This window comes from Protopterus annectens, chromosome 14.part0 (genome assembly GCF_019279795.1).
Source record: "Protopterus annectens isolate FY-2018-M chromosome 14.part0, PAN1.0, whole genome shotgun sequence".
Classification (NCBI taxonomy): Eukaryota; Metazoa; Chordata; order Ceratodontiformes; family Protopteridae; genus Protopterus; species Protopterus annectens.
Window position 1 is genome coordinate 24,705,477 of NC_056748.1, and position 144,179 is coordinate 24,849,655.

The 144,179-nt window shown below is 40.6% G+C and overlaps 1 protein-coding gene across 2 annotated transcripts; it reads left to right on the forward strand.

Moving 5' to 3' along the window:
- Window positions 1-17,520: 17,520 nt before the first annotated feature.
- ZAR1 (zygote arrest 1) lies at window positions 17,521-101,792 on the forward strand. 2 transcript variants are annotated; one of them, XM_044055518.1, is made up of 5 exons: window positions 17,521-18,441; window positions 49,060-49,152; window positions 49,240-49,314; window positions 79,474-79,532; window positions 101,419-101,567. In XM_044055518.1, the coding sequence occupies exons 1-4, from the start codon at window positions 17,590-17,592 to the stop codon at window positions 79,486-79,488; spliced, it is 1,035 nt and encodes a 344-aa protein (XP_043911453.1). In that variant the 5' UTR covers window positions 17,521-17,589; the 3' UTR covers window positions 79,489-79,532; window positions 101,419-101,567. The 2 variants fall into 2 exon arrangements, with proteins under 2 accessions (XP_043911453.1, XP_043911452.1); XM_044055517.1 differs by lacking the exon at window positions 79,474-79,532 and having other exon boundaries at window positions 17,522-18,441; window positions 101,419-101,792.
- Window positions 101,793-144,179: the final 42,387 nt, after the last annotated feature.

The following is a 144,179-nucleotide window of genomic DNA, read 5'->3' on the forward strand; positions in this document are numbered from 1 at the left end:
CTGGGAAACTCTATTCTGTATTCCTGCCATGCACTCCAGTGATATTTGGATAAGGCATGTCAATCACTGAAATAGGTAACAGAGCAAGAAAACACAGTAAGGAAAAAATGTTAGCTTTTAAAAGAAGTAAATACACAAGTGGCATATAACTAGTGTATAAACAGTGGGTCTCTAAGAAATAAAAATATTTTCTGTAAAGACGTGACACTACTTCAGCACCTCAGTTAAGTGTGTACATGATTTTATGACTTTCTTGGGGTTATTGGGAACATTATATACTACATATATCACATTTGAAAACTGTACTAAGAATATGTGCTAGAGATGCGTACAGCACATACCTCTCAACTGTCCACATTTATACATAATGTCCGGATTTGTGCTTCATATTTTGGTCTGTTCTTCATAAAATTTGTGGATTTCTGACAAATCACTGAAGACTGAAGTCATTAAATAATGACAGACATTTGAGTTTCAGATTTCATATCCTTTAGAAAATGTATACTAATACAAATGCTGTTTTTCTAGCAACTCTCTAAGTTTATAAGAACAACATTTAAAATCTGCCCATATTTTTGGGCTGTTGACACCCCCCCCCATTATTTTTGCATCTATACAGATTTCTTGTGCTAAGAAGCTGAGAGGTATGCAACAGTATCACCTGTAGGCCTCTATAAGTTTCTTATTGCCTATGTACAAAAGACTGGCAACACCTTGAATTACGGTGGTATAAGCCACCCCTTGCTATGATGTTCTGTAACTGGTCACTTTTTCACAGAAGCGTGTAAAGATAGTGCAACCCATCCCTATTGTGCTATAGGTGTGAAATCTGGATGGCAGATGTCACAAATTTCATACAAGGTGTCTCTGTCAACCTGGTATAGCTTAGTTATCTTCTATTCATTAATACAAATAGAGTTCCTATTTGCAAAACAACCTGTCTACATAATAAATGTATTGCTGCAGCAGTTTTACTGTTTGTTATTTACAGTCAGTGCCATATGTTTTGTCCAGTAACATTAAATGTTACACCAGGCATAATGTACTCAATATGCCTTTTGTGTACCAACTTTGTTAGGATTTTCAATACTAGGTCTACACTGCATTCCGCTGTTTTGTGACATTTGTGACTCAGCAGTAGGCTTCCAGTGTGATTATGATAGGGAATTGAGGATTAGGGAGACTGACTCCTCATTGCTGACACTCAAATGTATCTGTAAGAGGGTAGTTGACCTCTAAGACCTTACAGCAAATGCATTCTACTGTGGGTTATAACTAACACCTGTCACAAACAAATAAGCTATGCACTGTCAGGTCAAGAACAGGGATATAATCTTTAATCCCCAGGATTTCACCCTCCTTTGTCTGAACCCAGTGCATTCCATTGCAACTTACCTATGTTAATTGAGACTTAACCAAATTATTTTTCACTAAGGCTTCAGTTACTGATTATTCATTTAATGAGACACACATTACCTTATTATAGGTGATGGTCAAACAGTCTTTCTCTTCAAAGCAACATTGAACAGCAGCCATGCCAATGCTGTCATGATAATTTGACATGAGTCGCAATCTTCGTCAAAGGAACAGATACAAACTTTTCACTTTTAAAAGATCTGATTTCACATACAAAACAGTATTGCAGTTACACAAGGAAAAAATAAAAGGTTTTATGAAGACAGATTATTGACAGATTAATTGCATTAGCAAATGCTATTTCTGAGTACTTGTGGCTGATGACTGAAGCCACAGGATATAAATAAATTCCAAAAAGTCTGCAATACGGGAATGCAGATGTAGCTTCCTCAGCCATTTAGGATTCTCAATGTCCAAATAATTGTCCCAGAAAAACAAGAAGGAAAAAAGGATAGCAATGGCTCTGATACAGTAAACTCCATAGGCCACATTACAAAAGAGTTGCTCTCAGTGTATGTCTGTCCTGATTCCAAAAGACCTGCTCTCAGTGTAAGTAACTTCTTTGGTGTAAAGCCTATCTATAAATGAGCTTACATCGGGGTCCAAATTCCAAAAGATCTGTTGTCAGCAAAAGTGGTCGCTTACACTGACAGCAGGACTTTTGGAATTGAGTCTCATATTTCAGACACAAACAGAGCCTAACTTCCCTTTTGAACAGTCTTAGAATGCTAAGTTTTACTCTACAATGACATAATGGAGCTTCTTAAGAAAACAGTGAGTAAACAACCTTAAACGTAAAAGAAAGGAAGAGATCTACATTCTACTTAACTGATGAAATACACAATTATTTACATGTTTAAATAAATAACATATCTTTTGATGGTGATAATTTACGTTATTTTATTTAGAGTGTGTTACCTTTACATTTATTTTAATTATAAACCAGCTAAATAAATTAGTCCAAAGATCATTTTTTGGCATTACCTGAGCAATAGAAAGACATAGACAGAGATTTGTACTTGCACAGGAATTACACTGCAGCAGTGACATATACTTCAAAAATGCATAGTGAGCTAAAATATAGAACCACAAAGTACTCCCAAATAAGTACAAATCTTTCTAAATACAGTACTGAGTAAAATAAATACATGCAAAGGAGCAATATAATTAAGCAATAATCGACCAGTGGGTGTATGATGATTTACCCATGGTTGGCGTGGTTTGATCATGATGGTGAAGCTGTAGTGATTAAACAAAGTCAACTGTCGGTAAATCCTCATATACTTACACCTATGAGTCAGTTTTTGAGATTATACAATGACATTATTTCAGTAAGAAATTGTTTACCTTTCTTAAATAATGCCTTTTGATAACTGTGTTTTAGTATTCCTCCGCATTGTTTCCTGTTCATCTGCATTTGATAATGTACTGTGCATGTGTATGGAACTTACATTCCCAGGCTTGCACAGTACATCAATGCTGTTTGATAGAAGCAACAAAAAACAAAGAATCTCTGTTCCTTTTTTTAATATAAAAATTGGAAAGTTCAGAGGTATGAGAGTCTGCTGAGACAGTGGAGAAATACAAGGAAAATCAGGAACATTTCTTTAGTTTTGCAGAATGTACCTGATTTTTATTGTATTTGGTCTGTCATCCATACATACCTGTCAATCTCTTAGCTCAAGAAATGTGAACAAAGCCTTAAATAATGGGGGACAAAGGCCTCAAAATAGGGACAGACTGTAAATATTGTTTTTATAAACTTAGAAATCAGCTGGAATAACAAGATTTGTGTTAGAGTACATTGTCTGAAGGCCAGATTTTAAATGTTGTGCTTATAAGGTTAGAAAGCTGCTAGAATAACATGATTGTGTTAGTGTGCATTGTCTGAAGGATGTGAAGTCTGAAACTCAAATGCATGTCATTATTTAATGAATTCACTCCTCAGTGATTTGTCAGAAAACCAAAATTTTGTGTGGAACAGATCAAAAATACAAAGCAAAAATCTGGACATTCTGAGAAAATCTGGTCAGTTACGAGGCATGTCTCTGTAGCATATAAGAAATGAAAAAAGTCTGGCTGCTCAATTAGCAACCGGACTTTTTTCTATTCATATATGTTCAATTTACAATGGGCCCACTGGTTGCTCTGTCCAATCAGTATGCTCATTTTTAAATAACAATGACCCTTCATTGTATAATGAAGCATTTACAGTTAGATCCTAATCACAGTCATGGTAGTATGCAAGCAGCACAAGTGGTTATGTAGAAGTATTACAAAAGGAAGGAGAATGGAAAAGCTCCTAATACCCATTTAGTGATAATTCCCTACTAGAAGATAATTCCCCACTGACAGTTCCAAATTTGGGAAGAGAAGAGATGATTCTTCTCTGACAGTTCCAAAGTTGGAAAAAGGCTTTTTTGGTTGCTCTGACTAAGAATGTAAGCCATAGTTGAATGAGAAGACTTCGGCTTCATGATCTAACAGAACAGGATCATGAACTGACACCACATTTACTGGAAAAAATCTGGTCAGGTATCAGTGCAGATAAATGTGAACAAAAGGGCAGCAAAGAGAAAGGCTGACCTATCAGCAAACAGAAGACATATAATTGTAGTCAGACAAATGCAGTGGTGCTTCCATGAAATACAGAGAAAGATAAATCTACAAATGCTGTTTATGCAAGTTTGTAAATGGCAGATGGCACTCTGAGTTTAGTTAAACTAGGTCATCAACAGAGAATGTGGCTATTAACCTATTGTGGTTCAAGGCAGATCTTTAATAAAAATGGAAAATAAAAGGGAGTCAAGAACCAAGTCCTTTGAAACACCATCAAGGACTAAGCATGTATATCACTGCATTATCTTTAGAGACACCTTAACAGTTCACTGCCAAAGAAAGTCAGCAAACCAGGCTATGGGAACATCACCAAACATAAGCTTACGAAACTTAAGGGATGGGCCAAGAGCTGAGGGGAGAACTCCTGATAGTAATTCATCACCCATATTAGTGTAAGGGTTACAGAATTATGTCACAACCATGTGAAAAAAAGTCTTTGATTATACCACTACACAATCCCACAGCATTTAACAACTTTAAACAAATCGCTATCTTAACATATCTATCAAAAATCTTAGAAAAATGTTTCCATTCACAGCTCTTAAAATACCTCATTAGTAATAGCCTCCTTTCCAATACCCAACATGACTTTCATTCCAAACATATAACCATAACCGTCTTTCTCAGTTTCACCAACACCATAAACCATAAGAGAAATTCTGGCTACTTAGTAACATCTATCTTTCTAGACCTATCAAAAGCATTTGACACCATCTCTAACCAACATTTACTCACAGAACTTTCATCCTTCAGCCATTCCAACCCAGCTCTAACATGGGGCCATTGTTTTCTCACAGAGAGACAGAGAGCAGATAGTAAAATGACATCAGGGCTTTTCACCATCCCTCCCTCACTGTTTCCATAGGAATCCCACAGGTTCAGTTTTAGGCCCATTATTATTTAATTTCTTTATTAACAAACTCCACAACAGCCACCAAACAAGCAACTATAACATAATACAATAGTCAGATGATGCCACCCTCATTTGCTCAGTCCCAACCCTCTCAGAACTTAAGGATTTCACCCGGGACTTCTTCTCATATGTAGAAACGTGGTTAACAAAATCTCTTATTCCCCTTCTAAACCCTGAAAAAACAAAATTAATGATCTCCGTCCCAAAATAGTTCTCAAATCAAAAACAAACCTTGCAAATATTCTCAGACGACAACACAAAAATAAAAATAGCCCAGCAAACAAAGTTACTAGGAGTCATAATTGATAAACACCTAAAATTTGATCTACACATACTCCAAAGTGTTAAAATACAGCTGAAACTTGCTTTGTTATAGAGAAGTCTGCATTACCTCACTGACAGCACTAGGAAAACTATCACATCAACCGGCTTATTCCCATCTATCTTGTACACCTCTCCCATCCTGACTAACCTTCACAGCACCCAAATTAATGGAACTAGACAGCTGTTACAACAAAACTGCGAGATTTGCAGCTAATCTATGAACAAAAAGTCATCATTGCATATCCTTAAAACAACTGTGTTGGCTTGAACCCTCACACTGTCTAAACTACTCACAATTACTTATGGCCTATAACCTAATATATTAACAGAAAAAAATGTCCAGCACTATAAAACACCATATAACATTACTCCCCAGTCAAGAAACTATGCTCTAAAACTACATCCCTTTTACTGACCACCAAACCTAGTACTACCGTTGGCTGTACTCCTGTTGTGTATCACAACCTTGAAACTTCCTACTGTTTTACTTGAAACTCACTGAAAAACTAAACTCTTTCAAAACTTAAGCAGTACCTAAATAACTCCTGGTTTTCTACCTGCTCAACCCCAGGCTAATGACAAACCTCCATGCTACATAATAATTGTCCTGAGTTAATGCACACTACTTCACTTTACCTGAAGCACCCTTCTTTTTTCTACAGATCTGTGTTGTATCTTTTGTCACTCAAGAAAGTTTTTTTCTATATGGTGCTGCGGTAGCATTGTCGCCTCACAGTAAGATGTTGTCCCTTTTGATTCTCAGCTAGAGCGTCTTCTGTGTGGAGATATGCGTGAATGGGCGTACCTTCGTTGAAGGTTGTGCATCAGAGCTGGCAACTCGGCACGTAAAAATCTGCTGCCAATCATTAGCGGACCGGAGTTCCGCTGTGGCGACCCCTAACCGGGAAAAGCCAAAAGACACAACAACACACTATTGTAATACCTCTCACTCAATTACACATACCTGTCTTGATATTTCTTAGACTCCACCTCAGTTTTTCCTCTTTTGTATCAAATTACTCACTACTGACTTTTGTTTTCACTGAATACAAATGCTAAATAAGCAATGTACATCAATATAATGTCTATATACTCTGATGAGCTCTATACTAACCCAAAAGTATGCTGATGTATGTACACGGCAATAATTGCACATTTGAGAGTGTGTTCTTGACAATATCACAAGTTGTTTTTAATCTTTATTCCTGTACCACAATTTATATCCTATGTAATATGTATTCTTTGTATGAGTGTATTGGGTATAAATGTTGGTGTGGAGCTTTTGTCCTCAGACCACCTCTGAAAAGTTTTTTTCCCAGTCAACAAATGGAAATAAACAAATACAACAAACTGTGAGTGATAGTAGGGAAATGACTGTTCCATCTCCTTCCCAAAAGACATACTGTACTGTTGTTCATAATAATTCCATTTTTGATGACGATTCCATTAATGGTTAAGTTGGAAATATGTTAGTTAACAAAAGAGTAATGGAATGATTCCAAACAAATGTAATTTTGCCTATTAAAAGGGAGTGATCAAAATTTAAGCTAATGATCTGGCAGTGAAGCAGACCACCATCTCATGAAAGGCAGGGTACAGAGAATCATATATCTCAAGGCCCTTGTCTAGGAGAATGACAAGGATAAACGTATGGGATATTTTTCCTAAAATAGAAGTGCAGTGTGAAGATGTGTCATTTGGGAAGTTTAAAGCACTGGCAGTGAAAGAACCAGAGCAGGTGGGATAAGGGGCTGCCAAGCCAGTGACTAATACACAAAGTGATTCATTAATGTCCTTTGTTGAGGGATTGTGCTTGCTAGATAGAAGGAGAAAACAAAAAAACTTGAGGAGGTTGGTATTGCGCTCTAGGATTTTTTATGAAAACAATCTGGAATTGTTGTGATAGGAGCACAGCTTCCTCTTAATACAGGTGACTTTAGGCATCTTGGTTTCTATGTTGTAGGTAGGATGCAACTTGCAATCGTTCTCCTCCTGCAAAAGACAGGAAGATTTCCAGGTTATCCAGGTGGCCATTATGACGTTCACCATTGCTTTTACCTCCCTGGATGCAGAAGAACACCTAGACCAATGTTCTAACCTTTGCTGTAGTAAGAAGAAAGTACAATTGTGTAAACTGCACTTACCATAATAGTAAGTGTTTGAATTCCTCACTGTTGTAGTAGCCTATATCTATTTTGGATTATATCATACCCAGTGTATAATGGCAGGCCAGTCTTGCTCCCCTCTACACATATGCCCATGCTGCTGTGTCTCAAGTGCCACAGGGAGAAAACAGAAGGCTGGGTACTAAGTTCTTCAGGACATTCCTTCCTCAAAAATGGAGCCATCCTAGTTGTCCTGAAACCCAAAATACTTAGGAATGCATAACTTTTATGTCAAAAAGGAACTGTATACATTTAAGTAGAATGAAGGGACAGTATACCTAATGCAGCAGCAATGATTTACAGCATCTACGTTTACGATAAGTGCAACTTACACACCTTTACTGTGTTCATTCATTGTTGCAGTAGTCTTTAGCTATGTGGGACAACTGCCATTGCTTATCCATCCTTGGAGGAGAAAGAATTAGGATCCAGAAGCCCCTGAACTATGGTGCTATCAAAGTTTGTCCTGGACTTGGGGAAGGAATCCAGGATGTAGTGCTGTGTAAATGTACATACAGAGGACCACACAGCTGCTTCTAAAATGCTACTGAGGTCCACCCCTTTCCAGTTTGCCTTCAAAGAAAATAAGGCTCTAGCAGAATCCTGCCTAGAATTGTTTACTATGATATGAATAACAAGACAAAAAATAGCAAGGAAAAAACATCTGGTAATTGTTTGAGTTGAAATGGGTTAGCCTTTCTTTGTCCCATCATAGGACGTTTACACAGGTCAGCTTTCCTAAAGGGCTTAATTTTGACAAGATGATACCTGAGTTGTGTAGGCATGTCCAGAGTACAGAGAATCCTTTCTCTCTGGTTACAAATTTATGGAAATACTACAGATACATAGATGGAAAGATTCAAAGCAAACTCTGAAACTACAAATGGCATGACTGGGGGATTTGTTCTAAAAATAAACCTATAAATACGGAAAACGAAATAAGGTCACCCCCATGACAGCTTGCAACTCACACACTCTCTTGCAGATGTCAGAGGAATAAGCAAAACAGTCTACCAAATATTGAACCAAAAACAGCCAAAAGAGCTACAGAGTCCTCTGTCAGAAGTACTGGGCAAGCAAATGAGTGTAACTAAGGAAATTATTTTTCTTTTCTGGGTTCAGGATCTGCATTGCCTAGACATAGTAGTAAGGCCTTGTTAAATTTATGTCTTGTGGCTGCCAAAAAAACAATTACTACAAAATGGAAATCAAAGTCTAAACCAACTATACTTGAAGTAGTGAATATTGTAACAGAGATAAAAGAACAGGAAGTGGGAGTAAATTACATAGAAAGAAAAATGGAAATTGTGGAAGAAATACATGCAGAATAATGTCTTGGAGTCGGAGAAGGAGTGAGATTAAAGGGAAGGCAAGAACTGAACAGTTTATGTAGTGTTGCTTTGATGATATGGTATAGAACAATGTATGTGATGTACAATGTATGAAAATGTGAACTTGTTAATATGGTTTGTTTACTTTTCTATAAATGTAAGTTTGCCTATGTCACAAGTGATAATTCAATAAAGGTGTTTAAAAAAAGAGAGCTGGTCAAACATAAACAAAACTAACTTTTCCAGCACAAAGTAAAGACCCCCAACAAAGTATTAACTAGGTGGTCTTATGTGCAAAAAAAAAAACTCTTTGTAGAACAGCTTGAGCAAAGTCTAAAAAAAATCAAGGACCCACAGACATACATACATACTGAAGTGGCCAACAAATGTCCTTTACTAAAGAATTAATACAGACTAGAGGATAATAACTTACACAAATAGTGAAGAAATAGCGATACATAATCCTTGACCGGGCCCTGGTTATTACTGTGGTGCCAACTACAAAATCACTTCCACTTACTAACAAAATATTTCCAAGCAGCATGTTTTCCTGTCTCCTTTAGTACCTGCTGCGCATTCTCAGATACAAGGTGTCAAAACTGAATCATCCACACAGTCAGCTGAAGTTGTTTGAGACTGGAGTGGATCAAACTGTCCCTATCTTCTGTGAGTAGAGCCAATCTGTAAAGAAGCTCGTGGTAATCTCCCTTAGCCAATTCCATAAGAAGAGAAAACTATCATTTTCTGATCCAGGAGAGAATCACTACAATGATTTTTGGAGAATCCTGAACAATATCTTGGATATCAGTGGAAAGGGTAGAAATGCATAAATAAAAATTTCCAGCCATGCAAATGAAAAAGCATCTGTTTTCCAGACCTGCCTACAAGAAGTCCAGGTGCAGAGATTGTTTATTTGCTTGTTTTGAAAGTAGGTGAACAGACATTTGAGTTGTTCATCAAAACTGGATCAGTTATAGGAAGACACTCCCCCATACGATTTCCATTCATGAGGGTCTGTCCTGGTCTTGCTCAGCCTGTCCGACATTACATTTTGCTCTGATGGAATATAGGAAACTTGGAAGGTTAAGCAATGCTTCATAGCCAGCCTGCAAAGGGAGGTAAGACCTGGTGCCCCCCCTCCCATTTGCTTATGTACCATATCATTGTGGTATTGTCTGTGTAGTGCACCCACAGGTGTAGCTGAAGTAGATATGGGTTCCTTCATACCTGACTCTGGTGACATCCCTATAGGCCAAACACACCAAGGTGGCAAGAATGACAGATTTTATTCTAGGTGACACATCTAGTTTAAAAGGCAATAGCACAACCACAAGCAAATTATTTCAACAGTGCACCAGTTAGCAATAAGGCAAGGTGAGATATGCATGCAATGAAAACATACATTCACCCTCTTCCCCAGAACTCAACAGAAAACAGTTTTGACATTCAAACATGCACAAAGATGGCAATATCAATGAGTAGTAAAGTTTTATAATGCAGCAATATAAACATGGGAAAAATGTAATGTCATTAAGCAATAAAAGAGTTATAATACAAGAATACAGATATGAGAAAATGCAATGTCATTGAGCAGCAAAATTATTGAAGCTAGCAGTCCTAACACGAGCAAAATGCAATGTCATTAAGCAATAAAAGAGTTATAATACAACAATACAAATATGAGAAAATGCAATGTCATTGAGCAGTAAAATTCTTGAAGGCAGCAGTCCTAACACAAGCAAAATGCAATGTCATTGAACAATGAAGATTTATTATGCAACAATACAAATATGAGAAAATGCAATATCATTGAGCAGTTCTAACACCCTCAACCCCCTTGATCAATTCTAAACAGACCAACTATGAAACACTCTATGATACCCTGTTCACTGGCCAGTGACTACTTACAGTCTTGCTGCCGGCATGATGGGGCCCAAGTTGGAGCTCATATGGATCCCAGTTATTTGTAATCCACAAAGCATTTGGGGGGATCCACAATCTTATAAAAATATAAAATGATGGCCAGAGCCTCTCACCATTCCATTGAGAATATCCTAGTGACCAGGCACTGTGGGTCCTCTGATGAGAAAAGGAGAAAAATCACCTGCCAGAACTCTGGTAATCATCTATGGCTTCTCTGTTCTAGGCCCAAATGAACTCCTTTTCTTGCTGTATCATATGCAGGCATGGAACTACTGGTTTCAGACTTCTTTCCTGATTCCACAGAATACCATCATCCTGGACTTCAACAAAAGACAGACACAGTCTGTTACTTTACTTCCCTGTCCCAAAGCACTAGAAAAGAAAATCCAGTCATGCTGCAATGCCTTTTTTTCCCTTCAGCTACCTGTTTCAGTCTTCCCTCCTTCAGCTAGTCTCTCAGACCCTTCTTTCACTTTCGAAATTGTCTTTTATATTCCTGAAAAGTGCTCCACCTTGTGGTGTAATGAAAAACTGCAGTCTATTAATTCTACAATGAAATACAGTGGGAGCTACATCTGTAATCACCTGCAGAGATCCCAGTCCACAGATGATGAAGAGATCATATAGCAAGTATCACAGCTAGCATATCTTTGACATTTATGTGCTTTGGACGTCTGTTTTGTTACAAAGTCCCTGTACTTTTACCCCCAATGAAACTGCCCCCAAGTAAAATCTGCATCTGTTGTTATAGAATGAGCTGAGGTTGGAAGAGAGAATGGGAAACATGAATTCAGGGCAATCTATTGTCTCCACCAAAGCAGTTTTCTTTTTACAAAACCCAAGATTAGAAATTGAAATTCTAAAGGGTGAGAATGTTGGGTCCACATAGTTTTAAAAGCCATTGGATTTTTCTCATGTGCAAATTGACAAGAGGTATCATGAGAATCACAGATGCCATGAACCCTAGAATCCTGAGATACTCTCTGGTTGACGTCTGTGACTGATTTGAGAAGTTCAGGCATAATTCCAGATACAGGTCCACCTTATCCTGGGTTAGTGATGCCTTTGGCAGGGAAGAACCTAGAAGGCACTCTAGAAATACAATCTTTTGAAATGAAATTAAAGAGGATTTTTGACTGTTGATCTTAAAGTCCAGGCTGAGAAGGAGGTTTGTAACCCATAAAAAAGATTTCTGACACCATGAAAAATTCTGCAAAGATATGTAAGTTATCTAAATAAGGAAATATGTGAATGCCCTGCAGTCTGCAATGAGCTATCACTGGAGCTAGACATTTTGTAAAACACCCTTGGAGTTGTAGATAGCCCAAAGGGTAATGCAGAGAACTGCTAATGTGTCCCAGACACATAAAATCTGAGGAAACATCTGAACTCTGTGGCAATACGAATGTGATAACCATCTTTTAAGTCTAAAGTTACCATGAAACCCAGAAGAGGAATGAGAGGTAACAGACTCTGTAAGGTCACCATCTTAAACTTTTGTACTTTCACAAAGCTGAGAAAGGATAGGTTGTGTACTGGTCTCCACGAAGGATCCTTCTTTGGTACCAGAAACTTTCTGGAATAGAATCCTTCTCCCCTTTTGTTTTGAGGCACTGTTGCTATGACCCCCAGAGAAGTATATGATGAAGAACTTGAGGAAGAGAGAGCAGTGCCCCAAAAAGGAGGTATGTCTATCCAGTGCCATTTGTAACCTTCCTGAACTACTCTCAGCACACACTAGGTTTTGGAAGATTTAGAAAATGAGAAAAAAAATTTTAGTAACTCATTGGATCAATTGGTCATTTTCATCAAACTGTTGGGATACTTGAGTAGCAGAACAACCAAACAAAACCTCCTTATCCAAAGGAGAATTCAAAATCTCAGATTTCACTTCTTCAGAAAAATTTTGATTACGTACCCATGCAAAATGTCTCATCACGGTAGCAGTAGCTGTAGCCCTGAACACAGTCAGCACAATCATACACATTCTTTAACGAATGCACAAACACTTGAGAAAGAGTGGCAGTAATAGGATTAAGAACGGACCTACCTTCTGGAGGCAATGTGGCAGAAAAGTTCTTCAAATTATCTACACAAGTCATAGTCATATGTGCTTGGTAATTCAGGACTGCAAAGTCTAGAAATTAAGAAGAGAAAATTATCATGCCAAATCTGTCAACAGCTTTACCATCCTTGTCCTTAGACAAAGGATAAACATTTACCAGAACTTTGTTAGCAGCAGGTGAGAAATAGAAATAGCTGCTGGGTTGGACCTGATGTGAGAAAACAAATACTTGTTACACTAAGGAAGTTTATAAAGTCTATCTTGCCTTTTTAGGGACTGGAGATTGATTATCAGGATTATTGTAGGCTGAATCAAAAACACCCTTCAAAGCTGGCATAATAGGGGGAATAGGTTTAAATTGTGACACATCCATTTGTAACATATTACAATATTTCCCTAAGGAAGGGGAATATTCATTGCTCTCACAAAAATGCATTATTCAGCTGGGACACAGTCTCAGAAAAAGAAAACTCCTCTATAGGCGAAAATGAGGAAACACCCCTCAGCATCAGAAACAGATGCTTGTGAGGATAATATAGAAGAAGCCCTGGTCCTGTTATTATTTTAATCCTGTAATAAAACATCCTCAGGATTTGTGGAATTAAGAATAACGTTGAGATTTTCCTGCTGTTCCACAAGATTCAAAACTTACAACAAACCATTAGCTAAGATAAGTAATTCATCTTTATTAACAGACACACTGTATTTAGATGAAATATGTCTAATCTTTTGTTTACATTTCCTACGAACATCCCTAGAAGTAGACTAACTGAAGGGTGGCACTTCAACCCAAGAAACAGGTCTCTTTCTCCAGCCTACCTGAGAAGCACCTTGCAGGGAAACTCTCATACCCAAATCTGATGGTTTTCCCATGCCCAGTATAGATACTGGAACAGCTGCAGAGGGCATGGCTAACCCCCAGTCCATGGTGGTGGAAGGGACAATACCAGATGATCCCCAGCAAACCAGTGACTGGTTTGAGGACCGAACTGCAGCTATTGCAGAGTCATCCCCAATTGCTGAGGTATAGACTGAGCCCTTGGCACAGTCAGGGGCTCCTAATTTTGCTTTTTTTTTTCTTTTTAAATAAAACAGAAGGAGGAACTGCAGAACCTGGAAGAGTATCTACGTCCTTACCAAAGGAGAAGCCTGTTTGTCAGTAAGGGTGGCTGGAATGAGTCAGTCGGAAAGTAAGTTGTCATGCTAGTGTTCACAAGCAGTACATATACTTACACATCCCTACTCAATCCCAAAAATATAGCAAAAGTCAATGCACAAGCAGTACACTTTATTCCCCCACAATTCAGACGTCCCTTCTACAGAAAGTGTCACTGAATTAAATAAAAATACAAGTAAGTTTTTTTCAAGTGTACAGAAGCATATAAATACACTTGTAATCCACTAAAACAATTAATTCCTTCAATCCATGCATACAAAGTGCAAAAGCAGCACATTTTCTCACAACAAGTGGACGAGACATAGTTAAATAGCCTCAGCAACTAAAACTGTATCATCTGATAAAACATTTCTGCTAAATTGTTAGTTTCTGGTATTCTTAAAGAGACCTGGTCCCAAAACTATTATTTCTTTCCCCCAAGAGGACTTACTATTTATTTATTTACTTATTTATGTATTTATTTACATTTGTTTACTGGAGTAGTGCATTGATCTCAATGGACCATTTGCAGGCACAGCCCGAGTGATTAGGATCACATAAGAAATCACATAAGAAATGAATATAACATATTTACAGATACAAGTATATGCTAAAATCATAAGACTATGCTACAACATTTAATTCAAGAAGCAATTTACAAAGTCAAAACATGGATGGAAAAATGGAATTATGCTTAGCAGAGCTTAAAGATAAGATGTAGCCATAATGACTGAGATGATTTATGCTACAGGATAAATAGCATATCGTTATGTAGAGGTACAAAGATATTAGAAGAGGCAAGTGAGAATAGTTGCAATGAAGGATACCATGGGGAGAAGACAGAAAAGATGAGGGAGGCATTCAGAGGGAAGAGAAGTAACAAGAAGTGTGAGAGATTCAAAGAGAACAGGAAAGTAGGATGAATGAGAGGCAGTAAGAAAAAGGATGAGAAGATGAGATAAGGAAGGATGAAACAGGGATAAAGGAGTGTGAGAGACTGGCAGGGTCCATGTATCATGGCCTGAGTGAGTGCAGCTGCACTTTGCTTGGGTGAAGAGGTGTTTCTTCAGTTGTTCTGAGCACTTTTGGACATCTCAGACTGAGAGAGGAATGGAGTCCCTTACTTTAGATGCTAGGATGGAAAATGCATAGCCAGTGCAATAAAGTGTGTCTTATCTACCAGAAATGGAAGACTGGCGCTGACTGTCAATCCTCTAAAGCCCAGACGTGTTCTCTCAAATGTGACAAAAAAGTACTGAAGAAACTGGCACTCAGGCTGCTTTCTCCCTGTGGATCTCAAGACCTAGCAGTCTGGATGCATGTGTGTGGAGAGTAGCATTATATCATGGGCAGGATATAACCCAAATTGCTATAGGCTACTGTACCACTGAGAATGATAAACATATATTTTATCATGATTGCTCCTCAGGGTCTCAGTGACATAATCTGGAGAATACTTTCAGACAGTAAAGATAGACTTACTTGCAAAAGAGATGGGGGCTTAACCTCTCAGAAGGGCCAGCAGAAGAGGACTGGACAATGAACACATAAGCTATTCAGAATAACCAGAGAAAGATGCATGTGTGAGAATTTCTGAACATCCAGTCATGAATACAACGGTTACAAATGACTGGGTTTAGCTAGTGGCAGAAGAGACCAGCTGTGAGAGTTCATGATCACACAAAAATAAGTTTAAATTCTCCAGTCCAGTTAAGCTCACTATCCTCTCACAAATAAAAATGATTATACCAATACAAGTGTCCAAATCATTAAGCAATTTAGAAAGAAGCTTCAGGAAGAAAGGAAACATACAGTGCACAGGTATTTACTGTTTGGTGTGCTCCCCATAGTAATGTGGATATTTAGCCACTAGAGATTAATACCAAGTAAGGCAGCTTACAGGTACCACACTGTATCCTTGAACATGCATTTACCTATCCATTGCATGAGTCTTCTCTATGAAACATGCACCCACTACCTAATTTCCAAAATGTCCAATGGCATTATACCTGTTGCAGAGTGTCCGTGAATCTCAGATTTTAGACAAATTCACTAATGCTTAAGCACAGACTGCTTCAGCTGCCAATATTCTCTCACTGGACACCCAAATCCAACATATCCTGTGTTGGTATACCCCTTTGAAAAAGAAATGCCCTCAGCATATTTTAAGGCTACCAGTTTGGTTAGAATTTCCTTCAAAGAACTGATATGTAGTGAAGCCAAGCACAGTGTTTGCATTTGTGATCACAGATGATGGATTGCTTCTTTTTTCGCAATCCTTTATGCCAGCCAAAGGAATTAATTGTGCCTCTGGTATCTACAGAAAGTCATCATTACCATATATGAAACTCTGCCAAGCCATTGTGGAAGGGCAGGCCTAGAAACATTCAATCTTCTCCAGCCCACCTTCAAGTGGCCTTGATTCATTAGCTAATCCAGTGCATTGATAGTGAATAATATAGAACCCTCACTCTGTGCTAATGGTATGCAAGAAACCGATTTCAAATATACTATATGATTTGTTTTAAAAAAATGTTTTCACCCCATTTCATAAATGTAGCACTCTTGGGACATGAATACAACTTCTGTTGCACTTCCACAGACTTCATACCTTCTTTGAGATTTAACAACATTTATAGGTATGCTTGTGTATGCCTCATTATGGATGCCAGTACAATCTTTCAAGACAGAATCTGAGCATCCTTTTCATTTATGTACTTCAGAATAATTTACAGCCCCCACATCTGGCATGCAGTATTGTATTTAGGCCTGATTTTATCAATGTTCCTGCCAAGTATGAGTGCACTTGTGTGATGCACCTGTCATTTGTTTAGAAATTATTGCACAAATGTTTTTCAGCAACTGAATGGTGATCATATTATTCTAGGGTATTTTCTTCAGGTGGTTAATGTTTTCTCTGTTTGAAGTTTCATGGCTACCTCACAAAGTTTATATTTTATGTTGATTTTATGCATAATTATCAGCATGTACCTAAATGTTTCCTCAGTTCTGGCCTTAGTCATCAAAAATGGTTGAATGATCAGCCTATTCATCCTATTAAAAAATTGCTGTGTGAAATAATTTTGAAATAAACACTGAGTAACATCTACCACAAAAAAATAGCTGCATCGCAAAGCTGGTAACTTCCTTGCTCAAGAATGAGCAACAAAGCCAAATGTAATTAAATGCAAAGGCTCCAGCCCCCAGTGACATTTTTTAAATATTGCTGTAACATTAACTTAGTAAACAGAACAACACATTTTGCATCAACCTGTATTTTTCTGAAGAAAATGCGTTCCTTCATCATCTGACTTAATACCATATACCTCTTTAAACCAAAACATAACCAATTCTAATTATAGCACAGCCATCAGTGAATACTTCTGGGGAATCCTAAATTGGAAAGTTAAATGAATCTGTTCATAATAATAAAAAGTCATTAAATGTTCCTGTAATAAATATTCTTTTTATCTAGTAATTTGAATTTAAAATAATTTGACTCATAACACTGAATTAAAATTACGTCGTTAGTAATATTAATGAGGAGATCCCGAAATGGATCGGTGTTTTTTTAGCTTAACAGGTGCTCCACGTGTAATTAATCTCACAATGCAATTATCTCAATTTATTAACTTCTAGGAGAGGCTGGTTTCTTTCCCAAACATTTATCACTTAGTATGGCAGGCGTTTCCGAAGATGCTATGGATAATTATATGTATTCCCCTTACTCAAACCCTTATTCTTATCGTTATTGTTACCCCAAGGGGAAAGGGGGGTCCAGCTGGCGAACTCCGCGCCCCCCAGCTTATGGGCTCTATGGTGATGGTAGTAGTTATTTTTCTGGCGAGTCCGCCACCGATTATTTTGATAATTTCCAAAGAGCCCAACTCAAAGCTATTTTGTCTCAAGTGAACCCTAACCTAACGCCCCGACTGCGAAAAGCCAACACTCGGGATGTGGGGATCCAGGTTAACCCCCGGCAGGACGCGGCTGTCCAGTGTTCTCTGGGACCCCGAACCTTGCTTAGGAGAAGGCGTGGGCCGCCACTCTTACGTCGGTGGCCGGAGCAGCCACAGCAGTTGCTGGGCGAGCCTGTTGGAAGCCCACCACAGGTGCGCTTTCCTAGGACAATTGCAGTTTATTCCCCCATTGTTTCGAGACGACTTGGCGCTTTTGAGGAAGAAGATGAAGAAGAAGAGGGAGAAGGGGGTCAGCAAGATGAGAAAGAAACTGAAGAAAAAACGGATGCGAACGTGGAGGAGATACCTGCTCAAGAAGGAGAGGTGCGAGAAGAAGAAGAGAATAAATCTGTCCAAGGTGTTACATTAGATGATGAGGAAAAACAGGAGCAGAAAGAAGCCTGTGATATAGGGAAAGAGAACCTGCCGGAAGAAGAGAAACCAAATGACGAATTAGTTACTCTACCCCAAAAGGATGAAGATTCAACTGCTGAAAAAATACAACCAGCTTCCCAAAATGGAGAGAAACCACCACAGCCGGTACAAAGCAAAACTAGGCTGCGGTTCCAGGTAAATTTTGAAATTTCCAAATGGGATAACAGGGTTGCCACCTTTTCAAATGGCCAAAGTGGGACATGTGTGGTACAGACATCAGATTTTACAGGCCGACACATACCCACGGCCAGTACAAAGGACAGAATGTAACTGTTTTGCCTACAGAAAAGCGTTTTCTTGTAGCATTTTAGTTGCTTATTCTGTTTCTCATAACATGTAGGTATTTCAGATACAGAATAACTGTTTAATGCAACTATTACATAAAATATAAGAAATAATTTTGTCCTAAAATCTCAGGACATTTGCCATGTTTACAATTACATGTCAGGACACAACTGCCCAAAGAGGGGGACTGTCCAGCGCAAAGTGGGACAGGTGGTAACCCTATGGGATAATGTGTCGTCGTCCACCCCCCAATATTGCCTAAATTGGAGATGTTATAAAATGTGCTGCTATGAGCTGAGCCCATGTACTTGGGATGTACATTGTTAGAAGCTTGAAGAGCAGGTGGTGCTGTGGAACATCTTTTCCCAGATTAAGATGTTTCTGCTAAAATTCTATTTTGGCAATAGAAAAAAATAATCACACTCACTGTGTAGTAAGGCTTAATTTGGTGTTTAAAGCATATATTTCAAACATTAAACGACGTTGTTTTAACTCCAGCTTTTAGCTCTGCCCTTCCTAAAACTGGTGACTTCTGGAGATGTGCATTACAACGAATAAAGGCATTTAGTTACAACCGCCTTTTACATCAGAACCATACCTCTCAGCTGTCAATATTTGTCTGCCTTTTTTTTTTCTGGTAAATCGCTGAGGATTGGACTCATTAAATTATAACATGCATTTGAGTTTGACTTCCTATCCTTCAGAAAATTCATGCTTGCTAACACAAATCCTATTACTCTAAATGTGACTTTCTCAGTGTAATATGTCCTTAGTTGTCTCCTCCTCATTTTAGGCTTTGTCTAGATAAGTATGCCAAGAATATGTATATTGTAGGTTCATAGATGTGTACTAGGCTAATGGCCCTGGAGCCTTTACAAGCCTAGCCCATAGGATTAGCCTGGCATCGTGCCACCCGACCTCTGTTCCCATGAGGTGCTCTGACATGTACGGGAAGTCTATTCCATAGAATGGGCAGTCTCTGTTATGAACCTGTTCCTTCAGCTTGTTCTGTTTGTGGTAATGAGAATGAGGTCTCTAGAGCGTGTAGTGTGGAGGGATTGGGATTTCTTTATATGTAGCATTTCTAACAGAGCTTGGTCCGACATGGCTTTGTAAGTCGGAGATAGACGGAGAATAGTTGTTGCTTTTAGTCTGTTCCTATAGGGCAATTGTTTAAGGGCTAAAATCCTCTTTGTGAGGTACTTTTGCAGCTTCTCCAGTTGCAGGTGTCTAGTGAGGTACATGCTAAATGGGGCATTGTACTCTATTGGCTTAATGAGGGAAGAACCATTACCTTGTGATGTCAATGCCTCCGAACAAAAGTGTCCTTATTTGTTCCTATTTCTGATTGTGTCCCTGATTGAGTGATGCGACAAAGTGGATTATAATATAGAGCATTTGTGTTGTACCGATAAGTAAAAAAAAAAATTAGGAGCAGTCCTGCTGGCCTTAGTCGCGTTAATAAATTGGACCGTGGCTCTCAACCTTCCATTTCCGGAAACGGAGAGGGGAGTCTCCTGAATTAGTCAAATGGATGCTATCTGACAATGGTATATCTGGCTTGCTAAAAAAAATCAGTTTTTGGAAGGGCAGAGCAAAATTTAAAGACGTTTTAAAAGCAGCAGTTTTGTCGTATGGAGCGGGGCTCTGTCTCCTAGCCCAAGAATTCTGAACAAAGCCAAATCTACCCCCCCCCCCAATTTTATAAATTCTATTTTGCAAGAATAACTTTTGCAATAACATGCGTTTTCTGAAGGACTAGTCTGGTAACTCGTATTTTTGTAATCAAAGATGATTAGCCAATGGCGAGAAGTGAGACGGCAACCAATTTTGAGACCGAAATTAGACAAAAATCAAGCTTTTTGGATAGTTGAGCTATGCGTTGGACGAAGTAAATCCGTTTTTTTATATATCGGGATGCACTGTATGTGGGTGGGAGTGTCATTTGATGCCTTTTAACTTTGTCTTCGCTATACTGCGAATAGCATGGGGTAGTCAAAAGTTGAGGGTATATGTATTCATACCTCTCAGCTGTACAGATTTTTGAAGAATGTTCAGATTTTTTGCCTCATATTTTTGGTCAGTTTCTCATAAAATTGCAGTTTTCTGGCACAAATCTTTGGAAAATCATTGCGGGTTGAAGTCAAAATGGTAAACACTTTAGTTTCAGACTTCAAACCCTTAAGCTAATACAATCTGTTCTGACAACGTTCTAAATCTGTAAGTGCAATATTTAAATGTACCCCTATTTTTGAGCCTTTGTCCCCCGTTATTTATGACCTTGTCCAGATTTCTTGCTACAAGAGGTTAAGACCTAGGATTCATATCCATTTCAGTTACAGCTACACACACGCATGAAATTACAAAGTTTCTTGTGTCCCAAGTGGAATTCCACTTAAAATTCCAATTTAATGTAATAGTAACTAATTAGATTTTCCAGTAGCCGGGTTTTGTGGTGCGTGACCGCTGGAACGCTGGTATTTGTCGTCGTTGCAGTGGTATGACTTCCCTTTATTAAAAAAAAAAAAAATCGTTGAGCTAGCAGCTAGATTTGGGTGCTACAGTTATTTACTGTGTATATATCTGCGTATAATCCATAGCGTGATTGTATATTGTGTGTAATATAAATATATAATCTGTAGCATGATTTATAAATGCTTCAATCTATAGAGTAGGCTATGCCAAAAGTCCCTTGGCCTCTCGTATATCTACCCATTTATTTTTGAGTTAATTGTACAATTGCTGACTTTACGAGCAAACCCTGCTAAACCGTGCCGTGTATGACATGTATACTGAACTCTATGCCCTGCTACTATACAAGCTCAGGGTTTATGAAACTTCAAGCATGCAAAAGGCAAGGCATCCCGAATTGTTTCATTTGACTTTACACATTTTAAAATGCTAAAATCTAGATACTTTGGAACATGAATATTTTTTTAGCATCACTGGAAGTTTTTGAGAGAAGGGCTTGATTGTGCATAGACGTGGCATATTATAGCAATAACCCACGCTTGGGTGTGGGTAATGCTGGATTTACTCACGTTTGGCGTGGCTTCGCCCTCGGGACCAAACAAAGCCAACCGTGGGTAAATCCAGCATTACCCACACCCAGAAGTGGGTTATTGCTATTATACAATGACATTATTTAAGAAATTACTTTTCTTAAATAATGGCATTGTATAATGCGCCTCTACTGCCCTTCCGCAGCTGTCTGGTATTCTGCGGCAGTTCTGATGTACTGCGCGCCTGTGCAGTACATCAGAACTGTGGGCAAAAGCAACGGAGAACGCAAGATCTCTGTTGCTTTTTTTACTGTCTCGCTATGTTAAATGGGTTTAACAGTGAGACAGCTTTAAAATAAGCAACGGATATCTCCTTTGCTTATTTTAAAGCTGTCTCGCTATGTTAAACCCATTTAATATAGCGAGACAGCTTTAAAAAAAAAAAAAAAAGCAACTGAGATAGCAAGATCTCCGTTGCTTTTTACACAGTGTTGCTATGTTAAAGGAGTTTAACATAGCGAGACAGCTTTAAAAAAAGCAACTGAGATCTCCTGTGTCGCTATGTTAAACTCTTTTAACATAGCGAGACAGTGTTTTATACTAACGGAAAAAGTCCGGGTGACCGGACCTTTTTCCGTTGGTATATTGAGGGATTTACAATGGGCATGCTGGTTGGGCTGGCCAATCAGCGTGCACGTTTTACGGGAGGTATTGTATAATACAAAATTTCCCTATGCTGGCTATAAGTGGGAATGTAATGGTTCCAAATACACTTCACCTTCAAACCATAATGCAGGCACCTATTTGTGGCAATTTTCACATGCATTAAAGTGACCAAAATCTTTGCCACGCAGGCTTAAGACTAAAGGCTGCTAATAAGTTTCACTGCCCTATTGATTACTACAGTTTCCATTTGTCTCCTAACCAGATGGTGCTTGGCCCTCAACCTAGTTTAACAAAATACAAGCTTTTAACAGCATTTCTGTTTGGAACAGATTTTAAGGGTTAGGATTTTGAATATACATTTTGAGCATGTAATGTGCATTTCGAAATGCTTATATGCACTCCTTTAACTTTTTTTTTTATTTTATGGTGTGTATGGCGGATATTGTCAAGTGGTGCTTGTTAACTTCCTGTAAATATGGATTTGTAACATGCAGCATGGGTGCTAGCTCTAAATGTCGTACATGAGCAATGGCTGCATAAAAACTGATGGCCCTAGGGGTCAGTCTGGGATAGGCTGCCATTTTTCTTCAGTTTCCTTTTCTCCAAGGATAACAAGCAAGGAGCACTCTTTCTTTATGTACTATAAGCAGATGTATTGGATACACATGATGTCTCTTGTGGGCAGTCATTACTCTGGGGTTCATCCAAGTACCCTCGGCCCTGCAGATGTATTGGATACACATGATGTCTCTTGTGGGCAGTCATTACTCTGGGGTTCATCCAAGTACCCTCGGCCCCTGCAAACCATGTTCTATAGTTATGTCAAGAATCTAAATGGCAATGCTCAGATATGCTCTGAGCTACAACAGAATGGCATTAAATATACTGATCCCAAGGATATTGCCAGTATCCTGGCAGATCGATTTTAGGGTCTACTTCACCCCCCAAATAGCCCATCTCAATACCAAGATTACCAGATTCTGGTAATCACGGCCACACAAGTAGAAACTGCACTCTCCAAAGCTAAGAATACAGCATGCATGGGACCAGATGACATCCCGGGTTGTGTACATGAACTACAAAATGCACCTCACCCGAGTATGTTTAATCATAGCCTCACCTCAGGCTTCGTGCCCACTTAATGGCACACCGCTGCAGTTATTCCACTCCACAAGGGGGGGGGGAATCCACCTTGGATCCCAGGAACTACCATCCCATCAGTCTGAGCCTGATTTCCAAGGGCATGGAACATATAAACAAAGGCATAACACTGGACCCCACCCGGTTTGGTCAAAGTAGCCAACTCCAAATCCAGCTCCAGACAAGTGGAGTACCTAAAGGTTAAGTCCTGGGACCACTCTTGTTTGGCATCTACTTTGAAATACAGGCCAACACTAAGGAACTCTAGCTAACCAAGGTCGCAAATGACTGCAAACTGGGAGCCATTATTGAATCCCCAAATGATGTGAATATTCTACAAAAGGGCCTTACAGAAACAGATGCTTGGTGCCTGAGCCATGGGCTCAAGCTTAATGCCGAGAAATGTATAGTTATCCCCCTTTAGAAAAACCATGTACCCGTGAATTACCACATAGGTGGCAGTACACTAAACACCGAAAGTGTGATGAGTCTTGGACACAGGTGGACAGTGGTCTCACCTTCGATAACCACATCGCCACAACAGTCAGGAAATCCTATGTGGCACACCTCATCACTAAGGGCTTTTCATCCAGAAAAAAGGGCATTGTCCCACTGTACTCATCCCTCATTAGACCCATTATAGAGTACAACACCCCGTTTGGTATGTACCTCACAAGACCTCTGCAACAGCTGGAAAGGCTGCAGAAATACCTCACTAAAAGAATCGCAGGCCTATAGCAGATGTCCTATGCTGACTTTTAAAAAAAAAAAAAAAAAAAAAAGACAACCTCCAGCTATACTCTGGCATATCATCTACTCGGCGGCAATGTCTGCTTAACATACAAGGCCATGTCAAACCCTAAGCTGTTGGACATGCTCCACTTAAAGAATCCCAATCCCTCAGAGCCACACGCTCCAGGGATCTAAACCTTAACACAGTGAACAAAACCTGCTGGAGGGATAGGTTCCTGACCCATAGACTGCCCATACATGTCAAGCAGAGTACCTCCTTGGCCATCTTCAAAAGGAACCTTGACTATTGGATGGGAGATAGAAAATTCACCCTGGGGATCATGTCAGTCACCTTGCTAGACAGGAGTCCAGGGAAGTAAATATTGTGGGAATAAATATCCAGGGAATTGTTATGGCTAGGCCTGTATATGCCCTAGGGCCAATAACCTAGTACCAACCTATGAAGAATGGCTAATGGTACATGATCAGGCTTTCTTCCTGATGACTACTAATATTGTCTGCTCTCGCTGCATTGTTCTAAAACATTGTTGGTCACAATCTGATAAGATGCCTGTAAAGACTGAGGGATGAAGAGACATTACTGCTTCCTAGCAGTTTAGTTCTTTCCTCTGCATAAGAATAGTTATCTTTTTGCTTTCTGGGTGTGTCTGGGCATAATTTATTTCAAATTTTGGGGTCTTTATACTCTGTGGATTGTATTTCCAGAGTTCACTGCTATCGATATCTGTACTCAGAGGATTTATGCTTAATTTGTATAACACTATTCTTGGCATCACTATTTCCTTCTGTGGCTGTCCATAGTGTATATATGATGGCAGTAACTGTACTGTGTGGCTTGAAATCACTAGCAGTTAAGTGTTATCCATCCACCATCAGCAAATACTCCTGAAATAGCTTCATCAATTCTAGACGAGGACTGATGCTTTTGTCATGTAAAATTCTCTGGGATGTTTAGTCGCATCTAACCCAAAAAGCTTAAAATCCCAAGTATCACCCTACCCAGATGCATTTTGTGTTCTTATTGTCACTCTTGTTTGCCTGGGCCTGGTATAGCTTGCATAATACCCTTTTCCAAGTCCCAATTTCTTTATGTTCTGCTTATTTTTGGATAACTGTATGTGGTCTATCATTGTAGTCATTTACAGTTCAGTGTTTTCTTCTTTTTTAACTAAACATCAGTCCCTTTTTAACTAAACATCAGTCTCTGCATCCAAACAGATTTTTCTATTCTTCCATAAACCAAAATGGTATACCACAGCCCAACTCTGTTATTCCTTTCTACAGTACATAATCAAACTTTGATCTCATCTGGTCACAGCAGTGACATTATCCACAAATGTGCTGTGCCCCCCCCCCCCAAAATAAATGCACTCTGGCACATATCCATAGCGGAAAGCTTTGCATGCGTTTCAGTTGTGATAGCACTGTAATCCTTGCTAGTAAAAGTAAATGCATTAGACTGGCTAGAGAACCCTTCATTTTATTCAGTGTTACAGCTGATAACTTTTCCAATAAATGTTGCATAATTTCTTTTTTTAGCTACTGTTTCCATTGGTGGCTTGTTTAAGCAATTTGCCATGCAGTTTATTTTTGTGGGTAGTGAGTGCAGCCTGCTCTTTCACACTGTATTGGGGGTAGTGAGTGCAGCCTGCTGTTTCACACTTAGCAGGCTAGCAGCTGTATTGGAGAACTTCACACCATCTTCATGATACCTTTCCCTTTTGGATGCCATTTTGGACTTCCCCAAGTCTATTTTTCATGTAGCACTATATCTGTTTTTCTTGCATCTATCTTTTGAACTGTTGGTAATGAGTGATCCCATGTAATGTAAACTTCACTTTCTATGATGCTTTGTGGTTCGTTTCCAGATCCCATGTAATGTAAACTTCACTTTCTGTGATGCTTTGTGGTTCGTTTCCAGTGTTTTTTTCAGCGACTTCAATACCATAATGTTTTCATAATCCCCAAGTCTTTGCACAATCCCCAGTGCAACAGTCTTGCCACATTATTGTGCCTTTCAGGATACAATCCTTCTGTCATTAATGTCACAACCAGCAGCCATTAATGTCACAACCAGCAGCAAGGTCTGTGACCATTTCCAAATCTTTTACAAAACTTAAATTTGTCTGTTTATCCCACATGTTCTATGGACATTCAATACTGACCTTTCATCTTTTGGTTTGTTTATCTACTTCTGGTTTGATTTCAATTCCTGCTTGACACTTATGTGCTTCTGCTAGATTAAGCAGGGAAGTAATCTTAGATTTATTTTCTTCAAGTTTCAAAACTTTCACTACTTTGGGTCTTGAGGTCCACAGATGTGTGCAGTCCCACAATTGCAGATCTATATGTGTAATCAATTTCAAGGAGGCCATACTGCCTTCAGAAGGGGGAAATACAATCTTTGTATGCACTGATTTTCATAAATCCATTTGAGCATGAAGCATCCTTGTTTTCCTGTCTAATCCAGCCAACATGTTTTGGGGCCAGTCGGTCACACACAAACTGTTAGGACAGGAAGACCAAACTGATTTATAGCTTGAATTTTTGTTCAGAGGTCAACAGTGTTTTCAGGATTAGTCTTATAAAATATTCCTTAACTAAGTTTTATTCACATTGGTTCACTTTTTTTTATTGATCCTTCATCAATTCCTAAATATTTATATTTATGCACTCCCTCTTAAGTTCTTTTATCTTATTCTTCTCCCAAACTGTTTTCTTGGTGCTGCAGGTTTCCTGCTTTAAAGGTTGCTTTTGCACATATATCAAGACCAAATTACATTCTTGTATCTGAAAAACTACTACTTGCAGTTGTGCTTTTAGCTACTCATCTGAGGTATACAGTTTTAAATCAACAGAGAAGCTGAGAGGTCTTAACTCTGTTTTCTAGCAGTTTTTTTATCCATGAATGTGGGATACTATCATGCTTTTTTTATAGTCTGTCTATGCTATACTTGGATTCTTCCCCTTTTTACAGTTCTCCATTAGGCTATTTAGCAACAGACTATCCTTTGTTCCATATGACTTTATTATCCTTTTGCTCTATTGCCATGATGGAATTTTCTTCTAAATTACTACAAGCTCTGGCATCCACTTTTGGTGTATAGCTAGGTCATCAGAAGGCAAGTTATTGGCCTATAATTAAGCAGGAGTATTTTTTGTAGTGTCTGTCTGGAGTGTGCATATAAATGGTTCCTACTCGTGGCTAAATCTTTATGTAAAGATATACTTTTAGCCAGAAGTTAGGAACTGCATCTGGGTTTGGTTTCCAATTGGAAGCTTTTCTTCTCTGGTCATTGCTTCGTCTCATTTCGTATCCTATACATTTTTAACTTCTTATTCTTTTACTTTTATCCATTTAGCATCTTTATGTTCCACAGGATCTTCATAGATATTTCTCAAATGTAACTTTCTTTTTTAGGTGGTCTTTCAATTCCTTTTACCTTGTTTCCCAGTTCTCTCGAACATTTTTTAGGGCAATTAAATTGCTTATTTTGTACTTTTCCTTGTTTATCTGTTTATCTTCTAAGCTTTTCTGCTTGTGCTGAGATTTTATTTGCAATAGTGCAAGATCCTGATCAGTTGTAAATACTGTGCGCTGTTCTCTTCCCTCTTTATTCTAACAGTGACACTGGTCTTAGTTTTCTTTATTCGATACTTCCATTATATTCAATTTCTCCCCTTACTACCCTATGTTCTTGTGGTAACATTTTATCTGTTTAGCTGCACAGTAATGTATCCTGTTCTGTCGCATGGCTCTCTATGAACAGTCTTAAAACAAATTAATACAGTAATTATCAGACTTCTGACTTTTTTGGGTTTTATTGGCCTTCTGCAGTCTTTCTATTAAATCAAGCGACTCTTCTCTCAGCTCATTTCCTTCTAAACTAAGGGCACACTTTTTTGTTCTCCATTTCCTGCAGCATTACGTAGAAAGTTCTACATCTTCCTGTGGCACATTCTCTTCAGTTTCATCCTGTCTCATCTGTTGCTCTGTCATATTGGAACTCACTGGCCTATCACTCCTAAATATTGACTACATCAGAGTTGCCACAGCTTCCTTCCCTCACTGTGTCCAGCTTCCTTCCCTCACTGTGTCCAGCTTCCTTCCCTCACTGTGTCCAGCTTCCTTCCCTCACTGTGTCCAGCTTCCTTCCCTCACTGTGTCCAGCTTCCTTCCCTCACTGTGTCCAGCTTCCTTCCCTCACTGTGTCCAGCTTCAAGTGAACATTTTATACTGGCTTCCTGTGGAAGGTTCCAAAATATCTTCATATGGCAACTGCCCAGTTGCTCCCCATTCCACTGGTTTCTCCTTAATATGTCTTGCTGTATCCTACTGTGGTGCTTTTGAGCTAGATTTTCTACACTGAATCCTTCACTTCTCAGGTTCTCCATAACCTCTGTTTCTATTTAACTTCTCCATTCCTAGTCTCCTTTTCCTCATTTTTGTATTGCAAAGCTTTCCATGTCTGGATTCCTTTGCCTGTATTTCTTCAAATATCTTTGGTCCTGCTCTTTGTACTGATTTTCACTTCAATAATACTCTAGCACTGTGAATTATTTTTCTCTGAGACCTTTAGTATGGTAGTCTGCACTGATGATGGGGAATTCATTAGTCGAGTCACGTGTACAAAACTGGCACTGTTTGTTTCAGTTCTGTAGTTGAGTACAGGCTGAAGATGTTTCCTAGTTCCTTCTAGTCTTCAGTGCCATGATGTGAGTGTAGCAATGTTTTGGGGGTCTTTGTCACTAATGGTAGGATAGAAGCCTGCTAGAGGGATTAACTGCGCATCTCTAGGTCACTTTTTTTTTGGGGGGGGGGGGGTTGATCATACTTGGTCAGAACTCTGTGTATAGACAGATATATTCCCTTTCTCTAGTATGAATGGGAATTCAGGTCTAGTATGAATGGGAATTCAGGTCTGTAAATCTGTTTTTACAGAAGCATACAGGCCCTAGGCCCTAAATTTTCTCTACAGATAGAGTAGTAGTAGTGTTGGGTGTTCCAGCCTTTTGTAGGCCTGTAAACTATTGTTGCTACACAGGATGTTTGTGTGATAATATGGCTGGGGGCTTTAAACCTTGGTGTTGTCTTTTCCCGCAGATTTGTTTAGAGACTGCAGATGTGCAGCATTTGGGAATTGACCAACAGATGTGCAGCATTTGGGAATTGACCAATGCACACGCTTGCAGTAATTGTGTAACAGACTTGAGCTTAAAATGAAGGTTGACTGGCTCTGGTGCGGGATTTCATTGAAACTTGTTCATAGGAATTGTATCTCTGTGCTTCTAAGAAGCAACCTCTTTAGATCAGTAATTTGTAATTATGAAGGGTGCTTTTCAATTAAATACTAATGGCTAAACTACTTGCATCTTTTCAAATGCCTTTAAAACTGCTATGTTTAAAAAAGCCACCATGACTCCCATTGCATGACTTACTCTATGCACGCATTTGCTAAAGCAGAAACAGAGGTTTAACTAGTGCTGATGTGCACCTTAAAAGTCTGATGTGCTTGTGCTCTTTGTACATGAAGATTTGATCCAGCACGTTCTGGTGGCTTTCCCACTTGTGCACATTCTGGTGGCTTTCCCACTTTACAATCAGCATGTTTGCTCCAGCAACACTGCCTGTAGCAGCACTTTTTTACCTCTTCTTGCTTGCCCCATCTCCAACTGAACAAGGCTTTTTGAGGTGCTAGTATTGGTCAACTGCAGTCTGAAATTGCAGCTTTAGAATGTCTTGGAACACTACTTTGGTGTTGCCTAATATAGCTATAACAGAGGACTGTTACTGTTTTTATATCCCACATGTTTAAAGAGTAAAAGTGTAAATTTTTGAAAACATCTACACAATTTGACTGGCAGTGACAGTGTAAACATTCACCTCACTGTCGACTCAAACCAGCCAGTGTAGGAGTAAAGGTTTTAAGCTTGCAAAGCTAAAAAGGCTCAAGTATTTGGAGTGACAAGGTGGAAAGTGCATTGCAATCTGACAAAAACACCAAATGAAAATTTGATAGCTGAATGCACTTGGAATATACTGGTTAGATGTTCCCTTTTTAATGAAGCAGACAAGAAAAACTTTGCCTCTAAATTACCACAGTCCAGTTCTCAAAGACTCCGAAAATATTCACTCTACTTAAATTTGTATTTTGAGGTGCCAAGTTTAAAAATCCATTTGAGTAAGCCAGATATTCAAACATGTTCACTTGTGATCATGCTCGCTGTTTACTTGAAGTAAAAAATGAGGGCGTATAAAGTGTATTGGTTCTGGTTTAAGCACTTGAGCTTCAAGCCAGTTATTTTACATTAAGAAGGTTCATGGTCTGCACTCTTGTGGGAGGAGAGGCTGGACTCTGCCCTTCTGAGCTGGGAATAGTGCCTGCATATTTAAACGGTTTCTTACTGAAATTGGTACACCTTGTTAGCTGTAGCATAGACTAGATCCAGGCCTGCTGAATCTAGCTTTGTTTGTATGCTTGTTCGTTTATTTCCCTGAAATGCTAATTCCACCTAAAACGCGGCCTTTCAGTGCTTCTGTGGATCCCTAGTGATATCTGCATTGCTTACTGTACTTATTTCCTTGTTTCATGAAAGAAAGTTACTGTTTGTCATTTTTGCATTTAAGTTACCTGTAACACATTGCATTTTAAGTTATCTGGCACTTGCTCACTAAAGCAATTATATAAGTCAGCACTAAAAAATTAAAAGCACTACACCCTCACAAACTCCCCTTGAGTAGAGTACCTTGTTCCCCATTGGCCCTTTTTTCAATTATAAAGGAATTCCCAATACTATTCTAGCATGTCCAAAGGTCAGTTGTCAATCTCCTCTCCGGTCCAGCTGGTGAATCTGGTGAATCTGGGAATCTTGAGGCAATGTTACAACTGCCTCATGTACACAGGCAACCCTCTCCTCTTCCCAACAAATTCCAACACATGTGAGAGATGCAACCATATAGCCAAACTGGAGGCCAAGCTCTCTCAACTCAGTACTGGCGTAACCAGTCAGGAGAAGGAAACCACTCCCTACAAATACAGTCTCACACAGACCTACCACGACAGTGAACCAAACATACTCGGAAGCTCTAAATAAAAATCTGCCTAAGCATAAGAGCCATCCAAAGCAGACACTCAAGCAACCGCTACCCCAAACACGTGCAAAACATAATTCACAAAGCCAGTGTGCCGAACAGTCACAGCCCTTAAGGCTAAACACAACACCTGATACACTTGTAATAGGTGACTCTATCATCAGGCACACTGACGTCCCGCTCACCAGGCTGGACAAGAAGTTCACTGAGCTGCCTGTCTGGTGCTAGGATCCGCCACATAACACAAGCACTCGGGTCACTCCAAGGCAAGTACAAATAGGACTCTGTCATTGTCCATGCTGGTGTGAATGACCTGAGACATACCTCCCTGGACTACATGAAAAGAGACAGAGGAGCTCTCTGAGCATGTAGCCTAGGCCGGTATGACCCTGACCTTGAGTAGCATCTTACCCTCGCCAAGAATGATGCCACAATATGAAGACAAGATTATCAATTTAACAATTGGCTTAAGTATTGGTATCATTCAAAGGGGATCCAATGCCTGTCAGCCTGGGATGACATGCTCAACAAGCCACGATGCTTTGCTAGGGACTGCTTGCACCTGTGACCCCCTGGGCTTTCAGATATTGGCAAAGGCTCTTGCTACCCCCATAGTGCCTTTTTTAGGCAAGGCTCAAAAGACACACCCACCTCCATAGGTATCACAAAGGATAAGAAACTGAGTAATGCTACAAGTCTAAACCTAAAGATGCACGCACTCGAAACTCTCCTTAGCATGGAGAACATCGATATCTGTGCAGTAACAGAAACCTGGTTCAAGGCTCCCGAGAGCACCCCAGCACTACCAGGTTATACCTCATACCATGCTTTTCAGCCCCAAAACCTGGACCGACCCACAAAAGGAGGGTGAGTATCAATATTTGTCAGATACCCACACCTCCAGGTTGGTGGCACAGCAAGAAGCATCAGAGACTATCCATGTGCAACTAACAGTGGGTAAAACTGCCTTCCCAGTTTATAGCCTGCTACAGACCACCCTCCCAAACCCAGGAACCCCACTCAGCCTCCCTGAGAACACTGGGAAATTGGAGGGTCTCTCCAAACACCATTATATTGGGCAACTTCAACTACCCAAACATAGACTGGGAGCATTACTCTAGCTCCAACACCCTAGCCCAAAGGTTCCTAGAATTTATAAACTCATGCTATGGAACAACTTGTTACCACTCCCACAAGAGGGGAAAACCTACTGGACCTGATCATCACCAACATGGGGACTCTATGCTCCAGACCAGAAGTGTATCCCTCACTGGTAAGATCAGACCATAAACTAATCTCACTGGATATTCACGTTCTGACACCACCCCATTGCCCAGAAAACCACAGTGAAAAACTTCTCTAAAGCAAATTTCACACTCCTCAAAACCGAGGTGGAATCCTTCAAAGCCCCCGGGCCCGTGTAAAATACGGCCCAGACTGAAGAATCCTTTATAAACGCATTCTATGAACACCTTCAGGAATGCATGGATCATGCAATCCCAAATAAAACCAAGACCTAATCCTCCAAAGGCAGATGTCCTGTCTGGTGGACCCGAGCCATAAACAAAACTATACAATAGAAGGAGGAAGCTACTACATAGTGCAAAATCCCAAAAAGGGAGGGCATCTCTGATCAGTATTAGCAAAAAACTACGGGCACTCATAAAATCGTCTAAGGCCAGCTTCGAGAGAAAAATTCGCAAGGCTTTCTTTAGTTATGTTAGGAACCTGGGTGGGAATTCCCAGATATGCTCAGAATTGGTCCAAAATGTCAAAAAAATACACCGAACCCACAGACATTGCCAACATCCTAGCTGACAGGTTCAGCGCAAACTCCCCCCCCCCCACTAAAAGGGCAAATATCTATCCCAGCAGAGTGCTGACCCCCTGACATCTCAGATGCTCAGGGTAAGAGCTGCCCTCTCCAAAGCAAAAAAAAAAAAACGCATCAATGGGACCAGACAGTGTCCCGGGCTGCATCCTACATGAACTCCAAGAAGAGCTAAACCCGAACAAAACTACTTTTCAATCTCAGCCTTACTACAGGATATGTAACCAAAGAGTGGCGTACAGCAACAGTGGTCCCTCTCCACAAAGGTGGTGCCTCAACGGATCCTGGAAACTATCGCCCCATAAGCCTGACTAGCTTGATCTGCAAAGCTATGGAAAGGATCATCATGGACCTCAAAGATATTGGGGACCTACAGACACTGGATCCTACCCAGTTTGGCTTTAAGGGCAGATCCTGCCTCTTAAACCTGGTCGAAGGCCATTGACGAGGGGAAGGTGGTCCACACAGCCTACCTGGACCTCGCAAAAGTCTTCGATACAATACCCCACTCGGGCATTATAGATAAGCTCACCAGCTTAAATATAAACCCCTTTGTCACTAGATGGGTTGCAAACTGGCTCAAGGACAGAACCCACATGGTTAGAATTGCTGGAGCCATGTCAGACTCCAAACCAGTTACACGTGGCGTCCCACAAGGCTCAGTCCTGGGACCTCTCTTCGGTATATATTTCTCTGAGGTACAGGCAAACATGGAAAGACACTGGCTGACAAAGTTCACAGATGACTGCAAACTGGGCACCATAATCAACTCTCCAGCTGACACAAGCATCCTCCGAAAGGGCCTCATAGAAACAGACAACTGGTGCCAGAGCCATGGCCTCAAGTTAAACGCCAAAAAGTGTATAGTCATCCCCTTTGGCAAAAACAAAGTGCCCACAAATTACCACATAGTTGGTAATCCATTACGTACAGAAGTAATTGGGGACCTAAGTTGATGGCAATCTCTCATTTGACAACTACGTGGCTGGCCAAAGTGGTTAGAAAAAACATTTTTATATAGGCCACCTAATCATGAAGGGATTCACATCTAGATCAGGGGAGGTCATCGTGCCTCTTTACTCATCCCTCATCAGGCCCATAATTGAGTACAATGTACCTTACCAGACACCTGCAGCAACTGGAAATACCCTAAAAGTACCTCACCAAGGGGATCAAAGGGCTTAAACAGATGCCGTATGCTGCCCGGTTAAAGAAACTCCAGCTCTACTCTGTAGCATACTGCCTGCTCAGAGGCAATCTGTGCCTGATGTATAAAGCCATGTCCAACCCGGAATTAATGGACATGCTGCACCTCAGAAAATCCAAATCCCATCAAGCTACGCGCTCAGACTTGAACCTCAGCACTGAAATAAATAGGACATGCTGGAGGGACAGATTCATAACCCAGAGGGCTCCCTTCACTCTGGAATAAAATCCCAGTCCAGGTTAGGCAGAGTCCCTCTGACTCCAAGAGGAATCGTGAGTGGATGGGAGATCGTAGGTTTACCCCGGGTATCACATCTGTCTCGCTGTTGGACAGAGGCACAGTATACAAACCTCGAAAAAGGGCATAGCAAAATTAATTTAAAATTGGTGGCGAAAGCCAAACGCACTCTGGCTAGGCTTATAAATGCCCTAGGGCAGATAGCCTAGTATGAACCTATGTTAGTGTATGTGTATTTGAGGCAAAAATGAAGGACATTCCCTGAAAATCAGATAATTGAGAGATTGCTTTTGAATGTCTCGCTCTCGGTGCAGAATGTTTTCAGGTTTTTCTCGAGTTACTGTGGCATATCTGATGCCTAGTCCAGTTGCAGAGGTTTAACGCTTCAGCAGATGGTTGTATGTCAAGAACTAATTGGTGTTGACCAAGTCAAATCAAGAAGGTAACCAAATAGATATTTGGTTATATTGGTAATTAACCCCTGGAATATCCAACAGTCTTTAGCATTCAGTTTGTCTGCAATGTGATCGCAACAAGTCAGGGATGGGTTGTAAACCTAAGCCTACCTCTCGAATGGCATACAGAGTACAGACTCATAGCAACTTGTGTTTGAGCTTGGATACCTAAAACCCTGTATAATGCTGCAGAGTGGAATTTGAGACTGCTTTGATTGTTTTCCTGCTAAAGCAGGTGTGACTGCAAACAGATGAAGGAAGCTGTGAGATGCAAGAACAGCCAAACCAACAATGACAAATGTTTGTAAAAGTTTTTTTTTTTTCCTTTTTAGGACAGCAGTTCTCCAAGCTTGGGGGAGAGGAAGCGAACTGTACAAGTTAGAGGCATTGTTAAAAGCAGTCGCTATAAAGGAGTTAACTCTGTAAATCTTATCAAATTGAGTAGAAAATAAGGCAAGAAATGTTAGTCTTCTAGCATGCCGAGGTGAAAGCTGGAAAAAATTCACTTGGGTTTTGTAGGACCACTTGAGCAGTCTAATTCTGATAGAGGACTCTTATTTCAAATGGCTAGAATAGTAAGTCACCAAAACCTGTTGCTTATGGTCTACCTCAGCATGGGTGACAACAGAACCTAAGGGCCCCATCCTTGGTAATTTAAGATTTAAGGCCACACAGTGGACTGCTTGGTAATCCAGACTTTCTCAGGTTGCTTAGTGTCTCCCCATTCTATTATGTACTTCCTCCCTAGATTATCACTCTATTTTTGCCAGTGTTTTGGGGCCCAAAACCTGGGTGAAGTATCAAAATACCTGCATATGATTAACCGGCTACTGTCTTGTTTGGGAACTTTCACATCTGTAATTGTAGGCCTACCTTGTCCTCTAATTGCAAATAAGATGTTGATTTTGCCATTTTGGCACTTACCATGAAAAGATTTTATGGTAACTGTTTAGGTCCTATGTCTGTAGTGCTAATATTTTATGAAAAATTTGGAGGATTTTTATTCACTAGTGAAACTTTCTAGCATTTCTTCACATATTGGTAGAGGATTGAAAACCGCCACCTATGCCTGGATGCAGAAGCTTCCTCCCCAGTCTCTGTTCTGGCCCAGGTGGCTTGCATGTCGGACACTGACAGAAATGCTCTGTTTATTACTCTGAACTCCAGTGGTGACTTCTGGCCTCAGAGGCTTTGGTGCTGACATCTGCCTTTCTCCAGTGCTAACAGTTGAGCTGATTTCTGGTTAGTTTGGGGCTAATGCAAGTATTGGTGCTGGTCTCTGTTCTAAGCTAACAGTGGAGGTCCTTAACAGACATCCGTGCCAGCTTTTATCTTCTGTTCTAGATCTATTGTTAAGCTAGGTGTTGCAGATTGTTAGACTGTGCATTCTGCCCATGAAAAGCTCGCAAAAGAAATCTACTTTACCTTCAAAGGTGCATAAAGTAATGTGCAAGAGGAATAGTGTATACTGGACTATGCAACAGATGTGATTAAGGACATGAATTCCCCTATATCTACCCAATGAGCCCAAATTTGGGTGAAGAAAGCTGTTGCATCAGGTGGGGCTGGTCTGTTAACTTTGACTTTTCCACAGTGGGAAATGTACAAGGCCTTGGTTCACAAGCAGTCTTCTGTGTAGCCCTGCACTTTTAAGGTTGCTACCAACACGGTCTGCCAGAATCCAGATGGCCCCGATCAAAAAATGGGGCAGTGCCCTCTGAGAATGGAATTTTTTCATTTAACACTAAATTTGATTTGCTGCCCACAGTTAAAGAAATGTACCCCAGTGTGATTTACTATTTACTGCTGCAGTAAATAGGGCAGGGGAGAACTGGGGAAAATTATTTCTTGCATGTTTAAGTTTGGTGCATTTCAAATATTTCTGTGCTGCTGCCTGGATCTGCTCACATTAACTGCCATTTTGCATCTCGTGTGTAACCTTGCTAGGGGTTCAGCCAAGACTATGGGCTCTTCTGACATATCTGCTTGGTAGCACAAGTCAAGGCTTTTTTTATGAATGCCTTGTTCCATAAAGCAGCAGGACAGAATAGGTAAACTATGGGAAAAGGGTAGAACTCCCTCACTATATCCAAGTTAAAATGCAGAGGAGGCCTCATCAGATGCAGGTAGCTAATGGAAAGACTAATCTGAGAATAGTTAAAGGACAAAGGCTTCAGAGCAGGAATTTGAGCAGTTTATGGGAGCCAGCAGTAGAAGTCTTGAGGCATAGTCCAATTACCCCTTTTGGGGTTTTGTCCATCCACATGTCAAATGGGAAAGAAACCAAACTGGATAAGTTGGTGGACAGTTGTTGACTTGCAAGCATAGCTCTCAACCTTCAGTCTGCAGAGGAACCCTAGCCCTTATGTGGAACAAATTGGAAAAATGTGGAACACTTGCAGCTTAGAAAGGGCATAGGACGGTTAAAAATATGCTGGTTCCAAAGAACTTAAATACATTTCTTTATTACCTTGGATAAGTAAGTGTGATGGAGCCTTTCAATGTGGAACTTCGAGGAATATTAACTTTTGAAGTACATGCCCCTCAAGTACCTCATTACAAGGAATGCTTGCAAGGTATTTTCTTTCAGGCCATGTCACCCCATCAAAAAGCAGCACAAAAGTAATTCTTTTAGAATCGCCAACCAACGTGAGTAGAAGGTTATAATTCTGAATGTAGGATCTTTTTATAGAGCTACAAGACAATGTTCCTTGGGCCAGTTTTGGATCTGGGCAGCCTAAACACAATTGCCCCAAAAGTAACTTTGAATGGTCTGTGCACTGTCCTAGCAGAAAACTGGAAATCGGCAAAATTACTAGAAACTCCAAGTCCACGGCAGCAGATACAGGACAGCAGCCTCAGAGCACTTTATTTGTGGAAAAATAATAAAATAAGTTCAAGTTTAATAGCAGCAATAAATCTCTGTTCATTCAGAGACTTTTTCGAGATAAAGCACACAGTCTAGTCCCTTTTTAAAATAGTAAGACAACCCCCTAATTACTCTCCAATATAAGTTACATTCTTCAGTTAGAATCTCATAAATTATTCAACAGTTGGATAATTCTTTAAATGTATAGAAACTGCATAAAAGAACACTCATTAACTACAAAATGCATAATATGTTGCAATAAAAACATTCACCATCCAGACATTTAAAATAAGCTATGTATATACACACACTTCTCTATCTATTGCCTTCAGTTTGAGAACACACTAAAGACAGGGCATCATTTATACCTGGAAAAATTGTTGCATTCATTCTAATTTGCCATATAGCCTCCTGTTTTTCTAATTTTGAGTGTCCATGGGCCACTCGAGTCAATTTCAAGTCCATCCAGGATCATAAACTTATGGTCAGGGAAATTAGTTTTGCAAGGCATTAGTGTTTTTTCAACCTTGTATTTCTTAAGGTGTTCATAAATTCTACTTTTAAGCTTCCTTTCAGTTTTTCCAATGTAGTATGCTGGGCACTTCAGCACGATATACCACTCGTTTGGCACAAACATCTTTATCATAGTCCCACTTATTACACAGGAGGATTCCTCTAAAACATGTGTACACATTGTGTATGACCCACATTTTTTCATATAGCCTACTAATAGGTTTCTTAATTTTTGCTTCAAGATTTGAGCGCCCCCTCCTGTATACTTTGTTTTTTTTTCACCCACTATTCTCTAACATTGTTGCATGATCTAACAATAGCCCAATTTTTGTATATGATGTCTGCAATCATTTTACTGGACTTATCGACTGCAACCAATGCTGACCTGAAGTATGCTGTTCTACAGTCTGTTTCCACCTCCACACACTCCTTACTGGACCAATGATGGGCCGTAGCATCTACCACCAGTTACCCCTATGGTCTCAGTTAATTTCTCAAGCTCTCCTCTCTGTATATTCATTAAGGTCATCCATCCCTATAAGTAAATATGGTTTATTTATATCCTGGTTAAGGATGGCTTTAAAGTGTCCTCTTTCTTTTATTTACTACTTCAATAAGTAACTCATTCACTAATATAGTAGGATAACCCAACATTTCTTTCAATAATTCACATTTTCCAAGGAATGTTTTTTCAAAACAAGTAATCATGTGGGCATTGCCCCTTTACGGCAGCCTTTTGTAGGGGGTGAGCACGGTTAAAATGCAGGAAGTTATTAGAATACATTTCCTTATGTAAAATTTCAGATTGGAACACACTTGGAGAGCTGCTCTTTACCAATAAACATCCAAGTATGTAATTTCACTCACTCCTACAGTGTGGGTGAAACTTAAAAATTGGGTAGAATTGTTAATACAGAATTCATTAAACATCCCTTGCGGGTCAACCCAAAACACACAAAATATCCAAATATTAAATACTTGATTCTATTAACTTTTTCTCCTATTGGAGCATGACAATGTTCACATACAGGCCCCCACAAGTAGAGTCCATAGCAACCCCCTTTGAAGTTTTCTTTATTGAAAAATATAAAATTATTCCTTAGCACCAGGTTTAAAAGTTGTTCATAAACATTTATTTTTGGTTGAGGAATACTTCTGCCCATGAAAAAGCTCCCAAAAGAAAACTACTTTACCTTCAAAAGTGCATAAAGTTTTGGTTGAGGAATACTCTAACAAAAATAAATGTTTATGAACAACTTTTAAACCTAGTGCTATTGAATAATTTTATATTTTTCAATAGAATACTTCAGACAAAGGGGGATTGCTATGGGCTCTCCTTGTGTGTGTGTGTGTGTGTGTGTGTGGGGGGGGGGGGGGGGCTGTACGTGAACATAGTCATGCTCCAATGGGAGAAAGTTCTTAATCAGTCTTTTATAAATATTATAGACTTTATATTCGTTTTTTGGATGACATTTGTGTTTTGGGTTGGCCCAGAAAGGGGGGGGGGGACTAATGAATTCTTGGTGTGTATTAACAAGATTCACCCACACTGTAGGAGTAAGTGAAATTACTTACTTGGATGTTAGATTGGAACACACACCTAAAGAGCTATTTACCAATCTGAAATTTTCTGAACTTATTCTAATAGCTTCCTGCATTTTAACAGTGCTCGCCCCTACAAAAGGCCGCCGTAAAGGGGCAATTTTGTAAGAGCTACCTGCATGATTTGTTTTGAAACCTTCCTTGGAGAATGAATTATTGGAAGAAATGTTTGTTAAAAGGGGTTATCCAACTGTTTTTAGTGAACAAGTTACTTATTGTAGTAGTAAATGAGAGAGAGGACACTAAAGCCATCCTTAACCAGAATGTAAATTAACCACATTTACTTATAGGGATGGATGACCTTAATGGATATACAGAGAGATGAGCTTGAATTAATGGAGACCATAGGGGTAACTGATGCTAGAGTGGTAGATGCTACGGCCTATCATTGGTCCAGTAACGAGAGTGTGGAGGTGGAAACAGACCGTAAGAGTAGCATACTCTAGGTCAGCATTGGTTACAGCTTATAATGGGTCCAGTAAGCGTAGCATACTCCAGGTCAGCATTGGTTACAGCTTATAATGGGTCCAGTAAAATGATTGCAGACATCGTATATAAGAATTGGGCTATTGTTAGATCATGCAACGATGCTCGAGAATGGGTGAGTGAAAAACCAAACATGGTATACAGGAGGGGGCGAATCCTCAAATTTTCTTTAAGCAAAAAATTAAGACACCTATAGTAGGCTATATGAAAAAATGTGGGTCATGCACAATGTGTGTACATGTTTAGTGGGGCCCTCCTGAGTAATAAATGGGACTGATGAAGATAAAAAAAAGGTTTGTGCCAGTGTGATGCCTTGTGCATGAAATGCCCAGCATACTACATTGGAAAAACTGAAAAGAAGCTCAAGTAGAATTCATGAACACCCTTGAGATGTAAGGTTGAAAAAAGACTAATGCCCTTGCAAAACACTAATTTCTCTGACCATAAGTTTGATTCTGGACTGACTTGAAATTGACCCAAGTGGTGGCCCATGGACACTCCAATTAGAAAAAGAGGAGACTATATGGCAAATTAGAATGAATATGGCAAATTAGAATGAATGCAACAAGTTGGCCAGGTATAAATGCCCTGTCATGTTTTCTCAAACTGAAGGAATGTTTTCTCATTGAAGGCACTAGATAGTGTATATACACATAGATTATTTTAATGTTTGAATGGTGAATGTTTTTATTGCAACATAAAATGCAAGTGTTATGTTTTATATGGTTTTCCCAACTGCTGAATTTTGAGATTCTAATTGACAAATGTAACTTATTGGTGGAGAGTAATTGGGGGGGGGGGTGTCTTTATCTTAAAAAAAAGACTGACCGTGTGCTTCATCTTGGAAAAGTCTTTGAATAGAGACAAACGTGCTTGGTTTAGAGCTGATTATTGCTACTATTCAACTTATTTTGTTTATTTTTTCTACAAATAAAGTGCTTTGAGTCAAAAATGTGGTTGTTGTCCTGTATCTGCTGCCGTGGACTTTTGCCTTGGAATTCCAAACAGCATATCCAGTTTTCTCCAAGACTATTCCATGATTTGGAGAAGTGTCCTAGAAGTGTGTGCTATAAAATCAATTAGTCTTTACATCTAAACTTTTGCATTTGGTTTCAGTGGTTACCAAGGTGTTAGCAGAATGCTTTTTATTTTTATTTCACAAGAGCTGTGTTTCTAGCTGATCGTTCAAGTCTCTAGTAACACTGAATATTGCAAACTCCCAGCTCCAACCTGCGTATCTGCTTTGCAATCTGGATGTAGTCTCTCCCAGAGAGATTAGTTTTCTTTCTGTATAACTGTGACTCCAAGCATTACAGGACTCTGTGGTTGCTGTAACCATAAAATATTTATGGTATATCCAAAAGGGAGTGGGAGAGACCCAGTCCTAAGCTGGTTAATTTGCACCTGAAAAGTAAGGAAAATATTACCAAAAACTTGACTCTCTTCCTTCAGATGAGCTCTCCTCTTCAGATGGCAAAATGTTCTAAATATTCATTTTCACTGTACTGGCTCTGTGTAAACTTGAGACCCCACCGAGTCCCATATGAACGGTAGTCCCATGTTAGTCTAGAAGACTCCTCCATGTGTCTCACTGGCTTCTCCACTTCTGTAGTCACTCATTTTTTTTTTTTTTTTGAATAGCATCTTCACCTGACTTTCACTGGTCACTCTGGTCTCTAGGTGAGAACTCCATCATACAAATGGATAAGGCTTCTGATTACTGGGAGTAGCACTCCTCCATTAGAACAGGGGTTTTCTTTATAAGTCCTAGGCTATATAGACTCCACTTTTCTGCTGGACATGTTTCTGCAAGGCTGGTTATCCATTAGTATTCCAGTTTCTCTCATCAGAGGTCTGCTTCTGGACCTAGATTATCAAAGTTGTGGCTATAATGGTGCCTCACCAAGCCTGAATCAATTTCTCTGCTTGGAAGCCCCACCTGTACACTGGTGCTTAAACCTAAATCATTAAATGTGGGGAGATCTTTCCACTATTGACAATTTGGCAGTGTCTGCTCTGATTGGGGGATGGTTATGATATTAACTGTTGCACTGCATGGATATGAACACTCCTGCTTTTTACTCACTTAGCAATCCATCCCTACTCTTTCCAGAGACAGTCTGCCAGAGTTTCCATCCTTGAAACGGAAAAGCAGTCTCCCAGTCTTTCATAGAAGTAGTTTAAAGCCTCTCCTATTTCACCCATATCTGACACCCATGCATATGCTCCAGCAAGTTCTAGCCATCAAGAAGACTTTAAGCATTGTGGTATTTGGGGGGTACAGAGCCCTCTTCCCAAAACTATTTCAGGATTATAACAAGGGAAGGGGCTAGATCCCTGTTTTGGCTCCTTGTCCAAGTTAAATGAACAGTGGAAAATGGCTACAATGCACTTTTTACCATGCTCCCCCAAATATGGAACTTCTATTGTTGAAAATCAAATTTGCCATGTGCCCGTCAAGTACTTTGTGGCAGTTTTCCAATTCTGATGCAGTGATTTTGGATAAACATTTAAATTCAATTCATTCAAGTAGTCCTTGCCATAGCAGATCAATAGCAGTTCAAGACGTGTCCCTAACCTCCTTTCACCTGAAATTGAAGTCCTGTTTCAAGGGGCTATTGGCAATTATAAACATGCCTCCTCACCCCTACCACAAGACTGCCCCCTGTTCTGACTGGAACACACAACTTGTTCCTGTCTGGCATGTATAAACAGCTTGCCTATTACCCCTACCCCCCCCCCCAAATGCAGCCATCTATATATGCAGCTAAGGAATGAAAATTCTGTTGCTTGTTGCCCTTGTAGAAGTCTTTTTAATGGCCTCTGCATACTGCTGAGGTTTGTGGAAAAGTTGGAGAAATGGCAGTATCCTTTCTCGTCCTTGGTGATATCTAAAATGACCCTGCTCAGTGGTGTACACAAAGTAAGGTTCAGGGCAAAGGCTACTACAAAAGTCTTGTGCACACCACCAGAAGCTACAGCCAAGAACGGAGTCCTGCACTTTTTGCATTGCTACTCTGCATCACTGTGCCAGTGAACTTGCTCATCCATCCTGCTCTTGACAGACACCAATAATGGTGCAGTTGTGATAATGGAGGGGGGGGGCATTTGTGGCCAGCTTGTGCAAGGTGAATGCATTGCACTTGAGATTAAGCCAAAACAATAACTAGTTTTACACTAACTTTACCAAATGCAATACATTGGTACCCCGACTGTTTATCACTGTTAAGGGTACGAGTCACCAGCAATTACAGCCACTTTACGAGCTTGGACTAATATGACTTTACCATCAAAATACATCTTCATAAATGCTTACTAGTCTTGGCAAAACCAAATCGGTTACTGTTAAAACTGAGCAAGCAATGATGATCTGTTACTTTCATCCATACACAGATTCCACTCCGATTAACTCGGACATCCAATCATGATGAAAATGGCCACCCAACTTTCATCTTTGACTCTAGCCACACACATCAAAGATGCTTCTCGCGATCCATTTACTTGTATAAAACCAATGAGAACTGCAGTTTCTTCCACAGAAAGCCCAGCAATTTGTGTACATATTGGATGTCTGACTCTTAAAAATGAATTGCAAGAATTGGAAGGAATAAGGCAAATGTTTGGGAGGGAGGAGTCAAAAGGTGAAAAAGCAGGGGCAGATTTAACTAGTTGCAGAAGAGTAATATTATAAAAAGCTTGCCTCTTCCCTCCCCCTGCCTTTTTTTCACCCTGCCACACTACTAGGTGCCTGCAATCCTCCAATGTAGCAGAAAGCTGCATCTTCTAAGAGTAAAATTTAAAAGTAGCTCAAACAAGCAAACCCAAGCTAGACAGGAACACAAATTGGTAGAGAAATTCCATCTTGGGACCACAACAGCAAGAAGTTTTACTAAATGTTAGCAAAGTTTTCACAGTTCATCGGGCATAAAAGCAGAACAGTATCAAGACCAACTTAAAGTTGAGACCAATCATGAGTCGTATCTTCACTTTAATGCAGGTTTTTAAAGCACTCTCCCATTTAGTCCTAAAAATTAGGCAATCCACTTAATATTTTCTACATGGAGTTGTCAATTGTCTCCATCTCATGCCTGACTGATGCAAGTCTGCTCACACAGTCCATCCACTTTGCTGGATGCCCTTGTTTCCTCTTTCTTCACAATATTGTCTTCTGCTTTTATGCACATGGACCCAGGCAACCATCTGTTTTTGACCTTTTCTGCATGGAGCAACTTTGGCTTCTGCTGTTAGTCCACATTTCGTCTAGCCCACAGTGTGCATCCTACCACTCATCTCTGGCACTTCATCTTGATCACTTGTAGCTTCCTGAAGTGCTGTACCTTTGCCGCCCATGTTTCTATAGCATAAAGTAGGTTGCACCATTGCTTTGCACACTTTTTTCATATTCTTTGGCATTCTGTCATGCATTACACTGACAGTGCCAGCTGCTATTACAACGGTCTTATCTGTGCCTTCATCCCATGTGCCTTCAGTTTTGCATTCCATTCCCCTGTCCTTTACTTGAAGTTCTTGATCAGTCTGCCTGTAAATGCCACACTATCTGCATACAACTTCTGTCCAACTTGTTTGCCAGTTTAGTCCACTAGTATGAACAGCAGTGGGCTCTTGAGCTTAACCCTGGTATACACCCACTCCCACAGGGAACACCTCTGAGAGAGACTACACTGTTCGTATGGGTCACCTGGGTCCTTTTACATAGCCCTACACTATTCTACCAATGCTTCTGGGACTTCAAGCCACTGCAGGACTGCCCAAATAGGTTTTCTTTGGACCTTGTCATATGCTTTCTCAAAGTCTGTGAATGCCCAGTTCAATTCTCATCTCTCTGGCTTTCGTTGCAAACAGGTAATTTTGTGCTGCATCCTGAACTGAATCCAAATTACTAGTCTTCATTTTTCTACTTTGCATTTAGCAATCGCCCACTCCAGAATGTTCATGTAATGGCAGTAGTTTGATACTGCTGTACTGCCCACAGTTGATGTCCCCTTTGTTCAAAACTTATGAGATTTCTCTCTAAAATTGGCTATCCAGGTATATTAAATTCTGTCCTGGACTTTAGGTTACCTCTTAGCGGAACAGCAAACTTGCTAGAGAAACTGAAATGCATTTGTTTGTACCCCTTTGGTTCACAAATTCTTTGTATTCCCATATCAAAGGCTCTACATTTAACACACAGCATTACTCTTCAGAATCTGTCTGCAAATGCTGTGAGTAAAATGTACCTGCTATAAGTACCAGCTTTCTGGCTGTATCTGTTTGCCACATTCATCTCTTTATAACTGTGCACTTGCATCAGATTTTTTTGCTCCTACATTTGGGAGCATTATATATACTCCAACCCAGGTTCTCAAACCTCCAAGTATATGCCAGCATTTTTTACTTTTCTACTTGGTATTGCATTTTAACTTGTATTACTTCTGGCTTGCTTATTGCCTGACAATATATACACATGAACAGTGTCCCTGTCCTTGGTGTTCAATATATATTGCTTCCTTTGGCTTTTCCCGGTTAGCGGTCGCCACAGCAGATCACCTGTCCACTCATGATTGACAGTGGAGTTTTACGGTGTAGAGTTGCCAGCCTGGCACCCAGCCTTCCACAGAAGGCACATGCGCACCTAGGGCCAATTTAGTGTCCAATCCACCTACTGCATGTCTTTGGGATGTGGGAGGAAACTGGAGCACCTGGAGGAAACCACGCGACCACAGGAAGGACATGCCTTCTCCACATAGAAGGCACCCCAGCAGAGAATCCGGAGAACCTTGCTGTGAGGTGGCAACACTTACTGCTGCACCACCGCGCCTGTGCTAACTCCACTTAATTTTTAGACCATGGATACCTTAAGTGAATCTGAATCTGTTTGACCAGTTAGGCTTTAAAATTCCCCAATCTAATTGCTGGCATCTGCCTTTTAAAATGCTCTCAAATGTAAAAGGGGTACACACTTACATGGGCGTGCATACCTCTCAAGTGTACCTCATTACGAGGAACGTACCTCATTTGGGGTCTTAAAGTTCATGTTCCTCAAAGTTCCACATTGAAAGACTGTCACACATTCAGTATTAGTATTTTTTTTTTTTTTTTTTTACGTGAAATCCATTGTAAATAGAAATGGATCATTTTAATTCATTAAAAGATCATCTTTATAAGTACAACCAGCATATTTTAACCATCCTATGACCTGTTGGGAAGCCATTAGTATGTGTTCCACGTTTTGCCCATTTGTTCCACATTATGAGGGCTAGTGTTCCTCATTTTGGACATGGAGGTTGAGAGCTAGGTTGAGAGCTATGTGGGAGTGTAGTCTTTTTTATGTCTTTTAGTTGGCAATTTAATTCTATCGTTTCACATAACTGTCTGAACACCTTCCTAAAATAGCTTCGATCAAACTCTTCCCACATTCATAACTGTTTGCATGTTTGCTACAGGGGTTCCCATGGCAACTCCTTGAGCTTCTGAAGGTAATTATCCTAAATAACAGTTCACATAAGCAATGTATTCAACTATTTTAAATGTCATTTTCTTTTTAAATATTTTGGTGAACTTCGATGTGAATTTCTTTGTTTCAACACCCTATATATTTGGCATTGCCTTGAGAGTTATCCACGGTAACTGTGTAATTATCATTTCTATTATAACAATGATGGAACTTCTTGCTTATCACATATATAGTTTCTCATAGAAGCATTCCCTTTAGTTGCTTTTCCAAATATATGGAAAGTTGGCTCTGTTATCCAGCCTTGTGATGAGACTGTCACTCCTGGATTTTGATTCTTATGAATCTTTAGTAAACCATAAAACATGGGTGTCCTAGGATAGGAACATGAAAGTAATTGTTAATAACTACATGTACTTGAATACTATCCTTGTAGAATTCTGTCTATTTACTAAGTCTTTCAAAAATGGTGGTAAAGCTCATCTGGCATGTAAATAACCATAGTTCAGTCGTCGGCAAAATGAGCATTAGCATACCTTCATCTCTGGATTTTCAGGTTGTACAGATTTTGCCTCATTCTGGTATTTCTCAAAATTTTCTGCCGAATCATTAGCAAATACTTTTCTGAAGTCAGAAAATGTCATTTGTTTCAGATATCATACCCATCAAAATTCATACTATATATTCTTGTCAAACCTCAACTATACAGATTTTTGCAGAATGTCCAGATTTTTGCCTCATGTTTGGTCTGTTTTTATAAAATTGTAGTTTTCCTGCAAATTGGTGTCTTCATTAGACTGAAGTTAGAAAATGACAAATTTGAGTTTGACTTCCTACCCTTCAGAAAATTCATGCCAATGCAAAACCTGTTCTAAGTTTGTAAGAGCAATATTAAAAAATTGTCCTATTTTTGGGCTTTTGTCCCACTTATGGCTTTGTCCAAATATCTTGCTCAAGATGATTCTTGTGGGCTTTTGTAAATTAGTCTTGGTATGTTGATAGGACTTGTTTAAAACCAAATAGTTTTTTAAAAAAAAAATCATGCTGATGCAAAACCCATTAAAATTGCCCCTATTTTTGGGCCTTTTGTCCCCCATTATTTATGGCGTTGTCCAGATTTTTTGCTGTAAAAGGCTGAGCAGTATGGGCATTAGTCACTTGAACAAAATCACTGAGTTAATGGGTAAATCATAGTTGACTGACTTATTCTGCTGCTGGATATGTCTTCTCAGATAAACTATAGAGTAAACCATGCCAGATAAACGTGGGAGTTTTGCAAAAAAGGCCAGCTAACAGTACTCCACTTGCCTTGCAATTCTATTCACTGCCCATATCAGGTTGTCTGCCAGGAATTTGGCAACAGGAGTGTTCCCTTTCTGCTAGGGATGTCTCCTCCTCCCTTCCCCCTTAAGAAATGCATCACCTATGTCCTGTGGTGGCTTGCAAGCCTTGCTATAACAAGTTGTTTTTTTTCTCCAGCATAATCTTAATACAAAAGCCTAGTGTGTGTGTATATATGTATATGTATATGTATATGTATATATATATGGGTTCCCATCACTTGCTGCAGGTACTGTCTTCCATCATACCACTTAACCAGTCGGGGACAAAGTTTATCCTAGCGCACTCCCAGATTCTGCTGAAATCTCTCCCCACTTGGGACACTTATGAGACATTGACATAATAGGAGACTATGAATTAATGTACATTTTCTGAATTAAGTAACTTGATTGTCAAGTATAATTCGCACCTTTCTTCCAAAGTCACTAGTTTTGAGGGACAGATCTAAACAGCCAAAATCTGGGACCGTGAGGTACAATTCCCATCCCACCACTGATATTGGATCCTAGCTAACTAAGGGAAACATCCAGGCAAAATTGTCCAATGTATTTGCACAGCAGGTCCCTCTAGTTGGTTGGGGTTTATCAGATCTGAGAAATCTGTCTGTTAAAACATTTCTGGGATAATGCAGTTGTTTCAGTGTCTGCATATGTGCAATTTAAAGCTGATCATTTGAAGACTTAAGTTCTGAAACATGCTCCTTAGGGCAGTTTACAAAAGATACAGATGCTATAATCCTGATATGTTAAATGTTTTGGATGTGTGTACATAAGTTTTGGCTCAATTGAATTTCATTCTAAGGTGTACTTTTGTTTTTAGTTCCTAGAACAGAAGTATGGATACTTCCATTGCAAGGATTGCAACATTAGATGGGAAAGTGCATATGTGTGGTGTGTACAAGGAACTAATAAGGTAAGATTATTATGATGTATATTTTTTTTAATTTAGTTAGTGAATACTAATGGTGTAAACTAAATCACTGAACTTTTTTTACACTAGGTCTATTTCAAACAGTACTGTAGAGCTTGCCAGAAGACTTACAATCCTTATCGTGTGGAGGACATTACTTGCCAAGTATGTATTAAAACTATTTGTAAAAGCCATTTCTCTCGAAGCAAAAATGCAGATTAATGACTGGTGTATTTGGGCTCCTGCTGTGGGCTAAGAAGTTAGACTTGGAGGTCACAATCTCTAGTGTGGCAGAGAACTTCCTGAAGGAAGCTATAGGACAGTCCTGCAGTAGTCTGTGGAATACTGTACTGTTGTATATAATGGGAATGTATTCTTGGTTAATTTACAGCTAGCATTAATTTCTGAATCTCCATATTCATGTAAATATAAGCTTTCCTATGAAATCCTTTTACTTCAAGGGAATTGTCTACTTCCACTAATGTCTCTTGTGGTAGGTAGCCCCATCTGAGTGTCTTGGCAGGCAAGTTCTAAAAAGGATATTTCAGATTTTTCTACAATGTTCTCACTCCTTTCTCTGTGCACTACTTGGCTCTAAGGTCTCTTGCAGATTTTAACTGAAGACACTTGTCAATCTAGTTTTAAAAATCATGAGACCTGCTAAAATAGCCTAATAAGCAATTGTGCATACAAAGCCTCAATCCTCCCCACTGGCAACCGTGTGGGACATGCACTGGAAGGATAACTGGTACATACACTATTTCCAGTGCATAAAGTGCAATCTCACTAAGTGCACAGACAACAGTCTGGGGCTGGCTTCCCCTCTTCAGATCCCCAGTAAGACACTCCACCGGCTGTGTCTGTGTCCCTGCCCAAGTAGGGGACACATGCACCTGGGAAAGGCTGGCACAGGTTTACTAGCTATGCCCTCTTTTGCCTAGACTATAAGGTAGTTATCACTGCCATCAGCCTATAAGGTAGTTATCACTGCCATCAGCAACTCCTTGGCTAATTTAAGGCCTTAAAGGGTGAATCTACTGTGAAATGCAAATGCTTATGGTAATTTGACCAAGAGCAAGGCTATTAAGAGTGGCCCATACATGGTCACCAAATATGTAAGTACTCTCAGACTTAAATATCTCTACACATCAGCCACAATAAAAAGGAACAAGACTATACTAAATACATATTCAGAGTTCAAAACAGGAAATATTTAAAACATTATTGCAGGACAGTCTCTAATCTGAACTAAGCTACGCTATATTCCTGACTATATCCAAGAGTTACTATACCCTAGAAACTTGGAGCAAGGCAGATGTGGTGACAAGGTCTTGTCCGGTCCAAGACGATACAGAATGACCTGTCTCACCAAGACTTCTCAAATATTACTGACATCCATTTCTTGTCCTCTGACTCTATCCGAGGTGAAACTCCCACTGCTGGAATCTGGCAGTGTTTAGCATCTGCCTGTGTGAAAATACAAAGACCTCAGATCTCTGGCAGATGCTAGAAGTCCTAAAACAATTGCATTCCTTCATACTTTGAGGTAGTAAGTCACTCCACTGTATGCATTGGTTACAATAGTGCATGTACATTTCTGTTCTCTCCAGTAGGACCCTCTGTAGATCCATTTTAAATCGAAGCATTTTGCAGACCACCTTTTCAACACTGTTACAAGCAGTTTGATATACACATGACATACAGTTCTAATACATTTGTAACACTGGCATCTTACACAAATCATTTAGTCACTGATACTTTACTGCCAGCCCAGCTAGCTGGAATTTTTCCTGCTTTGGTCATACAACTTCCCCCCCTTGAAGACTCTTAACTAGTTTTTCAAGTGACCCTTGAGAAACATTGCTTAGGAGGAATGACCCTACATTACCCCACTCCCTGTCTTGGATTCCAGCTGCCTTGGCATTGCAGACCCCAGTACAGTGCAGCACTGTTTTATATCTGCAACCCTAAGCTCCACCATAGTAACTTGTATTTTGATGGCTGACTCCCTGTAGCCACCATAAGACACCCCCCAAGACTCCTCCTGTAGTCTTCTGCAAATACTTGGCACCAGGGCCTCCCTATCGTGGTAAGGTTTCAGGGTTAACATGATATAATTTGTGCCCTTGCCTAGCAGTTCCACCATGGAGTTAACAGCACTGACCTTCCTTACCACTTTGAAGGGTCCCTCCCAAGCTTGCATGCAGCTTGTCTGACAGGAAGGAGAACTGTAACCTGCTGCCCCACAGCATACTCTCTAATTAGAGCATTTCTAGCATATCGGACCTTTCTCTGCTGTTGGGCTTCTGCTAGGTTCTTCTGGGTCAAACCCATGAGTTCCCTGAGCCTTGTCCTGAAGCATAGGACACATGCCACAACAGACTCCTTGTGGGATTTGCTCTCTCTCCCACTCATCACAAATAGTCTAGAGGTCCCCTCACCCTATGCCCATACAGCAACTCAAAGGGTGAAAAATCTGTTTGTTCCTGGGGCACCTCTTGTAAGCAAACGGGAAAGTTTGTCCCACTCCCTCTTAAACTGGTCTGCAAATGCCTGTACCATGGTCTTTAGAGTTTAACCTCCACCAAACCATAGTTTGTGGGTGGTAGGGGGTTGTCTTTAGGTGCTTCACCCCCAGTGCTTTCACAGACAAGCCAGCAGGTCTGACAAACTACCTCTGCCACAGTATTTCTTTTGGAAACCTACCCCTGCTGAAAATCTCTAACAAAGCATTTGCCACTTTTTCTGCCTCTGAGGACAGAGCCACTGCCTCAGGATATCTGGTAGCATAATCTACTACCACTAGGGTATACTTTCCTGTGGAACTTGTGGTACTCAGGGGGGGGGGGGCGCCCACAATATCCAAAGCTACCCTCTGAAATTAATCCTCAATCAGAGGCAAAGACATCAAAGGAGCTTTCCCCTTGTCTCCTGTCTTGCCTAGGGTCCTGCAGTAAAATGTTACCTCCCTGGAAATCCCAGCCCAATAAGTTCTGCATAATATGTCTTTATATGCTTCTGCAAAGGGTATGTCTGGAAGTGCCAGATAGGCTCTGTATTCTCACCCTCTAACCCTCCCTCAAGAGTTCACCCTATATACAGCAATACTTTGTCCCAGTATATAGATTCCCCCTTTCCTTGCAATGGGTGCCTCCCTGGCTACCTCCCTCAAGCCTTGTAATGTAGGGTCTGAGAGCCGAGCCTGTCTCAACTTTGTAACCCTTCCCGGCTCCCTTTCCACAGGAAGTCTGGTATCTTCTGAGAGCAGTGCCTCGCTGTCAGCATTGGTGCTACTCGCCTCTGCCCTTTATCTCCCTGTCCAAGGGAACATCAGTACTCACAAGCAGCTGTGGCTCACCTTCAATCTCCCTCCCTGAAGGAGCCACCTCATCAGTCTTGGCTTTGTGCGGTCTGTAGGGGCCCCCCCAGGCTACCAGACCCCACATGCTTGACTGCATGCACACAAGGTACTGTGTTAAAATTCCAATTGGAACATCTGCAGGGATATCTTGAAATACACCTACTTGCTTCCATTTCTACCCTCCAAATCAATGTTAACCCTAGCCAAACTTATTTGGAATGGGGTCCCTCCTAAAGCTCTGGAGTACACTGCCCAAGCATGTAGTGCTCCTCTTTAACCATTGCAGGCTTCACAATGGTCAGAGGCTTAATGGCCTGTTTCTCATCTACCAAGAAAGATATAGCATCTTGTGGTAGTTTGCCAGTAGTAAATTGTCTAGAGACAAGTGTAACATTCTGTCATTCCCACTTAACTGGGCTCTCCACCTTGCCTACATGGACATCTACATGCTACAACTAGTGGGGCCATGTATTTAAAACATTTAACCCTTTATCCTGGCTGTTTAACCCTTTATCCTGGCTGTTTACTGAACCAATGGCTTTCCCCTGTTACTGGTGGTCTCTGGGGTGGTTTAGGCTGACCATTATGGATTCTTAGTGCCATGTCTGCAATATTGCATTCTTTACCTGATGACATGAGAATCTGGTTGGCAAAGTGCTGAGGGCCCTTCAAAAGCTGTGACCTGACACCCACTTGCCCACCTGTGAATATAACTGCTTATTTCAGCAATATATTCACACACTTTCATCTGCCCTGCATCTATGCTCAACTTTTCTCTGTAAGCTTCAGGTGTTTGACTTGAAGCATTCTAATAAATATCAGACAATTTTAAAAACTGTTGTAGCTTTCTCACAGAGTAAGGGGGTCAGGAACCATACCCAGAGCCCTTGGTCAACATTCTGGCGATCCGTCTGCAGACCAGTCTAAATTGTGGAGGAAGTCTACTGACCTTTATTGCTTCTGGGGTTCAGTTATTCCCTTCACCATTACCTCTGTGACTCTGGCGAAGTCAGCATCTCCTTTTCATGTCTGCCTCATTTTCTTCAGCTTCCAGATGTCGGTCTCTCTGCTGATTCTGTTTCTCCTTTTTAGCCTCCAAAAGCCAGTCTCTGCTGATTCTAGTTCCCAACAGTTTGGCCTCCAGTACGTCTCGGCTCCAGACAGATTTTAAGTCCTCTGAGGCAAAGTTGAACTGTCATTTTCTGAGTTGTACATTCCCAAGGCTAGTCTGGTTGCCCTCCTGGTTGCTGGTCTTTGATGCAGCTGTGACTTAAGGTTGCATCATTTCTGCTTTTGGCATGCACCAGTCTTTTGTTCTGGCACATCTCTCTGCCAACTGGCTCCTTGTCAGCTTGCCATACTCCTCTGCTGACATCCTTGCCTGCTATCCATGACCAAGCTAACAAAAAAAAACTATAGACAGGAAACTGTCTACAGTGTGGCTGCTTGACAGTACAAACACCTTTAGTGACCACTGTTTACAGGCTACGGGAGTTCAATATCCAAGGCTACAGGAGTTCAATAGCCACACCATTGTGTGATGTGGTCCCACCACTATTGACCAATAATGTGACCCACCACTGGACCAGTAAACAAGGAGCCTCAATCCTCACCACTGGCAACAGTGGGGGACGTACACTGGAAGGATAATGGGTGTACAGTGTTTCCAGATGCAGCTCTCTGCATAAAGTGCAATTTCCTGTAAGAGCATAGAGACCACAGTCGGTACAGGACTGGTTTCTCCTCTTTCTGCAGATCCCCAATACGACTCCCCACTGGCACAGCTATAGTATTGAGATCTTGGCTTAGTGGTCAACCAAGACTTCCAACACCCTCTGTCCAACCAGTGCTTAATGTCTCTGCCCAAGTAACTGACACTTTTGAGGTTTGATTTGTACACACCTGGGGAAGGCTGGCACAAGTTTACTAACTACCCCCTTTTGCCCAGACTAGAAGGTAGTTTTCACTGCCACTAGCCAACTCCTTAGCTACTTTAAGGTCCTTAAAGGGTGTCCAGTCTTGCTGTGTAATACAAATGGTAGTTTGACCAGGCAATTAAGAGTGGCCCAGTGTCAAAAATATGCAAGTACTCAATTTAAATCTCTACACAGATCAGCCACAATGAAAAGCTTAAAAATATTTAAATGAAAAAGACCATAGTAAAATACATTAATTGACAAGTTAAAAACCACAGGAAATATTAAAAACATTGCAGGGCAATCTCTAATATCTAAGCTACTTTCAGAGAAAGGCACGTGGTGAATGGTTCTTGGGTCCAAGACAGAACCAATGCCCTGTCTCACCAAGATTTCTTGATAGCTTTCAGAATCAAATTTCTTGTCATTTTGACTCTGTCCCAGGTAACCCCACTGCTGGAATCTGGCAATATTTAGCATCTGCCTGTAGAAATGCATAGACTGCAGAAGCTGAAAGTCATAAAACTGTATTCCTTCATACTTCAGAGGTGGTAGTTGGTTCACTCCAAAGACTATACAGAAGTTCCTTAGTACAGACATGTTTCTGGCCTAGCCTATAAAGTAATTTCGGCTATTTTTCTGAAGTTAAAATCCTGTATTCCAGTTCCACTGTTTAAAATGCATGCATTAAATGGCTACAATAGTGCATGTACTTCTGGTCTCTCCAGTAGGGCCCACTGTGAATCCATTTTTAAACCCAAGCATTTTACAAACTTTTCAACACACACCTGTACAAGCAGTTTGATATGCACATGACATACAGTTTTAACAACTACCATCTTGCACATTTCGATATTCACCAGTGACACAAATTTACTGCCCGCCTAGCTAGCTGGAATTGTGTAATCCTTTCATCACACCATGGTACCTTAAAAGTTAAAATTACTGTGCACAGATTGGGTTTAACACTGCATCACATTGCCCTTTTTAATGACTTAATTTTGAGGAAGACTTGACTGTTGGAAAGTCGGATTTGCTTTTGACCAGGTGCCAGTTGGAATCTTTTTTTAAAGAGCATTAAAATGTGTTATGAATGTGTTTATGCTAAAAGCTGCAGCAGTAGCGTTGTCACCTCACAGCAAGAGGTTCTCCCAATCGATTCTTGGCTGGAGTGCCTTCTGTGTGGAGTCTGCTCCCTGCGGTAGAGTGGCATTCGAAAGACGTGTAAATGGGCGTGCCTTTGAAGGGTGGGTGTTGGGCTGGCACCTCTGCAACATAAAAATCTACTGCCAATCATTGGTGGACCGGAGTTCCCCTGTGGCGACCCCTAACCGGGAAAAGCTGAAAAGATGGATGTTTATGCTGCAGAATTGAAGAACTTGTTCTGGCAAAGTTTACACTGCAGCCACCACGAAACTAAATCACAGGTGATGACTATTCTGCTATAGCTACGAAGTGCTTGGTGTGCCTCTTTTCAAAAGATTTTGGCAACATGCATACTTTGCTTCTAGCTGACTCTTTTTAAGAAACAAATACTTCAGTCTGTTGGAACACTCCGAAGCCACCCACAATCTGCCTGTTTCAAGGCAACTAAACTCCAGTGAATTGTGCTAGGCTTTGAGTGCTAGTCTTCAAAGCCTTTTACCAGTGTGTTTTATACATATGGATTAAATTACTCAACCTTTTCTTGGTGAAGTTCAGTTTTTGTAACACTAATTTTGACTGTTTGTGGTAGTCCAGATGGGTGTAAAAAGTTGAACTATTCCAGCTCTTTACCCCAATGCGTACCTCTCCATCTCTAATATAGACCAAGGGTGACAAAAGTCCCCAAAATAGGGACTATTTTTAAATATGGCTCTGGGCATGAAGTCAAACTCGCATGTCATTTAATGGCTTAAATCTTCAATGATTACCAATGATTTTCTTGAAAACCAAAGTTTTATGAAAATAGACCAAAATGAAAACGATCTGAACAGTCAATCTGCATAGTTGAGAGGTATGCAAAAGTGTTGTGAGCAAATGCTAGCATCATGGGTGATGGCTGCAGTGGCTACATTTCCTTTTTATCTGGTATAAAGCTATTTTAGGCAATGGTCACTGCTCAACAGAAATGGTATGAATGCCACCTATGACTTTGCTCATATTCCCATTAGCCACCAGAACGGATACAGACCAAGCAGTTGGAAGAGGGTTTAGAGTCTTCTCCAAAGATTTGCTTTGTGCAACATTCTCCTGTTGCAATCTGAATTGTTACCACTTGTCCATTTGACTTATGAAATGCACTTGAGTGGTGGCTTGCATCCTTGGTTTTAGAAGTTTTTTAGCTCGTGAAATAAGTATTTACTTCAGGACATGGAGAATTTTGTTTGGAAAATATCACCATCATGAGTAACCTGGCAGAATTGACTGACACTTTGCATAATCCACACTACTGAAGTTGGGTTTGCCCCATGACACTTCCAGAATCATTTTTTTTTCCCCCTCCATCTGAAGCACTTCTGGCCAAGTATTACACTTTCTCCTTTGTTTTTGATGCAGTTATTTGATCTCTGATTTAAATAGAACTTGTATTTGTAATGGCACTTTTTTTTTCCATGTTTCACAAATTGTTTATGTACTGAACTAAGATTAGTAAGGTATTGCAAACCTCATGAATGCCTGATTGCGCAATTCAGGCATGCTGTGCTCCCCATTTAGAATATTTGGGATTTTTTTGATATGCCCAGAATGGGGACATGGGTAGTGACTCTCTAATTTGACTTGCCAGTTTGGGGGCCACTAAGCCCCCAGAAGCCATGGGGGGGGTTTAGATGCTATGTGGCACACAGTACTTTCCAACCTTATGATCCAGTGCTGACTTGAACCTTCATGATTTGAGAAGAATACGTGGCTTAAGGTTGTCTTGAGTAGAATATTTGTCTAGTTTTATAATAACTCATATCAGTACCAGAGAGAGCATATACCTACTGAATGCAAAATGTGAACTATTGATGAAGTAATCAAGGAGCCTCAATCCTCACCACTGGCAACAGTGGGAGACATACACTGGGAGGAGAACAAGTACACACTTTCCAGATACAGTTCTGTGCATAAAGTGCAAATCCTTGGTGCACAGACCACAGTCGGTCAGGGCTGGTTTCTCCCTCTTTCTTTAGATCTCCAATAAGACTCCCCCTGGCACAGCTATATAGTAGAGATCTTAGCAGAGTGGCCAAGACCTCCAGCACCCTATGTCCAACCAGTGCTTTGTGTCCCTGCCCAAGTAGCTGGCTCGCGCACACTTAGAGGTTTGGTTTACACATGCACACCTGAAAGGCTGGCACAGGTTTACAAGCCATGCATCCTTTTGCCCAAACTATAAGGTAGTTATCACTACCACCAGCAAACTCATCTGCTATTTAAGGCCCTAAATGGTGTCCAATCTTGCTGTGCAATACAAATGGTAGTTTGACCAAGAGCAAGATTATTGAAAGTGGCTCAGTGTCACCAAATATGCTAGTACTCAAACTTGAATCCCCCTACACATCAGCCAAAATGTAAGGTTTTAAATATATTTAGTATTTTCATGTTCCTTTATTAAAATATATATTCAGTGACTATCCAAAATCAGAAAATAAAACACCAAAGGACAGTCTCAAAGAAAAAAATCAAAGCTTCACTATATACCGGACTATCTGAGTTACTATACCCTAGAAACTTGCTTACAGAGCAAGGCAGATGTGATGAATGGATAGCTTGCAGAATGACATGACTGAAGTATAGATCCATACATCTGATCAGCCTAATCTGTAAGGCTGTTGGTAGAATGAAATTGAGGATGAGGGTAATCTACAAACACGACCCAAGCCAGTTGATTTGTCAAGGGCAGATCTGCCTACTTAACCTAGTTGACTACTTTTGATGCAATGGATGAGGAGAACTTGGTATACATTGTATCTAGACCTTACAAAGGCATTCAACACCCTCCCATACTTGAGTACCTTGGATAAAATATCCCAGGTATGGTAATTCCTATACAAGTCATTTGAGAGCAAATTGGCTCAGAGGCGCAGTTTTCAGGGTTTAGTCCTTGGTCTACTCTTTGGCACTTCTGAGGTCAAAGCTACTGCTAAGGGGTTATAGTTCACCAGTTTGCAGATGACTAAATTTATTGTAAACGCCCCCAGGTGGCATGGGTCCTACAGAAACACGTCAACCATGGACTAAATGCCAAGAAAAGTGTAATGGTATCCTTCAAAGTCCCTTGTAACACACACCCATGAAAATTGATACAGTAGTTGTGGGACCTCCTATGTAGACTATGAACTGTCCTTTAGTCATGTATCCACAAAGTTGTGGTTTATTTACTGCACAAATTTTAGAAGGGCACAACATTCATGTCCATGGATTCTACTGTTCACTAATGTTCATCCAGCATAACGCCCCCTTTTATGTCCATCTTGCACCAAATATCCAAGATGCTTACTAAGAAAATCAAGAATCTAAGGCTTAACTATGTAGGCAATCTGCCTTGTGTACAGAGCCAACAGACCCTATCCTGTCAAACCTACTGCACATTTGCAAGCCCAGTGGGGACATAAATGCTTGCTTGAGACTTAAATCTAGCAACATGAATGCTACATTTGTATGCTTCTTGTAGAGAACTGCAACTGAATAGTAAGTACTTCTGCACTAAAAATGTAACTTGGGAAGAATGGATACTGTAAATTCAATTCACCCATAGTTGGCAAACTTATCCCACATGGGGCAACATGTAAATATACTGCTCTGTTATATTTGATACAGGATAAATTCATGTACATGCATGGCTAGACTTCTAAAGATCCTCTGATCAACAGCAAAGTATGTACCCATAAAAGAACAGTGGATACCATTTGGGAGCACTCTGCAATGTTTGTCATTCCTGGGAGTATTATCTCAGACTAATTTTTCTGTAGCTTTAAATCTATCTGCGTGCATAAAATGTATATGCTAAATTTAAAATGCAGTACTAAACCTTGTCTACCCTGGATTGTGTATTAAATGTGGTCTCAATTTTGAAGTTTGTACTCTGTGCATCTAATGCTGGGTGTCATATCTAATGCTGGGTGTCATGACTTGAGGTCAGACTATGTAATATGTGCAAAGGGTTGGAGAATGCGGTCTGGATGTTTTCACTAAAAGAAATGTGGAGGCCTTGAGACTGAAAATTGTTGTGGCAGAAAGTGAAAACTTCCACAATTTGTATTGCTGAGTTACTGCTATGCACTTATTTTGGTGGTATATGGTAATCTACTCTAGTGCAAGAGAATTTGTAGGCCTGTGTTATAGATCCTTTAAGTGTGCTAGTTTGCCATTTCTGGTGGGCTTGTTTTGAGCTTTTTCTGTGCTGTTCCTGCTTTTGCATGGTGCTGCTCATTGTGCAGCTGTTTTAAATGTGTACTGTACAGACATGTTGTATTTTTCTATATAACCTACTCCCCAAATTCCTAATTTATCTCAATATTCAGTAGCTGCATGAGGAAGCCCTGGTTGTGCCAAGAGTGCTGCTGTTTGTAGACCTACACAACTGAAACTTCAGTAAACAGACTCCAGCTCTTGGAGGCGTTGTACCCTCTTCAGCCTACGCAAGTATCTGAAACCATGGATTTACACTTAACCAGGCTGGCTACAGCGATAGTTGTAGAAATGGGCATTTTGAGACAATGTTGCAATTGTATTATACTCTTTACGATCACCTACTAAAACTTAGTGAGCTGTATATTTATTACTGGAGGCAGAGGTCTGACTGTACAAATGATTAGGTTCTCTGTACCACACTAAGAATCGCATGAGCTCAGACCAAGTGCACAACTACATATGCCAAGACTCAAGTGGTCTTTCTTGTTTAGATAACCTGGGTAACAAGTATACTCTGGGAACCTCAGACTCCCCATTGCAGAAACAACACTCAAACACTAATCTAGATAAATGTCTCAATTCAGAATCCCATAAAGCAAACCTCCACACAATCCATTATCCTAGGTCTCGCCATAGTGAGACCCTGCACTTCTCACTAGGTGCTGCTTGTCATTGCACTGCAAAGTACATGGCATAGTTCTAGTGCAAGCAAGTTCAAATGATTTTATGCACCTCCCTGGCCTACAGGAAAAGATGTGATAAATCTCCTGAAATGTGCTGCTCAAGGCTAGGTTCATACCTGCCAGAGACCTTCTACAATACAAAGAAGGTTGGACTTCAACCATTGTCTTGGCTTATGTCATTTAAAGGGGGGTACGATATGCATCCACCTTGGAGATTAGTAGACATCCCCAGCTGCTTTGCCAATGATGGCTTGTACCTTTCCCAGACAAGGTTTGCATATCTTGACTAAATACTTGTCCGCCCCATATATTTCTTTTTTCTTCCAGCAATGTTGGCTTTCTAAAGCTTTCACATAAAAAAAAAACTGCTGCTCAATACTAGGGGCACTCTTACAAGCACTCGTACTGGAAATGTGCATTACAGTGGCTCAAGACCAATGAGAGAACACTTTGGTATCCATGTCTGCCACACCGCATTAAAAGGCAGAAAAGTAGGCAAGTCTCCATAATTTTAAACTGTTCACTTCCAGACTTGTTAGAGAACTTTGCAAGTTGGATGTGTGAGGAGTTCAAAACTCTTCTGTATCGTGGCCAACTTTAGGACCACGTTCTTACTAGTGTGGAATCCCTATCCAAAATGCTAATCAACTACTAGTGGAGTTGAACTAGTTCTCCAATTGGGATATTTATACACCTGAAACATAATGTTCAAGTTTCTAGACCAATAAGTCTGCATCTCAAATGGGGAACTAAAATCCTGAACTGATATTCAATATGGGGCAGCTTTGCACCCCACCAATTGCAACTTCTCCCAAGTGAAATCCACACCAAATCTCATTCACTTGAGTGAAGCCAGACTCCTATTAATAGCCCTGGCATAAATACTGCAGTAATCTTATTGTGGCTTGATGAGTCCCCCAACTTGACCCTACTGCTATGCAGAATCTTACCACAAAATACTATGCATGTAAATGGCTGCATAGAAGCATCTGTACAGTAAATACAATGCCAAGTTCAAAACTATGGAACCTAAATATAAACAGATTCTACAATAATTCTGGGCAAAATTAAATTCACACTAAACAGAATTCTGGCTGTACGTCTCAAATGTCCAGATTTTTGCTTCACATTTGGTGTTTTCCTCCAAAATGTGTGATCTCTGGCCAATGATTGAGGACAAGATGCATTTGAGTTTCTGACTTCATCCTTCAACATGCTAACAATCCTGTTCAACTTTCTATAAGAGCAATATTTAAAAATCTGTCTTTGGGCCTTTATTCCCCCATTATTGTAGGCTTTGTCCAGATTTCTTGTGCCAAGTTGATGGGTATTGACTCCAGACCATGATCAAATCAATTTACACCAGAGAAGTGGTAAAATGGCCTTCAGGTAAAAGATTATCATAAGACTGCCCTTTAAAATTTTGAAGCCTCAGAAAGGTGCCAGTTTCCTCAGACCCAGAGGAAATGACAAATCCTAGTGGGCAAATGTAGCTCTTATCCCCTCTTATATTCCCCAGATCATATACCCACACTTACACCCTCTAAATTTCTCAAATCTTCATGGCACAATCCAAGGCCAAGAATACTACTAGCTTGCCTACTAGTCTGAAGTTGGACTTGTTCGACACCCTAGTGTCCTCTGTTATCAGACCTCATGCCAGATGGATAAACTCATTCCCTTGGAAAGGTGGGGTGTCCACATTCCTGGATAATTTGTAGATTATAAGTATGACCAGCCACCACCTGTCTTTCTCTATAGGAAAGAATCTTTATGGAATTAAGTACGTGGGTTGCCTACAAAATCTTGACCCATACCACTTTGGATGTGAAAAGTGAAGGTCTTGCCTACTCTACTGAGAAAGTTACTGACTCTATGGGTAAAGGAAAAATCTGGTCTACATTACAAGACCGAAGACTCACTTTTGAATGCCTCTTGGTTGAACTTAAGACTGAAAACACAAAATATCAAAGTGGCTGTTAGTGAATTTTATTCGCTTGGCTACTTCGATACTTTGCCATTTTCGGTACTGTAGTGCAGCCCCCCACTTAATGTAATGTTTGAAATTGATTTTTAATTTTTTTTCCTGTTGGAACAGCGATTACCCCCCCTCTCAAAGGTAAAAAAAATCACTGTTCTGACACTTTGACCCTATTGATCAATCACTGTTCGCTTTAAGCATTCAGTGATTTTTAATATAGACCCGGAAAATCTGCACACTGCATCTAGACATCACAAAGGCAGTTGACAAGCTTATGTTTACATTTAGCCGGGGGAGTTTACTATATGCAAATTCTTCACAATGCCTTGGATAGAAAATAGCCTCTCAAACAGGGTGGTTCTTCCTCCTCCAAACAACCTGTCATATGTGGTTGTACCCCAGGGCTCAGTCCTGGTTCTCTCTGGCATTTTGTTTTGACACATGGATAACTAAACTTGGTGCCATCATAAACTCCTCCACAGAAGACATCCTCAGAGCCCTCCCAAACTTAGCTGGTGTGAAAACAATGGACTAAAGCTGCTAATTTTTTATTTTACATTTGTTAACTGGAAGTGTCTGAGCTGAAAAGGCCCTTTTCAGCAGAGGCCCGGGGAGAAAAGCTCCACATAAAAAAATTAGATATATTTAGACATGATCAGTATACACAAATTACAATACCACTTTTAACAGTGGTATGCAGCACATATTGTTACAGTGGAGACTAACAATATTAATTTAAAAATAAAGGTAAATAGATCTGTGGTGTACAGCTGAAATTTGGAACATGGGTAGAATACATATAGTACACAGGTACAGTACATACACTGTACATTAGCCAGTGTTTGTGAGGTAAGAGTGAACTATTATCAAGTGCTCTAGGTTTAGTATGTGTGCCTTATCTGCTTTCACTAGCCTGGGGAGCAATCATGGCACTACCAACTTTGCTTGATGTTGCCTAATAGTTTTTAAAGGATGCTTTGGACTGTGTTTTGTATGCTAGTGGGGACAGAGTTCCATTTTTAGCCACTGAACTACTATATAGTGAATCTCCAAAGTTATTGTAGCTGTTGGCGACTTCTAGTAGTAGTTTGCTTTATCTAAGGCCTTTTGGCTGAGTGATGTACTAAGTTTTTGAGGGCAGGACACTTTTATTGGGGAGGTAATAGAATGACAGAGATGATTGTAGGTTAGGAGGTTGGGCAGTTCAAACCAGTAGAGCGGTCTCAAAGCAGTACAGTAAGTTCTATATGAGCAATTTTCAGCAAAGTGGGCAATTCTGTTATAGCAGGCTTCCAACAAAACTGAAGGAAAATGGGAGTCAGTATGGGAGAGGCATAGTGTATGGTGGATAGATGTTTGTAGCGAGCAATGGCTGATCTTGTGTTGGTAAGAAATGGTTTGATACAGTAGTGATCCCAGTTTGGCATGTACTTTTGTTAAGTTGAGATGACTTATCAAATTTTAGGTGGGGAGTCTGATTATTCCCAAATAGCTTAGCCTATGCCACTGGACTGATTGGAGTAGCATTTGGTGGAGTAGATAGTGAATTGACTCATTGTTGTTTTGTTAGAACTGGTTATAATCCTAAGCTGATTTGGATTGAGGAGAAGTTGGGCTTTGGAAAGGTAGTTTTCAACATCCGAGAATGCTAGTTATTTGCAGGAACGTGGGAATGTTTTTTGTGCAGCACACAAGGTAGTATCTGCATACTGAATGATAGATTTATGCTGTGTGGAGGTATGGAGTAGTCTGCTGTGGAAGTCTTCACTCCAAATGAAGCAAAGTACCTTGTATTTGTGCATAGATGAATGGATCCACCCTCCCAGTTTAGTACCAGTTTCTCATGGGAGGGGGTACACAGTAATTGAACCAACATGTCCTTGTCTTGCCCACCTGATTTTTTGCCCAAAAAGTTCTGAAAGACGCCATGTTTTAGTATAAGGCTAGGCTTAAGATCAACCTAGTAACCTATGAAACTAAAATGGAAGCTGGAAGCTGGAAGTTGGGGCATCACCTCTTGAGGTGATCATGAAGGTTTGATGGAGACTTGCCCATGAAAGATGCCTAAGGCCCGGCAAAGTAAATGCTGGCAAAACTAACTGCTGCAAAGAGGTATAGCTTGCTAAAAAAAAAAAGACCTGCCCACCAATCCAATCTATGCCGCAGGAGTATTTGGGCTCAAAACTGAACTACAGTCCCTTACTGTGGTGTTGACTGTTGGGTCTTTCTTACTGCTGCCAAGACATCCTTTGTAAATGGGTACACTAGACATTCTTGGGTGTCTTGCCCTTGTGATGCAGGCCAGGTCTGAAAAGGGTCAAAGCCAAACCATACACTTCTGAAGTATGAAATCTCCAGATCATATTTGCATGGTGGTAAGTTTCTGTCCAGTCTGTTGTAGACATGCAGTAGATGACTCGTGCTATGTGGTAGTGGTCTATTCTAGGCATGCCAGCTTTGAACTATTGCAGGAAGGGAGCATACCCTTTGTTTCAGGGTGGGGAGGCTTCTCTGGTGGGCTCTTGTCGTCCTTTTATGAACAGGGGATTGCTGGTTGTACCAACAGTATCTCTGGATGAAGAACATTGCTTACACATTATATAGTGTTGGTAAGCACAGACCTAGTTCAGTTGTACTGCAGAAATGCTTACGAGGGTGGACTGAATCCCTAACCTTGGTTGAGCATAAGATAAGGCACAACTGTGAGTGCATTTCAAACTCCTTGTTTTCCATGCAGAATTGGTGCTGAAGATTATTCCACCAGCAATAATTTAACACTGCAGAGAACTCTATCTGCAGAGGCAGTGGTTTGTGTGGCAAAGCCTTTCCACTATATATTGCATCCCTTCAAAAATTGCCAGTCTTTAACCTTTTTCTCTGACTTTATCCCAGCAAGTAATGAACAGTCTGGATTATGAGGTATAATTATATTCTCTCCCAGTCGCAACTGAACAATCTTAAGGTTTTTTTTTGTAGAATGTTAGAAAAACGCATGGTGGTCATAACTGTTCTGTATATGACCACACTAACACTTGAATTAATCCCACAAAGAATAGAGCATGAGGTAGTCTGATGCAAGGGTGAGCCTCTGAAATGTGTTGTATACAGGAAAAGTATTGGCCAATAATTGTGTGAAACTAAGTCAAAGTAGCTGGCATTTCATTTGTGTACCCCAAAATGTAGGAGACTGGTGAATTATAGCAAGTCTTTACGAGAGGTAGTGGGGTGGATTTGAGTGAGGAAGACCCCTTAAATGTGAAAGAAATTAAGGGGGAGAAATACAAAAGACATAAGGGTCTTGTAGTTCAGTAAATCAGATTCTGCAGAACAGGAATGGAAGACCTGAATAAGTACAGTGTAGTGGGAGCTAAATGGGGGGGGGGGGGATTGGCATCCAGGGTGACTAGGTCAGAGGGCACAATTTTGAATGATAAAGGGTCATCACCATAAGAGTGTCAGAGTTGAGGTGGGATATTTCTAAATATGAATGCAAGTTAAGAAAATGGGAAAGAGCTTGATTGTCTAGTTTAATGGTAAGGCCATTCTAGAACATTTAGTTTGAGTAGCCCCATGCAAGTAATGTGCAAGTTAAGATACTGAAAGGGGGTTGCAAATAGTTAAGATTGTGATGCCAATAAGATTGGGTTTTGTTTCATGTTTTATGACGCCTCTCTTATAGGTCTTCTAGAGGAACGTGGTAAGACTTGTAAGAATGAATAATGCAAGTTATAGGAGCACTTTTTAAGAGGGGCAAAAGAAGGATGCAGGCTTAAATATTTGGAGAGCCAAGGAGGTCGTAGGGGAAGTTAAAGCAGGATTTAATGAGCTGGAAGTGTTTTCACACAAGGAAGGGGTGTTGCAATTAGTATTGAAATGGTCTTACATTTTTCTTTATGGTAAGACCACCTGAGTAAGTTTGATGTAATTCAAGTGAGATGTACATGGAAATCATTGACTCATCTAGAATGAATTGATCTTTAATGAAATTGATACAAAATGGATAAGAATAGATGGCAGTAAGGTTTAATGAGGGGAAGAGGTACAGGATGACAGAGTAGGAGTGGCAGAAATGTCCAGGAAAAGGCAACTTCCAAAAAGGTAAACTCTCTAACATGGGTAGATTACATAATGGGAACTTTACATATTTTAAGAAATGGAAATGTATGGCTGGAGGGAGATCAGTGGGTGTGTGTTTTTTTTTTTTGGGGGGGGGGGGGTAAACTACCTGGCAAGTAGAGCAAGATTGAGAAATCTTAATTGGGGGAGGAGGTAAAGATTAGGAAGGGGACTGTGTGGCAGTGTTTGTAGAGATTAGTTTCCCCAGCTTCAATTTCTTATGCATGATGTAGAAGTAAATTGAACAGCAGTGTAGTCCGTCTTTTTTTAATATATCTATATATAGATAGAAAGTACACTCATGTCTACATGCATTACACAATTCTGCCTTTGCTTAAACCTCCTTTATGATTACTTCTATGCGGCTTGCTCCTTCCCTTTTTTTCTAAAACTACGTTTAACAGTATTCAATACTGCAATTAGTTGGTTTAGATTTGATTTTGTCAGCCAATAGTACTAAATTTGTCTTCAATGTCTAGACAATTTTAGATCCTGTCCCAGTTCAAAAGAAAATGTTCCCCCAATAATTGAAGTACTGTAAAGTGTTAAATCAAGTTCATCTTGTGCAAATGCTGTTACCCCTTTCCTTCACACTGCCACCATTTTGCTATCTACCTGAGGAAACATTTCTTTAAAGTCTACTTGGGACATAATACCTATGCAAAGTAAATCTTAAACCATTTGGACCTTGTTGCACACTTGAAGCCACACATCCTTTTTGTAAATTGCTTTTACAGTCTGTTCCAAAATCTTTTCTAAACTAACTCTGCTTATCATGCAATATTTTATAAGCCCTACTAAATATCCCTTTAAAAGCTTCTGTTTTAGGCTTAAATTGAGCTATTTCAATTAGGCATCCCCCTATCCCTTTCTCCTTGCTTATACCGATTGCTCTGCAGGTATTAATCCACCCCTGGTAGTGAAGGCAAACTTCTGCTTAGCTTCATCCTACACTGTTGCCTTTCCCTCTAGTTGCTGCCAATATCTTGGTTGCCTTGCCAATTTTCTCCAGTAAATTCTCACCCCACCTGGCCTACTTTCTGTACCCCTACTTGAAATGATCCCTACTGGAACATTCTTTTTCTCATGTTGACTTTGTTCCACTCCCTATCATCCCTTTTCCACCTTGTTTTAACCTGCTTGTACTTGTATGAGCCTTAACTGTGTACTGGATTTGCATGGGTATTTTAGGGCTAATCTTAATCCTCCCTGTAGAGGAATGGGGTTTCTTATCCAATTATTGCAGTCTTCCCTTCCCAAATTCTTTACCTGTTCAACTTCACTACTTGATAAAGTTCAGGTGAAGCATAAGAAACTAAACCTCTTTCACTTGTCTTCCTATCCATATCCTGAAAGAGCTTTGTTTCTCAGGTTTGTCTTCTCGCATAAATCCTTTGATCAGTAACCCTTATCAATCCCACTTTTCTACATTGTGTTGGAGTTGTGGATAGCAGCACACTCTAGATAGTGTCTATTGGGGAAGAGTTGTATAGACCAACCACTTTAGGCATCAAATATGGTGTGCAGTCTCTAGACAACACGAGTGGCAGTGTAGTGACTGGAAGACTTTGGCTCTAGACCAAATGGTCACATGTCACCATGCACCTTATGAAATCCCCCATAAATATTGCTGAACCAGTTTGTGTGTGGATACACAATTTACAGCTTAGGCCTTTGCTTTTATTTCAAGTTTTGTATCCAAATGAAAAACCAGGAACACTGGACCAGGAATCAAAACTTAACACCACTTTAAAACAAAATACGATTTACCGCTTTTGTTCTACAACTTTTGACATCAGACCTGTAAAGTTACCATTGAAATGACCAAAATTCTGTTCCAAAATCTTTTCTAAACTCTGCTCTACAGTAACCAATCACAGGGAGGTTAGCAAACAAAACCCCATGAAATCATTAAACTGCTGTTCCATCAATACAATGTTAGTTTTTTTATTTTTTTTTTGTTTTATCCAAGTACAAAGTTAAAACTTGTTAGACCTTTGAATTTTCTCGTTATAGAAATCTCATTGTTAATTCCAGGTGGACTAGTCACACCACCAGTGTAGCAAGGTGGACTAGTCACACCACCAGTGTAGCAAGTGTCCCAATCGCTGGAATATGCCTTAACAGGAACTTTTTCAAGAATTAAAAACATAAACCTGTCAAAACCATCTCAAACCAAGGAGTGTTTGGGAAGAGCACTCCTATTGTCGAGACTCTATATACTGTACAAGTGTTTGATATACCCTATGATTAAGGGCATAAATAGTCTTGCTAATATAGAAAGGTTGGCAACGAGTACAGAAAGCAAGGTAGACCACTCTTTCGGAGCAGCTAAACTTGCAGCCACTTGCATATCTTTACCGGATGGCTTTTATGATAGATGCTTTCTATGTATCCACGGTGGCATCTGCCACATTTGTGGGTTACTGACCACAGTCCCAATTAAGTCTTAATAAACTGACTTGGTGACTTGGTGGCATGACAGTGAAACATGGACCAGTTTTTAGAAATGATCTCCATACTCCTCACATCTAATGAACCATACTTGCAATATTAAAACCAGCCCCAGCTGTATTGTTGGAATCCTTTTCTTTGAATAGGCCATATTTGAGACCATATCTACCATGTCTCTGCCCAAACCTCAGTTTCTACAGTGTTGAGCAAAGAAACTGGGTAACTTCAGTCTATAAACATACCTTTCAGCACAAGAAATTTGTCCTGACAAACCTTGTCTTGAAGTAAGCCTTTTACACTCCAATATTGACTCTTGGCTGCCTTTTTCTGAAAGGATGGCGACTAGAGGAAAAAAGGAAAGCATTACAAAAGGTGGGTTTTCTATATACCCTAGTTTCAAAGCCCCCAATGAGTGACCGAAGAATTTTAATATCCAAATAGCTGATCTCATCAGGGCCAGTATAAGTGGGTTTGCTGACCCCCCTGTGGTTGCTTTGCTGTAGGTGGTGTGCACTTTGGTTGCTTTGCTGTAGGTGGTGTGCACTTTGGTTGCTTTGCTGTAGGTGGTGTGCACTTTGGTTGCTTTGCTGTAGGTGGTGTGCACTTTGGTTGCGTTGCTGTAGGTGGTGTGCACTTTGGTTGCGTTGCTGTAGGTGGTGTGCACTTGCGTTGCTGTAATCGCATACAAAATATTAGCAAATAAAGCCAGCTTTTTCTTTAACACATTGTATCAGTGCCTTACTTGCCAACTGTTCTAAATATAAAGCAGAGAAAAAAGGACACCCCTGCTTGGTCCCTCTAAATCCTTTTCAGAGAGGAACCCTCTGACCTGGATTCTTGTCAGTCCTTCATAATTAACACTATTATGTCAGGTAATGCAAATGATTCCACTGCTTTATAAAATCCTAGCTTACACTTGGCAGACGCTTTCTCTGCAGCAATACCCATCAACAACAGCATTCTTGTATTCTGCTTCCCCCGGATCATTAATGTCAAATGTTCTGTTTGCTAGTGTAGGCATAAGGACTTAATGGTTTAAAATGTGAAATGGGTCTATCCTGAAGCTGGGTCTGTCCCTCTTTGGGTAATGCAGCCAGCCACCACCTTAAACTGTTGCTTCCTCTCAAAACATCTAGATTTTGCATTCCTTTTTTTCTATAGACTACCTGCATTAGTGTTTGAGCTCATTCTCATAAAATTTCTAATATCTCGAACCACTATAGGATCTTTTTTTGTCTTCCTTTTACTTTTTGTTCCTCCACTTTGGCAACAACCTCCTGTTTTTGTTGAACAAATGTTTGCTTACCACCACTTTTTAAAGCTGTACATACATTCCAAACCATCTTATTCCCTTTAGCACTCACATTTTCTTATCTTTTTATAGCTTCCTTTAATTCTACAGTACCTTAACCTTTCAGTCTCTCTCAACAATTCCTATTACCAAGACGTATTTATTTCAACTCTGTTTTTAAAACTTTCATTTTATCCTATCCCACTTGGTAGCTATCCTTTGATCTTTCCTAATAACTCAATTGCCACTGCCCATTTTTTAACCACTACTCCCCAAAGATGCATAGAAAAATGCCAGTTTCATTTCCCTATGCTAATGGACATGTTTTAAGCTTTCAATTAAAGTACGTTCTATGAAATTTCTATCCAGTGTAGCCCAGTCATAAGTCAGTTCTTCCATATCAAATATTCATAAATTTCTTCAGAAATCTATCCTTTCCCTTCTAGGTCTCCTTTATGCATCCTCACTATTACAAATCCAGTTCAGTCCCCACCTATTAATCCCTGCTGAAAACTGATTTTTACCAAAAATGCATCAAAATAGCAGTTTTTGGTGGAATATAAATGCATACCAGCATAATCCTGTCATGCCAGTAGCCCCTTACTACCACAAACCTACCACTGTATTTTTTCCTGTCACTGTTTGAGCCCCTCTAGCAATCAATATTCTCCTTTTGTCACTGATTCTGCTGAATATCACATGCTCCTTGCTATCCAAATGAATCTCCTGCAACACTGCTATATAATTCAACATGTTCTTGCTTGTAGGACCATTCATTTCCCAAATTAGCACAGACAATAGCCATTATGATAGTGGTTGCTGCCCTCTATTATATGACTGTTCTTTTGAATGCGTATTCCAAATGTGTACACTGGCAAGTTCATCTCTCATTTCAACCGGTCGCATTATTTTTCAGGACTAAACCTGGCTAAATATTTTACCCCAGTCCTCTAACTTCACACAAACATCTATGTACATCCCTCAGATGGGGTAATTGCCCGAAAACTGAACCCACAGATATTACCTAAAGTGTATATTGCAGCCTGTCACTCCTGTATTCAGTTTGCACCCTTTCAGATAATAGAACAATGCACAATTCACTTTTTAATGCATTAAAGTAAGCCTGCTAGGGATGTTGCTAGGTTTCAATTACCCAGTTTGACATTCAGTGAACTGCTTGCCTCTTGTACCTTGAATCTAGTTTCTGAGTTCTTAAAACTCTCTGTTTTAATTGATTGCACCTGCAGACTGCTTTGTCAGCAATAATGAAATACTAACCACTTTGAAACAATCTTTACACTTTACGCTTCAGTTGGAAACGCTGCACAGAGTTCTGGTCAGCTGCCTTCAGGTGTAGATTTATCTCCAATAGAGCATTTGCCAAGGGAAAAAAGTGAAGGACTCTGCAGACTTAGCCAAAGACATTACTCCAGACAACCAGCCATGTAAAAACAAGGGAAATTTATCTCCACTCTAAACTCAGTACACTAAATCTCCCCAGCAGCCTGATATCACATCGAACTTGTCCAGCCTTCCTTATAGTGCAACGCCTAGATCTTCAGTAACTGCTGTATACTAAAAATACTAGATGCCCCAAACATACAAATCTGCCTTACAATATTGCGTGCAATTGAGATGAAATGTCTTGTATAGATCTTTTACTTGGGTTTCCCTTTAGTGCCCTAAACAGTCACCCACATGTTTGGTCAACAAAATTCCAGTCTTCTGATCTTATTTTGGGTTTCTTTGCAAAGCAGTTTTTCACAAATGTGACTTTTGAAGGCTTAGTCTTCCATTTCTTGTTGCTGGTCTTCCTGAGCTCCCTCTTCCATCATCAGATTCTGGTTAAATGCAAGGTACTTCTAACTCTGACTATTGTGCTTTTTTTTTTTCCCCTCTGCCTTTTCCTTTGGAACACTGGAAAAGGTTTCAATGGCAATGTCCTGAGCTTTATCAGAAGAATGAGAAGCTTTCTTCTTGCTGTCTTGCTCTCTTGGAGAAGTTATTTACTCTTCCAGCCTGTTCTGCATCAATGTGTTATCCTCCAGTAAAAAAACTGGAGATGCAACAGCTTGAAAATCTCTCCCGCCTCTAGACTATCCTTGATTTGCTGGGCCACAGTGGTGGAGTGGTTAGCATTGCTGCCTCACAGCAAGAGGTTCTCTGGTTCGATCCTCTGCTGGGGTGCCTTCTGTGGGGAGTCTGCATGTCCTCCCTGTGGTTGCGTGGGTTTCCTCCGGGTGCTCCGATTTCCTCCCACATCCCAAAGACATGCTGTAGGTGGATTAGACACTCTAAATTGGCCCTAGATGCGAGTGTGTGCCTTCTGTGGAAGGTTGGGCGCCAGGCTGGCAACTCTACACTGTAAAACTCCACTGCCAATCATGAGCAGACAGGTGATCCGCTGTGGCGACCCCTAACTGGGAAAAGGTGAAAGTGGTTTCAATGTTTAATACTTTCTCTGCAATATTTTTTCCTTTATCAACTTTGTGCTGGTATGATTGTATCTGGGCTGCTTTGTCATGGATGGGTTTGGGGCATACACACTGCCCTTTTGGGTTTGGGACATACACACTGCCCTTTTCAAAAGCCTGATTAACAAAAGTCCAGTTATACTTGTACCTTTTTATGAAATTAATGGTGTCTTCCTTCCACTTAGCAAAGCAGAAAAGTTCTCTTTGTGATCAGTTTTCCATTTCTAATCAGGCTTTCCTTCCTTCCAACCTCCAATTTTTTTCAGTTTATCTGAAATAGCTACTTGAAATGGAAAATATCTCATGTACAAGTGATATTAAAAGCTTTTTCTATAATTTCTCCAGTACAAAAGATGAAGCCAATTTAATATCACTTGTACATGAGATTTTTCTATAATTTCTCCAGTACAAAAGAAGCCAAAGATGAAGGTTTAACTGCTTTTTGCTGAAGTGCAGGATTCTTCCTAGGCAATTCTCTACCACCTCTGGCTCTTTGCCAGCAAAGTAATTTGGAGAACCATACAGGTAGCCAGTGATCTGAATTTTGCATATCTCAATATCCCTCCTTCACTTCAGTTTTCATACTGGGAAGGCTGGAATTGTGCTGCTGTTTGGTGTGCAGCTGCATTGGAAGTTGACCAAAATACATATAAGCTGAGATTCTGAAGTTTCATTGTGAGAGGTAAATGAATGAATGTTGTGGTATTTGGAAGACTGTCAAATAAGAGTGCTAGAAGTGTGTGCTTTTTTGACTATTTGATTCAAAGCCAAATCCAGTCCTTATGCTAAGTACTAGTACCATGCATAAGGTATATAGGTAACCTGTAAATAATTTCCCAGGCCCATGCTTACACACTTAAGAAGGGTATCAAAGATTTGGGTATCAAAGATTTGAGATGCACAACTAGACTTAAAAAGGTCGTCCTGATCATTGGCCTAATAAACATCTATGAACATAAGTGGCAGAAATAGACAAACTTTTTTTTTTAAACTTCTAACAATGGGGATAACTAAAGCCTGGAGAAGTGAGGGGCTTGTAAGTTATCCTTTGGAGGATTGCTTGAGTCAAAAGCAAGTATGAAGCCTAAGAAATCAGGAAATGTGGTGGTGTGGGTGGAGAGGTGATGCAGTGAAATGCTTCAATGTGAAAAGCAAGAGATTTTAGTGCCATGAGCATGGGAAGCCTCTGGGACATGTAACTGGGCTCATAAGAGATACCATTGTAATGAATGGACACGAAAACAGGATTGTATAAGGCTTCCTACTGTATGAAAGTGAGGAATATGCAAGGGGGAGAAGTTTAACAAATTTGAACTGTTAAGTGTCATGCAAAACTGTTACTAAGTTGACTAATTGTTAAAAATGGGGATTAACTGTACATGGAAATTTGGGTAAAATGAGAACTGTAATAGTTGTGTAAGGTAATATACAGCATCTGAATCTCAACTTTTAACTTGTTGGGGTGGGAGAAATCTGGTCAGGCCAAGGGGAGGGAGGGGGAGCACACTTCATTGGGTTTCACATTACCCCTTTCCTGAAGATTCAACTAATTTGCAAAAGTTTTTACAGAATCCCTTGGCTGCAAATTATTTACAGGTGGCTTGGTAGAAGAGATTTCCTTCTCTGGAGAGATGGGAGAGTTTTGTGGAGCAGTTTCAGAGAAGCTGTGGTCTTTAGTTTTGTAAGGGGGAGACAAGGGGTTGAGAGGAATGTGATCAAGACTGTAAAATGTTCTCTTGAAATGTCTGGAGAAGGAAATGGAGATCTTGTCATTTTTATGGATGAGAATCCAGAGTATGTTTACTGGAAACATTTTGCTATATAGAGGATTGACAGTGGTGGTCATGCACTATGCAATCCCCCCCCCCCCCAAAAAAAAATCTACAAGTGATTGGACAAATTACTGCGGATTGAATTTTTTCAATTGGGAGGCCATATTCTAGCTGACTACTACTTTGTCATAAGTTTCCCCCTCCACACCTACAAAAACTATATTGGGTGGGTGACTAGTAATTGGTGAGATGCTGCCCAAGTCAGATGCCGAGATTTAAAATGTGGGACATCTAGCAATTTGCATGATGTGCTCAGTTGTCTGGGACAATTTGTCTAAAATTGTTTTTGCTTTTTGCCATTGGGTGTACTGTGTAAGCCATTGTTAGTGCTGGAAAATGGCCTTCATACACTTCGCACTCTACAGATCATCGCATTCTACCATGTCTGCAATGAAGATATGGGGTTGAAATGGGCAAGATGGGGCACTGAAGTAGGGAGTGGTGATGGAACCGACTCCTGTGGGGCCCTTGGGGTATGGGAGAGTGGAACCTTTTTATAGTGGGACATGGGTTGAGAGCAATTTCCTGTTGTGAAGCCAGTGGAGGCAGCTTAGACTTGGTTCTTTACTCCATGTAAGAAGATCAATCCGGTCAAAGGTCTTGGAACAGTTGTGCATCTGTGAGGTGGACTTTGTCCATGCTCTCTAACTGTCATTGTAGTAGGTCCACAATGTTTGTTGGGGGTGGAGAATAAAATAGTCTAAAGTTGAGAGACTAAAAGAGCAGTCTATTCTCCCAAGTCTTTATATCCTTTAGGCCTTAAGTTTTGGTAAGGGTTTGTAATTAAAGTAATATGAAATTGTACAAATGAAGATTAGGAACGAGGAGTTAACTATTGCCCCATGGAGGAGTATTTAAAAGCACATGGTTAGCTTTGCCTGGCAGTGATTTTAGTAGTGGGGGGGGTTGAATTTGGGGCTAGAATGCCTAAAGGATAGGTTTGGAGGAGGGATGTATTTTTGGGGGGGCTAGTGTGAAAATTGTCAAATACAGGGGCCTGTAGCCTGATTTGAGACAGTATTTCTCTTTGCCTATCCAGTAGTGTGACTAGTTCTAGACTCATTCTGGATTAAGGATGAATTCGAGTTTGACTTGTGTGATCTGTGTCCTTTGGCAGATCTTACAGATCTAGCAACTTTTTTACCTGTACTAGAATGTTTCAGGACTGCCATATCTCTTGAGCTTGTATAATTTAGCTTGTGGGTGGATGAGTAATTTAGATACTATTTTGTGAATTCTTTTTGAAGCTGGTGGAGAAGGGTAGTTAATTTTTAGTACTTTTGTTGGGTCCATTTAACTCATTCGCTCCATTGGAGCTCAGGAAGTTTGCATTGCAACTTCCAATGGGCAGACCCCAAGCCTTTTGATAGAATCAAATTGTTCTCGCATTTCAAACAAATGTTCATATCTCTGGAACCGCAGGGGTTATGAAAAGTGTAAATGGCAAACCCTTCAGCACAAATTACTTTTTATAGTGGTAGTATTTAGGTTGTAGGTCTTAAACTGAATTTTTATAAAATCGCAGTAAACACTAACTATTTTGTAAACAACTTGCAATATCTCTGCAACCCTACACACACACTGTCAGCAGCATTTTATTAATCTAGCTGAGAGCATTCATGTGAGGTTAAGGAGTTCTGTCTTAAGTGTTACTTGGTTGTTGAGATATTTAGAAAAGTGAATTATACTTGTATAAATATGAAATCAACAGTTAATCTCTACTTGTACTAGACAAGAGGTCAAATATTAATGCACTTGTACTTTAATTTGCTGTTTAAGAAGTCTTTTAAAACCTTGTACATAGCATGGCTTTGGAATTGATGCAAATATGGACAAGCAATATTTGATGCCTAGAGTCTATGGTAGGAGTTAACTGCAAATGCACCTAGAGGCATCAAACTGATGTAATGAGTTAATGAGAATGGGAGACTAGGATATTTTTTTAGTTTATCCTAATCTACACTTCAAGGATGTTGGAGTCGTGGGCCAACTCTGAGTGAAGGTTCAATCCGACATGTCTTAGCAGCTCTGGTTAAGGAGGATAAAGCCATGGAGGGTGATTGGTAGCTTGAAATGCAGCCAACTGTGCACCTAGCAGAGGCTGGGTGAGATGGTATTAGGACTATAGCATTTGTACCACGAATGGGGATATGTACACAGTTTGCTAACTATATAAAAATCTCAACTCTCTAAATGTGCATACTACTTGTGGAGGGGTTTCAGAGAAAACACCTTGGATGGCTGCCTGATCTGATTTGGCATGAGAGATCAGGACCAGTGTGTCATTGCAAACAGGTAAAAACCAAGTAGAAAAGGATCTACTTGCATAATTGCTAGACATTGTGCTCAAGGCTTCTGTTATCACTTTTCTGGCTATGTTGACGCCATCTTATTTTTGAAATGCAGAAGTCTCACTTTTTATGGATACCATTTATGGAAACGCTACAAAATCTGTTTAGTGGAGTACTCTGGCTATATGTACAGATTGCGGGAAAATTTTCGTACTAAAGTAAGCACTCCTGTCTGCTTTGAAAGATGCTACTTGTGCTGCGCGCCTGTCAATACTGGAATACGAATCTGCCTGGAATCAGATGTGCCACTCATTGAAGTAATGTAACTTGGTGCTGGTAATTTTTTGTAAAGGTATTTGAAGAATAATGGTACAATTTCAGTACAAATGTTGACAGATCTGCATTACGTATCCCATTTAAACACCTCAATGGCCAGATTGGCATGTCTAAAACACTACTTCCAAACAAGCTTTGTTCGCAGAGTGAGGTCTCCGTTCTTCTACCTCCATGCTTTGGTTTTTAACTCTGGTTTTAATATCTGCTGTGCATGTTCTTCCCAGTAGGTTCTCTGGGGCTTTTCTCCCACCTCCTTGAATCATGATTACATCAATAGAACAGTCTAACCTAGGTCATTGCTGAAGATTGTGAAGGACCAATGTGTGGACAGTCATTCTGTGTAACTTCAGTTCTTCACCAGCATTGCATTCCTGCAGTCACACTTGGAACCAGATTCTAATGCAAGCAGCTGCCCTTTCTGAATGCAACTCTTGTCTCAAGGAGGAAAAATATCAAATGTAGATGCTGCAATTTCCCCTACTGGCCCTACAGAATAACATTTCTTCAAGCCTGACCACGTTAGTGTTGCCCCATGCTAATACTTAATGGTGCTTCTAAGGCTTCACACTTGCAAGGATTTGCTTTACAGATGTTCCCAAGAGCTGATGGGAATTGTTCATCATGATGGTACATCTTAGAGAGGATGGAGCTGTAGTTAAGACCCCACTCAACTCAAGCCCCAGTAGGACACTTTTTTTTATTGTTTTAATGTTGCTATGATCTTCAGATCCAGCAACTTACACTGTTGGCACAATCCTCTTGTTGGACTCTTGGTTGGAGCACCTTTACTCTGCGATCATGTGGGTTAAATATACTAGTTTCCCCCATTGGGAACTGGGGTAGTTGTGTGCAATTTCACTTCACTTTATGTAGTATCACTCTGCTGTCCATTCTGTCAAGATGTCAGGCCTTCCTCCTCTTTGATACAAGATTACAGGCCATAATGGCACTAAAACTTAATCAGTATGTTTTACAAAAACTGTTGCTTCTATTGTCTTGGACATTTTCTTCCAGAAACATAAACCAATGTTTTCAAGGAAGTGCATGCTAACACAAGATTGTTCACTTAAGGGTAGTAATGGCCAAATGAATTTCTGTGTGTAACAGTTAAAAAAAAAAAAAAAAAAAAAAAAAAAAACTTGGGTGAGGGTATGAATGCAGACTAAACCCTTGTTTTTATTTCTCACCACCCTAACTGATGGTCCCTGGAGTCTATACATTTTGAATAAGGTGGTAGTCCCATCTTCTAAACCTAGCTCTAAGGTCTCTAGACTACAGGAATGGAAGGACTTGTACCTTCCAAATGATGGAGTTGGGGTTTTCCAAGTGTCAGTTTTCATTTTCAGTTGACAGTGGGACTGTACCTCTGCATGTTACTTAAACCTATGTAGGGTTGTGGTGAAAATGTTCATGTGAACTTCAAGTGGTAGGGAATGGAAGAGGTACAATCTAAATTAAAAAAAATAAGGAGCAGCTGTACCCTGTAGTAAATCGTGAACATTATGCAGACACACTGAGGCATGAGGCTTAACCCATGTGGCAAGGATGTGATTGCACTTGGGCTTGAACACGTATTAAGGGTTTTACAGTAGACATTGGTGTCTACCTAGGTTGTATAAATTGTGCTCTTGGTAGGACCCCCACAATGCACAACTGTTTAACATGGAACTGGAGCACTAATGCACTTTAAGGCCAAGATAGAATTTTGTGCTTGTAGAACTAGTTAACACCTTGTGAACTTGTGTAGGAAGAGCCATGTTTTCTTTGTGTAGATTTCTTCCTCCAAGAGCTGCTGAAATACCTCAATGCACTGGAAGCGTAGTTCGGAAGCTAACTGTCTGCAACCTTGTCTCAGTTCTCCAACTGTAAGAAAATTGGATGTTGGTACTCATTTTCCTAGAACCTCCAAAGAAAAGACTGAATAGAGAATGACTTGTAACATCTAGCTTGAAATAACTTCCACACTGAGTGATTCAGTTGCTATACATGGCAAAATAATTATCTGGTCTCAGCTGAACTAAGTCTTAATGGTCTTTGGGGGTATTCCCATGGTGCTCTTCTGAAATGGAAGAGCATCTTTATCTGTGTGGTGTATAAAGGATTTAAAAAGGATTTAAATACTAAGTTTAACCAAGTAAGAACATGGTGCAAGAGTTGAAAACAAAACCTGTTTGGATTGAAACTATAGTGAGCTTTCACTTAACTTTCAGGAAATGGTCATCTAGGGTAGCCTACCACTGCAACACTTGGGGAGTCTGGACATGCACAGGTAAGTTGAACTACACCAGAATTTTAAATTTCCAATATAAACATTCTTGTAGCATTTGGTGCTAGGCCATGGAACTCCCTTAAACTGGTTTATATTTGGCTTCTCTTATTCTGAATTTGGTTGGTAATGGGGTTGGGGTTTAATGCAACAATGTTTTGGAAGCCCAAGCTGAAATGGATGGGGTGAGGGGTCCAAATCATTAGAAGTTGATTACTATATTGAGACTGCAAAAGAGACCTGCAGGAGCAATTGCAGGTTGACTGTCTTGGGCTGTACCTGTAGTTTACAGGTAGTATTAACTTTATGTAATGAGACCTTGCAGGTGGTTTTATACCATACAGAAGTACAACTGGACTTCAGGGTTAACCCATACTGTAGGGTTTAATTGTAGGTGGGGGGGGTGGGCACAAGTCACCCAGCTATGAAAGTGAATGTCATTGCTGTGTTTAGCATTAACTTACTCCACTTTCAGGGTAGTGGACAATATGGGGTATTGAACCACTTGCTAATCTTATGGTTGGCACTCCATTTACCTATCCCTGAGAGCTTGTAGTACACCTTTTAATGTGGTGATTGCTGGTATCATTGACTGTGGTGCCTCTTGCTTTGCCATGCATACATATTTTCCTGTGCCAGTATTACTGTTTCCCCAAAAGATGACAGACAATTAGGCAGAGATCTGTGCTTCATGAAGGTCGTCCTATCCACCATGTTCTCAGATACTGATGACTTCTCAGAAGCAATTATGTGCAGGTTCATATGGTGCAACTTTCAAAAGAAGTATCTTTAAATATTGAGTGAAGTTTCTGGGAGTGTTTATGTAAGAGACATGTCTGAATCTTAATTTTACAGTTAAGATGGATGTCTGATATTGTAGGTATTAATGCAATGACTTGGTGCTTTATGACCAAGCAGAAAAGCCTTGAGTAATTTAATGCTTTCTTCAAAGTGGCATGAGCAAGAGGCTTGAAAATTGAGGCATGATGTCAGAGGTGCCACAGAGCAGGCTTAAGACTGGTGTGTGAAGGATAAACTCTAGAGTTTTCTGGTGAATTGTACTGGCCTGGAAGTTGCAGCTGGTCACCACCCATTCTAAATATTTTGCTGTAATCTTGAGCCTTGGGCAGTTAGAACAGTCCAATATGACTCTAGTGACAAGTGTTTGGGACACTTAGAGTGAAGGTTGCCTTGCCTGGGTTGCCTAAGTTAAGCACTTTGATTGCCGGTAGTGACCCTTTATCAAACTTTTTGTATTGTACTTTAGCAACTGATAGGGTGTCCCCGGTGTCATAACTGGCTTGGTAGCTGCAGTTTTCACATTTTAAATTGGTGAATAAAAGGATATCGGTAGCAGACTAGTGAAAGGCCATAAGACCTCTGTTTCCTACAATATAATCAAGGAAAATGTTTCCCCAACTTCAGTTAAGGAAATTTCCTCAAACTTTTGATTTTTCTTTACACAGTTTCGTGAGAAAAGGTAGGCTAAAATTTACAGAATACTGTTTAGTGTGATATCAAAATTGGCTCAAGTAGGTTATATATGAGCCCTCTTATTTTTAAATTTCTGTTCAGGGTAGAACACTGATCAATGACTTTACAAGTTCAGCCCAAGTTATATCATGTAACATCTACTGTTTGGGATATACTTTTCTGAGGTGCAAGCAAAAAACTGTGATCTGTGGCTGACTAAGGTTGCAGAGGACTGCAAGCTGGGCACTGATAAATTTCCCCTAGTGATGTGAACATCCTCAAAGAGGGTCTTAACCAAAGTGACTGGTGCCAGAAACATGGCCTCAAACTGAATGCCAAGAAATGAATCATTATCCCCTTTGGGGAAAATGGTGTTCCCACTAATTACATAACTTACTAAGCACACAGTCAGTCATGAGGGACTTGGGCACTCTGATAGCAACTTTTGACCATGTTGCCTCCATTGTACAGAAATATTTCTACATGGCCCACCTCCTAAGTAAAGGTATTTCATCCAGGAACAAGGTTGTAACATCCCTGTACTCCTCCCTTATCAGACCCACTGCCCCCTTCAGCATGTACATTGCCAAGCACCTGCAGCAGTTGGAAAGACCAAAGAGGTTCTTGACCAGGAAAATCCAGTGTCTCAACTATCCTGTACAGATGGGCTAAAAGCCCTGTCCATTTACTTGGTCTCATACAGACTGCACAGAAGTGACCTGTGTCTGGCATACAAGGCTGTCTCAGACTCTGCCTTGGAGTTGCTGCATATCTGCAAGTTAAACCCCACTCATGCAACCCACATGCAAGGTCTCAACCTAGTCTCTGACATGAATAGCTTTGTGTCCCAGTGACTCCCCCATCTGTGGAATAGACTGTCTCCATGTTGAGCAGACTAACTCACTAGCCCTCTAAGAAACCTGGACGACTGGATGGGAAATGGAAAATATACCCCTGGGGATCCTGCCTGTGTCCCTGCTGGACAGGGAAAACTGGTGCAAACTGGAACATAGGTGAAATTCTTGGCAAGGCTTATAAGGGCCTCTGGGCTAATAGCCTAGTATCGTCCTATGAACAAAACTGTCATACATGTATAACCAAACAATATGTACAGTTAATGTAATTGGAATATAAAAAGGGGAATCAAGTTAGAATAGAAATACTGGAGATATTGGTAGTCTAATAGTGACACAAGTGAGGGAATCTGACTGTAGGGGGGTTAAAACCATAATGGGTGAGTTAATTGGGTGGATCAGGTATACAGAAGTAAAAGTACTTTGCTATTGGAGATGTCACTTGGTGACAAATTCTTTAAATGGACAGCTGTATTTTAACTATGGCCCAAACTTGGGAGTACTTTCAGTTATATCAGGAGGAAGTGACTGCTCTTTGGGCCAGTACAGAGAGCCAAGGGCTAGTAGAGTTCAGTTTGAGAAGGGGTTTGTAGGGAGGTACGAGATTTGACCAAGTTATTTACGTGGCAGTAAAACATCTGGAAGAGTGTCGAGTAAGGAACCAAGATTTGATCTGGTCTGTACTAGAAGATGCTTAACCTTGGAAAAATTAAAGCTGTGGTGGTCATTCCACAGTGAATTAGCTATGAATTTGTATCTTATTGGAGAGGGTAGGAAGGGTGGCAGGGTTTTTCAGAGGCTGATATTAACCAGGAGACCATACTAAAGTTTGGCAAGGAGATTCTTTGCCTGTAGCAATTGTTGCTGGATGTGTGGAACAGATTTTGTAGGTCCAGAATGGTGATCTTGACTCTCAACTCTGTCCTCTTTGTAAGCTTCGTGATTGGTCTAGCCAGATCCCCAAACATCTAGAGGAGATGCTGGTTTTACTGGGATTATTGCAGTGAGGGATAAAGGCTTGGGAAACTTGGATAGTGGTGCCAAGTACATGGACCTCTTTTTGGCATTGTAGTAGTTTAGCCAATGCTGTAGCTGAAGGTCCTCTCTGAAGTTGAGATTGCATGATGCATCTGCGTAAAGTACTGTAAGTGTGCCAGGTCTAGTGGAATTTCTGAAGACTGAAGAGCTTGCTAAAACAGAGCCGTGTGGGACTAGAATCAGGGATTGGAAAGACTATACTTGGTATGAATGGTTAGTTTTTGAACTACATAGTAGCATCCTGGCTGATTACAATGTCTTGAAGATGCAGAATGCTTTATCCATATTAGTTGGGGTGTTATGTCAAGGTTCATAGAGCAGTCTGTGTTCCTCCCAGCCCAGACTCTAAGCAGGTGGTAGGTAGTGTTTACTCCTGCCAAGACTGGGTAGGATGGCAATGGGGTGTAAAGGACTGCAAGAAAGATATTTTGGTACTCTTGTCAAAAAAAATTACCAAACATGTCATGGTATTGGTGATGTGGCAAATGGAACTGTAAGAGGGGAGGTGAAATTTCTGCAGTGGTACAAGAACCAAGGGCAGATATTGTCAGGTTTGGATGGGTGAGTTCATACAAACCTGTTAAAGTAGGGTTAATTGCTTTCGGGTAAGTGTAAGGTAAGGAGGATGATGGGCATTCTGGGAAGCTGGGCTGTAAATTACCAGATGGGCAGGGTATGTACTCTAGACCAATTCATTTAGAGTAGCTTGTTTCACTTTGTGAGCAATGTTTATGGGTGTGAAGAAGTTTCCAATTGTAGGTGTGATCGGAGTCTATGGATGGCCTCTGGTCATGTTCTCAAAATTTTTTTTTTTTTTTTTTTTTTTTTTGAGGCTGTAGTATGGTTCCCAAGAGTAATCACATGTTTCCACTAGGGGATTTAGGCTGTCAGCCATTCAGTTTTGACATCTTTCAGCAGCCTTATTGTCACGAGTCCTGAAGAGTAGTAAATCTTACTGGAATCACTTTTGGCATCATAAAGGGAGACTAGGGGATCAATCATTAATAGCAAACTGTAGAATGGGGATTTTGAGGGGGTCTTGGGTGTCTTCAAAAATCTATTTCTGCAGTTTATTATAACAAATGCACATTGGTTTATATCACTCATTTTAGTATTTAGAATTTGCAGCTTGAGAGTTAAAGGAAAGTTTAAACAGGATTTGCAATATGAAGTGAGGGGGAAACAGGCTTATGGTATACATTTAGAGAAGGTCAGGGAAGAGCATTGGTAAGTGAAGGGATAGTAAGAAGGTATAAGGGATGAAAAGGTGCTTGTTCACATTTGGGGATCTAGTTTATCCTGGTTTTGAGCAAAAAGTCACTTTCAGTGGCTTTGAAAGATGGGAGGGTATAGACCTGGTGAATACAGGTTAGGAGTTCCAGGCCTTGGACAACCTTGTACAAGAAAATGCCCTACAAATTGCTAGGTTTGTAGGAAGTTTTTGGTCACTTGATGGCAATGACTTGGAACATAGTTGTGTAGGATGTTTGTTTTTGTGTAGGATGTTTGTTTTAGTGCTGCAGAGTCAGATGAATGCTGGATAACTTGATAGTGGTAAGTTATGTTGTGCTAGTTGACCAATTTAAGGTTTTTCAGTGCTATACAGTGGTGGGTGAAAGGGGCATGTGCTGCAAATTTAGCAATTTTATTATAGCATTATTCAATTTTCTGTAAAGCCTGGAGGTTAGTATGGATGGGTGTGCCATAGAGAGGGGAGGAGATTGGTGGCAGGTGCGATCTGAGAGTTGTTTGCTCTGTAAAGCATCCCTAGTTTCCTTTATGCAATTTTGTATATGCAGGTCAAATGTAAGCTCATCCACCATCACCCCTAATAGTTTGCTATGAGAAGTGGCTTCAGTGGTTGTATTATCAAGAGGACTTTATTCATGAGGGTTTTGAGGGGGCAGTACTCCTCTTTGGGGGTTTGCATGCTTTGAGTTATGAAGTGGGTGATTTTTTTTTTTAGGTGTAATATAGATGTGCAAATGAGTGGAATCTGAGTTAGGGTGGCCTGTGTGGAAGTAGATGGTGAAAATTACAGGAGACAAAGGATAGAGCCTTGTGGAACACTGGTGGTGACTGTGAGGAGAGGGCATGGAGTGCCACTTTACTGACAGCCTATTGGACAGGTAGCTTGTGTACCACAGACTGGGCTGAGGGGGACCTAGTGAAGAAATTTAAAGTAGAAGTTTGTGACAAACTTGATAAGGCTAGAAATAAGATGCTAGTTTTGCCATTATTTCTAGCTTTTTGACCCTATCTATATAGGTTTGATGGGGAAATAAGACTGCTAAAGGTCTTCCTCTGCACACATGAAATTCAACTTTAATGTGACTTTCAGAGAGGGTAAATGAGATTCCTGGATTTTCCTATTGAGACAGGATAGGAAATACTACTGGATACTGTTTTTGGGTACTCTTGGAGGGTTATCAGCTGAAGAGCACTATTTAAAAGTTTTTTTATATAGGGTGTGGGGTTTGAAGGTGGAAGTGGATGTGGTTGTCAGGCAGGGTTGTGATTGGATGTTGAGGAATCCTTGGTTAGAGATGCTATACTGTTGCAATTTTGAGTGGTAAGTTAGGAGTTTGGGTTGACTGGGATGTAAAATGTTTTAATGGATGTCCACATTTTTTTGGGGGGGGGTTTAGTATTCTGAAAGTTGTAGCATAGTTTTCTTTGTGGTTGCAAAGCATTCTGAAGTTCTCAAGATATTGATGTTAAATGTAGGCATTGCCATGTAAAAATAAATAAGGGGAGGAGGTCTGGTTAAGAGCATGACAAATTGTTTTTCCCATGCTTTCATAGGGAATGATTGGGTTAAGAAACTAGGTATTTATCCAGTAACAAATTACAAAGCTTGTAAATGAAAGAATAATTTAACATATAGGCTTTTTTCTAGTAAACAATGTACCTTTATTAGTTTTGTCTGGTTTGCATGTCCTTAGAAGGCAATTTAGATGGCTTGGAGAAAGTGTTTACTGAAAGCATTAGTGTGTGCTCAGCTGTACAGTTAAGCTAATAGATTTCAGGGGGTTTTGAAGGGGGGGGGGTTCTGTTTAAGATGTGGCATAGGCTAGGCTAAAAATAGGTATGACACTGTGTATATAAAGACCAATCTGCCGAACAGTATATACATGTAACACAAGTTGCAACTAGACCTTTAACAAGCAGTTGTACATAAAAGGTGGTGGTAACTAAGAAAAATGTTGCTTTCTGTAATGCCTTTCAATCTGGTGTTGCAGATAAATATAACTAGTAGTGAACTATAAAGAAGCTATGCTACAGGAGACTCCTAGAAAGAACTGAATATGTGAATGTGATTTTCAGGATGGTTATTCAACAGAATATTTGGGACAAAGGAATAGTACTTCCAATCACTATTGGAGCTCCTCTTGCAATTAATATGAGAGGTAAAAATATAATGGAAGATGTGTAATACTAAAGGACTACTGGCAAGGGAAGAGCATTACACTGGCATGCATTTACACTCCACCTAAAACTGCTGTAATGGAGCTTAAGAAAATTCTGAGAAATCTGCTTTCAGCAAGGAATATAACTTATTGGTGGAGACTGGACTGGAATTTGGTTTGCAACAGTGAAGATGTGTCTGGGGGGGGGCCTAGAAGAGAAAATATAAGAGGTAGAAAGGAAAATATAACACAGGAGGGTAGATTATTTTGAAGAAATTTATGAAAATGTTTGGCATGGAAGATGTGAATTCACTACTAGGAGTTTGGAGTTAATTTGCATATTCAAGATGCAAAAACTGGGTAGGCTGGATGGAACTTCTCAAGAGCATGTGCATTTAATCGAAGGTCTTGAAACGCATCCAATAACTACTTCAGATCACGTGCCAATAATAAAAGCAAGGTAATGAAATACTGGTGGTTTCCCACCTATCGGTTGAAAAATTAAGGAATGAATTCAAGCTAATTTTATCCCACTCCCTAGTTATATTTTAAGTGGAGTTTAAAACTAGGGTGGAAATGAGGGCAAGGGAGATGGCCAAGTAGGAACAATTTAGAGGGACTGACAAATGATTGCAAAATAGGGTGAATATTCAGGAAAAAAAAGGAGCAACTGCAGAATACTAAAGAAAATAAGGCATTGCATCAATATGCACAAGTGTAGAAAGATTGCTGTTAAGCAACTTTTTTGATGCTTCTTGAGCATAAAATCTTGGGCAACAAATTGGAAAAGGCTGCCACCAAGCTTAGGGAGCCTATAACAATGAAGATAACCTGAAATATTTTGAAAAGTTTAAAGCAGAGAAATATGTAAATAAAGAAAAGGTGCAGATGGAAATGTTTATGGAAGAAATAAATATGCCAGGGTTTACAGGTAAATGAGGCTCAATTACTAACCGAATAGGAAGAGATGAGAAAAATGGTCATCCTATAACCAATCTACAGGAAAGTCTCCATGAGTAGTTTGTATTCCTGTGGAAGTTTAAAAGCTAGGAGGGAGAACATCTGGAAGGTTTAACAGTATTTTAATAAGTACCAGCATCCTGGAAGAAGGTGATGGTAACAGTAATTCCTAAAGAGGATAAAGATCCATCTGATCCACAGGCCCATTTAAATACTAAACTATGATTATAAAGCATCTATAATGGCTAAAGAATGGCAAAAGTGATAACCAAATTTGATATGGATCAGTGTGGTTTTGTGGAGGGAAGGCAAACATCAATATTAACAGAACATTGATCCAGAGGGAAGCAGAATGTAAGAGGTGGGGCTTAATGAAGGGAAAGCATTTGACAGACTGGGACTTGATGAGCAGGGCAATGGATTAAAATAAGGTTGATTTAGAGCATATTATCATGGAACTTATAAACAAAGACATTGGCAACATTCAAACACTGGACCCCACCCAGTTTGGGTTTGTGAAGGGCCGATCTTGTCTCCTGAATCTGCTTTGAATCAAGTCTCCAGAGCTGTGGATGAGGGTAAGGCGGTCCACACAGCCTATCTGGACCTCGCCAAGGCCTTCGACACCACCCCCCACTCTGGAATCATAGATAAACTTACTAAGCTGGGCATAAATCCCTATGTCACTCTATGGATTGCCAACTGGCTTACTGACAGAACCCAGACTAAAAGTAGATGACTCCAAATCCAGCTCCAGACAAGTGGAGTACCTCAGGGTTCAGTCCTGGGACTACTCTTGTTAGGCATCTACTTCTCTGAAGTACAGGCCAACACTAAGGGACTCTGGCTAACAAAATTCGCAGATGACTGCAAACTGGGAGCCATTATTGAATCCCCAAATAATGTGGATATTCTATAAAAGGGCCTTACAGAAACAGATGCCTGGTGCCAGAGCCATGGGCTCAAGCTTAATGCCAAGAAATGTGTAGTTATCCCCTTTGCATGTACCCATGAATTACCACATAGGTGGCAGGACACTAAACATCGAAAGTGTGATGAGAGACTTGGGGAAATGGGTACAGTGGTCTCACTTTCGATAACCACATCGCCAGTCAGTCAGGAAATCCTATGTGGCACACCATCACTAAGGGCTTTTCATCCAGAAAAAAGGTCATTGTCCCACTGTACTCATCCCTCATTAGACCCATTATAGAGTATAATGCCCCATTTGGTATGTACCTCACAAGACCTCTGCAACAGCTGGAAAGGCCGCAGATACCACACTAAAAGAATCTCTGGCCTAAAGCGGATGCCATATGCTGACGGTCTTTAAAAAAAAAAAAAAAAAAAAAAAAAAAAAAATTCCAGCTATACTCTGTGGCATATTGTCTACTCTGAGGCGATCTCTGCTTAACATACAAGGCCATCTCAATCCTGCAGTGCCACACGCTCCAGGGATCTAAACCTTGTCATCTCGAACAAAACATGCTGGAGGGAAAGATTCCGGACCCAGAGACTCCCCCATACTCTGGAATAGACTGCCCATACATGTCAAGCAGAGTGCCTCATTCAAAAGGAACCTTGATTGGATGGGAGACGGGAAATTCACCCCGGGGATCATGTCAGTAGCCCTGCTAGACAGGGATCCAGCGAAGTAAATATTGTGGGAAGAAATATCCAGGGAATGGCTAGGCTTGCATAGGCCCTAGGGCCAATAGCCTAGTACCAACCTATGAGGGGATCGGAGGTGAAAATTAGTGGGTGGGGTTCTCTACCTTGTGCTTGAACCAGGCAGGGTTGTCTACTTTCCCGTTTGTTTGCATTGTATTTAGAACCATTGGCAAAGAAAATGGGCTCAAATTCGAGGATATTCAAGGATATGATTGGTATGGTAGTCAGGAAAAGCTGGCTCTATTTGCAGATGTACACAAAACCAGGAAGGGTCATTAGTGTTGTGGAACATTGACAGTTTCAGATCATCTTGGGATTCAAAATTTAATGAAGCTAAAACAAAGGCAATAGTGGTAAATATGTGCCCCCACACTAATTGGTCCAATATCCATATTTATGGGGACATGATTTAGGAGTATGGATTAGACATGACTGACAACTAAGGATATGTGGGAAGAGCAGAAGGATGATACAAAAACTGAGAAACTGGAAGCTTTGTGATATGGATACGTTTAGTCTTAGACAAGTCGGGCATATTTTCTTCAACCAGAGGAGAACTGTGGATAGCAATTAGTTCCCCATCAAGGACTGATTTCTGAGTATAGGTGGAGAGAAATGGAGGGGGGTATATGAAAGACCAGCACTGGTGGAGTTTTTAAACTAATCTAGAACAGAAGCTGCCATTAAAGGAATAATTAGTAGACCATATAAAATATTGCATTATCAATCAGAGGAGCTTATGACTGGGAAGAAGATGGATAAGCAATTCATAAAGACAGTAGGGGATGTGTACATCTCCAAAATATGCAATAAAGTCTAGATTTAGGATCTTTGCCCGGAAGTGTTTACATAGGTAACTTTTATATCCCAAGTAGACTCCAAAATAATTTTTCCTCAGGTGGATAGCAAGTGTTGGATGTGACGGGCAAGAGGTGGCTGGGAACACTGTAATGAACTGGCAGACTTTAGGGATTCCCTGTGGACCACTGGAGATGCTGTGTGAGCGGATTGGATTGACTGGATTTGTTTGAGCTATAAGAATCAGAACTGCCCAGACATAGTAAAGCCTTGCTGAGTGTAATTATAGTGGCTACCAAAAAGCAATTGCTATAAAATGGAAATCAAAGTTTACCCTAACTTGAAGTAGTGAATATAGTAACAGAACTGGAATTGGGATCTTTAGAAAAGGGAAGGAGCATACTGCATAGAAAAAAAAGTGGAAACCAATATGGAAATGCTATGCAGAGTAGGAAGAGGCAGGATTTGAATGAGTCTATGCTTAACGGACAATGACTGGATAGATTTAATAAGTGATGTGTTTGCAACTACAGTTTCAATGGTGTCTGTGTGATTGCAACTAAAGTGGTGTCAAATGTTTTTTCATTTATATAAATAAGTGCCTATGTCATGTGATAAAGACTATTGAAAAAGATAGGTGTTTTATATTGGTCATTCTTTCCATGCTTTTTCTCTATCCTGCATTGGCATTGCAATCGTTTTGAATAGCCAAACTACATTATCTGTTTTTCCGTCTCAGCCTTGCACCTCTTAAGACAATGCTATATCCTAAATTTCCAAGGGGAGGATTTTTAGAAAGTTCTAGTTAATAGATTTCTGGGTTAAACTGGTAAAGGTTGCGTGTTTTATAAATGCACTGTTAACTGGATGCGAGATGTCTAGTCATAGATTGGGAGATGCTCAGTCTGACACTACCTGTGGTGTCTTTGCTAGGGTCTGATGCTAGGATCCAGTCTAATAGAGAATTTGATGTCTTGCTGTAATGTATGGGACTATTGTCTGAAACCATACAAGATGATGCTAGATGTCAGGAAGTTTGTCCAACCAAATGACATTCACATCACCTAATTTTCTTATTGAAATGTTATGGATATTTTCCAGTATAGCTATGTCAGACATATAAAGGACAATACATGTATTTTGTTTAGAATTGTTTTGAGGTAAGCAATAAGCTCTGCTGAAATGAATTTTGTGCTGGTTTTACTGTAAGGGGTAATGTGGTAGGTATTGGGGAAATATTAAAGCAATACCACCACCTTTCCTCTTTATAGTCATTATGGATTATGTTACCGATTATGATATAGCCAAGAAGTATAAATTATGCTGGGTTTAAGCCAAGCTTCAGTTAGGGAGAACACCAGGCTTATGCTGGGTAATCCAGTCATGTAGTTCAGCAGTTTTCTTGTACTTTTATTGCGGCAAAAATTAATCGCAAAAATTAATCGCAAGATGCTATGAGGACTTTTAGTAACCTGTTGGGGGGTCAAGTATGCATTGTCATGGGGAAATAACAGACTTCCGTGTAGTAGCATGAAACCCACCAGGTCAGGTTCATGGCCAGGCATCAAATGCTTAATTACTCATGGAAAAACTGGATATTTAACCAGAACTGTAATGCAAGGAGATCAGAGGAATGGGAGCTGAGAGCTTATTGCAAGTCAAACACTTTTAGCGTTAAGTGCACTTGAGAGCCTAACTTGAGTATGGCGGCTTGTGAACCTGATGTTGGATTCCATTTATGTGGGTGGAAAAATAGGGTGATGTGAATACAAAAAGTGGGTGTAGTAAGAGAATGGAATGGGTATTGACAGATGTTTAAATCTGACTAGTGGTACGTGAGGTGTGGAAGTGGATTTTTAGAATGATATAAGGGAATGAAGAAAATTGGGGCACGGCAGAGGTGGGAAATAGTGGGTTAGTTGGTGGTCAGAGGTCTGAGGATGCACTTTATCTAGTCCCCCGAGTGGAGTGTTAAGGGTAGTTGTTGGGAATGTGTTTGCTTAGAGGTCTGTGAGATGAGATTTGTGGGCAAGGTACAAAACTGAATCTGAGGATTGGTGGGTAGAGAATTGTAAAGAGGAGAGCAAAGTGGGCCACACCTCCATGCTTGCATGAATATTAGCAGTAGCTCAGTAAACCTGAAAGGGTTGCCCCTGCCTGAGGATTAGCAGGTACTCTCCAACTAAGACAATGGCTGTAATAAGTGTGTTCACTTAGTCTGATGGGTCTATGTTGCAGCAGCCACTATCACTACAGAGCCAAAACACTAAGCTGCAGCTGTAGCCTTATTGAGCAGTCCTCTAAGGATAAACAGAGCACGGCATAAATGGATGAGAATCTTTCCACATTACAAAACTGCAGAAATAAATCATGTAAAGCTTTAACTTGAGAGGAAATAGTAACCGAGAAATGTTATAGGTGCTGATATTTGGCACTCTTATAGACTGGGCCTAAATAGACTAGCTTCAGTATGAATAAGGAAGTAATGAAAGTGAACTGAACTTTGCACTATGAATTGATGTGGTCAAGACTAGGTTTGCAGTGCTCAGTGGTGCTCTTAAATTCAATGATACAAGGCATTCTGAGTAGATCAAATTTATGGATGTTTACAAGAGCTACTTTTCAATTTAAAATTTTATTGTAATAGTTCTAAAAGATAAGACAAATGTTTTAATGTCTTGATTGGATGTTAAATACATTTCAATCTGCTTTAAGGTCTAAGAATGTATTGGTGGTTGTACATAGCTACAATGCTTTTCTGTTTTTTGAGTGGTGTAACTGAGCCCTGGTTTTACTTGTGTACGGAATGTTAGACTAGTCGGGAAAGTTCAGGCCACTTTGCTAAGAGCCAATGGTCCAATTGTTTTTTTTTTTTTTCCTTTCCACTCACCCTGTAGTTAAAGGAAAACTCTGCCCTCCTACACAATCCTTTGGTTTCTCTTCTCCCTACAATATGGTTCCAGTATTGTATAGGTACCAGAAATCTGCTTCTACCTTTTAAAACTTTTTATTTTCTTGCATTGGAATCAAAAATGGAAAGCGCGCCTACTTTAAGCTAAACATTTTGCATACTTTGCAGAGGAATTGGTCTCCGCCTGCATGACATCATACATTTAAATCTGTAGTTTACCCTGTCAGGTACTGCCGTTGGTTAGGCAACATAATCTGCTAATGTCAAGAACACAGCAGCTGATATAAAAAGGCAGAAAGCTGTGGAACTTAACACTCCCCTTTCATAGCAAAACAAAGCAATTGGATCAGTTGGGTTAAGGCAGTTGTCACCTCTTCTGACAAACTTGCATAAGCAGCAACACCGTACTGAAATGATAAGCTTTAAATAGTTCTGCAACATGTAGAGAAGTCAAAATATTTTTTTCTTATAAAGTGTCAACAATTACCACTTTTCAAGCCCCCCACACAGGACAGAACTGCAGTATGAGAAATGGCATACCTATCAACTAGGTGCACTGGTACTGTTCATATAAAGGTGCCTTATACTCTTGTGGCCTCCTCCCAGAGGGAATGCATATGTGGTACACTCAGATCCATGATGAGACTGAGTCAGTTCTTCCATTGTTAGAGTGCATGAACATTTTGTAATACACAAGGGAAATGTGACCATTGATGGCAGCCATAATATACAGCTGAATTTACTTGGATGTAGGTTTACTGCATGCTCTTGTATTAAAATTAAGTGAAATCAGAATTACTGCTTAAATAACATGCACACTCAGGCATGTATTTAAACAGTACTGTATCCCACATGTAGGCATGTATTTAAACAGTACTGTATCCCACATGTAGTACTCAACTTGCTATACACATTTGTTTTTGTACATGACAAATACTGTGCAATATGGGTGCATACAAATGGTTATTTATACTAAACTTGAGTTGAGCTATTAAGGTATACATTCTAGTAAATGCTGCTTAGTTTTTTTACTGTTTCACATTGCATATGTTACACATGCAGTTTCAGTTTTTCTTTGTATTGCTAGCCAATGTAGCCCAGGTTGTGGCTGAAAAGGGTCATGGGACCAAAGTTATAAATATGGAATAGAAAAAGGGGGATGAACATGACAAATAAGGAACCAGTACATGAGTTGCCACTGAATGCATTGGGAAGTAGCAGGCAACTACATCAATGCATAGCAAGGATCATTTACTGCAGTGAGTTTTCACATTTTCATGTGTTTGTAGATGTGTGATGGGAGGTCTGGCAATTTAGAACTACAAAAGCATCTCTTTGCTATTTACCTACTTTGCTGTGCTTCCAGCAATTGACAGCATAGAACAAGCTCTTGACGCAAATGAGGCTGAGTCAGGGAAACATGAAGTAGCTGTTAGTGTGTTTAGATGACAGTGCTTCACAGTCCTGCCATTATCTTGATGGCATGAGAAAACACCCACTTATGTCTAGCATGACTCTAGAGGATTTTTAAGTGTATTCTGGGAAGAAGGAATACAAGCAAGAAAACAAGATCACATTACCAAGGCAGGCTCCATTGTATGCCATTTGGAGGGAAACAATTGTTGAAGCACTTGAGTGAGCTATCAAACAGATGCAATGGAAAAACTAAGTGGGAGTCTTCTGTTAAACCCAGTATCTATTGCCTGCCCCTTTTAGTTTGATAAAATTCCCTCCCTGTTTGTTGGCTGAGAAGCAAGTATTTTTGCAAGTTTTTCCCTTTAAACTACTCCAGGCTGAAAGATCTTTGAATTGCTGTATATTGTGTACTGATGCTACTTGCACTGATGTTTGTATCACATTTTACTGTAACTTACTGGTTCTTGCTGGTAGCAGAAGAAAGGTTCCAGGTTAGTTTTAAATTTTAAATACAGTAGCAAATCCACTCAAACTGCTAGGAGTTTGGTTTTAATAGTTATCCCTGCCTCCAGAGTCTTTCCGTCTATCATGGACCAGCACTTCCACAACTTCTCTAGCCAGCCTGATTTGAGATGGGTGTCTAGAGAACAGGATAGCATGAGATTTCTCACTATTACTCGATCTCCCTGAGCTCTGCATATGATTCTTGGAGGCAAAAAAATCTCAACTGACACCAATTGGTGGTGCACCACACGACTCCTCTTCAAGGCTCCATACATAATCTATTTATATGCTGAGGTTCTAAAGATCAACTTGCGTAAACCTCTAAAGGCAGAAAGCATACTCTGCATATTAAGCCTATTTACTCACATAGTAGGGCAGGTATTGACCCAATCAAACATTCTTGTTATAGGCAACTCCACTGTAAGCCATACAGCTGTGCCTCTTACCAGGCTGAGCAAGGAAAGAATGGTGCCAGAATGTGTAGATCATGCATGCACTCTCATTGAACAAGTACCAGACGGACTCTATCAGTTCATGCTTGTGTAAATGACTGTGCATCTCCCTGAACTATATGAAGAGATGTGGTGGATTCAGTAGCTTGCTTAGTTTTTGGTGTCAAAGGGGGGGTCCAATATTTCCCTGCTTGGGAGGATGATTGACAAACCACACTGCTTCAAAAGGGGTTTGGGGGGGGTGTGGATGAAGGCTTGAATAGTCCAACTTTTACACCACTCTGAGCTGTAGTAAGTGTACAGAAAGACTGCTTATACAGGACTCTGCCTTTTTCACCCAGGGCTCCATTGAGAGGGTAGCAAGAGCCTTGGCCAGTATTCAAAAGCCTAAGGGTGACAGGTGCAAGCTGTCTCTAGCGAAGCAGCATGGCTTGTAGAGCATGTCATCCCAGGCTGACAGACTTTTGAATATTCTTAGCAAGTTCTGCAGTGTGTTTTTTTTTTTTTTTTTTTTTTAAAACCATTGTAACAAGGAATACAATTAACTCTCTAAGGAATTCCAAATCTCCTGCATTTGCTTTGAATGGCTGGAAGCTCCCGAAGGACATGCATTTATACATCCCAGCATTTGAGTCAAATGCTGTGCATTTTCCCCACTTGTGCTTACTTTTGTTTGGGCAGTTTTAAAAGCTTCATAAATCATGACCAAAATATCTAACTTTGTCACTTTAGGTTAATATGCTATGCATCTATAGACTTTATTGGGTACCTTTTTTGAGAATGTGTGGTGCACCCATTAAAGTCTGGATGAAACCGGTTTTTCTTGTACTGCCACCAAGTTTACTGTTACCTGATCCTCAAAGAGCAAAAAGTTGAGACTGGCAGTTACCATTCAGCAGTTCACCACCTGCTATGATGCACAGGTAAGCTAAACATTAACAAATCACTTTAACAAAGTGGTTAGCAAGTGAAGTATAAAGTGCCCCTTCAATGAAGATGCCTGAGATTACTATTGAACATTTCTTAGCCAGTTCTACAGGGTTTTTTGGAACCATTGTAACAAATACAATTTTCCTCCTGTAAGGAATTCCAAATCTGCATTTGCTCTGAATGGCTGGAAGCTCCTGAATGAAGGAGATGAGTATGTATAATAGCTGGAAATGTTCACGGTCTTTTGGGCTGCTCAATCATCCCACAGTCATTCAGAATAGCTCTATTTTCTAGTATCTAAAGACATTAAGTTGAGTGTCGTAACTTTAGTAGGCTTCATGATGCAAATTAGCCTGCTGCTTAGCATGGTCTGTCTGCACCTCCCTAAAATACATCTCTAGTACTTGCAAAGGTAGGTTAAATGTTAACAGATGGAGTATAGGGCACTGCCACCCACCCTTAGATAAGCTGTACATTAGTGTAGTCCTTTTTATATCTCTGATCTAAGAAGTATTGCTAGTGAGCTGTGGCCTATTAAACTACCAGCCAAAAACTTTCAGAAATACCCATCTAGAGTGCACCTAGATCAGTCCTAAAAACACCCCTTTGTGGTGACTGTTCAAACCTAGCAGCATGGAAACCTCATTACCCTTAAGTCTCCTACTAGCCTTATAACTATAGTACAGTGTGTCTACACCAAAAATCTTGAATCCCTGTGCTCTCACAGTAGCACTAAAGAGGTTGTCAACTTGTCCACCACTACTTACACTATACACATACAATACAAATCGGCATACATGGAGGTTCTCTCAAACTTGCCAAAAACCAGAGACCTCCAAAACAAAGGATTGCTGTAACTGTTCCCACAGCACCCAAGATGCACAGCAATGTCTCCTCTACCAAGCCCTTAAGGCATAACGCCCTCTTTGCTGTGCCAGAGGTTGTAAGTGGCACTTCTAGGCTTCTGGACGCTGGCAAAGGCTCTTTCCACCAACATAGTGCCTTTTTAGGTAAGGTCTCAAAATTGCAGAGATGAAAATTGCCAGCATAAAATAAGGGTTATGCTGCTAAACTCTAGCTTAAACCAAAAACTGCACATTCTGGAAGTACTATCACTGGAGGTTGTAGATGTCTGCAGTCTTGGAAACCTGGTTCAGGGCAGAGTACCCCAGCCATGCAAGGCTACAAGGCTTTCCACACCTTCAGACAGCAAAACTAATGAGAACTAAAGGCGGTGTTTTATCTATACTGGGGATAAATCCACCTCCCCACTAGTTTGATTGGACGACTATATGGAGGTGCTCCAAGTTCAGATTTCTGTAAGACCCCCATTCAAGTCATAGCTATAGATCCCCTCCATGGATCATGAGGCACAGGCCTACTTGACAAAACTGGAGTCTACCTAAATAGTGCTAAACAGTTGGATTTCAGTTATCCCACCATCAACTGGGAAGACTATTCTAGCCCTAACTCACTAGTGCAAAAGCTCCTTTACTTTAACTCAAATGCCCTGGAACAAATTGTTCAAACCCCAGCAAGAACAAACCTACTAGTTCTGTTCCTCGCTAACCTGTACCACTGCAAATATCAGACCATCAATGGTCAAATCTGTCTACTTTGAACTGGCACTAGCACCAGAACTCAAAGGGTAAATTCAGACTAAACTTCAAAGCAAACTATACATTCCTAGGGGAAGGTATAAGTGCCTTCCAAGCCCCACCCCCAGCTGAAAGTGGTGACTACACCAAAGCTTGTACAGGGCTTCAGTGTAATCGCTTATGCAAGTGTGTAGACTTGGTGGTTCCAGACGGCATTAAAGCCAGAGTCCCCGGTAAAAACAAGCTTCCTTGTCGGACATCCAGCATAAACAGACTTTACAACAAATGCTCAAAGTTGCTGTCTAAGAACCAAGGTTGAGGTCCCAGTAGTGGAAAAGCAACATCCTCAGCCTTAACAGGCAAATAAGATGTCAAATCCTGTAAAGGGTAACTGAGAACTTTAGAAATTGCAGCCAAGGATAATCCTAAGGCCTTTTACAGCTATGTATAGGACCTAAAAGGTGGGACCCAAGGGGTCTGTATCATGAGAAAAAAATATACTAAGTTGGCAAACGCTCTAAAGATCGATCATGCCAGACCCTCCAAGTGCTTTTGTGAGATTAGTGAAGATTGGAATATTTGCCCTTTCCTCACTGTAGCGCAATCTGAGTTGGTATATTTAGTGGGGGGGGCACAGCCCCACAATAGTGAGTTTTGATGTCCGGCATTTTCTCTAGACAGCAGTTTAGTGCTTTTGTGCTTATAATATAGACCTGCATGTGCCGAACTAGTAACTTGTGTTATCGCGCACACAGTGATGGCAAACCTGCTAGATTGGCTTGGTGATTTTGCTCACTTATCCTTGCCCCCAACTCCCCCCACCCTACACATCTGAAGACGAGGCATTAATGAACTGCTCTGACAAAAACACAGCCTCTATGGGACCAGACTGTGTCCTAGGCTGTGTTCTGAACTAAAAAAATTAGCTAGCATCACCATTAAGTACCCTATTCAATCGCTGCCTAACCACAGGCTTTGTTCCTGTGGAATGAGCAGTTATTCCCCTCCATAAAGGTGGCTTAGCAACAGACCCAGGGAATTATAGACCCACAAGTCTGACCAGTGCCTCTAAAGCTATGGAACACATCATGGACCTCAAGACATGGGTGACCTCCAAACCCTGGATATGACCCAATTCATCTTAGTCAAGGGCAGATCCTGTCAAACTGGAAGATTTCTTGAACATGACCAGGGCCCATTCAGCATATCTTGATTTGGCAAAGGCCTTTGTAAGATGTGTTGCTAACTGGCTCAGACTGGTCTCACTATCAAAGTGGGTGACTCAACATCAGACCTGTCCCCAGCAGGGTGCCACAAGGGTCGGTGCTGGGCCCCCTACTGTGAAGTTCAGTCCAAAATTAAAGGGCTGTCTGACCAAATTTGCAGACTGGGTGCAATTGACTTCCCAAATGATGGCCTTCAGAAGGGTCTTCTGCAGACCAATGACTGGTCTTGGTCTTAAAACTGTTTACTGAAGAATGATTATTTTTTTTGCAATGTCCCTTCACACTATCAAATTAACAATACCCTTTATAGCCAAAAAGTGGCAAGAGTTCTGGGATCACAAGTAGACTACGACCTTAACTTTGAAACCATGTGTCTACTGTAGTAAGGAAGGAAGGCTTTTTGCATAGCACACTTAATTAGCAAAGGTTCTACTCCTGATCAGGCCCATAATTAAGTAAAAGGCCCCTTTCGGCATGTACAGTACAAAGCACCTGCAGCAACTGGAGAGACCTCAAAGGTTTCCAAGATCAAGGTACTCCAACATTTGCCTTACACAGACACACACCTTTTGTCACTATACTTGGTATCATATAGACGTCTTAGGGGAGACTTACTTGGCTTACAGAGCAATCTCCAACCAAACCTAATGAATTTGCTGCAGAGCTATATGGACTAGAGCTACCCATTCCATATACCTAAATATGGATTGCGACTTTAATAGGATGTGCTGGAGGGACAGTGTCTCCTAGCAACTGCCATGTCTTTGGAATACGCTCACAATGCATGTGAAGCAGAGCACCTCTCTGACTGTGTTCAAAAGGAACCTGAAAAAGCTGATGGGGCACTAAATTTTTACTGGATGTAGTGCCCTCTGCCCTCCTAGACCTGGGCAGTCATTACTAAATACAATCTGAGTATTCTATGGTATTGCATTGGGATGAAATGGCTAGGTGTGTGTAATCGTATTCCTGATACCTAATCAGAAATGGCTTAAAATCTATGCAGCCAGCATAGGAGGGAGGTCAAGTGGGGACCCTGCAGCATTTACATTTGTATTAACTTTACACTGTATCCAGGTCAATTCTCAGATCTCAAAGCAATCCTTTCTAAGCATGTCACAATTATCTTACCTTGTATAGCTGGATGAGTTTGCACAGCTCCTATTGCTTTGTAATAAAACTAACCGACAGTCACATTATGCATACTTTCTATTTTACCAAGCTCTGTACTCCAAATTTAGAAAAGGGAGAATTGGAGATGCTAAACACACCACATTAAAATGCAACTGAAAGCTCTACCATGAGCTGCATAGAAACTGAGCAAGGCCCTTTATTGCCCCCCTCCCCCGTTTCCTTTGACTGGTAACAATGTAGTCTTCCTTTGGCATTGCAACCAATAAAATGTACAACTAATATGAAAGCCCATTTTGGATTGGCTTGTTCATAGTCTTGGACAAGATGCCTATTTACTAGGTATCTGAAATTGTTTTGGCCACTGGAATGCCATTATGGTTGGATGTGGCTCTGCATTGTGGCGAATCCTTGCTAGTTTGTCACTATATATGGTCCCTATAAATGTATCCATTACACTTTCAGAATACACTGCTACTGCAACTAATTTTTGAATGCAGTGGGGTGAAGAAAACTTTTTCACATGCATTGTTTTCATGCACAAGGTCTGTATACCTGCCATCTGGTTCCATCAATATGACCCAGGTGACCAGGGTTTGATTAGGGGCCTTGGTAGTGGAGGATTCGGTTAGGGGAGGGAGTTTATACCTAGGAGAAGGATGGTGGGAACATGGGAGATGCATGGCTACAATGCTACTGGTGGTGTAAATGCATTGGTGGAACCCCAGAGAAGCATTGGTGGAACCCCAGAGAAGCACATCACAATAGACTTGGAAATAGTCTGTCCCACTGCGCACCCATTTGAATATAACATGGCAATTCATCAGGTTAGTGCCCTAAAAGAAATGTCGGATCTTCAACAATATCAGTCTTACTCTAGTTTTCCCATTTCCTCTGTTTGCGGAAGAGGAACAAATTTCCCAATAGGATGACCATGGGGGAAGTTGGTCAGCAAAAATGGGCCAAAATATTCAACTGACACTAAAGGGAAGCTTTTTGTCACATGTATAGAAATAAACTACTAGAAATCTTAATCAAGGGAACATAATCCAGTTCTTCAGTGAATATAAATGTAACACTGATTTCAAGTAACTTGGAGCATGCAAAGAAGTTGAGAACTCAAGCTACTTAGCAAATTAGTATAGCAAACATACTAGGAATCTGAACTCTGGACTGTCCATCTGTTTTGTTTTAAATGGAGTCACAAATTTAACAGGTTCCAATATCTGTAAAAGCTAAGAACTGCTTTGCTTTTAAGAACCTGGGTATAAGTGGTACTATTTTTTTTTCCTGCTTGCTTCTCCCATCCATTGTAATCGGAATGTAATCCTTTGCCTTGTAGCGCGAGACTAATGCTGGTGTACTTTTAAGAAGGAAACTATCAGAATAGACCTAATGGAACCAGTATTTTGGCATAAAGCTAGTTTGAAGCTTTTACAACTGATTGCAGATTGTGGTAATCTGGACTTTTGAGTAGATTTTAATGTCTGGCTTTTTTTCTTTTTTTTTTTTTGCAGAGCTGCAAACAGACTAGGTGCACTTGTCCAGTGAAATCACGCCATGTAGACCCTCAGAGACCTCATCGTCAGGATCTTTGTGGGCGATGCAAAGGCAAACGCCTTTCATGTGATAGCACTTTCAGCTTTAAATACATAATTTGAATTTTTGTTGATCCTGTTCTGTATTTTGATTCTCTAGTATTTTTTTTATTTAATGTATGAACATGACAGGAGCAATTTTCTTGAAGCACTTAAAGATGTAAAACAAGTAATGAATGCTTAATTTTTTTTGAGTCAAATGGCTGGGCCAGAGTTTAGAAATGACAAATCTTGCACTATATGGAATAAAATATTGCATTATATTGAATTAAAATTGCATAGCCTTTGCAGAAGATGCAGATGTTCTCCTAAATTAATCCACACATGTAACATTTATTGGAGTGATTGGTTCTTTTGTTAGGATATTTTATCTTTACTAAAATTGTTCAAGCCTTCCAATGTTTAACACTGTTGTGGAGGGGGATATTGTGGAAGTGGAGTATTTCACTTTTGCAAAAATTTCTTTGCATGTTTAGTGTGGAAAGGAATTTGCATGCATCCTATTAGTCTCATGCCATGTAGCAAGTTGCTGCTTGGAATGCAGCAGTATGCAGACAAAAGTAGTGGAAGCCAGAAAGAGTTTTGCAGTCCATTTTGAGCTTAAGCCAGCAGTTCAGTATCATCACTTACCATTGTCTAAAATGTGTAGCTCACTGATTCTGTGGTCCAACAATCGCACTGCTTGTGGCAAAACTAAAACCTTCACGGGGACTGGGTGGAATGAGCAGCAAGCAGCCATGTATAGGAACAAAAGGCAAAGAATAGTGAATTGATCACAAGCTTAACATGATCTGTGGCAGCCTCTGCTGCTCATGGTCCAGTCCTTGTGATTGGTCATGTTTCAATTGATGTGAGCTGCAAGGATGTTTCCTAATTTTGGGAGGGAGTAGCAACTGTTCTATCCCCCCTTTGGGTGACTTGGTTTAATGATGCTAGAGGCCCTAGATCTCGTAAGTTGATGGGGTACTGATTTGTGATCTTAAAGACCATGTCCCTCTGGTCTCTGGCCATATAAATTAGTTTCTAATCTTGCCTTGGTCAACTGTTCCTATAACTGCTTGAACTACAGGTTAACCTTTCAACAGGTAGTTTGTCTGAACCTAGAAAATCACCACAAGGCTGTGGGTTCTAGTCCTTCACATGGAACAGGGATTTTTTTTTTCATTACTGACACTTTTTTTTGTGCAGTACAAGGTGGGTTTGCTGTACTTTGGTGTGCTGTCCTGCAGATGGGATGTTAAACTGACCTATTTGCCCAAGAAGGTTGTAGCTAAGGCTGATGTAAAACATTCCATAACTCCTGTCAAAAGTAGTTTTGTCTGTGCATCAGTTTTATACTGAAAGTCTACAGAAATTTCAAAAGCATCCATCTGATAACCCCATCAGTAAGGAATGAATGATTATCGGTTCCATCCTCTGAACCGAACTGGCCTCATTCCAAGCTCGTGTCAGCCAAAAACTCTTGAGCCAAGATCCTACCCAGAATGCTCTGCTCCTTTACCTCCGATCTCATTTGCTGTGTTGTTGTACAGCTTTGTCAAGCCACTCTCAGCTAAGTGAACAATTTTTTGAATGTTTCTATATTTAGTGTTTAAAAAGTTTTTAATGTTACTATCTCTGTAATCCTACCCTGTCGTAACTTTAAGACTCTCTTCCTATATTTTTTTCCCCTTTTATTACCTTTGAGGTAATTAATTACCATCGTTGGTAAGCCATTTCTCCCTTTCTTACTACTTGGTACTTCTCCCTTCATATCATTGCCTGACAAGAAAAGTAGTGTTGGTTTCAAACAATGTACTGAATGTGGCCGTAAGTTACCACTTTCTGATGGCCATGGTTTGTGTCTATTGCTTGAATGTCTCCCCCCTTTCAGTGGATCCTTCGTGTGGGATTTGTAGAAATTTTTTGACCAGGACTCGATGAAAGGACGAATAAGTTGATCCTGAAAGGCCTCCTTAAACACCTTTCTATGAGGCTATCTCTGGGTCAGAGGGCTCACCCCTCCTGCTAAACCCCATAAGAGGCATTCTTCTTCCTCCAAGGTCACTCACTTGATCTCTGCCTGGAGATCGCAAGAAGTCGACTCACAAAAGGTAAAAATTTCAAGCCTGGTGCTGCCATCTGTGGTCCATTTGGCCCCAGTCTCTGCACCACCCCAGTTGATTATACTTTTTTTTTTTTTTTTTTTGCCACCGGCACCAGAGTTCCTAGTGCAGATGCTTATGGCTCTGACAGTTTCATCGCAGCCTTTGTTGGCACTTTCTGCAGGTACAGTCTCCTTATTCACTGACTCCGACGATACTGTCCTCAATGGTGCAGACACCTTCGGCACTGGCATGCTGTTCGGTGCAGTCTTTTTTCGCGCAGTCATTACCGGTGTAGACACCTTCGTTGACTGTACTGTACTCATCGGTGCAGACATCTTCAACTCCTATGGCACTGTCGTCTGTGCAGATAACCTCGACACCACTCTCCTCAGTGCAGACTCCCTCTGTTCTGGGCTCTGCACTACACAAACTAGCAAGGACCAAGTATTCTTTCCTTGGATTCATTTGTTGGAAGCAAATATAAACTGTTAAAAAAAAAAAAGGCTAGAATCGCCTTTGGGTTTCTCGGAGGTCAACCAGGAGCCTCTCAGAACAGGACGTGTTGCGGCTTGTCAACCAGTTGCTTGTGGCCAGGGGTCTCTCTCAACCATCTAAAGCTACGTTCCCTCTTCGGGTGACCATATTTCTCCACAGACTCAAAACATACACCAACTTCAGGGATGCATTGAAACCCCTTCCTCCAACCCCAACAGCAGACCTCCCTCTTGGTGCCGGAGTCATCCTCTCAGTGCACTGGGCTCTTCTCAGGCTAGTGGTAGCATTCTTGGTTCGCCAATGTTTTCTATGGCACCCTCCAGGAATCCTCCCCTCATGCTCCACAGCCCTCTTCAGACTCCTGTTCTGGGGGTTGGCTCATCGAAGTGGGGTGTGACCCCGGTTCTGAGGTGGTTGTGCTCTGTTCTGCGCTCCCATCCCTCTTCAGTCCGAGCTTCCAAGGCCATGGAGAGGGTGCTTGCCTCCACTGGCAAACCATGTCAGTCCCCCATGCCACAATCACCAGGCACAAGGGCTTCAGGTTTCTCCCCCTTAGGACATCCCCTCTTTGCAATTTTCCCCAGAGTTCCCCACTGAGGAAGTCCCTTGCAAGAGGAAGCACATGGAATCCACTGAGTCTTTTGAAGATACGGACTTTGACTGGGAAAGGGTCCCCACGGTCACCCTCTGAGGTGTCCAGTGACATCCTTGAGATCCTAAGACAGAGGGGCGACTTAAGTCCTCCAACCCTTCCTTAGAGGAATCTGTATTCCTGCAGGCCTTTCATGCCTGGCCCCCTACCTCCTGAGTTACCCTGCTGGCCGATGAGCTTGTCCAGCTCTTTGTCCAGCATGCATGGAAGGCTCCTGACACCTTGGAAGCTATACCGCAGAGGCCTGATGAGATTTTCTCCCCCAGTTGAGCATCCCCATTGGTCAAAAGCTTCCAGTAGATGCCATGGTGGTGGCGGCTGCAGCCAAAAAAGACCTGGCAGAAGAGAGCCAGACTGTCCATCCAAGTCCTGGCAGAGACTCTCGTGAAGCCAGTTTGCTTCGACCTTCGCCATAAGGTCCTTGAACTACTTGGCACACTACTTGGCTGTTATCAACCAACTCTCTGAAAACCCTGGCAGGAGCTGTTTCTGATGAGGTGAGTGACGACATAGCTTCTCAGATAGCAACCTTCCATATGACTTATTTCACATACAACGGAAGGAGCGGCAGGTGCAGGTATAGTCACAAGATGTCATGCCTGGATGTGACTTTGCAGACTCCTTTAAGGGTTCCTTTATGAACTCCCCCCTGGTCACTTCATTGTTTAAGGTTACAGATATGCTGGCAAGGTATGAACAAGATGGCAAGACCCTGTCTGCCATTGGTGTCACACTCCACTCCAAACTATTCTACTCCAGAAATCAGAGGAGTGGGAAGCTGTGGCACAGAAAATCGCAGGGCTCTTTCTGTGACTCGCATGCCAAATTCTCCACTAGAGGCAGAGGGGGAAATGCCAATGGAAGACTCCCCTTTCAGGGCAGAAGCGGTCATGAAACTAGGGTTCCAGAGACTCTCTGGGCAACCCTACTAGCGCTCCTGAAGCGTTGCCCAACTGCTCACCTCTGGAAGTGGTTGGGGTCATTTTTCCTTGTACCCCACTGCCTGGCGAAACATAACGATGGATTCTTGGGTACAACGGATAATATCCAGAGGTTCTCATCCCCTTCCATCTCTGTCCCACCTCACTGAGACTTGCTGACATCCCACCCAGTCAAAGAAGCAGCACGAAATCCAAAAGCTGCTACAAAGTCATCCAAATGGTCCCTCCCCCCCCCCAAGACCAAATAGGGTCTGGTTTTTACTCTTGTGTTTTTTTTTTTTTTTTTTTTTTTTTTTTGTGCCAAAAAAGACTGACTGGAGACCTGATTCTGGATCTCAGCACACTGAACAAAAAAATTCCAGATGGTCATGGTTCAGTCTATCCTTCCTCTTTTTTGGAAGAAGATTGGATGTGCTCTGTAGATTTTCAAGGTGTGTATTACCATATAAAAATGAACAAGCGCTCCAGAAGATGCCTCTGCATAGGAGCCAGTCGCTACCAATTTAGAGTACTGCCCTTCGATCTTTCTACAGCCCCCAGTGTTAATCAAATACATGGCAGTGGTCATTGCTCACCTGTGACTTCAAAGTTTCCAAGCGTTTCCATACATAGACTGGCTCTTCACTACCCCCACAAAGCATCTACTGGAAGAAGCCCTAGACTAGACTTTTTTTTTTCCTCACAGCACAATGTCTGGGAATCGCTATAAACTGAGAGAAGTCCAACATGACCCCAGCACAATCCTTAGAATTCATTGGGGTTCTGTTAGACACTAGGAATTGCACAGCATCTCTTCCAGATCAGACTTCAGACAATAAGACAACCAGTTCAGCCGCTAATCTGTCACCACAAATTTGTTCTGTCCATAAATTCTTGGTCAATGGCAGCCTCTATCACCATTGTTCCTCTAGCCAGATTCCACATGAGACTTCTCCAGTGGTTATGTATCGCTCAGTGGTACCCTCTGCAACATTCATTCTTTTCAGATAAGTATAACTCGGAGATGCAAGCAAGATTTGCTCTGCTGGATGTCTCTAAATCCCTAACAATGGTCTTGCCCCTTAAGCACCCATTAGCCAAAAGCCACAGTGACCATGGACACCTCCCTGATAGGGGAGTGGCTGTCAAACTCTGTCCAAGGCACCTCCTCAGAGACTTGAGGCCAATTTGCATATAAATGTCGTGGAATGGAGGGTGGCACTATTGGCATTGCAAGCATTCCACGCCGTCCTTCAGGGACTGTTGCAATCAGACATATCTGTCTGGTACATCAACAATCAAGGGGGCACCAGATCTCCTCTCATGCCAAGAGGCATTGCGAATATGGCAATGGGTGATGGCTTCCAACTGCTTTCTAATTGCAACGCACTTTCCTGGGAGCTCCAACATAGTGGACAAACTGAGCAGGTTCATTCTACAACCTCAAGTGGTCCCCTTAACCCTGTGATTCATGAGTGGTCCTTCAGCCCTGTGATAGCGACAATTTTCAACCACTGGGGCCAGCCTTGCTATGACGTATTCGCCTCCCCGACCAACTACAAGTGCAGCAACTACTTTGCCTGATCTGATTCCCCCCCCCCGCCCCCTTGGGGACAGTCACTGAGAGAAGCTCTAGTCCATACTTGGCCCTCTGGTCTGCTTTATGCTTATCCTACTCCCCCCCCCCCCCTCCCAGTTTCTGAAGAAAGCATGGCAGTTGAAGAGCAAGGTAATCCTCATTGCTCCATATTTGCCTCAAGTTTGGTTCCCCTTCAACTGGCCTCACCTGCTAGATCGGCCATGGATCCTCAATCCATCCCCAATGTTGATCTCCCATCTGCAGGGTCTGACTCACCCCAGTCGAACAAGCCTGAAGCTGACGGCTTGGTTTCTCCACTTCCTATGATTGCCAGGCAGGATAACCTCTCTTCCCCAGTGCGCAATATTCTTATTGCATCTCATAAATTGTCCACCAGGCTAATCTGTCTCGGCAAATGGAAAAGGTTTACATTATGGACAGCAAATAAGCAATTGGACCCCTTGTCAGCCCCACGGATTTGGCCTTGGTTCTACAAGCCCCAACAGCTTCCCCCTTTGAACCGGTGTCTTCATGTGATTTAAAAGTACCTCTCTTGGAAAACTGTTTCTGGTTGCAATCCCATCTGACAGATGTTTTGTCAGAATATCAAGCCTTGTGCATCAAACGTCCATACCTTATTTTCTATAAGAATAGAGTATCGCTGAGAATTCTTCCTTTTTACTGAACGTGGTGTCAGAATGGTCCATCAACCAGTCTATTGACCTCCCAGTATTTTTTCCTAATTCTAACCAGGGAGAGTATTGCCTGCACACACTATGATGTTCATCGTGTTTCACTGTTGCAGTTATGACTGTGGGGTTCTCCTCTGTCGGCCAGAATCCCAAAGTCTGGGTCTGGCGTCTGCTGTTCAGCCATGCTCCCTGACATCAGAGCGCCAGGAGTACAAAGCTGACAGCCGACGCCATGTTCTCCAGTCTTTCTTGCTGTGTGGTGATAGCAGTTCGCATTTGCCGGTCGGCTGACTCCTGAAAATTTTTGCTAATCATACTTCAGTCTGAAGACTTTCTTCTCCTACTCAAAGCTAAGTACCCCGTTGGGGAAACTTTTTTTTCTTGCTCCAGTCCGATGTCAGAAAAAGTTAATTGTATTTCTTGTGGGAAGTAAATACCTCATAAGGATTTTCATTCTTGCTGTATTCCTTGCTTAGGCCCTGACCACTACGTAGCTAGTTGTCAGTTTTGTGCTAGATTCAATCAACGTACGATTAAACGAAGGTACGATTTTGCATTTCATTACTTCGGTAGGTGCTTTAATTACAAAATGTTGTCTTCGGTTCCGGCTACCGGAGTTCACAAATGACGCAAGGATAAAGACAGGCCTCAGAGGTCCAAATCGGACGATATTGTACAAGCAGAGCCAGCTTCAGGTTTGGCCGTAGTCAGTGAGGCGCTTTTGCAGCCGATGGCCGAAGCTGACTCCCACGAGGAGCCAACTAGCCTTTGAATATTTCTGTTGCAGGACCTTCGGACAATGCTCCTTCGGATGGGTCCGGAGCCGCTGTGCAGGTACTGGCTTCCGAAAGGGGTTTTCAGGCCTACTCAGCTTCTAATAAAGGCAAAGACTCCTTCCAAATCAAAGACTACAGCCCAGGCCTCTTCTGATCTGGCACCCAAGTCTCAGAAACAGTTACTTAAGATGGCGGAGGACTTACTATCCCCCTCCAGATAAAAGGCCAAGGCAGGAAGCGTATTATGACTCCTCTGATCAGGCTTCTGTTTCTTCAGTTTCTTCTTCTGACCAGGAATATTCTTTCCCTCCTTATGAGGATTCTGATGCGGAGGAATCCATTCCTTCAGCTTTTCCCCCTGAGGATTTCTCTTTTGGGGAAACTTTACATGAAATGAGGGAACATTTTCACTGGGAAGGACAGGAGTACTCTGAATCCAAGAAAAGACTTGGGGATTTTCTTCTTCCCCAACATAGACCCCTGGCTATTCCTCCCATTTTGGATATTGTGTGGATGATGCTTTTTCGGAGGCTAACTTAACTCCGGAGACTCTTCCTCCAGCTCCTGTTAAGCCAGACACATATTATAGGGTTCCTGATTCCCACCAGTTTTTATACAAGAACCCTACTGCTGATCCTGAAACCATTTCTCAGGATCCTAAGGGGGTTAAGGCCGCTAAAAACCCCATTCCCACTGAGAAGGATCCCAGATCTTTAGAAAGATGGGGCAAAAAAGTGTACACTTCTGCTACTTTATCTATTAGGGCTTTAAACTGTCGATTTCATATGCTGAAATACCAGCAATTTCTGTTTTGAAACAAAAGCTAACTTCCATTTCTGCCTGTGCAGATAAGGAATTACATGACTTAATGCATGCCACTGAACAAGTTGGGAAGCATGGTTTACACTGTGGATTTGATGCCGTGGAGGTTTCTTGTAGGGCTGCTGCCTCTGGTACAGTTATTAGAAGGCATGCTTGGTTAAAGGAACAAAACTTGCCAGATCAAGTAAAAGCTAAATTATTGGATGCTCCTGTTCAGCATAATGTTTTGTTTGGATCTAAGGCTGAAGAGGTGATAAAGAAGATGGACAAGGCAAAATCCATGCAAACTGTTAAAGATTTCTTACAAGTACAGCCACCCAGATTTAGTAGGAATTGGCCTACAAAAAATTGGTCCTTTCCCAATTCAGACAGGCCTCAGAGGGGTAGATGGACGCTCACGAGGAAGGCCTCAAATTCAAGCCTCTTGTAGACCGACAGTGGACTGCTTCCACCCCTAGAGGAGGAGAGGACAGGTTGCAAGCTCATAGAAATCAGGCTCAATGACTCCCTCTGTTGGGCTGCAGGAACTTCTTGCCTGGAAGCCCCACTCGGAGGAAAAATTTCTCTTCACCTAAATTGGACTCGTATAACCCAAGACAAGTGGGTTCTGGATGTGGTTTCAAGAGGTTTCAAATTCCATGTTCATACCCTACCAAGACCAAGCGGATGGCCTGATCTTCCAAAACATCAATGGTTAGAGGCCTTAAACCAGGTGGAGGCTCTCTTGGCTATGAAAGCCATAGAACTGGTTCCACTTTCAGAGATGGGACAAGGTTTTTACTCTAGGCTCTTTCTAGTCCCCAGAAAGCAAAATTAATGGAGACCCATTCTGGATCTGTCAGTCTTGAACAATTTTCTCGAGATACCAAAATTCAAGATGCTTACTCTACAGCAGCTACTTCCAATGCTGACCAAAAATGCATGGATGGTAACTTTGGATTTAAAGGAGGCATATTTACACATTCCCATCAGGCAGGAATGCAGAAAATACCTCTGGTTCAGGGCTGGATCGAGGCACTATCAATTGTCTGCGCTGCCCTTTGGATTGTCTACTGTTCCCAGGGTCTTCACCGAATGCCTGGCTCCAGTAGTAGCTTATTGCAGACTCAAGGGAATTCAAATTTACCCTTATCTGGACAATTGTCTAATTCAGGCAGACTGCAAGGATGTCTACTCCAGCATCTAGAATTTATTCAGAACCTTCTCAAGTTCCTGGGATTCTCTGTAAACATAGTCAAATTTGACACCCTCACAACAGAACTTTTCTGGGTGCTCTTCTAAACACCACAACCCAGATGGCATTTCTGACATCGAAAAACAATTACAGCTGGCTTCAACTTTCAAAACCTTGGCAACTTTAACTCTGCTTTCTGCAAGGAAATTCCTGCAGGCTTTGGGTTATATGGCCTCCTGCATCCTTCTCGTACCATATGCAAGACTACATATGAGGAAAATTCAGTGGTACCTAAAAAGCGTATGGTCTCAGCATTGCCACAGTTTAGACATACAGATCACCATCCTGCCTTGTCTCCAAAAGGAATTCCTTTGGTGGTCCAAGGCATGTCCTCTAAACGTAGGAAAACCCTTCAGTCTGCCTCCAGCCACTCTGATACTAACCACGGACACCTCAGATTATGCATGGGGAGCCCATTTTCAGGGCAACTGTCTGCAGGGCCTTTGGACAAAGGATCAGAAGCTCCTGCATATCAATTTAAAGGAAATGTTAGCCATACAGAACACTCTATTGGCTTTCAGGAATCTTCTACAACCAGGACAGCTACTGATACGGACAGACAACACCACAGTTATGTGGTATATAAACAAGCAAGGGGATCTCATTCTTATCCCCTTTGCAGACTAGCCATGAATCTATGGAACACAGCTCTAGCTTGCAAACTGGACCTTCAAGCTCAGTTTCTACCAGGGAAGCAAAACTTCCTGGCAGACGATCTGAGCAGAAACCTGTCTGATCCACACGAATGGATGCTGGACACCGAAATATTCAGGAAGATTACAGCAGTCTGGGGATGTCCTCACACAGACCTCTTTGCATCCCACCTCAATCGACTACAGATTTTGTGCACCAGGACTTTCCACGAACTAGCTTGGAAAGTGGATGCTCTATCATTCAGTTGGAGAAACCTCTCCGGGTATGTCTTCCCATCTCTACCTCTTCCACGGGTGTTATTAAAGATCAAACAGGACAAGCCCAAGATGATTTTGCTGGCCCCAAATTGGCCTCAACAATTTTGGTACCCAACTCTGAAAAACCTCTGGAGCCCCCTTGGGTATTACCACAGACTCCAAATCTTCTGTCCCAGCACCAGGGTCAGGTTCTGCACTCCCATATCAAGACTCGCGGCCTGGTTAATCCACAGTCTTTGATTCATTCTCTCCTACCCAAGCAGGTTATGGATGTCATTTTAAAGCCAGACGTCCTAGCACTAGAAAATCTTATGCAGGAAAATGGAAAAGATTTTGCTCCTGGATGCAGGCTCAGGATTCGGATCCTCTTACATTCCTCTGATTTTACTTTACCTGACAAGACCTCTTACATAAGGGTCTCTCTCTGACATAAAGATCCATGCTTCTGCTATTTCTGCTCATTATAATACAGACCCTCCTATCTTTTCTCATCGGCTCATGAGACAGTTTCTCAGAGGAGCTAAAAACTTAAGGCCCCCTAGATCTCCTCCCATTCCTGCTTGGGATCTCAACTGAGTTTTGGAAACTCACCTTGCCTCCTTTTGAGCCTGCTGCCACTTCTGACATCAAGTTTTTATCTTGGAAGACAGCCATTCTGTTAGCTCTGACCTCTGCCAGGAGAGTTTCGGAGTTGCAAGCTCTCATGGCTGTGGAACCTTATATTATTTTTCATCAAGACAGGTGTCTTTAAGGACTAATCCACCTTTCATGCCTAAGGTGGTTTCCAAAGTGGCTTTAAATCAAACTATTCACTTGACAACTTTTTTCCCCAGTCCTCAAAATAAGGGGGAAAGGATCTTGCATTCCTTGGATGTACAGACAACTACATTTTTACCTGGACAGAACCAAGGACATCAGGAAATCAGAGCAATTGTTTGTTTCTTATGCTTCAAGTTCCCAAGGTAAAGCCATTTCAAAACAGACCATTTCTAAATGGATTGCTCATAGAATCAGATTTTGTTCACACCATGGAAAGCAAATCCCAGGGAGTATGAGGACTCACTCTACCAGAGCTGCTGCCACTTCAGCTGCCTTCCTCAGGGGAGCTCCTACCAAAGACATTTTGGAAGCTGCAACTTGGAGTTCAGTGCATACTTTTTCCAAGCACTACAATCTACCTCTCTACTCTAAGTCTAGGGCAGGCTTTGCTTCTGCTGTCTTGCAGGGCCTTTTAGCCACCCCCCTCTTCTTTATGACCACCTCCCTTTTCTTTAGGATTCAACCCTACAGTCATGACTGCAACAGTGAAACACTTAACATAGTACAGTTGTGTACACTTACCATAAATGTAGATGTTCGAGTCTTCACTGTTGCAGTCTGGGTTTCCCTCCCTCCTGTCCCCTCTTATTTTTTCTTTTGTGTGGTTCCCTTCTTCACCATTCTTTTGAGGTGTATTTGCAAAGGGTATGGGATCTTACTCATTTTGGAGCACCTGACATCTGGGGCAAGAAACTGGAGAACATGGTGTCTGCTGTCAGCTTTGTACTCCTGGCGCTCTTGACGTCAGGGAGCATGGCTGAACAGCCGACGCCAGACCCAGACTTTGGGATTCTGTCCGAGGACTGCCTGCCGGCAGGGGAGAACCCCACAGTCATGACTGCAACAATGAAGACACTCTAACATCTACATTTATGGTAAGTGTACACAACTGTACTTTCACATGCAAATGGACAGAACAAAATCTACCCATAAATCAGACCAACTATTTATTTCTGGCCTTTTCTGGACCAAGGCTAGGTCATCCTGTTTAAAGTTACATTGGTGTCATGGTTGAGAAATTGCATTACCTTTACAACAAGAACATCACCTTGCCTCAAAGTGAAAGCACATTCTGCAAGGTCTGTGGCAACTCGGCAGCTTTCCATGCTAGGGCTTCCCTCTGTGATATTTGCTCAGCTGTGACTAGGGCCAAACACCATACTTTTAATCCTTCATTACAAATTGGATTTGGCCTCCAGCAGTAGTTTCGTTTGGTTCCATGGTGCTCAGGAATGTCCTTCCATGAGGGCCTCCCAGGGGTACAGGTAGCTGGGGACTGTCCCATCAGTAAGGAATGAATGAAGATTAACATCCAATAAAGAAGTTGTCTTACCATAATGTTCCATCTGTGTATCTTCATTCATTACTCCCCACCCTCCATCCCCCTCCGGAGGCTCCTGGTTGATCTTGTGTACTCTTTGTAGGTCTGTTATGACCAGAGGTAGCCTCTACTTCTGTCCAACTTCTAAACTCTGAGGTAACTGAGCAGAGCATTCTGGGTAGGATCTTTGCTCTAGTGTTTTTGGTTGGTGAGCTTTGTATGAGGCCGGCTCTGTTCAGAGGACAGAACCGATAACCTAAACAGATGAAACATTATGGTAAGAACCTTTTTTCTCCCCCCACTTTGTCAGAACCACACTTTAAAATCTGTTGTCAAGTTCTATCCATTTTTACACTTCTGAGTGCCATCCCCTCTATATATGTATCCTTTAAAAAGTAGTTAATCTTGAAGCAAACCCAGAGAAAATAATTGCATACAATGTCCTTATCCAAATCTTTCCATTGTTCTACACACTTCTACCCAGTTCTTGTACTTTCTGTAACTTGTGGATTTTCTTTAAATTTGATACTAAAGTCTTACTGTTTAAAAAGAAAAATATAGCATTTTATCTGAAAGCTTAATTTAGCCTGAAAAAATTAGTACATTTCACAGATGCGCCTCTAAAAAGGCCATAAACACCACTTTAACAGTTTATCATGGAGTTTAATTTTGAAACTCCAAATATAATGCATAACTAATGGACACACTCTTAATCCTCTCCATTCAGCCAGCCATTGGCTAACCTGATTTCTCATGTCTACAATAAATCATGAACCAGTTAGTCCCAAATGCCAGTGTTCTACACTATCAAACTACTACCATTATGATTGCCTGCCCTTTGTATCTTATCACTAACCAAAACCAGCACTTTTTATAAGAAAAAATTTTCATATTGTCCTACAGTATTGTAAAAACGTATTGGTAATTGTGAATTGCCTAATTTGATAGTAAGCTGTCCCCATTTTTCTAGAATTTTATTACTACACATTCCTTACTAAATGCACTAGCTTTATATGCAATAGCTCAACACTTTGCTGATCAAGTCATAGCTATAGCTTATTCCATTTATTCCTAGAACAAATGTGTACTTTAGATCACTTAATGCCTGTACTGTAACATTTTTCTAGACCTGTCAACATCTTCCAGTTAATTCCATCCATCCTTACACTAAATGTGTGTCCCTATTCTATCCATGTTTGTACTTCTGTCCACTTGCCCTAAGGACATTATTTGTAATGAAACTGTCCAAAACAAACCTGTTTAGCTAAAAGTGTTCCATGAAAGAAAAGGCAATGCAGTGAATAAATCACGAACAAACCACCATGGACATCCGAAGACGCTCTTAAATCCTTTATTAAAACAAACCCTTGATAAAGCAATATTTATAGCAGAATCCTTGTGGAGACAAACAGGTGCACCATTCAGGATGGCTAAGCGCTTTTGGGATTGACCTTCCTCTGATCCTGTTACAACTGAAAAAAGATCTTCCATTTAAAAGGCTTAACCAATCAAGAAGTTCACATAAGCTGTCATCTCCAGTGTAAGCCAGTGTAAAACTTCCTGTCAGGACATGATGGTAAAGTTACACCATCGGGATCAGTAGAAAAACTTCCAAGTGCAAGTTAAAACCTCACTCCATTAGGAAGTATTGGCCAGTGTTGACAGAAGATCAGAACCATGCACTCAGATTTAACTTCAAAAATAACATCAAGTGACTTGTCATAAAGATTGAACCACTAGGAGACGACACATTGAAGGCAGAAAAGGGATTGTCAAATGTGGAAGATGGCTTGCCAGTACATCAATGTTTCTAATTTGTTGGCCATCCAGTTTGTGGCCAGACATTTTCCCTAAAGGTGTAGCCAATTGCAACAGCAAGCATTTAATATATGTGGCTGACTGCCAGGATTGCAGTGCCGTCTATATAGGGAAGCAGATCGCCAATTTAGAGTTCTTCATCATATACATGACCTTGCCCATTCTGAAAAGACTATTGCTTGAGCACATGTTAAAATGCATCCTGCGCATTAAGTTTATGGCGTTTCAGTTGATTCCTGAAAATTTAAGGGGAGGAGATGTGCAGAATCGCACTGAAGTTGCTGAAACTGACTGGATCATCAATCTACAAGCTGATGGTGAACCTGGACTCAATGGTGTGGTAACATTAAAACCTATTCTAAAGACCAAATGCTTCAAAACGTGTCTTTTTTTTCTCAGCTTTGAGTCGAGGAAAAGAATGTGCCCCCTCCCTCTTTCCCTACTCCTTGCATAGAAACATTTTATTGCATGACCTGGAGGGGTTGGCTCATATAGACACTTTGTTTTAGGATATTCAGCTATGGTTCATGCACTGAGCAACAGCCATTTGTGATGAGATTCTCTTCATAGAAAAGAGTGCTAATCTACTGCATTATGATTTATTTATTGATTTTTAAGGTGTTGCATTTTTTGAATCCATCTGAAAGAGGACTGGTATCTGCTCTGAGCAGTGTTTATTTTGAAAGCAAATGCACACCATGGAGTGATTTAACTTGCACTTGAAATTTTTCCAATGACTGGATCCCAAGGAGGGTAACTTTATCATGTCCTGATAGGATGTTTTACCTCTGGCTTGCACTTCAGCTTGTGTGACCTTGATTGGTTTAGCCTTCCTTAAATGGAACATCTTTTTTCAGTTGCAACAGGATCGGAGGATGGGCAATCCCGAAGTGCTTATCCATCCTGAATGTGCAACTGTCTGCACACTTTTTCCACAAGGATTCTGCTATAAATATTTCCTTTTTTATCAAGTTGTTTCTGTGGATGTCCATGGTGGTTCATTCTTGGTTTATTCACACTGTAATGAAAGAGGAAACTATGGTGACATGAATTCCTAATTTTGCTTCTTGTCTGTACTTAATTTCTTTGCAAAATTTCCCTTTTAACCTACCGTGAATACTTCTATAGTGTCTATTTTAAAATTCCATTTGTAAATTTCTCGTCTGTTTAAAATATCCCAGTATTACCATAGACAATTGCTTCTTTAATTGTATACTACTTGACCTTGGGACTTTAACACCTGAAACCCTTCTAACCATGGTTGTAAAATCTCAAGCCATAATAGGTCAGTGTGTTACATACAGTCTTGAATTCCATGAATCCCCCCCCCCCCGTGTGTTCCTCACTCGTAACACCTCTTGCCCACCAAATGGGGCATTTGCCATTCTCCAAGTATGTTGAAATTTGCAACTCCACTCTACACTGCATTCTGCCACAGTTTATACTATTTGCCTTAATTGAAAAGTCTTTCTTACTGTGAGGATTTTTCTTCCTCACATTGTTAGCTTTCATTGCCTTCCATTCTACCCACATTTGATTTTCTCCTCCTAGCAAATTTACTTTGTAATGCAATATAAATGTATTGTGCAAAGTTTCTTGTAATCACGGCTGCACAGATGAACACACTCCAAAGCCAAGAACACAGCATCCATGGGACCTGACAACATCCCATGCTGCGTTCTACATGAACTACTGAATAAACTGGCACCCCACCTAATCACCATGTTCAATCATAGCCTCACCTCAGTCTTTGTGCCCACTGAATGGTGCACAGCAATGGTGATCCCACCACAGACCCTGGGAACTACTGTCCCATTAGCCTAACTAGCCTTGTCTGCAAGGCCATGGAACGTATCATCACTGAACATGTAAACTGACATTGGTCATCTCCAAACTTCTGGACCCCACCCAGTTTGGGTTTGTAAAAGGCAGATGTCTCCTAAACCTGTGACTTCTTTGAAGCAGTCACCAAAGCCGTAGACGAGGGTAAAGTGGTTCACACAGCCTATCTAGATCTTGCCAAGGCTTTTGACACAATCCCCCACTCTGGAATTATAGATAAACTTGCTAAACTAGGTATAAATCCCTATGTCACAAGATGGGTTGCCAACTGGCTCACTGACTGAATCCACACTGAAAGTAGCAGACTCCAAATCTGACTTCAGACTAGTGAAGTACCACAGGGTTCAGTCCTGGGTCCTTTCCTGTTTGGCATCTATTTTTCTGAAGTACAGGCTGACACAGAAGGTCTTTGGCTAATGAAGATGGCAGATGACTGCAAACTAGGAGCCATAATTGAAACTCCTATGTGGACCTCCTACAAAAGGGCCTCACAGAAATGCCTGGTGTCAAAGCCATGGCCTCAAGCTCAATGCCAAAAAGTGCATAGTCATCCACTTCGGTAAAAACTCTGTACCCATGAGCTACCACATAGGTGGTGGTCTGCTTAACACTGAAAGTGTGATAAGAGACCTTGGGGACACAGGTGGACAGTAGTCTCTCCTTTGCTAATCCCATCGCCACAGTCAGGAAATCCTTCCACGTGGCACACAATCACAAAAGGTTTCTCATCCAGGAAAAAGAGGTCATTGTTCCCCTGTGCTTGTCACTCATTAGACCCATTATAGAGTACAATGCCCCTTTTGGTATGTACCTCGACATTTACACCAACTGGAAAGACCACAGAAATATCTGAGGATTACTAGCCTCGAACAGATGCCCTACCCAGACTGCTTCAAGCTCCAGCTTTACTTTGTTGCACATCAAACTCTGAGGCAATCTCTGCCTAACATACAAAACTGTCAAACCCAGAGATGTTGGACTTGCTCCACATAAATCCCAATCCCTCCAAGCTACATGGTCTGGGGACCTAAACCTCATCATTACAATAAGGAACATGCTGGAGAGAGAGATTCTTGTCCCAGAGACTTCCCATACTCTAACAAACTGCCTATCTAGATCAGACAAAGCTCCTCATTAGCACTCCAAGAAAAAAATTTTGATTGGATGGGAAATAGGAAATAACCTCTGGGGATCACCTCTGTCTCTGCTCAACAGGGGCACAGGAAAACAATTTTCTTGGGTGGTGAAAGCCAGGGTACCTTTTTAGCTAGGCTTATATAGGCCCTAGGGCCAGTATCTTAGTACCTACCTATGAACCTGTTTCACCTGTACTGTCATTACTATATAACCCTCTTTGTTCTTCAGTACAATCGTATGTCTTAAACATTCTCTTACCTACTGTTTTTCCCATGTTCACCTCCACAGACAAACCAAATGTACCCTAGTTGTTAGTGGAGATGGAATGTGGACAAAATTAGACTGCAGTCCTCAAGTGGCAAGCTTTGGGTCATCTCCAGTATCTGACCATCTCTAGCAGCATAAGCAATACTAGGAAGAGTAATTTTCCCAATTTAAAATTACTTCATCTCCCATTCCATAGACTTCGCTACTTGCACAGAAATTTTACATTTGTACAAAATTGCCTGTGCAGTGCACAGTCATTCCATAATTAACTTTTCCATATGAATAAAGGAATTTTCAATAAATGAATGGCTTTCAGATGTTTTATTTCCAAAATGAAAGTATCTCCTTGTCAATTACCATGTCCTTTTTCGTTTGAAAACATTGGTCTGCACGTCTTCAGCATCTGAACAGCTGCCCTAGCTGCTTTTGGGTGTTAGTAAGTTTAACAGTTACAAAAACAGTGCCAGAAATCTGTGTGGAAGATTTTCAGTCCATATATCTCTAGTCACTGTATATTCAGATCAGACAAAAGTAGAAGTAGCTAACTTGTTCTGCCACTATATCCTACCACCACCTAAATTCCTTCATTATGACTTGCCATCCCTCACTATAATGCAGTATTCCTGCTTTCCCTATTATAGCATTAATGACTAAACCAAATACTGCATGTGTTGGCCATCCCAACACCCCAATGTTTTGCTCCCTAACAATCTAATACTTGTACCAAAAGCCACCTGTATATATGCTAATGACCTTCATACTGTTCTAATATCCCATAACTGCCTCAAATCTCTTCTGATATACTTGGCTATCTAATTGTCTCCTTTTCCACAACATTGCCACCCATACATCTTTTTCTGTGTTCCCCTTTCATCAATTCACTTGTAGTTCAAGAAACATTTCTCTCCACTTTTTGTAATGCTTGTATCTAGTCTTGGTATTCCAACATTTATCTAGGACTACATTTTTTTCATGTTCTTTCTAATTGCCTGTATTTCATTGCTGATGGATTTTGCTTTCCATATTTTTCCCTTTACAGTTTTCCCAAATCAATTCACTCCATTGGAACTCTGGGAAGCTTGCACTGTAACATGAGCAGAGCCTAAGCCTTTTTGACTATCAAATTATCCTCCTTTCAAACCTGTTCATATCTCTGGAACCATAGGGGATATGAAAGGAGGTATAAATGGCAAATTATCAACTCAAACTTATTATAGTGGTAGTCTTTAGGTTCTAAAATGAGTAATTCACTTTAAGCATGTTTGTAATGTTTTATAAACTGCTTACAATATCTCTGCAACCACTCAAGTTACGCACTCAGCATTTTATTTATCCAGCTGAGAGCTTTCATACGAGGTCAGTGAGTTCTGTTACTTGGTTGAGACGCTTGGAAAATGTATCTAAACTAATAACACAAAAGGAGTTGATATAGCTCTACTTGCAGTAGACAGAATTCCAAATATGAATGCAGTTGAGTTTGCCATTGTGCAGACTTTAATATGAAATATTTTAAACCTTGTACATACTATAGTTTTGGAATTATTGATGCAAATATGAACAAGCAATATTTGATGCCTAGAGGCATCAGTAGGAGATAACTGCAGCTGCACCTGGAGGCATCCCTTGGATGTAATGGTTAATGTACTATTTCTGAAACTCCTTACTGGTCTTGGCAAGCTTATTCCTATCTCTTGTTCTGGTCACGCTTTACTTAGCACCATAAAGGGGCTTTTGGCCCCCCTCTACTGTGGGATAGATTTTAATGGTGAATGGTTTGAACTATTAAGCTAAGATAACCACCAAAGGTTAAACAGCAAATCAAAACTGTACCACAGCATGGACTGGGTTTTGCCTTTTCCCCACTGTAGTGCAATCTGAGAGGTGTGTGTATATAGCAGGGGGTGTGGGGGAGTGTCCCCCTGCTAGTGTCAAACTTTTAGGTGGTTTAATCTGTTACACAGTTCAGTGTGTTACCTGTGTATTGCACGGTCTTTGTAGCAAGTTTACTGCTAATTCATCTCTTGCCCTTTTAATGAAGGCTAGTGTTCTCCTTCCACCTAGTCTTACTCAATGCATTTGTCTAAATGTTTTCCAGTCATGCCAGTGCTGGTTATAATTTAACCAACACTTTGCCTATGTACTATAAAATGTCTTAATTTCCTTATGGTCTTTCAACCATATCACTATCTGGTCACACAAATTCTGAACATTTGCCTCTATTTTCTAAGCCTTTTCCTGTCTTACACTCCTACAAATGTATCTAAATCTTACTTGGCTGTGTCTGTCTCTATCCTATTCTGGAAGTGAGGTCTTCCATTATTTCCTGACAGTTTCACGTTTGCTCATACTTTTTTCTTTGAAATCATCTAAACAACTCTTAAATCCCAAAAGCTACTTTTCAAATGGCACTTCCCTTTCCTTACAAGAATTGGGATATAAAATTAACTTTTATAATTGTCACCCTGATTCTTGTAAATATCTAGACTATCCCTGAACATGTTTGTCTTTTCCCAGTTAGGGGTCGCCACAGCAGAACTCCGGTCTGCTAATGATTGGCAGATTTTCACAAATGCTGAGGTGCCAGCTTGACATTCAACCTTCAATGAAGGCACGCCCATTTACGTATGTCTTTTGAATGCCCACCCAACAGCAGGGAGGACATGCAGACTCCACACACAAGGCACTCCCCGACCTCCAGCCGAGAATCTAATGGGAGAACCTCTTGCTGTGAGGCAACAACGCTACCACTGCACCACCATGGATACTATCCCTGAACATGTCTGTTTCCATTATTCACATCTCCATCGCTAAAACTGTTCGCTTTACATAATCTACTTTTTTTCACATTCCAGTACAATAAATCTCAGTTCATCCACTATACCAGCAACATTAGGAATGTTACTGAAAAATTAAGTTTTCCTTTTTTGAAAGTGTTTGCTTCTGTGGCATAGGAAAAGTTTTTCTCTTGAAATTGACTCAATGGCTTCCCTTTATTAAACATCTTTTACAGGTACGCATTCAATAATGAAGTCTGCATTTTCATTGTTTTTATATGGTACACGTGTTTTTTTTAAACCATTTTCATTCACTCCTTACATTGCTCAGTTCCTGCTTTCACTTAAATTTCGGTCTTTGACATTTTGAATGTACTCCCCCAAAGTGAATTTCTATCTAATTTTATTCCCCCCTTTTAAACATTTTGGCTCCAGTTTCTCTCTCAATATAGTACTGTTTAGATTTTGTTTTCCATTTTGTAGCTATTGCATTTTTGGCTTTCAGCATCATTAAAGGCTTCAGATTCCGTATCTCAGCTCACACTTAACTACCCCCCAACCCTCAGACAAGATATGTAGGTTTTTTTTTTAAAACTGTTAACTTGCATTCCCAAAATGATCCTAATCTCTCATCCTCCAGCATTTGTCTATGGATGAAAACTTCCCACATCTCCTTGGGGCATAACTCTCAACTGTACAGAGTTTCACAATGTCCAGATTTTATGCCTTATTTTAGCCCAGGTTTCATAAAAATTGTGGTTTTCTGGCAAATTATTGGCAAGACATTTTCTGAAGTCAAAACTGCATTTGAATTCCAGACCTCCCCTTCAGAAATTTCATACTAAACCAAAACCTGTTCTAAAGTTTGTAAGAACAATATTTAAAAATTGTCCCTGTTTTTGGGTCTTTGTACTCGCATTATTTAGCTTTGTCCAGATTTTTTGCTCCAAGAGGTTGAGAGATGTGCTTGGGGGTATAAACATACCTGTGCAAAACCTAAATGTTTCTGACTTGGCATACTTGTGAGCCATACAGATGCCACCTCACGCCATTTTATTTTTATAGGTTGCCTTTCTAGACTGGGAATCTCTTCTAATATAATTTGGTGTTATTTTGATATACTTTACTTGACTACCCTTCTATTTAGAACTGTATTAAAAGCCTAATCACACTGTCCTTCATTTAGTAATCCCAATCTCCTTTTTATCTGCCTATACTCAACACCTAGTAGAGAAGGCAATCTCTTACTTGCAGTTCAAACTCCTGCTACACCTTATCCCACACTTACTCATCCCATCCATGGTGGTTTGACCTCAATAACTTGGTTCCTCTAATTTTTCCAGCAAATTCCAACATCCTGTTTTCTATACTCTACTCCAGTCCTTATTGGTAAAAAAAAAAAATCTCAAGTGCCTATTCTAAAAACTAAGCCAACACTGAAATCTGTGTGGTGGCTCACCTCAAGGACCTGCATCCAAATTCTAATTAATTTATTTTGCTTGGAATACCCTCCCTGAATTTCAGCAACCTTGCTTTCCACTTTGATTTTTTTTTATAACCACCAACTTGAGTTGTGTAAAAGTATATACTGCATAACTATTTATTTTACATTTGTTGACTGGGAAAGTCTGACTGGAATGAGGTCCATTTACAGTGGAGGCTCGGGGAGAACAGTTTCACATTAAACAATATATGCAGTGATACTTGTACAAACAAAAAGATACATCGTACAAGAAATATATATTTACAATGGTTTGTTCCAAGCAAGCTTAAATTACACATCGGCCCTGGATGGCAGTATTTGAGGAGTTTAGTACTGTAGCACAGACAGTAAGCAGAGAAGAGAGGAAGGTGAGAAGGATTGGAAGACAAGGAAAGTGCGATGCAGAGCCAGGAATTCAAGAGGTGTGACCTAAGTGATTTTTTTGAATTGTGAAATAGATTGTGCTGAAGAGATGGATACCAACGAAGTATCCCTTCAAATGAGTAATACTAAACTCCTCAATTCTGTGAGAAGCATCCGTTCAGATGTGTTCAACACTGATTTTTCTTGCATTTTTACTGTCCATAACAGCTTCAAGTTTTTCAGGTTTTTGTATTTTCTTCTCATGCCCTTAGCTAACCTTACAGAATCTTTAGTCTGTGTACCTAAATACTTCATCTTGTGTCCCAGCAAATGGGTATTGCTGAACCTAATCTATTTTCATAGTTTATCCTTGTATCTTTATTTTGTATCTTGGACTCCGGTGTCCTAAAACATTCCACAACACTAGATTCCTTTTCTGGATTTATCAAGTACAAAATATCTGCAAGTAAGTTCACTTTCTTGATCGTGCCAGTTATGCCTGTGAATTTGAGTCCCTTACTTTTGCTAATGGCCCTTAAATATAAAGGAGAAAGAGGACAACCCTGCAACAGCAGCTCTTCTGAGTCATCATACTATGCTAATTCTTGCCTCTGACTTAAGGAACACAAATGTTACCTTTGCCCTTTTAACACATTTGAGTCCGCTGGGATTTTGTGCATCAAGACCCAGCAATTTCTTGCACTTCTTCCCTCTAAATCATTGTTTTAAGACCACACTAATCCATATCTTATTTTGGCAACACTTTTACCTGGTGGAGAAATTTACTTTATGGTCGAAATTGTCTGAAGCTGGATCTGAATGGTCTTATCTTTGGGCAATGCAGCTATCGCAGCTTTTTTCCAAAATGCTCCTACTGTTCCCCTTTTTTTTTTTAAATCCTGCTAAGCAAAATCTGCCAGATCTTTCATACATTTCCATCTAAACTTCCATAAGAATGCAAGGGGTTCCTATAGACTTTGCGTATGCAGTGCCATTTTCTCATCTTACTAATTAAGCTATTCTTCATAAATATTTCCATTTGTACCTTTTCTTAGTATTCCTCTGCTTTATACATTTTCATAGAAAAATAGCTCTGATTTCTTTTCTTGCCATAGGCTCTCTAATGTGCAGTGGAAGGTAGAATGGGTTGTTGCTGAGGTTATGCCAAGTTTGTGTTAGAGTTGGCAACCTTTCTAAACATGTACTATCCAAATACTCATTTTCCCTTTAGTGCTTTGTAATTTCTCCACTTCTGTGATGTCTCATGTAGTACTTAACCTTTGTCATGCCCTTATTTCTACTATAATTTTAAACTTTATTTTATCCCACTCCATATCTATTCCTCTTGCGGGATTTTCTACCACCCAATTTCCACTACCCATTATCCTGGCATTTTCATACTATATTATCCTGCATCTTTGGTCTTCATTGGGATAGCATCCAAATAGATTTCTGGATGCATTTTCAAGGCCTTCAGTTAAATACCTATTCTCTGAAATATTTCTATTTGGTCTAGCCCAGTAGTTGTACTTTGGGAAATAAATTGAGGTCCCATCTTCCATTACAAATATTTCAGAAATATGCCATCTTTCTGCATTTCCCTTCTAGGTTCCCCTGATTTCTCACTATAGAAAATAAAGGTCCAGTTCCTACCCATAAATCTGCTGAAAGCTTTTTTTGCAGAATTATCTCGTGCTCTATAATTTAGTGGAACTTGAATACATGTTAAGTGCAGTCCTCGGACAATCCCTTATTACCCTATCTTCCATGGTCAGGTCACTTTTAATAATCAATATTACTCGCCTAATTCACATGCTCCTTTATTCAAATGTATGTGGTAACATTCTACATATAATCAGTGTTCTGTTTTTATCTATACTTGTAATGCCTTTTATAGTCCGTGTTAAGGCAGTTATTCTGATAAGCTGTTTCTTTCACATTGACCATTCTGAGTGTTTCTAGCTTTTAGTGTACATGCACACTAGAACTTGACAGGCTGGTTTTGTAAACAGTTGCTGCTTCTCTTCTGATTTTGTCATTTTTTTGTCAAAATTGTATAAATTTCTAACCCCAACCCATTAATTCCCAGCAAACTTTATAAACACTTTCCAAAAAGAAGTGCCCCTCCATATAGGGGTAGTTGCCCCAAATAGCTGCACCCATAGGCTTTACAATTCTGAAGTTGGGTTTAATCATGTTGGAAGTGCATAACATGTGCTCCCTCTTCCACAGGTACCATCTGTCCTTGTTCTATCCCTTCCCAGATGTGAAAATCAAATTGCATCCTCTCAGTAAAGTTTTAACCTTAAAGTGCTTAGTTACATGTAAATGAGTAAACTGTGCTTGTGTAGTGTCATATATTGAACTACTAAAGCTGTTGGTGGGGTTGCAACTACTTGTAAAAAAAAAAAAAAAAACACAGGTTTGAGCTTCATTTGCACTAAACTACTTGCCATTTCTCTTGACAATTTATATATACCTTAATCAGGAAAGGATCAAGTGTTCTGTCATTTAATTGCTTGCACATATAAACTCTCGATTTTGTTGGAAAATGCTAGTACTTTACAAATGCAAAGAGGACTTGATCATTCAGGGCACACTGGTCTGCTGTATCATTACCAGTTGTGTGCCACTGGTTTGTTCATAGGATGTTACTAGGCTATTGAACTGAAGGTTTTTACAAGCCTAGATGTTACATTTCAATGTAATACTAGATGAGTGTCTATGCCCACAGTTTTACTAGCAAGGACTACCCATGTCCAAAGAGAAGCCGGGGCAATCCCCATCAGAATTTTGTGGTTTCCCATCCAGTCTGTGCATAAACAGGGTCATGGAGGTGCTCTGCTTGATATGGATTGGAAGCCTATTCCAGAGGAGTGACATCCTCAGATGTAGCTCTCTCCAGGTCCTGTTTATGTTGCAGGCCAGATTGGGGTTGCTGGAACTGGTGACTCATACCATTTGACTTGATATGCAGTATTTCCACTAGATTTGGTTCGGAGCCCTGTAAACCAGTCAGAAGTCACCTCTAAGTCTATTACCGACTGAATACAATGATGGACTTCAGTCTGTACAAGACATTTGCTGGAGGCCCTGAATGTTCTTAATCTCTGAGGTTTCTCAAGTTGCTGCAGGTGTCTGGTAGTGTAAATACCAAAGGGAGCATTATATTCAATAGGCCTAATGAGGGATGAGTACAGGGAAGTTAATCTCTCGATGTTGAGGCAACACCTTTGCTAATCAGGTGAGTGACACAATGTCTTCCTCACAACAGTTGACACATGGTTGAGGTCACAGTCCACTTGTGTTCTCAGGTCTGTACTGAATTGGCACTTGGGGTATTTTATAATCAGCAGGGACATTGTTTTTTTTTTTTTACTGAAGAATGATTTGGTATTTAGTTTGACCATGGCTTTGGTGCCAATCAGCTGGTCTGTGTAAGCCTCTTTGAAGTATGCTGGCATCACTAGGTGATTCAGTGGCACCTAATTTGCAGTTGTCTGCAAACTTGGTTAGCCGCAGCCCATCTGTTTTGGCCTGGATTTCTGATGTATATGCCAAACGAGGGGGCCAGCAATGACCCTTGTGGGACCCCACTAGTGACATTGACAAATTGGTAATTATGCTTTAGTCTTCCAGTTTAACCGTCAAAATTCTAGTCTTTCAGCCACTTTTTGCAGAAGTACAGTCCTCGTTCCTAAACTGAATCCAATAGAAATGACAGTTTGTTAGTCATTCTTATTGCACTGGCCTCTGGTTAAAGTCCCAAGATACTACTGTCTAGTCAGATCCTGGGCTTTGTCCTTCATTCTGTTGGAACAGTGGAAACTTTCATTGGCAAATTTTCACAGAGATTTATTCAGAATGAGAAGCACAATCCCTTTCATCTAGTCTGCTCATTCTCTGCTGACTAAACTTCTTAGCCTGTCCTGCATTTAAAAAAAAAAAAAAAAAAAAAAAAAGTTAGCTGGATAACATGAAAACATGAATCTAGCACCTGCCTCTCCATACTCCGATTGCAAGTATAAACTTGCTTTCTACTTGGTGTATAGTGATCATTCTCCACAGTGTGATGTCCCCCATTTTTTTTTTTTTTATTTTAAAGTTTTCCCTACTGCCTCAGTTTTGCCAGGAGCTTCTCTTTCTGCTGGTATGACTGCACTTTTATGAATATATGTCATGGCTACTTTTTCATGGGCAGATTTTGAGTGCACACAATGCGTCTATTTCAGTCAAATCCTTTTGTGGAATACCAGTCTAGTTGCTTATTTGTACTAAAGCTAATGCAATATCTTCAGTTTTTCTGTTACAGCAGAATATTGCAGGGTTTTTTTTTCCCCCTGTTCCAAGTCTTATTTTTTTAAATGTGCTTGAAGCCTCGTTCTTTCCATAATTTCTTCCCCTGATTTATGCAGTTTCAGCTCATCTGAATAGGTACTTAAAACTGCTGCTATGCTATACAGCCTTTTGTCATTTAACTAGATAGTACTCCATTCTCACTCCTGAGTGCTTTTGATTTTTTCCCCTCATTACTGGAAACCATCTCCTGTACCAATGTTAAAACATGAATTGCATTTGAACAATGCTGTTGCAGACCAGAGACTTGCTCCAGATTTCTTTGACACATGTCAATATATTGACTAATAACTGAATAACGTTTTACTAGATTTTTTCTGCTTTGATTTTACACTGGGAGATTTAAAACCTAATGCTCTGTAGTCATACTGGAAATCCAAAGTAATGAGACTTCAGCCACTACAAAATGAAAGTGAAGAAACCTGTTATGCTGTACGATCTGAGTTTTTTGCTATGCAATTTCATTTCACCTTCCATCTCTATACCCCAGCCTGCCTTCTCCCATTTTGCTCTTTGTCTTGTATTCCCATATCTTTCTGTTAAGTCATTTTCAAACTCATTTGGTCCCCCCTTCTACTCAGTCCATCTGCCAATGCCCCTTTCTACCACTTCGGTTTTTGAAACAGCCTCATCTCTCCTCTGGCCATTGGTTATAGCATTCATTGTTTCATCACATTTTTGGCTGACCATAGTAATGGACATTTCTCCTTATCCCATTAGTGTTGCCAATATATGGTAAATGCTTCATTTTTTCCATCAATTTCATTGAGGTCGCCCACATCTCCAAAGCCCCTAGTCCTTAATTACTTCATGAAGTTTTCTCTGTCTAAATGTTTTTGTATAATTCAGAAAAATATGTTTTCTGTCTTGATTTTTTTCTTCCTTAAATGTATTCAACAGTTCAAATAATTCAAAAGTTAACTGACAAGTTTTTCCTAGTCGCATCAGGGAATGTGTATAAGCTGATGTAAAAGCAAGTGGTTCTAACATATATTCGCAAATGTTACACCTATTTTCTGTGTAGAAATGCAGCTAGACATGTTTCAGCAATCCTTCATTCTACATCTCCTTCAATGCTGCAAAATAGCTGCTTCACTTCTGCGTTATCTGTCTGCAATTAGCCGAGTAGATCCCACTACTACTACAGCTTCCAGAAGGATTTCATTATACTCTGCTAGCCATTAATAAAATTTTCATCATCCAATACATTTTCCCTCTGCTCTGAAAAGAACATTTTGTTTTCCTTTTCTCCCATCTCCTTAGGCTTTTTGTGGATCAGAACTCCACCAGTTGAGCCTGCATGTTCTGCTCTGTGCAGTACAGAATCCTCTAACTTCACTTGCTGCTTCTCAATTCTCACATCATCTGCAGTCTCCTCTAGTGAAAGAGCAGAGGTTCTGGGGCATCCTGGCTAGATTTCCTCTCTTCGATAATGAATACCGCATCTCATCTCCTCAGAGGCCCCTGGCTTAGTGGGACTAACCCTGTCAAAACATTTTATACAAGTAGTTGCACTAATCTGCTTTGTTATATATCCCCAGTACATTATTTCTTCCCCTGGCTCCCTATAGCTGACCATCAGCTGCTACCAGCTCTCCTGCCTTGTGAGCTCTGCAATGGCTGCTTTTGGGAGGTGCATGTGTAACCACCTGACCAAGCAACATACTGCTTGTAGCTCAGGGCTATTCAAATTCTTGCTACTATTGCAGAAAGCCTAGGCAGCAAGTCTGCTTCAGCCACTCTTTCCCATCTTCCTGTAAGGTTCTAAAAACGTCTGCTACTAGTTAAACATGGATTGTCTGGGGTACAGTTGGGACTCTTGACACCAGAAGCCAGCCCCAGTTCAAGTTAGCCAATCTATCCTGCTTTGAGTTTCACTGCATTTTGAGTTTTATACATTTGGACATGATAAAAGCCTATTAATTTTGTTGGAGTTCAAAACCCCTGGGTCCCATGGAGGAAACAAGACAATGTAGTCATCCCATTCTTTCTGGAGGTGTAAAATGGCTTGAGGTGGAAGCCTATTTTGTAAGTGTAAAGTCTGAGAGATGAAGCTGTTAAGTTACTAGTGTAAGGCTATGACCTTGTGTTCAGATCCCCAAGAGATGCTCTAAGCTAAGGATTTCAATGCAAGGGGAGGTCCCCTCAGTATAGTATGGCAGGCACACGTATGCTGTACGAAGGTAATTACAAAAGAGTTGCTGTAGTCCAAGATGAACCTTGAAGCCTGTCAGTCCTCCGAGATGACTGCTTTCAATGGTTGTACTCTGTGGCATATGAAAAGATTTCAAAACAGGCTAGAGTAGTCTAGAATTGATCCAATTGGCTTGATTAAATGGAGCCTGTTCTCTCTGGTATGTCGCTCAACCCCAAAGAGGTATCTAGTAATCAACCCAGTATGGTAGCAGCTATATGGGAATCTAATGAAAGGTCCCCTACAAGGATTTAACTGAGCTGAATATTTTGTCATCTTTTGCCCAGCAGTGATGTGTAATGTTGGGCATACTGAATGTCAAAGCTGCATGTTTACAGAAAGCATGGTATGTTCATATGCAAAGTTTTGTGTTGGAAAGGGGTGGTGTCCTGCAGGGGTTAAGGAAAGTGCTTTTTGTTCATCTGCATTATTTGGTGGGTCAAAGAGAGATGCCAAAAGGAGCAAGCCCAGGATCAGAGGCTTTGAGAAATCTATTGGTGACAAGTGTTGGGAAAATATTGATTGTGTATAACCAAGTAGCAAATTGTAGACCCAATTTACCAATCCATTTACCTTCAGATCCCTAAATTGTGTACTTCAGGGGGCTTTAGCTTGCAATTAATCCAGCCCATTGCCTGGAATCTGCCATGAAAGAGACTTGTCTGTGGTTCACTGAGTTGGTTGAATAACTTATATTTGGCTTTGAGTGAGAAATGATGTGACCCTCACAGTTTCAGTCTGAGATACACGTGGACGCTGTTCTACCAGCATAGATGAATACTAGTACAGGTGCTGAGTTGAAACTTTAAGTGCCAGCATGGGGTTTTATACAGAGAAAGAAACACTGGTCTGGTTATAGCAGTGGATGTACTTTACAGGTGTTTTCCAAATTCTTTGCAAGCAACTAGATACCACAGCAGTATTCCATTTATATAACTTTTTTGGTGCCATTATGGTAGAGGCTGATGTCCCTCCTCTGAGCCAGTAATCAAGGATCCTGAATTCTCGGGACATTTTCTCTGGCTGCAATCAGAACTGTAAGATGCAATCTTTATGGCCTAAACCAGGTAATTTAATTTCAGACTATTTTACAAAGTTTAGCTGGACTGATATTGCCATCTCTTAGTGTATCCTCTTACAGTATATTAATTTCAACAGTTACAGTCCAGTCTGACATACAGGTGTATTTCTTTTCTGTCCAGCAGGACCCACTGTTGGTAAATTTTTTAACACAAGCAGCTTTACAAATACATTTCCAACACAAGCATCTGTATAAGTTTGGTATAAAAATGACATACAATTGTTTACAAAACTCCAGCTAGCTATGATGGCATTTTAAACATCCACTGCCCTACTTCTCCTGGCATTTTAAACATCCACTGCCCTACTTCTCCTGGCATAGCTGGCAGTACACCCCATCATCATATATCTCCCCCCCCCCCCCCTTGATGATTCAAGCTAGTTAGTGACCCTTGAGAAACATTGCTTAAGAGGAATGAGCCTGTATGGGAATGCATTAACCTATACCCTGGCTTGAGATCCCATATGCTTTAGCATTGCTGACCTCACTGTGGTACTGCACTGGCATGTCATATGCCTGCAACCTTAGGCTCCACCTTAGTAACTTGGAATTTTGCTGGTTGAATGCAGCCATTGATCCCCCTCAGACTCTTCCTGCCACCCACTGCAAATAGCATAAGGGTCCTCCCTATCATGGTAAGGCTTCATGTTAACATGGTACAGTTTGTGCCCCTAGCTTCTGCCTCACTGTTTTGCCATGTAGTTAACATCACTGAACTTCCTTACCACTTTGAAGGGTCCTTCACAAGTTGCCTACACCTTAGTGTCTTGACATGAATGAGTACCATAACCTGCTGTCCCACAGCATACTCTCAGGCTCGAGCATTCCTGTTATACCGGACCTTTTTCTGCTGTTGGGCACTTGCCAGGTTATCCTGGACCAAGCCCATGAGCTCCCTAAGCCTTGTCCTGAGGATTAGGACATGTGCCAAAACAATCCTTGTGAGAGCTACTTGTCACAAATCAAATCTAAAGGCTCCCCTCACCCTATGCCCATACAGCAACTCGAATGGGTGAAAAATTGGATTCCTGAGCTACCTCTCTATATGCAAACAGCAGATGGGGAAAATGTCTGACATTCTAAAATTTATCTGCAAATACCCATAGTATGGTCTTTAGTTTAACCTCCTACACAAGACCATTAGTCTGGGGGTGGTAGGGTCTAGTCTTTAAGACTTCACCCCACAGCACTCCCACAGACAAGCCAGCAGCTCTGACATGAAATTGGCACCTCTGTCAGTATTTCTCTCGGGCAACCTACCCTGCTGAAAATCTCTAGCAAAGCATTTGCCGCCACCTCTGCTTGGAGGACCTCTGGGTATCTAGTAGCATAATCTACTACCACCAGGATATACTTCCCTGTTGAAGTTTGGCTGCTCAAAAGTCCCACAATATCCATAGCTACCCCCTGAAATGGCTCCTTAATCATAGGCATCAAGGGAGCTTTGACCTCATCTCCTCCCTTGCCTACTTTTTGGCACTGCTCACAGGTCCTGCCGTACCCTGTTACATCCTTTGTAATCCCAGGTCAATAAAAGTTCTGCATAATATGTATAAGGTAGTTATCACTGCCACCAGACACTGCAATCAGCTACTCTAAGGCCCTTAAAGGGTGACCAATTATACTGTGTAATATTAATACTAATATAAATGGTAGTTGACCAAGACAGCTAGGCCTTCTGGAGTGGCCCACACAATGTCACCAAATATAAGCACACTCAAAGGTTAATACTTTCTGAAAGGACCAGCAACGATAAGTTTTAAATATATTTAATAAAACATGAAAATAAGTAAAGCATAGAGTTCAAATCATAGGAACCATTGAAAAGAAAATTAATGGGCATACATGGATGAATAAAGAAAGACTCTAAACTAAGCTTCACTATATTCCTGACAATCTAGGAGAATTCTTATTCCCTACTTAACAGAACAAGGCAGATGATGTGGTCAATAGTTCTTGTCAGGCCCAAGACCGAATACTCCATACTGAGAGAACACACTAATATCTAAAACATAATTACCTGATCTGGCCACCTAAGTTCACACAGTATCTCCTTTTGAAGCTGAGACCGGAATTTACCATAGACAGCTGCAAAACACATCTAGATATTTATGGTAGTGCCTGGGGCTTCCCCTCTTTCTACTGAGCTAATGAACAAGGGCTTCTTCTAGACCTACCATCTCCAGTCCTGTTTGGCACAGTGGAGTGTCATGTTTGTGGCTTGACAGCTAAGTTAATTTCAAGGATTTTCCAGAACTAATGACAGGTTAACCACTTCACTTTCCTTTGCCTATATACACACACAGCTTTAATACATTTGTTACAGAAGCATTTAGTATAAATCAGTTTGATATTCAAGTGATGTTCTTTACAAAACTCTTGCTAGTTATGCTGGCACTAGCCCATAGCATCACATGGGCTTTGCAAAAAAGTGGCTGAAAAAAAAAAAAAAAAAGATCAGAATTTTTCTGACTTAAATATGTGGGTGGCCTAAAATGCAGTTTTGTATAGTGCTCAGTCAGGGATATTTAAGTGTGTGCATGTGGGGAGGGAGAGAATCTTTTCAGTGACTGCTGTATATATTAAAAATAAGCACTTTTTCCTATAAGATATGTAAGCTTTACATTATATACTAATACTACCAATCACATCTTTATGGATTCTCACAAATTATAACCACTCCTACTAGAATCCATAAGCCAAGCAGTAAGGAAACCACCCTAGACTGGATCCTTATCAACAGCCATCTTGATACTTCTAAACCAGGAACCCTTCCTGACGATTATTTATTTTACATTTGTTGACCGGCCTAGACTAACTGGATATATGTCCATTTTCAGTAGAGGCCCGGGGAGATGAGCTCCAAGACAGAAACATGAAAAAACAAAAAAAAGATGACTAAATAGCAACATTCATTATATACAATGCATATTCCAGGTTAAAACAGAAAATTCAGCGAGTACAAAAAAAAAATCCTTATAGTGCAAGAATGCATATACAATACAACATACAGGTATAATACATAAAAAGAAGAAATAAAATCAAAGAAGACAGGTTAATTGTATTAAAATAAATTCCTCAGTAGAAAGTATTCACAGGGGTTGGACAGTGCAGTTTTAGAGGGAGTACGTATTTATAGTCAAAAAGGGATATCAGTGACCACGTGCTAACCTGCATTATTAAACAGAATCCATAGCCCAACTAATAATTTTAAAACCACCTGTTCCAAAAATTTTTTTTAATCCAGAGAGCTTCGTAAATTAACTGAAAGCATGTGACTGGTCAATGTCTCATCTTCAACTTGATGAAGCAGTGACCTACTTTAACACTAAATTCCTTCAAATCCTAGATTACCACACACCCCCCTATCACTCTTCCCAAATAAGAACCAAAATTGCCCCCCTGGCTCACAAAACAAACTAGGCAAAAGATCCTCCTCAGAACTAAAATTTGGGCCAAATGGAGAGTCTCCAAATGTCCATCAGATCACCTTTACTTTAAACAGTTAAGAAATGCCACCAAGAAAGATTTTCTTAAGAGACAAAAAAAAAGACCATTAACTTCACCTCCAACAAACCCATCAACAAAAATTCTGGTCGGGCGTAAACCAACTTCTTCAGCCAGGGCACTCTAAAACTCCTGCCCCTTCAGGATTCAACCATAATAACTCTAACCAGATTCCAGATGCCTCTAATAACTACTTTACTGAAGCCATTCAAACCCTAGCCAATATTTTACCACCTATTGCCACTTCCCCATTAAATACCACTAAGACTCCATCTCCAACCTTTCAAATACAACCTGTACCTACATCCATCATTTGCAACCTCCTTCAAAAACTAAAACCATGCACCCCTTCTGCTGACTGTCTTCCAGCTGAATACCTGCAAATTGTCTGTCTTCCAGCTGAATACCTGCAAATTGCAGCGAAAGCCTGTCTTCCAGCTGAATACCTGCAAATTGCAGCGAAAGCCATTGCCTATCCCATCTCCATCCTTATAAATAGGTTCATAGGTTCATACTAGGCTATCTGCCCTAGGGCATTTATAAGCCTAGCCAGAGTATGTTTGGCTTTCGCCACCCATTTTAAATTAATTTTGCTATGCCCTTTTTCGAGGTTAGTATACTGTGCCTCTGTCTAACAGTGACACAGAAGTGATACCCGGGGTAAACCTATGATCTCCCATCCACTCATCAAGATTCCTCTTGAAGAGAGTCAATGAGGGACTCTGCCTACCCTGGACTGGGATTTTATTCCATAGTGAAGGGAGCCTCTGGGTTATGAATCTGTCCCTCCAGCATGTCCTATTTATTTCAGTGCTGAACTATAGAACTATAGCAGAAAGCAAAATCCCTTCCATATGTCAAGTATCCCACATAATACCTCTACATAAAGGTGGGTCATCTACTGAGCTCTACAACTTTTGGCCTATCACCTTACTCTCTCCAATAGCTAAGATAATGGAAAAATGCATACACAGACAATTACTTGACCACCTTCTCCAAAATAATCTACTTGCCAACATGGCTTAAAAGGAGGGGGAGTTTCCATATTTATCAAGGATATCCACACCTCCAGGTTAGTGGCATTGCACGAAGTATCGGAGACCATCCATGTGCAACTGACAGTGGGCAAGACTGCTTTTCAGTTTATAGCATCCTACAGAACCCCCTCTCAAAGTCAGGAATCCCACTCAGCTTTCCTGAAAACATTGGAGAACATGAAGAGCTCTCGAACACCATTATATTGGGCGACTTCAACTACCCAAACATAGACTGGGAGCATTACTCATGCCCCAGCACCTTAGCCCAAAGGTTCCTGGAATTTATAAACTCAAATGCTATGGAACAACTAGTCACCACTCCCACAAGAGGGGAAAACATACTAGACCTGATCATTACCAACATGGGGACTCTATGCTCCATACCAGAAGTATATCCCTCATTGGTAAGATCAGACCATAAATTAATTTCACTGGATATCCACATCCCGACCCCACCCCCAGCCCAGAAAACCACAGTGAAAACCTTCTCAAAAGCGAACTTCACACTTCTCAAAACCGAAGTGGAATCCTTCAAGGCCCCAGGGCCAGTGGAAACTATGGCCCAAACTGCAGAAGCCTATATAAACGCATTCTACGGACATCTCCAGGAATGCATGGATCATGCTATCCCAAACAAAATCAAGACCCAATCATCCAAAGGCAGGTGTCCAGTCTGGTGGACCCCAGCCATAAATAAACTGTACAACAGAAGGAGGAAGCTACTACATGATAGAGCAAAATCCCTAAAAGGGAAGGCATCTCTGATCAGTACTAGCAAAGAATTACTATCCCTCATAAAATCCTCCAAGGCCAGCTTCGAGAGAAAAATTGCACAGGACACTAAAGACAATCATAAGGCTTTTTTCAGTTATGTTAGGAACCTGGGATGCAACTCCCAGACTTGTTCTGAGTTGATTCTAAATGACAAAAAATACACTGAACCCACAGACATCGCCAATATCCTGGCAGACAGGTTCAGTGCAAAGTTCACCCCCTCCCCCCCAAAAGAGCAAGTATCTATCCCGGCAGAGTGCAGCCTCCCAAACATCTCTGATGCTCAGGTGAAGGCCGCCCTCTCCAAAGCAAAAAAACACTGCTTCCATGGGACCAGATGGCATCCCAGGTTGTGTCCTACATGAACTCCAAGAAGAACTAATCTCTCAAGTAAAACTGCTGTACAATCTCAGCCTCACTACAGGATTTGTGCCCAAAGAATGGCGTACAGCAACAGTGGTCCCACTCCACAAAGGTGGTGCCTCTACAGACTCTGGAAACTCGCCCCATAAGCCTGACTAGCCTAGTCTGCAAGGCTATGGAGAGGATCATCATGGAACTTATAAACAAAGACATTGGGGACCTGCAGACACTGGATCCTGCCCAATTTGGCTTTGCCAGGGGCAGATCCTGCCTTTTGAACCTGGTTGACTTCTTCAAAACAGTCACCAAGGCCATAGATGAAGGGAAGGTAGTCCACACAGTCTATCTGGACCTCGCAAGGGCATTTGACACAATACCCCACTCGGGCATCATAGATAAGCTATCCAGCCTAAATATAAACCCCTATGTCACAAGATGGGTCGCAAACTGGCTCAAAGACAGAACCCACAGAGTCAGAGTTGCTGGAGCCATGTCAGACTCGAAACCGGTCACAAGTGGCATCCCACAAGGTTCTGTCCTGGGACCTCTCTTGTTCTGTATTTACTTTTCTGAGGTACAGGCCAACATGGGAGGACTTATGGCTCACCAAGTTCACAGATGACTGCAAACTGGGCCCCATAATCGACTCTCCAGCTGACACAAACATCCTTCATAAAGGTCTCGCAGAGATGGATAATTGGTGCCAGAGCCATGGTCTAAAGCTAAATGCCAAAAAGTGTATAGTCATACCCTTTGGCGAAAATGTGCCCACAAATTACCACATAGGTGGTAACCCATTAAGTACAAAGAAAGTAATTAGGGATCTGGGGACCCAAGTTGATAGCAATCTCTCCTTTGACAACCACATTGCCAAAGTGGTTAGAAAGACCTTCTACATAACCCACCTCATCATGAAAGGATTCACATCTAGATCAAGAGAGGTAATCGTGCCCCTTTATTCATCCCTCATCAGGCCCATCATAGAATACAATGCCCCCTTTGGGATGCACCTTACCCGACACCTGCAGCAATTAGACCCCAAAAGTACCTCAACAGGAGGATCAAGGGACTCAAACAGATGCCATATGCTGCTCGGTTAAAATAACTCCAGCTCTACTCAGTTGCATACCACCTACTTCGAGGTGATCTCTGCCTGACATATAAAGCTATGTCCAACCCAGAATTAATGGACATGCTCCACTTCAGTAAATCTAAATCCTTTAGAGCCACGCGCTCGAGGGACTTGAACCTCAGCACAGAAATAAATAGAACATGCTGGAGGGAAAGATTCATAACCCAGAGGCTCCCTTCGCTCTGGAATAGAATTCCAATTCATGTTAGGCAGAGCACCTCACTGACTCTCTTCAAGAAGAATCTAGATGAGTGGATGGGGGATCGTAGGTTTGTCCCGGGGATTACTTCCGTGTCACTATTAGACAGAGGCACAGTATACTCAAATCAAGGGGTGGCGTAAGCCAAACAAAATCGGGCTAGGCTTATAAATGCCCCAGGGCAGATAGCCTAGTATGAACCACTGCCCTGCTATCCTTTTCTGACTCCATAAACAAAAATCATAACAATAACACTTTTTTCCTCTGCACTATTTATTGACCTTTCAAAAGCCTTTGATATGGTGAACCATAACATGCTTATAGACATACTAAAAGCCCAATCACTTGATCCACAAGCATTACAATGGTTTAAATCCTATCTGGAAAACAGACAGCAAGCAGTACTTTGGGATAATAATCTTTCTAATTCCCTCCCTGTGAACATTGGAGTACCCCAAGGCTCTGTCGTAGGACCTCTACTCTTTTCATTGTTTATTAACGATCTACATACCAAAATTCCTCAAGCCACCTGCATACAATATGCAGATGAGACTACTTTAATTTGTTCAGCCAAGTCCATAACCTCTCTCCAGTCCCTCACCCAAACAGTATTGAAAATTGGTTCATGCAACACTGTCTCCTCCTGAACCCCAAAAAAACAAAATTATTGCTCTTTGCTCCTACTCACCTCAACTGCGCTTCACAATAACCTCTAACAATGCAACTAACCTCAACTGCGCTTCACAATAACCTCTGACAATGCAACTAACATATCCCCAGACACTGCAACCCGTCTACTAGGAGTAACAATTGATAGCAACCTTAGCTATGACCACCACATTGATTCTACAATAAAGTCTGCCAACAAAAAAAAAACTAGGCACCCTTTACAGAATCAAACCCTTCCTTACCCGTTCAGGCAGAATGACTATTGCCCAGACTCACCTTATCTCTACCCTGTCCTATGCTTCTGCAATATATACCAATCTATCTAAAAACAACCTCGCCAAACTTTCCACCAGTTACAATAACATAGCCAGATTTGCCACTGACACCCCCTTTAGAACTCACCACTGTCTCAACCTCAAACAAGTGGGATGGCTAGAACTGCAGAACCAATTACTTTGTCAACAACTTATCACCCAAAAGATCCTTTACCACCCTAATAATACCCCTATCCTCACTAATCTGATTACACCCTACAAAAATCTTGCAACACTACGCTCAGCTAATAAGCTCCTAGTTTCCACTATTAAATCAAAAAACAAAGCTGGGGGCTCACTTTTCACCAACACAGTAGGTAAAAACTGGAACCATCTTCCTACTGAACTTTCCACCTTTGCTTCCACTCTTCTTTTTAAAAAACATCTTAAAGAATATTTTAAAACTCACTGGCTTTGTCCCTGCTCTAACCCAGACTGATATCTTATTCCCCTTCTTGCTTTCTCTATACTTCTCTATGATGCCTATCTATAATTAATAATTTCCTTCATAGTACTGAAAAAAAAATGTATGCTTTTGCTCTTAGCTTAAACCTACTAAATGATTGATGATGAATAAAATTAATAATAAAGATAATCTATGTAAGAGATGTAATGTAGAAATTAATGCTGACTGGGCTCATATGTTTTATGACTGTATGAAGTTGAAAGAATACTGGAAGTCAATTAATTAATTTTTGCAGGCTCTTTTTACAGATAATTTCATTGTTTCTAATTCTCTTATATTATTCAACACACCTGTACCTCAATGTGTTAAAAAGATTAAGCTTCCCTTGTTATGGTCTATCCTAGCAGTGGCTAGGAAAATAATAACTAGAAATTGGATTTCAGATACACCTCCTTCGTTCAATGAATTTAAAAATGTTATGAATATAATGTGTCATATGGAAATAAGCACAATTAGAATGAGAACAACTAGAAAAACATCACATTTTGTTGTATGGGATAATTTACAAAATTTGTTAAAAAAATTCTAATTTCAATAGCACAGTATTTTAGTTTAATTGATCTGATTGTAGTGGATGTCTTTGTAAATACTTTAGTTGTTTTGTTGAATATTATAATACCTATTTTTAATTATTTGGATAAAATTGTTATGATATTTCTCTTATATGTTAAAACAATAAACTTGTTTTGAAAAAAAAAAACCTACTAAATGACTCTGTACAATTTTTTGTTCTGACCAGTGTACAATTTTTGTTCTGACCAATGTAGCCAATGTACTGTAATTCACTTGACTATTATTATATATTGTATTTTTGTCACTGCTGATGCTTGGAGCTTTTCTCCCCGGGCCTCTACTGAAAATGGACGTATATCCAGTTAGACTAGCCCGGTCAACAAATGTAAAATAAATAAATAAATATCCAGGTAAGGCAGGCTGGACAAAAGCAAGTTTGAGTTATCTTGAACTGGCGGGGTTTAAATGTGTAGTGATTTTATTATATGTAGAGTTAAGATCATTGCCCTTGTTTTTACAAGGTGGATGTCTAGGCTGCTGATATTGAGCTGTGGGCATTTTTTTTTTTTTAAAGCAAATAGGCTTGAAAAATAAGATAAAACAATCAAAGGTATATAGAACTGCAGCATTGTTAGCTTCTCCCCCCCACCCCATTAGCAAGTGTTCTCAGTGGGAGACATGAAGTCTGCAGCTGAAGCCAATTGACCAGGAGAAATCTATTCATTGTGCTCTAAATTAAATGTAGAAAGATCCATACAAAGCTGTCAGTTTTTTTCCTCATTGCATTGCTGACATGTCTGCAGCTCCAAGGAATTAATCTTGAGATTTATAAACATTCTTTGCTGAGATGAATGCAAGATTTAAAGGTTACAGTGGCAGTTCAGTGAAAAAGTCAAACCGGGAAGGGAATAAGAAAGTCTCCCCAGCAGCTTTAATATTTTAATGCATTTAATTGAAAAGCGCACAATTTAGTTTTATTTAAAGTTAGCCATTGCATTTTTTTTTCCTGGTGCTAAAAGTTAATGCTTTCTGAAAACATGCAAGTTATAGCGTTGTTCTCCCAGATGTGAAAATAAGTACAGGCAGTAATCCATGTAAGGAAAAACAGGCTGTAAAATGCGCTTTAGTATGGATAACCTTAATTTTAGATTCAGTAATGCCTGTTGGTACAATTGCTGCTCCCTGGAAAGTTGAGCTTCACTTTGTTTAAATGTACATAATTTTGTGTTTGTATTAAGTTAATAGGGAAGGGTAGGTTTTGAAAATTAGTTTATTTTTTTGTTTTGTTTTGTTTTCACTGAAGCAAAAAGTCTTAAATTTGTCTCTTCTTCCAATGGAGATGAGAAAAAGCAAACTACATCCTAATAAACAATGAGTGGATGTAAGCTAAAAGTTGGAAACATGCATTCAAAAGCACTGTCACTTACAATAGGTGGGTGTAATAGCATTTTATCATAATGGCTACTCTTTAGTTAGTAATATGGAGTGTAAGTGGCCCTACAAACGTAGACAAAAGCAGGGAATATTGAATTACATTACAAAGTGTAGGGTGCAAATAGCAATATTGCTGGAGACACAATTGGATAGAAATGTGCGTGTGAATTTGACCAAGCATTTCAGGGTGGACATTCAGCAGACTATCAAGGACAAAGGAAAGGGAGAGATACTGTTAATTGCTAGAGGGGCTCCAATAGAAGAGGAAAATGAAGATAATGGCAGATTGTGGTAGAAAGGAATTATTGGCAGGGGATAATTATTTTGGCACTTGTTTGTTCCACCTGCTATTATAGAGCATATGGATTTTGGGGAAAATAAACAGCTTTCAATAGGAAATATTTATGGATGTGGGTTTGAATCTGATTTGCAATAAAGAAGATGCAGTAGGGAGAACTATAAAGGAAAATATAAAAATGAGGGCAGATTTCTGAAGAAATATATGAATTCAATAGTAAGAACTAGGAATTTAAGTATTCCCCTAGGTATAAGAACTGGGCTAGACTGGGTAGAAATCTCATGGCTTTGATATGCATTGAATAACTATTTAAGATCATGCATCAATAAAAGCTAACATAAAGGTGTAGGAGGATGAAGTAAAATGAGACACTGGTGCTTTCACAAATCTATATTAAGAGAGAGAGAGGACTTTAAAGAATGGGTAGTAAAAATGATTCCATTCAGAAGGGATAGCTAGTGAGTGAGATATTTAAAACATGTACTATTAAAATGTATTACTCACTGATAAGGTAGCGGTGAGCAAAAGTATTCAAATAAAGGAAAAATCACACTGCTACTCCACAGCTATTTCAAATATGAAGTAATTTATTAAAAATGTTAAAATTGCTTTTAAAAGCGTTCCCGAGTGCTTGGTTAACCACCAAATAATCCAACTTCTTCTCAATAAGAACGCTGCTGCATTCAAGCACAAGTGTTCATATTGCAACAAAATTAACAAACGCAGCTATTGCGGTAAAAATCCTTGACACGTTTGAATCATGCCTTGATACTTGTAGCAAAAAACAAGTTATAGTTCAAAAAAAGTGTAGAACTCAATGATTAAAGCCAGGTAAGCTTACAGTTTCTGCCGGTGCTCCAAGTTCACTCACAGTGCGAAGCACTACATAAAACGCTAGCGTTTTCTTGTTCTGTTAAACACAAAACTAAAACTTTACGAACGTAAATCAGACTGCACTTCAAGCATATAATATAAGAAATTCTGGAGCACAAAGTGTTCAGAAACAAATAGTTCAACAAGTTCTCCTTCAATTCAAGTTATGAGTGAACTTGGAGCACCAACAGAAACTGTAAGCTTACCTGGCTTTAATCATTGAGTTCTGCACTTTTTTTGAACTATAACTTGTTTTTTGCTACAAGTATCAAGGCATGATTCAAACACATCAAGGATTTTTACCGCAATAGCTGCGTTTGTTAATTTTGTTGCAATATGAACACTTGTGCTTGAATGCAGCAGCGTTCTTATTGAGAAGATGTTGGATTATTTGGTGGTTAACCAAGCACTCGGGAATGCTTTTAAAAGCAATTTTAACATTTTTAATAAATTACTTCATATTTGAAATAGCTGTGGAGTAGCGGTGTGATTTTTCCTTTATTAGATATTTAAAACATGGTAGGAATAAGACATGGGGGAAGTAATACAAATTTAGAGGGGTTGTAGATTAAATAACATATTACAGAGTAAGGGGAGTCTCAGAAGAAGGGAGGGAAGAAGCAAAAGCAAAGTGCTAAAGGGAGTTAAGGGAGTATTTGGAGAAATGTTAAATCGCAGTTCCATGTGCTTCAGTTGGTGGTAGCTCAATTAGATGTAAAAGATCACACAATTCCATAGCACAAACACTTATGAACTTGCAATTGATGAACTTATGGAGCCTATATCAAGAAAAACTAGAAAGGTAGCTGCAGTGAAATACTGTTTTTTTTGGATGTCTAGGTAATATTTTCATGTTTTCCCTAAGATGTTTAAAGTACAGTATGGGCTGCACAGTTTTTTTTGGGATTTAGTCATTAAGTATTTCCAAGCTAGTTTAATGCAGTCTACAATCCAAGGTCAAAAGCCTTCTGTAGTGAGTTTGAAGGTTGCTCTCTAAGTCACCACAAGCTGCTATCCATGAATCTGGTTAGAGGGAAATTGCAGTTTTTGAAGCTGCACACCCAGACAATTATATTATAGATGGGTGTTGTGGCTGCAGACTCAGTCATATAGGACATACTTTGCATCTGTTGTCATTTAAACTAAGATTCAGTATGCTGACAAGTGTTTAAACAGAGAATTCAACAGCTTGTGGTTGATGAATTTCTGTAAAGGATTGGCAGGCCTCTTGACTTTACGTTAATTTTTCTAAGAGTGGTTACTTTAGCCACAGCTACCAAAATGTTATGGTTTGCTTAAGAGTAAGTTTGTGCTAGCTTGGTCTATCCAATGTCAGCAAGTTACAATAAGGAAAGGAATGGGGCCTAAAGGTATCATTAGCCCCTCATGGGAAACACTGCATATGCTAAATTATCTTGACCAACTTTTTTACTGTTTAATGTAGCTTTGGTAGGCATAGGGTTTGACAGTGTAGGAGG

Excerpts from the sequence above, each read along its gene's own strand:
- ZAR1 (XM_044055517.1), top strand. The coding sequence starts at position 17,590 with ATGGCAGGCGTTTCCGAAGATGCTATGGATAATTATATGTATTCCCCT. Across the intron at positions 18,442-49,059 it reads AAACTAGGCTGCGGTTCCAG|TTCCTAGAACAGAAGTATGG; the intron begins GTAAATTTTGAA and ends TTTTGTTTTTAG. Across the intron at positions 49,153-49,239 it reads GTGTACAAGGAACTAATAAG|GTCTATTTCAAACAGTACTG; the intron begins GTAAGATTATTA and ends TTTTTACACTAG.